Source organism: Epinephelus moara, chromosome 20 (genome assembly GCF_006386435.1).
Source record: "Epinephelus moara isolate mb chromosome 20, YSFRI_EMoa_1.0, whole genome shotgun sequence".
Classification (NCBI taxonomy): domain Eukaryota; kingdom Metazoa; phylum Chordata; class Actinopteri; order Perciformes; family Serranidae; genus Epinephelus; species Epinephelus moara.
The window spans coordinates 25,676,882-25,821,060 of record NC_065525.1 but is presented as its reverse complement, the minus strand read 5'-3'; the positions used below and the strand labels follow the sequence as shown (position 1 = coordinate 25,821,060).

At 41.2% G+C, this 144,179-nt stretch overlaps 2 protein-coding genes across 5 annotated transcripts; one reads left to right on the top strand and one right to left on the bottom strand.

Annotated features, from left to right (window-relative positions):
- Window positions 1–24,896: 24,896 nt before the first annotated feature.
- c2cd4a (C2 calcium dependent domain containing 4A) lies at window positions 24,897–26,611 on the bottom strand. The gene is made up of 2 exons (XM_050073324.1): window positions 26,460–26,611; window positions 24,897–26,333 (listed from the first exon to the last, which is right to left on the bottom strand). The coding sequence occupies exon 2, from the start codon at window positions 26,325–26,327 to the stop codon at window positions 24,966–24,968; it is 1,362 nt and encodes a 453-aa protein (XP_049929281.1). The 5' UTR covers window positions 26,328–26,333; window positions 26,460–26,611; the 3' UTR covers window positions 24,897–24,965.
- Window positions 26,612–30,649: 4,038 nt separating this feature from the next.
- tln2b (talin 2b) lies at window positions 30,650–142,823 on the top strand. Of its 4 annotated transcripts, none has more exons than XM_050073440.1 (57): window positions 30,650–30,799; window positions 77,248–77,421; window positions 77,509–77,606; window positions 77,800–77,929; window positions 78,601–78,756; window positions 79,251–79,393; window positions 88,592–88,719; window positions 89,030–89,093; window positions 89,307–89,411; window positions 92,370–92,525; window positions 93,143–93,244; window positions 93,998–94,074; window positions 96,224–96,407; window positions 96,904–97,017; window positions 97,435–97,543; window positions 98,176–98,384; window positions 98,617–98,715; window positions 100,685–100,852; window positions 101,169–101,463; window positions 103,510–103,676; window positions 104,464–104,592; window positions 105,805–105,918; window positions 106,087–106,200; window positions 106,326–106,460; window positions 106,678–106,806; window positions 106,946–107,048; window positions 108,768–108,976; window positions 109,407–109,526; window positions 109,707–109,904; window positions 110,416–110,555; window positions 111,100–111,193; window positions 111,661–111,750; window positions 111,868–111,990; window positions 113,570–113,713; window positions 113,949–114,110; window positions 114,261–114,401; window positions 115,114–115,295; window positions 117,716–117,848; window positions 117,962–118,063; window positions 118,188–118,358; window positions 120,522–120,668; window positions 122,527–122,628; window positions 122,775–122,894; window positions 123,581–123,727; window positions 124,804–124,970; window positions 125,312–125,495; window positions 125,913–126,038; window positions 128,718–128,834; window positions 129,348–129,533; window positions 130,013–130,120; window positions 132,262–132,367; window positions 133,633–133,757; window positions 137,406–137,531; window positions 137,632–137,694; window positions 137,782–137,964; window positions 138,049–138,174; window positions 140,569–142,823. In XM_050073440.1, exons 2-57 carry the CDS (start codon window positions 77,286–77,288, stop codon window positions 140,695–140,697), a joined length of 7,635 nt encoding a protein of 2,544 aa, XP_049929397.1. In that variant the 5' UTR covers window positions 30,650–30,799; window positions 77,248–77,285; the 3' UTR covers window positions 140,698–142,823. The 4 variants fall into 4 exon arrangements, with proteins under 4 accessions (XP_049929397.1, XP_049929396.1, XP_049929395.1 ...); XM_050073439.1 differs by having other exon boundaries at window positions 113,949–114,134; window positions 137,409–137,531; XM_050073438.1 differs by having other exon boundaries at window positions 113,949–114,134.
- Window positions 142,824–144,179: the final 1,356 nt, after the last annotated feature.

The window sequence follows — 144,179 nt, the reverse complement described above, 5'->3', positions numbered from 1 at the left end:
TAATGCCCTGGGCCATGTGGCTGCCTCGTAATTGACATATAAGCAAGCAATCAACAAACACTCAACAGGAGTCACAGACTAATCACATATCCCATTATTAGGTATTTGAAAACAGATAAATTGACAATTTTACCTTTTTTTTTCGGCTTATAAATGTGTTGTTTTAACAATTAAGGTTCAGATTAACAAAAGTTATAAATAAATATCTGATTAATAGACACAAGAATTCTATCACACTACTACTACTACTGTAATCAATTCAGAGACTATTTAAGTTCAATGGGCAAAGAACATTTTTATATACAGCTGCAACTGAAGGGAATAATCTTCCAGTATATCTGAAACTTACTAAAGCAGAGAAAAACACTGGGCAGGCTCTGAAGAAAAGGTTGAGATATAGTTTCCTAGAGAAGGAAATGAATAAAAATGTGTGATAACTGTCATCAGGTGAAACAGTTTGTGTATTTTATGATTGTCAAATAAATCTATCTATCTTTTAGGGGAGGGAATCATCAGAGAATCCATGCCACAATATTTTCACAATATTTAAGTCACAATACAATATTATTGGGATTTTAAACATGTTGCGATATGCTTAGCATTGCAATAAATTACATTATGATGAAGTTTTCGAAGTTTTCAGTCTGTTCATCTCACCTCAGTCTCTTTTTTGCAGCAGCAAAATGTATCTAGTGGACTGAAAGAGCAATTGATCATATTATAAATTCTATAGTTTAATTTAAATCGATACTTGGCACTTTGGCACAGATAAGATTTTGCCACACAAAAATATGGCGACAATATGCTGTATCCCACCCCTACTATCTATCTATGTATCATACCTGTGAGCTTCTGAGATACTGCTTATATTCAACTCCGCAAAAAAACAACATTTATATAAGGACAAGTGAGAATTTAAACTTCATTACGTTTATTGCTTGTACAAATGCAAATGAACACAGTCGCTGCAAAATGTAGTTATTTATTAATGATCATATTAAACTCTGGAAATGAACCAGTGTTAATGCTAACTGCTCTGGAGTTTCAAAATTCATGAACAAATCAGTTATGTCACCACGAAACAGTAGTTAACAGTGACATTTTGATTTTATAAGGCATTTGTCTCATTATTTATTCAAATCTATTTATTTAACAGCTGCCAGTAAAAGCTGTAAAAAGGGTTATTTCCAGAGGAAGTGTTACTGTTCCACAGCGACGCACATTCATACTGCGCGGCTCCAATTCACTGCATACCATTTTTGTTATTAGTCCGTTGTTATAGGAGCAATGCATAGAATTATGGTTTATTATTAGGGACATTTATGGTGTGAGTCACTCCTGTGCATGAGTTTATAACGCTTTGTAAGCATGTAAGCCCGGGAATGTTTGTGTCTTTGTTTACACACACAGCCCATCTGACCATATGAGGCTGCCGTACATTGACATGTAGTAGATGACAGGCCCGGTCTGATGGGGATGGTCATTTCCCAGGTAGATCTGGGCACACCGTGAGGGATGGGCTCTGTGTGGCTGTCACAAGACATTACCAGACGGCACATACTGCTCCACACACACCACAAGCCCATGAAGATGATCACATTTGATACACAGATGACATTCTTTCCCTGCTGTGACAACACGGGCTCATTTTTCTGCTCTGACATCCGTTGCTGTGTGGGTGTTATTCAAGTCAAATCTATCATTTTAATGGAGAAGTAGTCAGACCTGAGGATTATTTGAGGGATAAATATATCATCGCCTGTTCGTTCGGTATCGACCGAATGTCATTGTGCCCTGACTAACTCTTTCAAGACGAATGCCTTAAGATACCGTAAAGCATACATAGATGCAATAGGCCCCATACCATAAAAAACACATCAAGTGAACGAGAGCAGCGAGCTGTAGAACCATTTGCATAGGCTCTGATAACAGGCTCTTTAACATAACCGCAGAGGGATAATGAACAGGGTAATTATGTTATCCTTAGTGAGTACAAAGAAACAATAGACCCATCAATTAAAAATCCTCAGGACTGCTCTTGTTTAGCACCATGAGTGCAACAAAGTGAATTGTCCGCCATGATTTTAGCTTTTTGTAAATGTCTTTAGCACAGTAGATCTGATGATACTCCAATTTGCCAGTAACCAGTGCACAGGGGCACAATGGAGTATTCCAGCATATTGCTTAAACCATGGCCTCTGAAAGCACCACTAATTGCATCTGGGATTTGGTTATCCAATCCCACAGTGCATTGCAGCCGGGCGAGGAGCAGGGGGGTGAATTAGAGGCTGGCAGGGTGAAGCTTCTGCTTGCTGAAGCCTTGACAGTGCTTTGTACTGAATGATTGTTCTCCAGACAGCTGACGGAGGTAGCGGCGCACGCAGAGTTGTTTGAAAGCCCAAAAGGATATGCGGCTGCATCATCAAAGTCCAGCAAGTCTTCCATGTGTCAGGGAGAGATTAAGCTCTTCCAGAGAGGGCAACGCCTCTGATCACTCTATTCAATCGATGGGATTTGAATAAAGGAATAAAAGATCAGGCATTGTGTATCTGGGTGCTGTGCAACCGCTGGATAGGATTAAGGCATGTTGGAGCTGTAACAGTGACAGACGCCATCAATCACAAGTTCCCTACACTAGTTAGCTAAAGTTGATATTAGCCCTAAATAGGACACATCTGTTTGTTGCTGCACACTCTCTGACTTTAATTAATTCTCAAGTCATTTTATTTTTAGGCACGGGTTTTTATTTGTTGCTGCTCCTGTACATGTGCACAAAAAATGTAAATTGCATCCTTCCTTTGCTCACAGTGAGGGGCTCACATACACTGTGATACTGCGAATTACGCACGCACACACACACACAAGTTCACATGCACAGCGCAGCACGCAAACACAAACAATATGAAAGTCACTGTGCAAACAAACTTTGGTCTGGTGGTCTGCTTCGGCCTCATTTTCCTGGCTGAGTTCTCTATCATCGCCCAGCGTCTCCTCCACAGGCTGTGTCAGATAATAGCTTCCTTTCTCCACTTTTCAAGAGAGAATGAGTCTATTCCCTGGAAACTGAGTTCAAGGGCAGGTCTGTGTAACCCAGAGAGACAGGCTCTTGCCAAGACCTTGGCATTAGATCCTGGAAATGGCCTAGCACGTTTTATGCCTGATTTGAACATGTACGCTGCACTGACCACGAGCCCCAACTCTCCCAACATCAGGCTGAGGTGTGTTGATCCAGTTCAGGTACTTGGACTGTCCTTGCCTTCTTAACCTCTAAGTCTAACCTACCACTAATTGTTCCGACTGTCATCCTCTTGCATCAGAAAAAGTGGTAGTTTCTGGAGTTGCAACGTGTAACACCGACTCAACTTGCTCTTCTTCCCTCACTATTGTCTTCTCTCTCTCATAGCCTTATCCTCTCCTCTTTTCACCCATCATGTCCCACAGTGGGGCATAATTACTAGAATCCTTTGCCTGGCTATGCTCTCCTATTATTAGCCTAGCGTTTAAGCCCTCTCCCTGGTCAGATGGTCAATGCTTGAGGGCAATATGTCACACTACATGGGCACAAAAGGTAGCCAAACAATGCCTATTGAGGACCAGGTGCCATTGCAGTAATACCATTTGGCTACCATTCACTATTGTGGTGCACAGCGCTTGTTCATACAGTACATTAATTGCTAGTGGTTTCAAGCAACCATCTTAATTAATGCACCCGTGGACAAGGTGTGTGCACTCAACTGTCCATGGGCGCTATTATGACTGTTCTCTGGATTAGCTTGTTGGCATTCTTGAATGAGTCATATAAAGACACAATGACAGAGAGGAGAAAATATGACTGCAGCCCTACATAAAAGAACATGCAGCAGCATCGTTGTAGCATCATAACGATGGCTTTTCATCATTATGCTGCATGAGAGAAATGGACGTGTTTTTTGTTTTTTTTTCTGCAAAAGATATTCTTGGCGATTAAGCCAGCCTCTTTAATGATGTTTTGGAGCTTAGTGTTCACTGAAAAGAATGAATTTGATTGGTATTTTTTACATTCGGTCCCTCTTTTATTTTTAAATGGGTCCTCTATTTTCAACATGGTATGACATGGAGCATCAAAATGTTCCGCTCTTGATGCTGCAACAGACCAATTGTTTCTCTGTTTGCATCCAATTTAAATGCGAATCTGTTGATTCTGCAGCTGAATGAAACATGTCTATCGGTTTATTTGTAACATGTGAATAATGTGTTGATTTTTCTAGTATTTATTGATTAATCATAAAAATGTGTTTGGCACTTTTGCTTGATAAATGACATAACAACTGTTAAATTTGTAATTGTTCTGTCAATCTACTCATCAGTTAATCTGCTTATAATGTCACCATAAATATATATATTAATGAGAGTAATTAAATTTAAAAAAAAACAACAAAAAAAACAAAATTGATACCTATTCCAAACACTGTAAATATATTAAAATAAAAATGCGTAATATTTTATTTTATATGATTTATAGCTGGTAATCTTCAGTACTATTGTTGGATATTTAAAAGCACTGCCATTCATTTATTGCTCTGTTTTCTGATGCTGAAGTTTGGTGGTGACTGTGGATTTTCCGAAGCCTCCACAGACTCCAAAGGTGGAGGCAAAGGTGGGCTGAAGAGGCCTCTCCCGGCCCGGGTCAGGCCTCCTGCAGCAGCAGCTTGCCTCCTGCATAAGAGCAGCAGACCCCAGTCTCTTTACTTACAGCCCGCTGGAGCAAGAGGTCGACACACACCTGAACCCTCCCCAGCACACAGTGGGCCGCGGGGCCCCGGCAACACACAGGACAGCCGACCTGCTTTGACCTCTCCTCTGCTCCGGGCCCCTGGGACCCCCGCCAATAAGCTCAGGGACCACTCGCAACCTCTCTGTTAGCACACTCTGCCCCCTCAGCACCTCAGCCGGAGAGCGCTGCACTATTCAAAAAACACACACCCACTCAGGCACGTACACTGTACACATAAACAAAGAGACACACTCAAACATTATACAGGCATCACATACTGCCTCATGCAAACACAATCTGTCACACACAGCCATGTAGTGCATCTCTCCCTCTCTCCTCCTCTCTGTCTGTCTGTTTCATGTGGAGCCAGCTGGGAGCTCAGCATTAAACTGGTGAATATCTCCATCTTGTGGACAATGTTTGTTTCATTATCAGAGATGTCTTGGGGCAAATGTTCATTGTCTGTGTAAGTACCGGTCAGACAGGGTCAGAGCACTGATTCTCTTCATGTTATATAGTTATGTCTTTATATAAGCAAAGGCATTTCAGTGAGTCTGTATGGTAAACAGCAGTTGTTTTCTTGAAATGAGCACGTGAGCCAATTGTCTTTGTTGTAAACAAAGTATGTTCATGTGTGAAATAATTTGTCCACATCCACAGCCTCCCAGGGTCAAAGAGGCGGCAGGGTGACTTTATCTTGAATGTCACTTTGTTTTTGGTTGGTTAGACAGTACCCTCTCTTGGATTGGCTTCTCGGATGAAGGCACAGGTGAGGCCCACAGAGGAGCAGCCCCCTCTCTCCACAGCATTTCCTCTGCTAAAACAGCCCTACATTTTAATATGCAACATCTGTGCCGGGAGAGCCTTCCAAAATGGCTGCTCCTTGGAGGATGACGGTAGAGTCTGCTCAAACTTGGGGTTGGGGCATTTGGTACTGCAAGGTTCTGCACAGATGTTAGCATTCACAATGTCACTCTGTCCTTTGCTTCAGTACCCAGGGAGGTCTATTTTAAGGGAGGGTGGTGTGTTTTCTTCCTTAGTTCCCTGAGATCACTTTATCTGTAACTGTCATTGTAACAATTCTACATAGACCTGTTCAACTGAACTGGGACTGCTGTCTCTGATCAGTAAGGTATGAAGGAGCTTTCTGCCTGTTAATTTATCATTCGGTCTGGTCCTACTATAGAGGAGCAGTGCCACGAAGGCAGACTTGCGAAGGCAGACTCTCTCAGTGGTAGTCGCGAAACACTACAGAGTTACAACCCAATACAATACATCAGCCAATCACATTAAAAGCCTTCGAAGAGATAAAGAGAATGTTAAAGGATGCCACGACAAAGCCCCTGTTGTCTCCCCAGTCATTTCAGTTGCATTCATGGAGGAACATTAGCTCAGTCGCACAGAGCCGTGTTTGTGCTGTGCTTTCACAAAGAATTGAGAATATTTTTCTGAACAGAGATGCCATGACCTAAAGGCTGCTTGTCAGTCGGATTATTCAACTGATTATCAAACAAGACTCGAGACAAGCCTGCGAAGAATCAGGGAGGGAAAGACGGGGCCAAAAGAGAGAAAAAGCGAAAGCAAGGAGAGGGACATGTAGGGCGCCTAATGCATCGCTTACACAAAGAAGATGTTCATATTTAATGCTCATCATTAAGGCAGGGTTTGAGCATGGAAGACGCTTATGCTATTTTCCCACACCCCTTGAGCCAAGTCCTTGTGACAGCCCTCCACTGCATCCCGGCAAATTATCCGCATGAGCTGCGGCGAACAAAAACAGCCCAGTGCGGGGGAAGTGAGGCCCAGCCTCAGCTCCACTCCTGTGATGGGGAGACACGTCACTTTGCATCAGCTCCAGCCCTCCAAACCACATCATCTGCAAGTGAGGAGAACAAGACCACTCCGTGGGGAGAGGACAGTTGAAGAGAACAAGGCAGATATGAATAAAGGAGATAAGAAGCAGGAAGGCTGGGAGGGTGAGAAGAGAAGAGAAGAGAAGAGAAGAGAAGAGAAGAGAAGAGAAGAGAAGAGAAGAGAAGAGAAGAATGTTGAGGAATCAGGAGACACATTAGTGTTCCCTAGGTGAAGTCACTGCTCATCAGTGGAATTGAAACATTATGAACTAGCAGAGCCATGATACTGGTTTCTGCAAAATGTTTTGGCCAAATAATTTACCATCGCCTTGGGCTTTAAACTGCATGACAAATAAGTTATGTCGATTTGCTAAGTGAATACTGTATTCCCCTGAGCATACATGTACTCAAACACAACATATATGCCCATAATATAAACTAAGAATCTCACAACAGAAATCTGATCCACTTCCTTGTAAAATGCAGGATGTGGCTAGTTCCAGCCAGTGGTTAAGCACTCCAGTGTTAAACAGAGTCAGGGCACTCTCTGCTGGACATTGCTAAACTTGCAGGACCTGTAATCTACCAGAGGAAGACACTGTGGGTTTTCTGCCAACTTCATTTTCAATGTTTAGAAAAGTACAGATGCCTATGGCCTCTTTCTCAAGGATACATCCCGGCGGCCAAGGAGACTAGAGAAAAATTGACTTACACCAAAATAAACCTGTCTTCCAAGATGCATGTGCTCCAAGCCTAAATTGGCCTATTTAAAGGCATAACCATAGACAGCCTTTGAATAATATTGACTTGCAAACTATGCTGAGGTCAAGGACAGGAAGCTAGACCACGTTAGGTGGCACAAGAGTGATGGGAAGTAAACCAGATACATTTAGGAGCGGCGCAAAGTAAAAAGTCAAGTACTCTGCTATTTTTACAAATAATGAATGATTGGGTTTCTGGCATTGGAGAAAATAAGCTCACAGGGAAAACAAAAAACATTAATTATGAATATGTGATAGTATTTTGTAGTAAAATTCAATCAATATTTTAATGCTTGTGTTACAGATTTAATTGAATTTCATATTTAAAGCGAATTAGTGTGATTTTTTTTTCATTTTTTTAAACAGTGTATTTCTGCATCATTACTTTTATTGTGTGGTGGTGCTATTTTCGCAGGCTCTAATGATCACAAGAATTATGTGCTTTAGAGGAGGATAAAAATATTGCAGCAGGCTGCAGAACCCTAATATGGTAACTGAGGAATCTGCTGTTTCATGAGGTTGAGCTTCTCTTTTGTGATACAAAATGTGATTTTCATACCTTTAAGAATATTGGAATCAAATGAGTTCATCATCTTTGAAAACTAGTCACTTAAATCACCAATAAAACAAGTGTAACTTAAAAAAAAAATCTATAATAATAGACATAAAACAATATGACGACATTACCGTTAATATGCTGTAAATGCATGCAATAAATCCAGATTTCTACACTGCAATTTTCTTATGAAACAGCACTTGTTTAGCATCCAATCAGCCCTATTTTATTCTTTGAAAGCTTAATGATACTCCAACACTGGTCCAGTATTTTTTGAACACACACAGAGTACGTGCAGGCTGTCTGTCTGAATCATTGCTCTCTTGCTGCAAACCACTCCGTACAGCCGAGCACACTATCCATATTCATGTGATTTTTGCCGGAAGGCATTGGTGTCTACTAAAAATAGCATGGTGAGAGAAAGGGTCTCACATTGTGTATCCTAACATTCATGAGCCCAGTCCCTGTGATTGGGTGTAAACAAGTGTCTCTTTGCAGAGACCATACTTCATGTTGTTGAGTAAACACTTGTAAATAATTGCTGTGGGCCAGAATGAAGAGATATTCGAGGTGCGGGGCGTAAATCAACAGTCGTGCATTTCTCAATTTTCTTTTATTTGTTTGCACACCTCTGTAAAGTGATCTCTGGGTGGTTGGTGTCTTTGTGCGGAGGGGGGACCCTGGTACTTGTCCATTACTGTCTGTGTGTACCAGTGCATGTGTTTGTGCTTTTGTACGCAGCCTACGTTTGAGTCTGGGAGCAGATGTACCAGGACAAAGGGATGGTTTTGTTTAGAGGTTAAATTTGCAATTCTAGCAGAGGGAAACTGGTTACATTTAAGCCTTTTTACATACGTTTATCGGGCAGTGAGAATGCATTTAAAATCCCGATCACATGTGCCTTGTGCACTATATTTGCACAAAGACAAATTGGTTTTGGTTCAGACTGAGTTGAGGTGTTATCACCAGCAGATGGCGCCACACGTCAAGCTGCTGCTGAAGTACAATCTACCTGCTAACATCAGTCTGGTGTTCAGCTGAGAAGTAACTATACTGACATTTGAGATCATTGAGATCAATAGGCAATCAGCTCAACATACAGCATATCCATAAATAACATTAAGTACCAAATATGAAGTAAACCAGTACATCTCAAAATACATTTAAATCCAGTAGATTACTATGTCTCTTCAGTCTCTTCAGTGTATCTCATCAATAAACATCATATTCTACTTTTAGCTTTGTTTCCTGATCACTCAGATCTACTCACACGTAACTAACAACACAGGCAATTACCGGTAGCAATGTGAAAAGGAAACATTCTCAGCTAAGCTAGTGGTAGTTTGCTATTCTGAGCCAAATACTTTACATACAGACTTTCTTGGAAGTGTGTTCAAGTGTATGCAGGTCCATGCTAATGTGGCAAAGATGCAGGTCATTTCCTTTTTGAAGAAATGAAAGTTGCCTGAGGCTGTACTCTGACTTCACTAAAACCGGACATGGAAACTGTGACAATGTGTATGTGAGCCTGGGAGAATAAAGAGGTGGCTGTGTGGGTGTGTATCAGCTAAAAAGGACCAATCACACAAGAGTAGGTCAGGCACATTCAATATTGAAGTCTTTAAAGTTAAGGACCATATAGCACCGAACACTAATGTGGTAACGTGAACTTTATATCCTCATCTAACAAGGTCAGCTGCAGGAGGTTTAACGATACTGACTTTTACTAGGTTGACTTATCAGACAACGTCAGTGTCAATTTGTTTGTTCCATGGCACAAAAGAGGGAATAAAACAACAAAAACAAAATAAGCAACTTAAAATCATTGGTATCCTTATTCGTTGAATGGTTATTTAAACACTGATATTGGTATCGGCTGAGAATTTCACAATGATTGCATCCCTACAAGTTCCCTGTTGCCCTGTAATGAGGTTGCCTACAACATTCATGCTAAATATACAGCTGATATGACCTGCTACTGATGAAAGTGATGGTCAGCGGCGGCTTAAAATGATGTTTTGTACACTGTTCTTTGCTGACATAAAAGGGAAAGGGGAGATAACAGATATTTCAAATTCTAAGTATGATAATCCACAGACTTTGTTGTGAGCAGTTTCATTAAAGAACTATTTTCTTACTGGCAAACTAAGCCTGCCACATGTATCACCACAAAGAAGGACGTGAGCATCTACTCACCTTGCACCGCTCAGCTAACATTACAGCTCAGCCAGTAGGACTGAGAATAGTTCCTACAGTACATGAAACTGCTCACAACATTTCTGTGGATTATCTTCAGTGAGTGGGTTGTGATTTCTGGAGAGAGACATTATGTATTGTGTTTTTTAGCGCTCTGAGCACCACAAGCCGAGCGAAGAAAGGGCAGACATCTCTACAGCCTATATCTCCAACACTTGGTAACTCAAACCAAAACAATCTTGATACATAAATAGCACTACAGGTAAGAGGAAAAATATGTATTCATGATTTTGGGGTGAACTTTCCCTTTAAAATATCTCCTGATCATCTTAGGCCATCTCTATGTTAAAGTAACCTCACTACTAACTGGCTTATCTCAGCTCCTTTTGACTCCAAAATGTGCTCAGAAGTGATCCTTTTGCCACACCTTGAAGCACAGGGCAGGCACTGCACAGACTAACTTCTGCATGCATAAACATAGACCACACACACACAAACACACACACGCGCACACACACACACACACACACACACACACACACACACACACACACCCTCTCTCTGAACTGTAGCACTGACATGTGTACCAACACATGCAGCCTCACATGGTGAGAAACATGTGCCCTGCTGAGATCTGAGCTCTGTGGCCTTTGAAACTCTCGCTTTCAACTCCCTGCATGAAGCAAAGGATGCCCAGCTGTGGAAAACACGCAGCATTGTAGCTCTCTGAGACAAACCAGGAGCAATAATTCACCAATTGAATCAATTAAATTTTGATCACAGAGGCAAATTAGTGATTCACTAAGCTTCCAGCAGATTAGGACGCCTGCATTGCTAATCAAAACACTATTTTTTCCATTGTGCATTGTGACAGTGGGGCAGAACAGCAAATGAAGCGAATAATTATCCAACACTTCACAGATACAGTGGTGCGTGTGAGGCTATGTGGTATGGAGGCTTTGTTGTACTAAATCAGTTGACAGTCACAGCAACTTCAGACATCTTTCAGTTTGTACTTTCACTGCCAGCTCCTGTTGCAAAATACTGAATATAAATACACGCCATAACAATACATCACTAGGCTACAAGCAATAAAAATGTCAGTAATTGAGCATATTAGGTAACCGTCATTACTTCTTTTTCACAAGGCTCAAAACACTAATACATTGTTCAGTCAGTCAGCCAACTCATACGGCATGGCTTTCTAATTCAGTAAATAAAGACTATGTACAGAGTTTATGTTTGGTATCCAGGCTCTGACCTCATCACTCCCCATAAGCATACACCAGACCCAGCACAGCAGAGACATTAAATATAGACATGACGCCAGCTGCTGTTATGTGGATTCTACAATGTGTGGGGAAAAATTAACACTTTCTATGTGTACACTGGGCTTTAGCAACCATAACGCAATCCCCCAACAACGCACCGTCATTGCAGGGAATCTAGTGAATTGAGATGGAACAAATCAAACCCATTAGTCCACCTTAACTGCAGCAGAAAGCTTGGCCACATCAAGTAGGGCTGAATCGATTAGTTCAATAGCTGTATGAATGATTTGTTGTTCATTAACTTATTAACAGCAAATGAATAGACAACAATTTCCATAACTGATTAAATCATTTAAGTCATGTAGAGGAAAATGCCAACCACTCACTGCTTATAGCATCTCAATGTGAACATTTCCTACTTCATATCATTGTATAACGAAGATATTCTATGGTTAAGGACTGTTGGTCAGGCATAACCTGTATCACTGGAGCCCAGCTATTTAGTTAGATGTCATTTTGAAATGTCAAAAGTACAGAAAATTGACCCAAAAATATAAAGTTTGTGATGAAAATGTAAGCGGGACTACAGCACACATGTATGACCAAAAGCTACAAGTTCTCCAGAAGGCCAATATTACAGGAAAATAAATGTGAATGCTCTGTGTGCAAGACAACAGTCATATTAACATCCCTGAAGCCAACACAAAATATCAGGGGTAGATGGGGGAATATGCCCCCACCCCTTTAATTCCTCTCCTAACCAATATATGGCTCTAAATCTACTCTCAACACATGTATTGAATGGCTATGCTATAGTGAATGGTGATATTTCATCTGTACTGCTGTATTCTCAGTCCACCAGCACTGTTCTGAGGCAGCAGTAGCTTAGCCCATGGGGACTTGGGTTGGGAACTGGTGGGTCGCCAGGTTCAAGTCCCCATGCCGTCCAGACCAAATATGGAGTGTGGACTGGTAGCTGGAGAGGTGTCAGTTCAACTTCTGGGCACTGCCAAGATGCCCTTGAGCAGGGCACCCAACCCCCAACTGCTTGGGCATCTGTCCATGGGTAGCCTCAGTCTGACATCTCTCCATTTAATGCATGTATAGGTCCCGTTTGTGCATGTGTGAGTATTTCAGGCCTGTGTGTATGACAAACAGACTGAAAAATGTAATTTCCACTCAGAGATTAATCAAGAGTTTCTTGTTCTTTAGGGTAAACTCATCTCTGGGACATCCTGCCTCAAGATATTATGTAGCTGATTTCCTAGTATAGTTACATGTGACTTTATAAAGTATCTACATTTAGTAGTCGTAGGCCTACGGTATTTTAGTTTCAGCAACATGCTAACATTATTCACAAGCTCGCTAGTAATCATTAGCATTACTAGCTATCTAGAATTAGCCGACATTTTAGCAAGCTTGCTGGAGGAATACATCCTGAAATAAAACTATTAGCCCAAAGGAAATGCTACAAGGCTTCTAGATAATCCATTCATGCGTCAGGGTTTGGATTTTAGTTTGACTTATTTAGTTAGACAGCTCGTTTTGAGCTCGGGGGCCTCGTGCCCCAACAGTTGGGCAATATTCCCCTTTACAAGATTTTCACTTTTGTTCTGTAACAACAAAATTGGTTACTGTACCGATTTATTTCTGCAAACAGTGTATTTGATTATGCATCACCCTGCACATGTTATAATCATACCCAAATATTTTTTTAATTTTACAGTAAATTGACTTTGTTCTTAACGGGTGCATCTCCCCCATCTTCCCCTACCTTTTACTAGACAGCAAGATAACATTTGCATCGGAGCCATTAAAACACTAAATGCCAAATAAGATAACAGTCAGCAACCCAAACCAGTCAAAGAGCAGTATTTCACCACTACATAACTCAACAACCTAACAGCATCATAATGCAAACAATAACCACAACCACCACAGGAAAACCAAACCACGCTTTCAACAACAAGCAAATATGTCACATTACCACACACAGTCTGAAGACAGCAGTTTATGAGCATAAACGGGCAGCAAGGTGACCAGCAGCAATAAAACACCCACAGAGCTCAACTAAGATATTGACTTGTACAGAAGACTAATGCATTCACCTGAAAAAACACAAGACTAATAGGCTATCTCAGAACTCTGGGGAAAAAAATATGATAAAATCTGCTTGTGTTTTTGAATTAACAAAATAATAATCCAGTGAAATCTCCTTTTTTGAATTAGCCTAACCATATCATGATATTTTTGACCAAATACCTTGATATTGAAACTGTGACAATATTGTAGGGTTGACTAATGGTGCTCAACATATTTACACAATGAGATTTCTGAAGTGGATAAAATGATGAAGTGAGTTAAGACAAATGTAAGATCAACTAGAACAGTCTGATAATTCAGAAAATTTCACCACTTTACTGTAACGCAGCCTTAAAACCCAGGAAACGTCAACACTTACTATATTATGATATCCTAAAGAGAATAGCCAATCTAGTCTAATATCAGTATAGCATATATAGATATAATGCTCAGCCCTATATGTCTTATATTCACAAAAACATGAGCAGATTTTTTTTCCCATGAAAACTTTCATCAATGATAATGCTCAACTTGCAACCCATGGGCCAAATCTGGCCCGTGAAAGGGTGCAGGGTGGCCCACCAACCGTTTTCTAATTCTCTGTGAAAATAAATCGATTCGCACTGGGATTTTTTTTTTCTGTACTTGGAATGTAATAAAGGTACCACAGTGTGAAAAAGTGCCAGGGGAGGAACCAGGGCTGGGCCCCTAATGTCCTTAAATCTTAGAAACGCCCCTGCACTAACCTAACTGTCAGTAGCTGCTGGATATCAAGATATTCAAGTTAACACAGAAAAGCAACTATTTAACCGACCTTGGTCAGGTGAAGCAGTGACAACAGCCTCTCAGAGGACTCCTTGGAAACAGCTGCCATGGTCCACATCTCCCAAAATGTAACGTTGAAGCACTCCTCGGTCTTGAAGTGGGTACTTGAAGCTTCACCTGGTGTGACGAGGTGCGTCCTAACATGTCGGCCACAAACACGCTTTTCTTCATTTGCTGGTGGAAATGCGACTTTATTAGCAGCAAAACGTTTGTTCCAATTGTGGCATTACCCAGGCCGCAGTTAGCAAGGTAACGTAGCGAGCAAGGGATCCAAACAGGCCGCCCAACTGCGGAGGGTGCGCTCGATATATGACGCAGCAAATACAGTGCGTCATGTGTTAGATTTTGTTATAGTTTTAGAACAAATTACATCTGGGCTAATGTTTGTAACACAACTCCATTTGACATGATTAGAATTTCATTGCTGATGCAATAACAAATTTAAATAAACACATATATTAACAAAGTAAATTTGCTTTTGTTGATAGTAGATTTGTAGTCCTTTTTGTGAGTACACTTAGGGACTGTTCGTTACTTATGAGGGCGAGGGGGTGGTGCAAAAAGGGAGAGGCATCTCAAATAATTTTTTAAGCACTTGGGAGGGACTTATATTTTTTATTTTAGCTTGGGGGAGGGCCTGACACATTTTAGATATCTTTCGTTTTGTTTTGTTTTTTGTTGTTTTTTTGTTTTTGTTTGTTGTTGTTTGCCTTTATTTTAGTAGGACAGCTTTAACATGAAGGGGGGTAGAAAGAGAGGAGACACGACATGTAGCAAGGCGCCCTGGGTCGGAATTGAGTCCACAGCCCCTGTGGCAAGGATACAGCCTTTGTACATGGGGCACCTGCTCTAGCTAGTGGGCATTTAAATGGTTGTATTTTGTATTTATTTTACTGCCAATTTGTAAGGAAAACATGCCTTTCACACCCACCTGGGTTTTGAGGGTTTGTTGTCTTTAAAAATTACCAAAATTACACCATTTATCATCGCCAGAAACTGTAAAAACAGAACAAATACATTTAAATTTAAATTTTGAAATCTCGAAGAGTAAGTTTTAATAATCTAATAACTAATTGATGGTGGAGGGAGGGTCATCAGGGAGGCTCAAGGAAAAATATTTGTAGCTTTAGGGAGCATCCACATAACAAAACAAAAAAAAACAACACCCCAGCCACCCCCCTTCTCTAATAAGTAAAGAACAGTCCCTTAGATTATAAGACATCATTCTTCTTTTTTTGCATGGTTGTGACCCGTCACACTCATTAGTTTGGGCTACTCACACTTTAAACTCCCTGCCATCTTTCTCAAAGCACTCAGTACATAAAACAAGCCTTTTTATCAGACAGACTGTGTGTTTGCAACCCAGACTTTGAAGATTAGATCACAGAATAATGGCTGTTGCACAGTTTTGACAGCACTTGTCAATCCAAGATTATGTTTGATAAGGCAATTCTACTCCTCCAGACATGAAAAGCTGTTCAGGATGTTGTACTATCACCTGTTTGGCAAAGAGGTCTGAGATAAGATATGAATATATGGTAAATAACATTTTGAAGCACTGAACTATTCATATTGGGACTGTATAGAGGCAGAAGCAAACATTTCTGTTCCAAAGTGACACACCTATTTTAAAAAAGAAGCCATTATTTCAGATTCGTAATACAGTCTGGAGGATTTAGTGTTTAAAGATGTTATCATTTTATTAGTCCCTTGGGGCAAGACATAATTCTGACACTCTGTGACAAGAATACATATCTAAAGATAGCTAATTGAAACAGAACTTGGATTGTGGTGGAAAAAGCTGCACCCACAAGCTCTCAACTGTCATTTTTATAACCCGCCCCAAGACACCTCAGTCTGTGCAGTCTCAGCATCAACAACCAAAGCAACACCTTGCTTACAACCAACGGTGAGACATTTATTAAGGCAGTATCAGTGCTTCAAAAGCAGCCAATTCTTCCCACATCAGATTTATTGCAGGCTGTTATTCTCTGACATTGAATACCATGGAGAATGAGGCTTATGCTAACTTGAAAGTGCAGTCTCAGAACTCGAAGTGTGAACCTTTCATGGTTAAACTCAGCCGTCTCTCCTAAGGCGAACTCTTCCCTCGGTGCCACAGGTTGTGAAGCACAAAATGACACTCAGTTCACCCTGGTCTGTATCAGTCGGTTGCCCGGTAAACCAAATTGGCAAACAAAGATCCATCACCTAGCGTCCGTGTTTACCCACAGTTAAACAACGTGACCAGAGGCTGTGGACCGTTTGTTATCTGTCCTTCCTGATGTTATATTTACAACTCTTTTATGAATCATATGACGATACAGAATGTCCGTGTACCGGTGGGAAATTATTTTCCAAGTCAGTGTGCTTCAAATTACACAACACTAAAGATGAGAACATCTGATATAGCCTTCTAGTTGAGGCATTGTTACTGAATAGGCATGTTTCTCCCCCTTCCCATTACTGATATCCACCCAACACACCTAAATATTATTAAATCAGTATATCAGCAACAGAGGTTTGGGCTGCGCAAGTTGAAGATGAGCTGAAGAAATCCTTATTGCCCTACAAATCTGTGAATTAGGTGAAGTGTTTCCATTTTTATGGAGTAGTTTCTAAGGCAATACAGTGCTTGAAATCATAATTAAGCTTTAATGGATTTGTTGGTTCTTGAAAATGCAAGCAGAAGAGCCTGTGCGTCATCTAAATGGGACTTTTATCTCCCTGGTTCATTTTAATGAGAATGGCAATCGAGTGAATTCTGTGTTTGCTGAACTGCCGTGACATTGGATCTCTCCTCTAAAATATGATAATTAAGTTGACAAATTGATAAAGGACGAGACCATAAATCGACTCTCCGCAAATAAACAATTTGCTCTGCAGTCCACAACTTTTATAATATCTCAAAGTCAAGGACAAACAAAGTCGAGGGAATCGGGACTGTGAAACCCCTCTGTGGTTTGGATGTTGGTTCACAGTAAGTAGGTCAGTTAAAATGACACAGACAGACCTAGATGTGTCTCATCGCCTCTCCCTCTCAGGGAAACTGATCAAGCACCAGACTGCGGGTGGACTGGGCAGACAAAACAAGCTGGCTAAAGACCGTAATCATACAATGCAAAGGGCTTTGATCTGAAGTGGGATTTCATCCATTTGAAATGATAATACACTTTAAAAAAATCCTATTTTATAATGAAGTGTCATTTAATTTTAAAGGACAGCAGCCAATTAAGTCCCTTGTTAATTAAATAGTAACACATTTGACTGGGTCTTGACTCTGTGGATTTTAGTTTAAAGATCTTTATATGTATCAAGTCATTAACTTCATTTTAAATGCGTTCTCTCCACTTAGACAACGTGGTTATAATTATATGTATATGCAGGTTTTTCTGGGAACAGCGTGGTGTATTCACAATGCATAATCCAGACTTTGCTCCCCACTTCATTTCAGATGCGCAGGAAGGATCTATTGACAGCTGGCTTTGGATGCAAGCAGCAGCATGACTGAAGCTGAGATGCATCTGAATCAAACAGACAGGAACAGCTTCTATCAACTTATGTGTCGAAATAAAAGCATCTCACACATGAAAGGCAGGATCTCCATGGTTTCCCCTGGAGCTGGGCCTCGTTGCCATGGGAGTGGAAGGCGCTATTGCATGAGGAAAAAAAGAAAAGACGGGCAGGAAGACAGTGTCATCTTTCCATTTACAGTACCTAATCATGCACAGTTTATTTTGTCTTGAGTTTAAAGATGTTGTCGTCGTGCTGTTATCACAATTTTTCTTTAAAAGTGATTGTAAAAGAAGCTCTAGTTGTTATTTTATGTTACATGTTGAGTATTTAATCACCATGATTGTGTTAACATTTGTTAGGACGGTCTAAGGCGAGCATTAATCAAACAAACCCAGCTATTCCTGAGCTCTCACATGACTGCTGTCGTGGCAGTCTGTTTGCCTAACTGTTTAATGGCTATTCAGACAACATTGTGCAAGCCCTGTCCTGATTGTCCTAATGCATTTAACCATCTCATCAGCATGTGCCTGCTCACAAGTGTGATCTGACGCATCACTGGGGGCTACTGAGAAATTAACACACACAACTGGTGTGTCACACAAGGCCTCACAATGGCTTATTATTAGCCTCCACTTTTTACTGGCATCTTGTCAAGAAACCCAGTAATCAAGTGACTGATTTCTTACCGTGGCCAGACCACCACGGCGCTCATCACGTGGAGTCCTGCAAAACAGAGCAGGGGTTGAGGGAGTTCAAACACCTTGGTTCTGTTTATATAAGTCTGATCAGATGTGAGGGAGTCCAACCTACAGTATGTTTGGTTTCAGTTGTTATGTACTGAACGGGTCACGCTTGGACTCTGCTCCATGCAGTGCCTGAGGTGATTGAGTGGGTGGTGTAACACAGGGCAGGTGCGCAGGCTAAGTGATGAGTCTGCTACGTGCAGATACGGCATGATTTCCTCTCGGCCTTATCGTAAACTGGGAATTTCTATACAGATAACAACATGTAAGGCGGTTGCATCAGGTTTATTTTGTGACATTGTTAAATAGACATTGTAACAGACCAGACAGAAGCAAGATGAATGACCTAAGTGCTTGCCGTGACGATGGAAACATCAATAAGGTGGAATATATTTAGTCAAATCAAATATTCAGTGAATTTAAACCATAAAGTCACTTATGTGGGTTTTACCAATCATCTCCGCACACAAGCACTGTGTCATTCAATCACAGGCTAAGCAGATTGTGTCATTAAAAACAACATTTTATACACAAATTAAACTCATTTTCACATGAATCTTTAGTGCCTTACCTTAATTAAATTTTGTAGACTCCAGTGAGTTTGGAGCATCACCAGGCATTACCAGTGTGTGTGTGTGTGTGTGTGCGTCTGTTTCAGCCAGGTCTGGTTTCATCTTACGTGATTTGCCCTCGCACAACCTAATGACGCAGCTAAAATATATTGTATAGCCTGCTCATTACTTCCACTACGCTGGTGCAAAGCTAAACACTGAAGGCTGTGTTAGACAGTGGGGGCCCATAAACAGTGATGTTATTGCCTTGAAACAACAATCACTCACAGCATCACTGCTGACATCATGGAATCTTTTGAGCACTTTTAATCAGGTAATTTGATTAAAACTGTTTAATATTGTTAGGGAAGATCAAATTTGGCTTTGGAAAGGATTTAACTGTAGTCTATCAAGTAAGTATGGCATGTATATGCAGTGTTCTCGACTATTAGACAAAGACTGCATTTTTTAAATGGTCATCTGCGTGTATGCCAGAGGTGGGACCAATTTGTTGTTTTGCAAGTCACAAGTGTCTCAGATCTTTGTACTCAAGTATTAAGCCAAGATTAGCAAGTCCCAAGTACAATCTAAAGTCCTAAACTTTGAGTTTCAAGTCCTAAACAAGTCATAATGCACCCTTCACCAAATGTAATGCAAATTTAACAAAAGTAGTAATTTATGAAATTTACAAAAATCATGTCTGCTTTTTTTTGGGGGGGGGGGGCATTTTTGTCTCTAATGCACAGGACAGGTAAGTATGAAGGGAGAGAGAGAGGGGATGACATGCAGCAAAGGGCCACGAGCCGGATTTGAACCTGGGCCACTGCGGCAACAGCCTTGTACATGGGGTGCCTGCTCTACCACTAAGCCACCAACGCCCCGTCATGTCTGTTTTTTAAAATTTTTACTCATTTGTCAAAGCAAGTTTTTAAAAAAAAAAGTTAGCCTACTTATCTGTTAAGCTAACATTGGCTAAGCATTAGCTTGCTAACTATGTTCATATTAGTCGTGACTTACTGTACTTTGTGCCACTTCAAATGTCAATGTTGGACCCACGCATTTTGCAATCTGAAATGTATTTTTTGTTGACCACCATGTAATTTTTGTATGAAAACAAAATTATCTTTGGTTTAATTTTTTCCAGCTCGTACTAAGTAATGTACTTCCGTACCGTTCTACATGGTTCTCTCCTGCAACTCCTCCTGATTGGATGCTGTCGGATTGGTTCAAACAAAGTAGATCATCTGGCAAATTAAGTGTTGAATTGCTGGGAATCCATAGTGTTAACTTTAGCGTTAGCTGATTCAGGAAATGAACTGATTCCTGGCTAACTGTATAACATACTTTCTAATCTTTGGGCTTGAGGGAAGGTATCAAGTATTTCCAAGTCCAAGTCATGTTGCAAGTCTGTCAAATTGATTCTAAGGTCAATTTGTGACACGAGTCTAACTAGAGTCCGACTTGAGTCCGTACCTCTGGTGTAAGTAGTGAATAAGCTCAGCCTCTTTCCTCATCAGCTTATGAAAGAAGTTCTTCACTGTGTCAGACATCAGAATACTTCGTCCCAACAACATCATGCCTACGACATCTAAAGGCCATTTTCACAGGACATTCGATCGATAACAGTGGGAGGTGGATAACAAATGACAAAAGAGGTCCACTAGCCCTCGTCACTCCAATTCTAAAGCCGATGTTGCCCCGAGAACATGGGAAGGTGGAGTGAAGGACCTACCGGTGACAACATTGGTCAAACACGTTTACAGTGACACTTCACAGTGTACGTTATATGTTTTGGCACAGTATACAAGCCTGGCAAAACAGAAAACAAGATAAGGAAACTGGTCTGAACAGACTCATTTATGCTGGAACCTGTAAAACAGACAGGTGAGATATGGAAGGGGAAGAGGGCGGTTTGCATTTCTCGCTATAAAAACATTTTCTTTCCAATTCATGAAACTAGAGAACACTGACGACGGCTTTGCAGCACATCGAGAGCTGAATGGAAGTAGGACATTCAAGACATCCAAGTGTACCTGATCTTTTCTAAATGTAGTTGTTGTCAATTCCAGCTCATTACTTTGAAATTGTAAATGTGCATTAGCTGGGAAAAAGGCATCCCGGTGAATGAAGGTAACCAGGCAACTGTATTCAGATACTTGAGATTAAGCCAGTGCACTTCCCCTGTTGCACGTTTGCATTCAAGATGCACAGCTCTTAGAAAGGCAGATGTTCCCTACAGATAATATGAAATCACTTCTAGTGATCAGTGCTAAGTACAAAACACTGAGTTCTGTGCCCACAGGCACAATCCTGTATTACCATTTCTCAGGGTTGCAGTATGTTTTTTTATGTTCAAATGGCAAACAAAAAAATTTATAAAATATATATTAGTGTGTGTTTTCATCAAACTGTCGATGTTAATTTCTTATTGAGGTGGTGTTTTCCAGCACATTCTCACTCCGACCTCGTCACATATTGACATTTGGTCATGGACGTGCAAGGTACCCTGGGTGTGTTGGTTGTTGACGTTCTAGGACACTGTGTCAAGTTCTGCCTGTTACATGCATGTTTGCTTTCAAAATACACTTCTGTTTTCACAGGAAATTTAACATTCATAACATAACTCTTTCTGTCTCTTTTTTTCCCTCAACAACAAACACACATGGTTGGGTTTAGGCAACAAAAGCATGTGGCTAGATTTAGGAAAAAAGAACAGGGTTTGGCTTTAGAATCTAACAGGATGCGTAGACAGCTCTCTCCGGTGAAGGCCAGTGTTTGTTGGACCAATCCAATATGCCTCCCCCCCCAACTGGACTTTCGCAGCCTTAAATTTCGTCCTTGTCCCGCCACGTTTCCCCCGACACCACTAGTTGCTGTTAAACTATTACAGCAACCAAACAAGAACCATGCCAACATTAAAGGACGCCTTTTTTGTTGGTTTCTGATGCCACAAGTCACTGCCCAAGCGCTGGATTTTCGACTTTGGAGTTTTCTGTTGAAACATGTCACTGAGAGATCAACTTTTATTTTTATATAGTAGTGGTTCTCAAACTTTTTCACGCATCCCCCCTGTCAGAAACCAAAAAAAATAAATAAATAAAATTCATGCCTCACCCTTTAACTTTGTAGAAATCATTAACAATAATTGGAGAACCAACTACTTTAAAAGGATCCATGTTGAATTATAGTGATATAAAGGTCAGCATGATTACATCAGCATACCCCTGTTTGTTTTTAATAGAGTTGGTCAGGCATAAGCCCTAAAACCTGGAAGTAATTTAGCATTTTAGCACTCCTGTTTCGTTCATCTTGAAGTCAATGGGGGTTTTTCTTTATGGGTTTTTGGTTAGATGCTTGCAATAAGGGTTGTGGTTAACATAAGCTTAACTTTGACCTTTTGTTCTACAACATAAAAAATGCCAGTAAATACTCCACTCCAAAATTTTAAAGCCTTCATGTTTCTCAAAAAAGACAGTTGGGAGCAAGTGGCTAGATGAGACTGCAGAGCGTCACCACACCAAACGTGACCTTTCAGCCTCGCTTTGGTGGTGACGTTGAAGTCATGCGATCTCGGTGTAGTTCATTTATAGGCTAACGTTACTTTTCACTCCTGGGGGATTTCATTTACACTTCGAAAATCATTAAAGTGTGATTTGTGAAGAGTGTGACTGTTTGTACATATAAAGGAAAAATCCCATTGGCTTTTTGACGGGGGAATCAGGGTGACGTTGATTTCCGTGCTGGCCTACCAATAAACGCCATCCCCGCAGCATTCTATTTACACTCCATATTTTCCCCCTGGTCATCCATGCCCCATCTGCAGTGGCTCTATGCCCCCAAGTCTGAGAGCCACTGGTTTACACCAATGAGCTATTAACTATGAAGAGAAAGACAGCTTGATTTAATGGAAAGGGTATGAAGGTGGAATAGTTAAAAAAAAAGTTTAATGGTTTGGCTTACATGCATCGCAGCATGAAGTCAATACTGAAGATGTTTTCCAGGAATAAACAGTTTTCCAGGCGTAATATGAATTGCTAAAAAATCATTATTTGATGCTTCTATTCAGTGCCTATTGATAGGTAACATTTCTGTATGGGCGGCACCAGCTTGGATCAATGCCCTAATGCTGCTGAAACCAATGTGCTATATAAAACCAAACGCCTCTGCTCTTCTGAATGAAGATAGATCAGTGGAAATCCCTCCCAATCCTATCAGTGGTTGACCAGCAAGGGGAATCACGGGTAATTCTCATTTATTACAGGGTATTTCACAGCTGAGTCAACACTCAATACAAAAGTGTCCAACAGTATCAGCCTCCTCACAGGATCTGGAAACACATCCTGTTCAGAGAGGTATTGTTGAAAACTGTAGGTTGTCTGTGCGGCATGTTTATGTGTTTCTTTGTCAGAAATGAGATGCTCTTATGTATTACAGTAACACAAAAGCGCGTGCGTTAGGCCTCGCATTGTAGCAACACAAAACCCTCATTTCCATCGAAACAATTGAGAAGGGATTTCAGGTCTTTGTGGCGACGCTGAATCTGTAGTTCAAACTGAAAGTGGATCATGAGCTATATTTGTCCAAAGGCTTTTCTCAGTGGCACAATCCAAACTGTAAAATCTAGTATAATATTTGCATTATAAAGCATGCATCATTACAGACATTGAGCTTTAAAACCAATCTCCCAGCAGGTTATTATTACGGCGGAAATAGCTATTTATATAGATCCCCTCACACTACTGTATGCTGTTTTGTCATATTATCCTATATAAGCAGCAGTTGTCAGTCCCCTATCAGAGCTTTCCCGAGCCCTGAGAAACCTATTAATCTTTAACTAGGAGCTATAGTGGCAGCCGGTGCTTTTAAGCCTGATCTTTATTGCTGAAAGCAGCAGGATATATACGCGCCTGGAGTTTACATTAAGAGCTTTTGCTGTGTTCAGTTGAGTAAACATGCATGTATATTGCATAGAGAGGTGCTGTTATTTTTTCTTCAACATAAACAGAGTATGTTTTGTTCAGTGGTTATGTGGGAAAAGGCCTTCATTTTTTATTTAGCCTTTAGCCTTAATTACTTTTATATTCTAGGCTTAATTGACATTTTCATTCAGAGCTGAAAAAGTCTTGTCACCTAAATGCATGACTATTAAAAGGAAATCTAATGATCTATCTCTAATGCAAAGTATTTTTAAGTCTTACTGATAAATGTATACAGCATTACCTTGTGTAAAATACATACTTTTGAACTTGTAGAGCGTTGGTTTCTCTAACGGCCCCAGTTGTTATTAAGTCTTCATGAAATATAACAGTAAGTGTTTTGTATCTTCGTGGGGGAAAAAAAGCAGATAGAGCTTCTTTTGTGCACCGATTAAAATTATGCATACCCAACAGTGAAAACTCCCCTCTAAGGTTTCTGGTTTCTAGTGATATTTTTAATCATCGGAAAGGTCAGGAAGAAAACAACAGGCTTAGGAGAAATACGAGACAGTGGTTGTCTCACGCCAGCTGATGCTGCAGCCACATTAACACACCAAGGAATGAAAAGGCTGTAAATCATTATACGAACATTTTTGTCTTTGTTTATAAAAAAAAAAATCAGGTGGGGATTAAGTTTTTGTTGGTAATGTCTTTCTTTTTCTGAAATGATCTTTAACCTGAGTGCTGGATTCTGAGAATGCATATGGAGATAATTGTGTGAACATATAACTGTGAAACTTGTGAGCATTGTGTTGTTCTGAAATGTATTAAAGACAAACAACCTCTTTATTTTCCATAATTTAATCATTATAAAATCTCATTTTACAATACAAAAATGAAAATAAATAATCCCATACATAAATAAACAGTTAAGGAAGTACTTCATGATGTCACTATGCTAGAAAGAGGCAAATCACAGTCACCTAGGAGATAGTCTCTTTTCAGGGTGGACATTTTGTTCACCACTTTAAAGCGGAGGGACCGCTGGCTGAGGTCCTCCTCTGAGATGCTATCAAAGAAGAAATCCTCATTGAAGATGGGATTGCGGCTCTTTCTGATGACTGTGCTGCGTTGCTTCTGGAGTTTTCCAGGCACCAGAGAGAGGCTGACGCTGCAGTTGATAATCTTGGGGTCTACAGAGAGAGGATAGAGGCCCTCGGCGCTGATCAGTCGAACCCGTAGTCTTTGGTTATCCGGGCAGTACTCCGCTGAGAGTCTCAGGCTGCCATCCTTCCCTATGGGTGCCATTCTCTCCTTCATTACCCTCTCTCTGTGCAGAGTCAAGTCTGTGGGGAAGATGTTGGGTGGCGCCAGGCTGCAGCTGCTGGGCAAGCCTTCAGCTAACCCATCTGATGCCCTCCTCATAACATTGGGGCTATTGTCTGTGGAGCTGCCTTCATCTGTGGACAGGGAATTGTTCCTGGACACCATTGCCTTCCTCATGTTCCTTGACAACAGCAGTTCATGGCTCAGTGCTTTAAAGAGGGAAGACTTGGCAGGGCACCTGGTCAGCAGTGGCGAGCTGAAAGGAGAGGATTCAGTAGAGGAAGTCGTATCGCTGTCCAGAGTGGCCTGCCAGTTCAGGGTGTATCCTCTCGGGGAAAGCCTGGAGGTCAGGGTGTTAAGGCTGAATGAGGAAGGAGAGGAGCAGGGCGAGGTGGAGGGGGAGACTTTGGAGCACACGCTGGATCGACTCCTGGGCAGCAGCAGGGGAGAGGAGCCAGGATCAGAGTGGAAGAGAGACTCCTTCCTCCTGGTGTGGGGGCTTTCCAGTAAGGTGCAAAAGCCATAGCAGGTCTGAGCTTTAGCCATGTGTGGAAGTGACAAGGCAGCCTGGCTCTGGGGATCGGCATTGGTGGTCTCCTCGTCACTGCAGCCGTCATAGGGACTCTCATCCACGCTCTCCACCTGGATAATGTGCGAGTTGATGGGCTCATAACGTGTCACTTCTATTTCAGGCCTCTCGCAGGGAGACACCTTGATAACGCGAGCAGCTCGGCTGTGCTCTGCGTTTTTCATCTCCTGCAGGGATGGGATTGTAGGGGGGATGCAGAACTCTGGGATGTTGTCAGGCGTGATGACATTAGGACACAGGGAAATCCTTTTGGGTTTGAAGCCTTTTTCTCCAAACATGATGTCACCAATTTTAAAGCTGAGTTCTGCTGATGGGACAGGCAGGTTAGATCTCTCCACTGACACACGGATCTTCTCCACCACCCACATGGGTCCTCTGGTAGAAATCATGAAACTCTGAAATCAAAAAGATATGCTTGTAAGTTGCCGCACTGTGTTTTGAAATCCACACACAAGAAAGTGTATAAAAGGAGAATGTGTTGTAATATCTAAAATCTAAACTTTGCAAGGAGGTTTTCTTACCTTGTATTCTGAAGATAGGGATAATCCACAAGTTTATCCTGAACAGGATGGATAGATCCAACTCAAAGTTCAAGCTGCTGTAAGAAATCTCAGAGGCTCTCTTGACAGCAGATGAAGGTTCTCTCTTGTCAGGACCAGCACATCTGTGGCTGTTTGAGAGACAAAGACAGTTTAAATGAAGCAGGAAACCAGTGAATGTAACACACGCCCCCTGTGCTGCTCGAACAGGATCCTCCCTCTCTCCTTGGTCACTGGTTCCCATGGAAATATCCAAACCACAACAGAGCTCAATGCCCCTGTATTAACTGTTGTACTGTGTTAGCGAGATAAGCTCACTACTTCGAGAGTGGGAAACAGTTTTTAAGCAAATGTTAGGCCTTTCATTCATGTGTTTGTTTTCCATTTATTTAAATTAGATGGTGTGTATGACCTTGTTCTGTGAACATAAACAAGGTGATCTGATAAGATAGTAATTCTAAACAAGTTTAGAACATCAAGTGCCATTACCTTTTTAGACGTGCAGACGTTCAAGGGATAAAGCTAGCCTAGCTTTACTATGTGTAGGAGAGCTCCTGTTAGAAAATAGGAACTTCAGTTGTATGAAAAAAAATATGCAGTTAATGTTTTTTTGATTGAACTTAGCATTGTAAGTACGAGGAACTATTCCTGGAAAAGTAAACTGGCTTCCTAAAAAAGAGGTTAATTCAACAAGATGCTGAGTTGAGCCAACTTTAAAGTTCATGTTTGTACAACTCAAGATATCAGTACAACTTTGTTGGTTTTACCAGTTATTCAGTGTTGTCTCAACAAGGATTTAGATTCGTTAAACTTGAAATGTCTTTCTAGTATTACTAAAAAACTTGTTGATTAAACTTAAAGTATCAAGTTCATGGGGCTAATTTGCCAGCGTTATCTTTGTGATACCAACTTTTTATTTTGAGTCTAAGGAACTCAGATATATGTGCAAACAACAGAAGTTTATTTGCTTGCCAATTTCAACAATTTCAGGCAGCAAGGTTACAAATTATTTTAAGATGGACCAGCTTGTTCTTTTTTTACGGTACTTTATACATACGTTCATATATGTTTATATCTTTATTTTTTATTTAACACACAAAAAAATATGGGCTACAAAACAAGTCAAGATAAATATTTAAAAAAAATTAAATGATACAATTTAGCATCAGTGGTGGAAATGATGTTATAACACAATCAAGTACAAGAAGGAACAATAGAGGAACCATTATACTGAAAATCAAAAGAGCAAAAATATTTTTTAATGAAAAGGCAACCAAAAAGCAAACATAAAGGAGAAACAAATCAGATAAACAAATGAGGAGCACAAAAGAGCAAGATAAGAGACTATTGAATTTTATCGGCTATATTATAGTGTGTTGAAGTTGGCTGGTTGGCAAAGTTTTATATGAACACAGTAAGAGAGGTGGTGCATCTTTTCCAGTTACAGGTAGGCTAGCTGTGAATGTGATATTTGAACAAAGTAAATAAAAGATTAACAGTATCTCAAATGTTTGCATCCAGGTTGCACATGAAATTAACTATATCATTGTAAGTAAATGATGGTAGGCTACAGTATATTGTCCATTTTTAGTGACAAGCAGTTGTGAATGTCAGACCAAAACAAATTAGCATATAAATTATCAATGGTTTAATCTTCCGAGGAGCAAAAGGTGCAAGGATCTACTTTAAATTTAAACATTTTTCATGATGAAAATCACCAACAGTGTAAATTTTAGTTCTTGGTTTAAAAACCATACTAACCATTCTGTTATCCCGTTTTTATCTATCAAGTTAACATCACCTCCTTTTAGAGCAGGCGGGCAAAGTGCAATCAAAGAAAACTGCATCTTGCTTTATATCATATGAAGTCTTTGATGCACGTGATGTGCCCCGACAGTTAGTTAAGCTTTTTATAAAGACCCTCACAAAACTCAAAACTCAGATGAGTACAGGAGCCCTGACTGAAGTCCTTGTAGTATTGAAATAAATGTGGCATGTGCTATTGATTGAACTGTTTAGTTTCAGTTTATTATATATTTGCTCATTCCACTTCATTGATGCTATATCATTCTCATTTATAAAAGAAATAATAAGAGTCTGGACACATTTTTATTGCTTCACCACTTTCTTTGCTTCACTTGGAAAATTTTAGATAGAAATTGTATCATTACATATAACTGCCCCTGTCATTCAGCCTGATATATCTGGTTCTTAGACTTGGAATTTAAAGTGACATCTTGCGGAGGTGAATAATGAATGTCATATTTATATAGGATATATATGTGTATATAGTGTGTACTCATCCATCAACGAACCATTCACCGTTCCAGAAGAACTGCAGCGTTGGTGGGGCAGATCATAATGTCTCTTTATCAGAGATGTGGCTGCTGAAAAGTCAACATCCGTGTTAAAGAGGACAATGAGAGCATTGATTTATATCCAGTCACACTGAACATTGCTCCTTAGGTCTTCATTGAAACACTTCAATGTAAGTGCTACCCTCTTGTGGTGGCTCAAGAAGCAGCTTAATCAAGACTGATCACCAAAATGCAGGCCAAAAAGCTGTGTTTGTGTAGGGTCTTCACTGGAACAGGTGTAACTTGACATTTAGTGTATATCAACTAAAAAATAAAAACAAAAACTTGTAAACAGTGCAGCTGAACAAGTCAAACTTGTGTCTGTTCTGCTTCTTTTTTGTCCGTTTACACTAAGATGCAAATGCACAAGAAGAGTTCCTTCACTTTTGTCCCTTGGCTTTCCATCGTTCTCTGTTGAAAAGTGTTGAGGGACAGTGGAGTGATCCTGTCAAAAAGCTCCACTCTGTCCTAGCCAAGGTTCAAGTGGGGTAACTTAGTTACCATGTGTTACCGGGCACCAAAGAAGAGAGTGATGTCAGTGCTAACACCTATACCTGGAAAGTGTCCTAAATGAGGGAACTTCTCGGAAATGTTTTCCAAAATGTCCAAGCCACATCAGGAATTCAAGCGAACCTCTCAAACATCTTGTACCTCTCAAACCAAGTGTGAGGATAGAATGAAATTGCAGTCAGTTATAAAGATGCTAAAACAATTAGCTGTATTTGTATGGAATTTTATGTAATCTAAAGGTGATCATAACATATAACAAACACATGCACGGACATACATGCCTGCTGTGGGTGTGTGTGTGAGCAAGTTTGTGCACAATAGCTGCAAGCATCAACATCATGAATGCAGTTTTACTTTAATTTAATACAGCATGCATACTAATTGGCAGGAGGAAAAGGTTTAAAGGTCAAAGTTCATGTTGTGTGGCTGCCATCAACAATAGATCGTAGGAAGCAGCTCAGCATTTTCTGATAATCAGAAGCAAAAACAATATCCATGCAGACCAGAGAGACAGATGACCAACCCCAAAATCATAATGTAGATTGACTTCTTCTCCTAATGTCTGAGCTCATCTTTGCACGGATGCTTGAGTGTCTCCATCAGGGGGCAGTGTATGCTCAGGTTAAAAAACAAGAGTACACCCACTGAGATAATAAACCGAGAGGGAGATGTTAGTCTGACTGATAGCCTGCATTAAATACTCTGTAATTATCACAAAGATCCGCAAAACTGTAAATCCAACCAAAATGACCTCATAAAATACTGAATTAGAGCGCATTGGTTATGAATTCATTACTCACCCTGCAGAAAACCTCCAACAAAACCCTCTCTCTTAACAATCTGAACAGGTTACATGCTCTTTTCTGGATGCCATTCCTTTGACATATTATTTTTTTATTTGCCAGGTATAGGCCAGGTGATGTTGTTTCAGCAGCACAGTGCACTGTCCTACACTGATGTCTGCTGACACGCTTTCAGCAGGTGTACTTCACTGCACAAATTCAAAGCATTTTCAAAATAAGAGGGAACTCATTCAAATCTTTGGTGCGTTGATCTGTAATCATGCACACACTGCATACCTACCAGGTCTATTTTATCTCGCAGGATTGCTCATGCATATCAATCAGCCCACTCCTGAGCCTTTAAAACCCTATCCTGATCTGGCAACATTTATGATTATCACAAACCGTGGGTGACTGTGACGCCGCTTCCTTTTTTTTTCTTTTTTTTTTTTCGGCGCATAGATATGCGGTCGTTTTTCTTTTTTTCCCATCTCTCTCCACTGTACGATAAACGAGGAGGGGCTTGATGCCGTGGAGGAGGCAGGCAGGCAGGCAGGCAGGCAGGCTGAGCTGACCCGCTTGCGGTGTGTGTGTGTGTTGCGTGTGTGCGTGTGTGTGTCGCCTAGCCTACATCCAAGCCAGGTCGCATGCATTAACGAGTGACAGACATCAGGTAGGATTTCGCCTTTTTATTTCTTTACATTTGGTGCTTTTTTCAAACCCTGGCGCTGTTGTTGAAGGTGCTGTTCCTCCCAATCGGGCTCACTACAGGGGAGGCGGACCGCTCGATGTTGGCTCAGCAGAAGCGCTGAAAACATTTCATATTAACAGCCTGCAGACGACCTTTTCACATGATCGGTGTGATGTGCTCCACTTCAGCGTCTCCTTGCTCTTCTTTGGATCTAACACCAGTCGATCTGCTTCATCTGGTGTCTTATTATAAGCCTGTCAAATCTGTTTCTCCGCCTAACGTGTGACTGACTGCTTTTGACATTGACAGATAAGAGGTAATATATTTCATTGACCTACTTGTTTGGCGTTTGTTGCTGCATGTTTAATGTGTAGGCTCGTTGAATTTGGTGCTTAGAAGTGGGCTAAATTGGCAACCAATGCTGCCCATCGCTCCAGCATCCTCGCTGCTCTGCAAAGAAATGTGCTGTACAGTAACTTGGACTTGACCTGAATGTTATCTGGATGGGCTCAACATCAAAGCTGTGTGAGGCTGTAGTGCGCATGCAGGGATGTAACCACTGATGATTTACAGTGGGCTGACAGAAATGTGGGCAGAATAGGCTGGGGACTCTATAATGGTCAGTTTGGTCAAGTTTGTTAAGACTGCCAAAGCTTGCCAGCCCACTAATCCTTTGCTCCTGTGATAAAATTCTGCTATTTCATGGATCCCTGTTGGAAAATTCCTTATTGTGTCCTGACACCTGCCTGTTCGCAGAGGTCGGGAGTGCATGCTCACATGGATATACCCTCTCCTCCTAGACACCAGCAGGGAGCATGTGCATCCTCAGATTGAAGGACATGACTCCTTAGGCCGCCCTGCTGCCTCGTACAGATGTGTATGTGCTGCACTTGTGTGGAGATATTTTATGAGCTGTGACGTGATTGTTTCACACAGGTACAAGGCATTAAATGTTACTCCAACACTGATTGTGTGAAGGAGCCACACAGCACACCCCCCTATATAGTATCTTTCCATGGTTGGTTTTACATGCAGTACATTAGTTTGTGGAACAAGTATATGAGTGTTGGGTTGACTCCCTATGCCAAACCACATTAGCTACACGTCAGCCGCTTTCGACATTTACTGAAGAGGCTTTTGGCTGCTGTGACCAACTGTTTGCAAAGAAATTCACCCCACCCTTCTACAGTATAGAGCAGCTGAGCATTTTCCACAGCATGAGAGGCATCTTGGATTGTTAAGGGTCAATTCAAGGATACTCATGCCGTGAGGGGGATTTCAAACTGATATTGAAGAGTGACATCTTTTGCTTTGAGTGATGTAACGAGAAGAGTCAAGCTACATCAGCGTGATGGAGACAGCTGTGATTCTGGATGGCTTTATACAGTAAGGCACCACTGAGGGTGCTGGAGGAGGAGCCGTACTAAAAAATGTGCTCCCTGGTGGTACTGTAAGGCACAAGTTTGTGTAGGGTAAAAGCATTCACCTACCACAGAGTAGGGCAGGGGGACACACCTTGGTTACCCCAGGGGCCTCTTTGGTAAACGACAAAAGATCAGGGGCCGATTAATAAACAAACATTAACAATATTTATCAGTATATATAATAAATGAATTGCCTGTTTTCAGCCTTTCAGCATTTGCTGTCCTCACTCATGTTCGCCTAAAGGCAAAGCCATGTACAGGTCAGGTGTATGCAGGGGTGTTTCAAGGATTTGAGGACATTCGAGGCTTAGCCTAGACCGCTGTCAGACACTCTGGCTCCTTATTTACATTCAAATTACAACTTATTTTCACTGTGAACTTGAAAATAGTTGGCCGGCCACCTGGCACCCCATTGACGGCCACATTTGGCCCATGGTCAGCAAACTGAGTATCATTTCTGTAGGGATGCTGTATGGGCTCCCCCAGTAGCGTCATCAGTGTTAGTGTGTTGCTTCATGAATTTATATAATTTCACACACAATCTTTCTGTGTGTTAAGTATCAATGAAATGCTTGACACGCTCTGCAACGTGTAGAGTGCATATGGTGTCTCAGAACCAAATAGGCTGGATGTTGACAGGTGATGATGTAAGGCATCGCTAATATTGGCTTGGTGCTGAAGATATAGAGGCTTCAGTGAATAGCTTTGCTTCAATAGAGCAATGAAATGTGTCTGTTATCAAAAATATTGACCATTAATCTTAATGCTAACGTGTTCTGGTTTATGACCTTATCAATGATAAAGATGACAACATTCACATTTTGGGGATATTTTGTTATATTGTATTTTTATCTGTAATGTAAGTTAACATATTTTTAAATCAGGTCATAGGGTCACATGTGCATTCCTGATCCTGTCTAGAAAAACTATTTGTTGACCCGTAGATTGGCAGAATGTGTCAGTAGAGAATAATCTCCAGATTACATAGTGCTGGAATGGCTTTATGGGTCGTAAATACCTTCCTTTATAATGGAATTGAGCCGGATTGTCTATAGGATTAATGTATTTATGTTTAGACTAGCCATAACAGATTTGCTTGTGTGTGCATATATGTGTTTGTTTTTGTGTCTGTGGATGCACACAGTGTTTGCAGCAGTGAGAACAAATAACCATTCAGATGTCTCATTTTGTGGAGATACTGACGCTATGTAAATCTCAGCGGTGGTACACTGCACCTGTTGGTTCACAATATGAGCCCCTTGCTTGCCCATGTTTAATACAGAAGCGGAGACCTTCACAATCTGAGCATCTACAATGAGTACTGCACACTTTTTCCCACCACACAGCACACAGATATAATTAGATCACAGTACCACTGATGTCACAAGCTCACATGCAGCATGCATCTGCCAGCGGCTACTGATAAAAGCTTGCTGTTCCATCAAACAAAACACTAGATACTACTCACAAGACCCAAAGGTTATAAAATCAATGTTTGGAAGCCTGTGCCAAGAGAAAATCAGAAAAGTTTTTAGCTTGAAACGAAAAAGTAGCACAAACTCGTAGATAACGTCAACATTCTACATTTCCTCCTGCCTAAGCTTTTGAAATATAGATACGGCAATTTCGCTTTGCAGTGGTAATTAAAACCAAGCACTATTTAAACGGTGCCTTTTTCCCACTCATTGCCAGCTATTGAAGAGGCCATTACCACAGTGATTCCGTATTATGGGAAGCTATTAAGGGTATCTCTGCTACAACAACTTTAGTTCACTCTTTCAACTCTGCGCCTAATTTACTGGGAATCACAAGTCCCAGACATGGTCTTTAAATGCACCGCGTGCTCTCATGAAGAGCTTTTAGACAGTTTTCTTCCAAATTGTGCAACCTGGGGAGAAACACGCAATCCTTAAACTGTTCCATAAATAACTAAAACAAGGTCATGCATTCCCAAGTAAGTATTTTGATCCACAACGTGTTGAGAACAAGCAATTGTTAAAGACAAAGCCTTAACTGTATTTCCATGCTGTTCATTAGAAAGTGATTTTCCTCTCAGCTGTTGCAGTTGCTCCATCATCAGGAATACATTCCTGGTCGGAATTCCCCAGGAAATGTTCAGCTGGGGGGGTGGGAAGTTTTGAGAGTCATCGGAGAGTGTGATTGTTGAACCATATTTAATGCATGAGAGTGTGGGAGGTGGAAACTAAAACACACCCCATGCTGTCACTGTGACCCAGCCTTTGTGTTTCGTGTTTACCGGTGAAATAGATCTCTCCTATGTATTTTCTCACCGCTGTCTCTCTGTGATCTTAGCCTCTTTAGGGCCTGGCTCTCCTCCAGATCTGTTTCTGTAGAACAAGAGGTAGATGTATAAGCTGGCTGCCATTCTCTTTTCTTTACTAAGACATCAATCTGATTTCATAATTTCCCGTATTTTTCCTCCAACAGATGACTGTGGCAGGCAGTCAATATGTGGGAGCTATAATGCAGATGGGCCATTTTTTCATCAGCAAACACTTGACCACATTCCCAATGTGCTTTCAGATTTGAAGTTAGGTTGATCTCATATTAGATTAAAGTGGCTTCATGCTCGATTAATAATTGTCGGCCATTATATAAATGTCTATCAGTATTAGTGCTTCAGCAGGTCACCCAATTGTTGATCCTGTAATGTGAAGCAGTTTGATATGCTAGTTTTATTGTACTGTTTTAATTCACCCCTCCAAGAATCACCACCTTAACGTGGCGGAGATGTCTGGAAGTCCCTTTTATGCCTCCGCGATAGCTATGGCTGGAGGCATTATGTTTTCAAGTTGTTTGTCCATCCATCCCATTCATGTGAATGTGATAAATCAAAAGGGAATTTCTTCATATTTGGCACAAACATTCGCTTGGACTCAATGTTGAACTAATTAGACTTTGTTGGTTAAAGGTCAAGGTCACTGTGACTTGGCATCCATATCATTCTAGTGAATGTAATGCCAAGAGGGCCTTGAGAGAATTTCTTCAAATTTGGCACAAACATCCACTTGGATTCAATGTTGAACTGATCAGACTTTGGTGGGCAAAGGTCAAGATCACTGTGACCTTGCATCCATGTCATTCTAGTAACTGTAATATCAAGAAGGCCTTGAGAGGATTTCTTCAAATTTGGCACAATTGTCTCACTTGGATGAACTGAATAGATTTTGGTGTTCAAAGGTCACCGTGACCTCACAAAACATGTTTTTGGTGATAACTCAAGAATTAATACAACAAAATGATTAAAAAAAAACATTACATAATTCCAGCTAATGCCTAATAGAATAAAACAATGAAGTGATGACATTTTATATCCAAAAAGTCAAAGGTCAGCTTCACTGTGACATCATAGCGTTCTGCAAAAACACTTTTCTGGCTGTTATACAACGCCATAACTGAGGAACAGAAGGGGAGACATTTGGCCAGACACTGAATTGGTGACTCTAATCTTGGGTGCCTGTCTTTGAAACTGTGGTTACTGTATAGATCTTCTGCGCTGTCCGGTTTAAGATGTGAGTGAAGCACATTTTAGAATATGTAGCTTCTTTACAGCAAAAATTCATATATGAAGCATTGTCAACTGTAATGGCTATGAGTCTGGACAGACATGGGTGTAAACTGTAACGGCAACTTGACAGGTTTGTGGAGGTGTACAACCGCAAGGCAGTAATTCTATTGTTTCTTGACTGATGGTAAAAAGGAAGAAAACTGTTGATTGTTGTTTCCTCTTTCCATTTTTGATCAGATCAGCTGATCACATGCAGGACATGACATATTTTATTGTTGTTGAGCATAACGTGAAAAACAAAAGCTCACAGAGCTGGCAGTGGTCGCTGATACTGTACTTAGCGAGTATTTACTGTACATGTGGTCTGAACTGATGCGGCTGTGCTAGTGATGCGTAAGCAGACTCAAGAAGTAGGTCAGTAGATGCAGGCATGGTGTGCTTCAGGTCAGAGGCAGTGGCACAGCCGTTGGCACTTCTCATCAGCGGGTTAAATGAGATGCCAGTTTGAAGTAGCAGATGACAGGTCTGACTTCCCAGTCATGCACACAGTACATGGTCCCAAATTGGGTTAGTGGCATAAAAGAAAAGAGGAGGTGTGATCTGAGGGTTCCCTGAGCACCAGCTGTCAGCTTAAGTAAATAGCTGTCTACTTACCTTTGGCTGCCTGGCTCCTTTTTATATATGAATTAGAGTGAATGTAGGTACATTTTTTCGATTGTGGTTAATTTAATTAATATTCTTTTACCTAATCTCTTCTTGTGTGGGTGTGTGGGTGTGTTGTGAGGTTTGGCTATTCTGTTGAATAGTAATTTAGCCCTGAGCGATAAAGGCTTGAGTATTTTTTGCAGAAATTTAAATTGTTTCTTGTTGTGCAAATTGCGTAAATTACTTTATTAGCATTCAGTTGTACTAGAGAATAAGTGTGCAATTAACGCTACTTCATTTTGTTACGTCTCTGTTTTGGTGCTACAGAGAAACACTGTAATGATCAGGAACATGACCCACTCTGCCTGAGGGAAACTGATTACCAGTACTAAAGATCATGTGATACCTGTGCTGGAGATCATGTGATATACAGCCTCCTCTGAAAAGGGGAGAGTGGCTCAGCTAATGCTCTTTTTTCTCATATGTAGGTATTTCTCTTTATGTATTTTGAGTGAATACAATTAAGAATCCATTTTGCTTTGCATTGCATTTGAGTACACAAGGAGCTGATGGACATTATTCTGTTAAAGTCAATAGTTTCCCTTCTGTTCTTACAGTGCAAACTGCTGCTTTGGGGCTTAATGGTCACAGAATCCATAGACCTCAGTTTATCACTTGGTAGTCTTTGTGCTGTTAATGGCTGCTTGTGTCACTTTGTTGTAACGAGCCCAGCTTTTAAATTATTGTAGACACTAGTGTTCAGAGCATCTAACTGTCTCTTTGTCGAGAAGTGCATTTGAAGGTACGCTCAGAAGAGGATTGAGAACAAAAGCCTTAGTTATGCTTTCCTCACGGATGGTCGCACCGACATGAGCTGACGCGGAATTGTGAGGAGGAAGTGCTTGGATGTTACACACTCCGTGCGTGTTTCTCCTCATGGTCTGGCACATTGATATTCTTCCAAACCATCGGGGGAAGTGTATTGAAAGCTCACGTCTACAGCATAGTTTGTTTAGAAACTGTCAGACTTGCACAGACAAACAAAAATCCACCACACAGGTACCCACAAAGGGGCATGTCTGATGGTATGACATCACTTTGGCCACGTGGACATTCTATAGACTATATTAAAATAATAGATGTAGACATTGTGACATCTTCCTTTGTTTTGTAGACCCCAGCTTGGTATTTTGGCTGTTGCCATCTTGGATTTTTGGAGACAGAAGTGACTGTTTGGATGAGAGGGTGAAGCTGTGGAGGAGGGCAGGGTGCAACTGACTCACAGACTGTAGCAACGCCTTGCAGACAGCCTGTTACTCAAAGCGGCCCTGCCCTTAATTATGCTCAACTTTAAGCCTTTATAAAATCTAAACGGGTGCGTAACATAAAAATTCACCCCCTGTGCAGTTGTCATGAAGTGGTACATTTGCTAATGAGACCAAAACCGTTTTTTGTACCAGGCTGTAAACATGTTTATTTCTGCTGTAAATTTGGACATTTTGACATGGGTGTTAATGGAGATTGACACGCTTCTGGAGCCAGCCTCAAGTGGCCGTTTGAGGAACTGCAGTTTTTGGCCATTCCATGTTGGCTTCATTGTTCATTGCCGTTTGGGACACGTGCAACAATCATGGATGCATCAAGCATAAATCAAATGTAAGTGTTCTGCCTTCACAGTGTCTTCTGGCTGTATTATGATGCATAATCCAAGAAATGTACTGTAATTACTTCTTCACTGTAAGTGTTGAGAGCTTTTGTATACTATGTTGTTGCTATTTGTACTCTGCTTTTGGAGGTATTTTTTGTGGCCACTATCACATAGAAAGCACATTAGAGGCGCACTCTGAAAGGCTCTGATGGTTTTGTCCCCTTCATCAACATGCTGTGAGTGTTTTCCACTGGCAGGGGGTCTCCCAGGAACGCCACAGGAGCTAGAGGTCAATGACAGTGGGGCAGAGATCCTCACGATTGAGGCACTTGCCATCGATCTGCATCAATGATACATCACAGCCAAATACAGCTGAGTGGTAGGGGTCCTGCGCCACAGCACAGTTAAGACATTAATCACTTGATGAGACAATGTTTTTATTTATTTATTTATTTTTTACACCTGTGCTACGATTTCTTAACTTATTGATATAAAATCAAAGAACAGCATTTGAAATAACCCTTGTCTTCAAATTGCCTGTGAGGGGAGATGTCCAGAGGTTGAGAGGCTTGCACAATTTCTGGACTGCCGGAGCAAAGGCTAGCTGCACTGGGACCGAGGTGAGATGGAATAACAGACAGATAAAATAAACAGAATGATATCGCTGTTGAATGGTGCTGTTGATCTTGTTTTAGAGAGAATTGACAAGGCAGTAGCTTCACATCAAGGTTAATTGAGGGCCGTCAGGTCCTTTGTGTGTACAGCAGCTGTCAGGCTGTTTTTGTGACTGCCTTGGGGGAAGGACTCTCCTGTCTGAAGAGCAGCACTGAAATTACTGCTATCCTCTGCTCTGATCCTCTGCAGGCTGTGAGGGTTGCTGACCGAGCTAGAACTCTCTGTCTCTGTCTCTGTCTCTCTCTCTCTCTCTGCTCAGGGCTATGTAGTGTCAGCACCTTGAGTCTCAAAGAACTGTGGACTGCTCTGACACACTCTTGTCGAAATGATTTCACTTTGGCCTGGCGGAAGTGCATTTAGCAGCTGGATGCTGTACTGTATAAGTGATTGTGTTACTTTAGCCTTGTATATTCAGCTCATCAGCAGTGCAGTGACCTTGTGTTAAGGGCAGAGGGACTCTCTGGTTACCCTCGGTGGAAGGCAATATCTAGGATTACATTCATTGCTCTGTTTTTGGAGACAGAATAATAAAGTTGCCCCAGGAGCACTGGCATGATTTGTATTGGTACTCTATTCACCTTTTTTGTTTTTTTACAATAACCATTTTGAACTTGGTCCACATTTTGGAAGGGAAAACAACCTGGAAGAGCTAGAGAAAGGTTTAGGCCTCTTGGCAGCTCAAGAAATCTCTAGGTAACAGTAGTCATGGAATTTCTTTGACTAATTGATCAGTTGATTCAACAGAAAAATCAATCACATTGTCTCTCCAGTCTTATCGCCCTTCCACAGATAAATGCAGTCATGCAGATGGATCTCTCAAAATCTGGTGCTTATTGAGAACAAAAGCTTTGTCATTTTTCATTAAAAACTAATGATTTATTGGCTCATTTTGCTTAAAGCTGCATTAAGTATTACTTTTATGTTAATTATGGATTAAATGAATATGTGGATGTGAAAGGGATTGCTCATAATGCCAAACCTAAGTGGTTTTTAGCCACAGTAGACACTTGTTTTCAATGATGAAGCTCTAAAAAATCACTGTGCAGTACCCGCCCAGCACCACTTGACAGACGTACAGATATTAGGCTAGTTCATTTTTATGCGTTGAATCTACGCTGTAGCTACAGTGTCCATGTACAGCCTATGTCGTAGCATGACTTACACCTCCCCTGACATGTAACTACACAGTGTAGTGCAGTGATGGAGACTACAACAACTGTGATTGGTTTGCTTGGAAGCAGCTGGTCCTTCTTTTCCGTGATCATAGACGTATGTCTGTTTGTGTAATGGCCACACACCCAATTCTCTGATGTCTTCTCTCCCTTCTGCGATGTAGTAGTGTCAGTTAAAGTAACTGTTGTCGATCGTTTCTTAGCTACAGCTGCAACATGATCTGCTCACTTTCAGTCGCCATTGTTTGAAATACATGAAGAAACTCAACACACTGCCAACTTGTGATTTGGCGGTGTAATTGCAGAGCAACACAGACACACTGTTGCACAAGTATAAATGCTCACAACAGCGTAGGCAACTTGTTTAGGCTATAGCGTATGCTGTGCATATACATACAACTATAAATAAGCTTTAAGCGACTAACTGGTGAACACAGCAGAGCATTTAGCTACTAGAGAGCCACATTTATTCTGTGACTTAACTTGCATACGTAATATCATGTTAAGTTAAGAAACTTAATGCTGACTTTTGGCTTCACACAGGACACAAACAGCAGTCTCCTGGGTCAGAGTCCTGTGGTTGTTTGACTCATCTGTCCACCCCGACCTCCTCCCAATGTGGACTTAGTGGCTCTTTATGCTACGTCATCTGACTTCCTTTTTTGGTAACATCATAATTACTAAGGGCACTAGAGGTTGCGGCCTAACAGTAAGCATAAAATTGGTTTGTAATAAGCTGCTATTGTTCACATATACCATATATAGGAGCTGGTGGAGACCAAAACATGGCTTAAAGACAAAAAGATGAGCACATACACAAGTTGGCCAGAAACAAATAAAATATTCATGTTAATACAACTCTGTGTCTCCTACAGTATATATAAAAAGTCCATAGTTTGCTACAACATGCATGTTAGCCTGAACAACTTTATAAGGTGATAACATGTCAGTGTGGTGTTTACAGATCGTTCCACTGACCTCCAAAAGAAATTTAGTTCCGCCTTTAAAAGAGTGTCGAAATTTAAATCACAAAAAAATATCTTGGTCAGCCAAGATAGTCAGGATACTGACCAATAGGGAGTAAGCAAAGAGGTCAGGTCAGGTAATTTTACTTGTTCTTTGGTCAGAATTTTTTGATATAAACTGTTTACATAAGAGGAACTTTGGCGTCTTTTGAAAAGTCAAAACAGAGGTTTTACAGAAAAACTTTTGTACTTCTTCAAGTAAGGCATCAAAAAATCATTTTGGTATCTGTGCGAAACTCTGATTTGCCATCAGCACTAGAAAATAAAGTCAAACAGCACTCAGCCCTTGAAACCAATTACTTGACTATTTGAGGCTGCAGCTCTACTAAGATGCAGCATGAAGCACTGGGAATACTTGAAATAAGACAAATATTTCTGCAAGGCTTCCATAGTGAGCTGTTGCTCACAAGTACAGTATCTAATATCTGTTAATTTAATAACAAATCTGCCCTTATAAATGTGTTGACTCAGCCTCAGTTGTTATGCGGATCCTCTGGTTCAAGTGCGACACAAATTCTAAATAGTCGCAGTGGGAATAAGGTCACCTGGCCTCACAAAATCATTAGCAAAGGAGGACATTTTAATTCAAGACAGACGCTAATTATACGAAATCCTGATGTTTCATACTGTAACCTTGTTTGTTGGTACACTGCTGTTCTTAGAGCTGAACGAGAGCTGAATATAAATGTTGACTTTCCGGAGAACATGCATTGTCTGGCAAATCAGAACCGATGAGCTGACTTGAGTTTGTGTTCAATTTCCTGTAACTGTGTCAGCAGCTACTGAAGTGAGGGAGATATCAGCATCCTCCCTAAAGCAGATTCTAATATAATCCCCCATCTCTCAGTATGTTCTCTTTAACCTATCATTATATCCATACATCTTTGCCTGTTAGTGATAATGCACGACATCTAATGCTGGGGTTGTTTGTCCGGAACGCCTCCTGGATGCTGTGTTATTTTTTTACGCTAAAAAGAAATCAGTGTATTATTTGCAGGCAGAAATAAGGAAAAGGTAGCATCCATTCATTTCCTGTAAGTATAACGTAGGAGTCATCACATCATGTGAGCTCTACTGGGGAGGAAAGAAAGAGACTGCGGGCTGTAGGAGCTGATGGCACAGTCAACAATAATAGCATGTGTACATTACCTTATTTGAATGTTTCCCTTCCATTATGGTCTCTAATTTCTTCCCTGTGGCTATCCTGTTGTGACACTGGTTCAACCTGCTCATGAACATGTGCAGTGCGGTAAAACAGTTATTCAGCAGAATAATCATGTTATTTATAGAAGCATTGTTAAATTTAATCCTCAGCTCTGAATTATGTTGTCAAAGTCAGTGAGCCATCAAAGCATGCAGTCATTGTTCCGGCGATGCCCTCCCTGCCTATTCAATACAGCGCAACATGAATGGACAGTGTTTTATGTAAGATGAGACATCTTGAAAATGGCCTAAATAGGGCAACCATTATACGCCTGCTCTATACATGTGCTTGCATGTTTTCACAGACAGCTTCCCCAGCACTCAAGCTGTAAGAATTGCTCCTTTTAATTATGAGGAAGCATTAATATCTGGACTGCTAATAACTGTATGCAGTATTAATTGGATAAAACAGAGGCCACTTGGACAGTAGTGGCTTTGTAGCTTTGATTTCAAACCCTTTTTAATGTGCTTTGCTGTATCGGACAGACTGCTCTGTAGCGAAAAAGTAGCCCTGTGTGCCGCCAATATAGTTGATGTTAAACCTTTAAGGAATATTCTGTTCTCAGTGGAAAAGGGATATTTTATGCACATTAAAGGTTAACCATGAAATTTAGACTTCTTTAAGTGCAAGTTAAATTTGGCACCAAGTATAATGTGAGCATCTTAAGGCACCTTTGACCGCTTTCTTGAGGGAAGGAGTTGAACATTTTCGGTTTTGACTGCAGCGGCTGAAGTGCTGCTGGCACCTCGGTAGATTTTTTTTTACCATCCCCATGAAATTCGGAAGTATTTGTCATATTTCTGTCAAAGCAGTTGGCATAATTGAAGAGGATGCTGTTGATTTGGATTACCAAGGACACTGTGCAGTCACACACTACCTAATTCCATGGCATTTGAGGATGACTTGCAGGCCTAGCACACATGGATCAGAGCATTTTATCTCTCCTTCTGTCATATGCACAAACACGCAGTGCACATGCAAACTCTCCTTCCATCTTCTGTTCATTCTGTGAATGCAATATGAGGAATATATTAGAACATAACAAGTGTTTCACAAGAAAAGCTGTAACACTCTTCAGCTAAGACTTACATGTTTTCTGGCCCTTCATACCAAGACTGTATGTAAAGATGGGCAACATGTCTCCACTGCATCCCACTGTGCAAATATTCTGCCAAAATATCTGCTGCTATCTTTCACTGGTGATGCCATTTGGAGCTAGAGTCCATGCAGTATTGACCTCCGTGTTATCTAGTTCTTTCCCATACACCTGTTGAACCAATCACAAGCAGTGCCATTAATCATAAGCACACCGATTGGCACGCACAGCTGTCTATCATGACATCACACTCCCTTTTTTTACTTGACCTAACCTGACCTACACCTATCAGAAAAATAAGCACTTGAACACACAGTGTATAAGAACAACCTAAAATGACAGAAACCTTCTTTGGGTAACGTGTCCCTTGACCTTTTAGTTCGGCCATGTCCCATCCGCCAACATGAAAGAGGCGGGGTTTATGACCTCTACTGCAGCCAGCCACCAGGGGGCAATTGAAATGTTTTAGCTTCACTTAAGGGTAGCTGTCATACTGTCCATCTTTATTATACGGTGCACTGTGCAACATGCATTACAAACCTAACTGAAACCGTCACTGAATTTGAATGATGTAGTTTCTCGCCTTTATCATTACTAGAAAGCTCTTGTGCAATAAGCAGTATTCATTTTCATCAAGAGAACATCAAAACATTTTCTCTTGATGGATGTGAACAAAATGCCGGGCGTGCTTACAGTGTGTTGTTCCAAATATTTCTAAAAGAATATGTAATGCAAAAATCATTCAATAATACACAGCACAGACTGAGAAGTGCATTTTTAAGATCTAATATTAGAAAAGTGTCAAAGTTGCAGACATGCATCTTTTCTTCGCCCAAATGAAGATGCTGTGTATAAGTTTAAAATGATCTGGTGTTAATTTCTTGTCACCATTACCATCTGTTCAGTCCACTATATGGCAGCTGTTTGCTTCTCTCTCTGTCGAGTCTTCAGTTTCCTCGGACAGGAGATTGATGGACCTGCAGCCAAAAGAGGGTAGCTGGCCACCCGCAGTGGACACGCTACCCCTGCGAGGCTATACCCACGAGATGACACTCTCTCACTCCAGTCTGGCTGGAATGGAGTCGTATAACACAGCCAGGTGTGTGTGCCAGCCTGAAGTCAAAGGTCAGTCTGGTACTAATGATCACGGCTTGGGATCCTCTCTTTTAGAACAGTATGAAGTGGCTGCCGTGCACTTCGGTGCCTCTGGTAATTCTTAATTTCCTCTGATTTGTTTCTGCTGTGTCTCATTCATTATCCACGCTTTCTGCCCTTTTCATAATCCAAAATCAAATGTAGTGCTGCCACATGTGGGATTATTGATGCTGTTATTTAATGACTGTCAGGATCTTTGGCATTTATTTGTGATTTACAGTCTACGTGAAGAGCTCATACTGGGAAACATGCACTATATTTACAGTTTGATTTGATTTCTCTGTGCCTGGGAAAAAGGCTGTCGTAAATTACAGGAATCTCATGGAGTGAGGCACTGTGAAGCTTTATAAATTCCCCACTGGGAGGTGGGACAAAGAAACAGCAGAGGAGGCTGTGCTCTGAAAGGGCGATCTGTATGCAACTTCAGTGGGAGACAGCATCCTCGACACATGGCACAAGCTCTGAGGCATAGCTTAGAATGTGGCTGGCTTGTCATGTAAGGCGGCTCACTCTGCACTCTGTTAGCTTCAGCCTGCAAGCCCTCGTTCAGCCATTCATTGTGTAGATAAGGATTGCTCAGGGTATTTTAGGAGGAACTGCTTGGTTTTGCTAGTGCTGAGATTCCTAAGTTTATTTATTCCCAGCAGTCTCTTAGTGAGTGAGACTATCTTTAATTCAAACCAACAGCACTAATGATGTGCTGCCAATATCTTCTGTGCATGCACCAGGCCTGCACATCCTGGATGTCTCAATGAGATGGATCTGTCTGCCTCCCTTTGGTGCAGAACTGTGGGACTAATTGAATTACACATCCCCCTCCTTAGCTTCCCAGTCCCATGGGAGTGCACAACTAATCATTCGGAATCTCTGTTTTTCAGAAATGGGGAAGGGCGAGTATCAATGGCTGTCCTATGAGCAGCCAACTGTATCAGCACTGTCGTACTTTTCCACAACATCCGTAGCTACCGTAGGACTAGATGTCGTCACTCCAGAAGGTTCCAAACCTTTTGACCTCTAAGGGCCGGAGTCCCGCCACAGCTGGTGCCCAGATGTACCCTATAAAGTTGCATTGGTTTCTAATGAAAGAAGAGTTCAATTTCATTTAGGAGCCTGGCTGATGACTTTTCAACAATATGTACCAATATTTATACATGTGATGAAGTTTAACAATATACGTGACCTTACTTGAATCATGTACTAGACTTGATTATATTCATGCAGTTTGGTAAAAAAAAAAATGTGTGGATCAAACGGCAGCCTCCAGGGCTGAAAATGAAAGCTAACGCAGAAGTGCCAAAAGTTGTAGTTCCTTAAATGGCCTCTTGAGGCAGACTCCAGAAGCGAGTCAATCCCCATAGGCCCCCATATTAAAATGCCCAACTTTGCAGCAGAAGTAAACATGTTTACAGTCTGGTACTAAAAAAGTCTTTATAGCTAATTTTTACATTCATGACAACTGAATGTGGGAGGGATATTTTTATATAACTCACCTGTTAACAATTTATGAAGACTTAAATTTACGCATATGAAAGGGCGGGGCGATTTTGAAATTCAGGGCCAATACAGATACCGCTGTTTAAAATAACTATTTGGCTGATAGCTGATAAAGATACCAATATTTTGAAGCTGTTTGTTTTGTTTTTGTTGTTATTTATTCCCCCTATTGTGCCAGGGAAATAAAGAAATCTACACTATTAAAAAATTGAAAAATGAAGAAATAAAAAATGTTTTTTTAAGTAATTAAGCCCGTCATTATACTACCTTTAAATTAGCACAAATTCAGTCATACGAATGTATGAAACAACTTCTAATATGACCTTTCACATGTCTTTAAATGTTGTAAAAAAAATAGACAACAAGGTAAATATCGGCTGATGCTGATGTTTAGCTGATATATTGGTGTATCCTTAATCAGCAGTAATGGCAAAACAACACCCAGGTGGGCGCACTAATTATATCCCCTTTGCCTGTGATGCAGTAGCGGGCTGCCAGATTATTCCGTCTGCCTCCAGCCAATCAGCAATCAGACATTGTTTAAGATTGAGTCAGCAACGAGATTGAGAGGAAGACTGAATAAATACGAGAATAAAAAAGAAGTTGAAACTTCCCCATGCTGCTTTCCACAGTTTACTAACCTGTTTCCCAGTGTCCGGCCCATCTGGGATGTTAAACGTGACACATCAGGGGAAAAAAAACAACACAGAAAGGCATACTTGACACTCTACTAGCAATGGTGGAAAAAGGGAGTATGAGTCAGAACAACACTTCACTCCTCCACAGCGCCACCCTTTCATCCAAATATGGTCACTTCTAACTCCAAAAAAACAACTTGGCAAACTCAGATTTCCACAAACCAATGGGTGACATCCCTGTGGCTACGTCCGTCATTTTATACAGTCTGTTGTTTGGATTATGTCTTTTGGGTGAGTCTGTATATATTTGATTTTACATTTTGAGGATATTATGCCATGCTAAATACTATAACTGAAATATTGTTGGTGAGTAATCAGGATAATGGGCATTTCCCTGTCTAATGGTGTGAAGTAGAGGTGTGCACTAAAGCCCATCATTGTAAAATGTCAAACTGTCAGAAGTCCTAAGCTCACAGCTTAACAGTGTGACGAAGGATGTTAGAAGATTAACATTGAACCCAATGAAACCCAGTTTACTTTACTGTGCTGGCTGATGTAAAGCATTGAAACCAACACCCATGGTGCAATTTATAGCTGGTATTACCAAACAGATGTTTTGTGTGTAGAGAGGAAAAATGAAACATACTGGGGAAATTAAAGCTCTAATTATAATAGATTTTTGTGTCATCACTGGAGGTCATATTTTACCTGCCTTTTCTGTTTACAGTAAATTGATTTTCTAATTGCTTCACTTTTAGTCATGATATTCAGGTAATGCAAATCAGTCGTAAGTTTAGAAAATGGGACGTTAATAGTGTTTCATACAACAGGATCTGGATCTAAATGCTAAAGTGCAGCTGCAGGGAAGGCATGCTATACATTTTTCTTTGCACTCTGTCAAACATTGGTGAAACTGTGGTGAAACACAGGACATCGGGTATCCCTATCATCTGCTATTATGAGTCCCTGCGTCTGTCTGTGGCGCTTTCGTTGTCGCCCTTTCATAAATCAGATTTACTGCTACATCTGTAGTGCCCATGCTAATGAAGTAACACCCAGTGCAGAGACGCAGCATTGATTTCATTTCCTGCCTCTCTGGCTGCTCCCTGGGTAGCTAGATGGAGATTACATGGCGATGTCATATAAAAGGAGAGATTAAAGAATCTGTATCCAACTGGAGTGTCACAGCTGTGTGCTCAGCCTCACAATTAGATGCAGAAGTTTAAGAGAGAGCAGCAGAGATGGCGCTCAGTCAGTACCATGGGCTTCCTCTCTTTTCCTACAGATCTTTGGAGCGTAACTTTTTGTCTTGTTAACCCGGGCTGGATGTGGAGGTTGGCAGGTTCTTTTCTCTCCCCACACATCTCTGCCAATGAATCGGATGATGCTACTCCCTGTCAGAGATCTGCGGAGAGGCAACGATGAAATGGATGGCTTGTCCAGTTATTATAGAGCAGAGGAGGGCACAATTCATTGCCTGCCTGCATGCTTGCCTGCCTTCATGCCCATGTGCTCACCCTGTGCCTGCAGTCTGGCTGCCTGTCTTTCCTATTAGAGTGACAAAACAAGACTAGACAGAATGCTAATGAATGATTTGTGCCTTTTATCCTAAACTTAACTGTTTCAAAAACATTTTCTCTGGTAGTTGCCTATCTATAGGGTGAAAATATCTTCATAGCTACTGCACTGTATACCTTTCTTCGGGTGCATTATTACCAGGTGTGTAACGATACATTGATCAGGATCTATACATCAGTTTAATGATCAACAGTCTAATATCATCAATGCAAAGTGAAAACATGGCATATTGTCATCTTTAACATACGCCATTTGTTAAAAATCCCACGTCTGTGTCACCATTTTTATCTTAGCACTACTCCTTCCTACACATCCAAACAGTGCTAGCCACGTAGCACCAGGCAGATAATATAAGGCAGGCAAGAAAAAGACAGCGATGATATTTACTGCTATTGTGTCATATCCATCGCAGGCCCCTGAACTGAATCAAATTAAAAATGGTTTTGTGGCTGACTGTGTAATATCAGCAAATATTGTACTGTTGTCCAGACAATCGATAAAATATGGAATCATGATGAAAACTGAATTATAAACTGCAGTTTTCCATATTACATCAGTGCTGAAACAGTTTTCCAATTTTTTTAACGACAGCAACTTAATCGTACAATTTTGATAATTGATTATTTAGTTATTTAAGTAATTTGAAGGGAAAAAAGGCAAATATTATCTGGTTCCAACTTCCCAAATGTGAGAATTCACTGCTTTTCTGTTTTTTGTTTTTTTTTTGTTTTTTTGTTTTTAATATATGTTTATTTAATTTTCAAGATAAAACATGAACATATATGACAGAACAAACAAACATACATTTGGCTCACACACATAAAGATTCAAATTTCAAATTTATACAGGCGAGAGATTCAGGAGTCACATCCCACACAAAGAAAACAAACAAATAAGTGAACAAATAATATATATGTATATATGTATATACATATATACACGTGCACATACACACACACACACACACACACACACACACAAAGTAAAATAAATTGAGGGCACACTGCCATGCATGATACATCCACATGATCGGAGAGAGGTGCACAGAAATAAAAGCCCATCAACGGCAAGGTGTCATTTATGAAGCAGAGCGTTCGGGGCTATGATACAAACCCTCTTGCGAGAATCGTGGAAATATTCAAAACAATATATGACAGGAAGGGTTCCCATGTTTTACGTAAAACATCATCTTTGCTGTGTAGTTTACACGTCAGATAGTCCAATGCAACATATTCTGCTTTTATCTGTTTTATAATTTACAAACGTTTTGATTTTGGACTGTTAGTTGGACAGAAGAAGCATATTTAAGACATTACTTTGGAATTTGGGAAATTGTGAGAGTTGTTGGAATTTTTTCACTTTTTTTTCCTGAAATTTCATTGATACAACGGTTAATTGATTACTTGATTAATCAATAAGTAGTCCATTATTTATCGTTCCTTAAAAAATCATTGGTTGCTATGGATGTCACAATTCTTTAAATCCATGATCCAATTAGACTTTCAATTTTAAGGTCATGAATCGATTCATTTTTTGATTTAAACTATTTTTGGCATTGAAACCTGTGTAGACTATCGAGATCTGCCATATTTGCAGTGTCGCCTGAGTATGGTACCTGTGTGTAGCGTAGCTTGCACACTGTAGTTGTTCTGTCAACCAAAACCCTGGAAAGGCAAAATGTAGTCAAACTGCTGGCGGTGGGTCGGAGTGCAGATACTCTGAGAATTGCAGATCCTGCTTTTATATTTCGATCGATATTTGATTTTAAATCGATATCATGACACCCCTATCAATGGTTGTAGCCCTGTAACAATCACACAGTAAATTTGTGGTAAAAGTCACTGCTTTATCTCAATATCCATTATCTCTGGTATTCTAAGACGCCTCATGCAGGCGATAGTATAGTACATTGTATCAATGCAACACTGTTCACATGAAATACTGACGCGTGCATCTCACAAATATGCGTGATCTGTTTTGTGGCTTTATCAGTTGAAACAGCTTCTTTACTTTGTATTTCCCCCTCAAGGTAATATAATGTTGAAGTTTTGAGGACCAAATGCCCTGGATATGATTTTTGACGCACATAATTTGAAACGCCTCTGCGGTACACTGCAGGCAGGGCATCTGAAGTATCAACACCACAGTTCTGACTCATTCATCCAATCAGGTTTGGAGCAGATGCACTAAAATGCCTTAAGTGTATTTCTGTGTTAGGCCACTGAGGACAATTGGGGCATTTGAAAACTCTGCACTCCCGTGCCTCTAACACATCACATTGGAAGTGCTTTAAGGTTTTTTTGTGAGAGAATCCATTATTTCTGTCTTGAACTCGTGTGCTGCTCAGTTTGGGAACTGTGCTGTGTTTACTCGTGTACTTTCAACCTTTAGCCCACTAAACTGATTTAGACATGTGTTTACTTTTAAAATGAGTCCACCTCCTGATTTACTATACAACCGAAATGTCCTCATGATATCCACCAAGGCTGTTGCCACTTCAAAGAAACAAGTTCGACTGAATGAAAACTGACACATAATTTGTTCAGATTAATTTGAGTAGCCTATAAACCTAAACCACTCTGTAGAACTGATCCATTCCTCCACCGTGCCTTACTTGGGTTACAAACTAACAGCTGACTGCTCAGATTTGTCTTAATGTTACTGTAAGGCAATTGCAATTTGCAAAGTCAGATAACAGCCTTACCGTTATTGTGATTTACAGTGGTCGAGGATCCAAAATGCTTACTTCTCATTTGGCCCGTCTGACACTTCATGCTAATGCCCTCCATTTTGTGTCAGTGAGGAGAACAGCAATAGCCTAATTTACTGCATGCAATAGATCCAAGTGACAGTCTACTTTATGAACTTCTCCCAGCTGAAATACAAGCAATGGCCTGTTGCATTCATGAATTCTCAATTCGGACAGATCATTACAGATTAAATATTTAATTCTGCCCCATGTTCCAATTTCAGAAAGAAGATTGTCAGCCCTATTGTGTGACTGTTCCTCTTTTGTTCCTGCCTCTCCTTAGCACATTTTCTGCCGTTCAGTGAACATAGAGGTTTGTAAAAAAAAAAAACCCAATATCTTGGACAAAGGAGCCAATTAAATCCATGCAGGAGTCTAGTTCAGGCTAGAACTATTAATTGCTACCTTTATTGATCCCCAAGGGGCAAAAACTTACATGAAATGATAGTTTGATGATGCCCAGATGTTCTTCAGGATAGATCAAGAGACAGGTAGTTGTTGGGCTTTTTAATGAGGACATTAACTGATATGAGGATAACAGCCTGTATAGGAGAAGCGGATGTTCAACTCAACACTGTCCTGGGTATGTAGAGTTTTCTTTAAAGTTGTGTTTGATGTCCTAACTCTTTGTTTTCACCTGATGTAGTCTTGACTTGAAATTCAAGCTCACACACTCTCTCTGCGGCACGATGATTGCCACGCTCTGATTTATGCTATCACTACATTCCCCAATTAGGGATAAATTGCTAAAAGCTGTCAATGAAAATATCATTTATTCCTAATAGGCAGTTGATGTAGGTGTTGTGATTAGTGTGGATAATGAAATGTTATTAAAGTTACTCAAAAAGCAGAAATAATAAGAATTCAAGTTATTGGCTGGCTGAGTGCCCTCACTTAACTAATTAGAAGTCTGTGTCAGCATTAATGAGTTGTGTGCTATGGTGGCAGAATTCATTGAGGCAATTAGTGAATCTCAGAAAGCACGGCACTCCACGGCAAATTGCTGAGCTACGCAGTTGCTGGGTCACTCATAACTGACAGCAATCAGCAATACGCTGCCCCGGGAGTGACCTCAGACGTACAGAGTGTGACAATCAGCCCCATGGAAATGTTAAATTTACCATCATGCTGATGTTGTCATGCTGTATGAAATGATATTATGAAGTGTAAAAGTCTGTTTTGCTGCGCGCATGGTGGGAAAATCTGTTAAGCTGAGTGAGCAATTAACTTGCCATAGCCAGAAATCAGGAGCAGATGATGAGAGTGCGCTTATGAAAGAGAGTTTTGTAGTCGTCTACATCAAAGTCACATCCAGTCATCTGAAGTATTTGAATGAGCTGTTCAAAACATACTGTACAACTACAAAGGTTTTCTGTGAAGCAATATTAAGGAAAATAAATATAAAATATGTAAGTACGGCCATGCCAGTGGCTCTGTGAGGCTTTGCCTAGACACAGTGAAGCTTTGAGCTAAACGCTAATGTCAACATGTTAACATGCTCACAGTTACAAGGCTCACATGCTGAATTTTAGCAGGTATAATGTTTACCATGGTCACTGTCTTTGGGTGCGTTCCGAATCGCATACTTTTCATTTTTACTTTTAGTGTGTGCTGCAGCTGCCCTCAAAAAGTATGTACTGTTACATGCAGTATGCACGCAATCGGGACATACTACTTTCTCGTAGCATTACACCCTGAACTTTGACCCTCTTGCTTTTATATCCATTACCTTGGAGATGAAATGAACACCACTCACCATATTTTTCGGAGACGGAGACCAACCCAGAGAGCTCTGCTGTTGTTACTTTGCAATTCATGTAGCTTAATCTAAAAGTTATAACTACACAGATTGTAGATTCTAACATATTATATTTGTGACAGTGAAATTAGACCTGTGTTTCTCTTTCACTGTAATTTTTATAGTTATGTCCTTTTGTTGTTTGTTATATTTATGATTATTTTGTTTACTTAATCAATATTCCTATAATTGTTTGCGGCTCAGTCCATGTGATGGATCGTCCTCTGTGCAGGGGATTGTGGGTCAGAATAGCCAGAAAAGCATGCTGGCTTGCAAACTGCAAAATTGGACCAGATGTAGTAGAACATCCTGGTATTTTTGACATACTATGTATTGGAACAAACTAAATCTTCTTCTGGCATACTATATAGTATGGTAGTATGGGTAATGGAACACACAGTTAGTGTTCGCATGCTAACATTTGCTTATTTGTCCTGAACACAAAGTAAAGCTGATGTTGATGGGAATGCTATTAGTTATACATGTATGTGGCATTTATGTGTAATGAGAACCTGATAGACCGTTGGAGGTGGGGGCCCTGTTCATTCCTATGAAAGCTGCTTATGACACATGAAGCCAAAAAAGTTTGACAAAGTTTGGTATAAAATTACCTGGAGCATTATTGGGCCCATGCTGTTTTCCATTTACCCCAGATGTGGGAGGTCAGAGCTGGGAATGATGGCTCACCCAAGATGACTGCATTCCAGCACAAGAAGTCAGAAAACCAAGATGTTAGCAATACCAGTCATAGCCAGGTTAGATATTGTCAGCAATACCAGTTGAAAAAATTGCATTATGTTGTATTTTGTGCGTACAAATATCGTAGCAGCATGTCCACAGATAGAAGTTGGACAGTACGCTTATTTGGGGTACAACTGTGCTATTAAAACAGTATATTACTGCAGCTTTCACTACTGGTGATGCATGAGGCAGCACACTTCTGGTTTAAGCCTCTGCTGACTTGAATGAGGATAAAATTATTTAATCATGCTCAAGAAAATGTGTCCACTGATTACAGATCTTTCTCTCTGCACGTCTTTAAGAAAAAGCCTTTTTGGGCCTAATATCATCATGTGACAGACCTGGAAGTTGTAATTCCACAGTTTGGCCACCATGTCAAATCGGCTTCAAAGCCTGGTGCTGTTCCTGGGGGCTTGGTATTTGGTCATGAACCAAACTGTTTGACACACATTAAAATTTTTACCCCATGATGGCACTAGATGAAAAGTCAGTGGATCATTAAAGTAATTAGGATACATCATCAGGGGACCATGAATGTGTGTACAAAGTTTCATTATCCATCCAGTAGTTGTTGGGATATTTCAGTCTGGACCAAAGTGGTGGACCAACCGACCTACAATGCTGTGTCCCCAGGGTCATGCTGCCAGCATGTCTAAAAATAGACTAGAATATATTCTTTCACAGTACACCCTCTGTATTGTAAATGTCATCCATCAAATGCTATAACACAGTATTTTCTTTGTATACTGTGTTTTCTCTGTAGCATATACAGACCTTCACATTGGTTCAAAATTGGTTCTTAGACAAAAGTGATAAGACTGTCTCTCCTACAGTTTGCCTCCTTTGTCTGAATAGCATTAGTCAGAGAAAGCTAACTGACGCACACAGAGCAACATCAAGTAATTTTGCAAAGCTACAGTGTCTTACAAATGAGCCTGTATTCCCGCGGACAGGATATGATAAAGGAAACTGAGATTAGCATGACAATTGTGGCAGGTGGATGTGTTATTTTGTGCTATTACAGTAAGATTTATTGTCAACAGGGAGGATTGTGACTAAAGATCGTGTTCATTATAGATGCAAGTTTGATAATTAAGGCAACACTGAGGTATAAGTGGATATTGTGATGCAAAGTGTAATGTGACTGCAAGTAATGGTGCTTTGTTACCGTCTGTAGTCGAGATCTCAGAGGTAAAATGTCTTTTCTGCAAACATCACTGCTTTGTGGAGTCGGCAATGTGCATCAGGGATCCTTTTCATTCCCTCAGGATATGAGTCCTTTACCGATCACTAAGTGGACTTCAGGTAAATCAACACAGAGAAAAGCTTTCTTTTTTTCTTTTTAATGGGCTTGAGTTTCATTAACCTCGAGATGCAATGCCACATGCTGGCTCCGGGCTCAATTTTGTGTTACAGCATGAGGCACACAAACCTTAAATGGATAGTGTTTTTGTGCCACTCTGGGAAATTCAGTTCCTGTTTTTGGAGGATGAAGGAGAATAAACCCACAACTTTGTGAGGTGGTGAGTGGTGTGATTCAAGTGACGCAGAGTACCCAGACACTGATGAGAGATTTGTAGATTTTTTTTTCCAAATGGGAGTCAGTCTGTAAGAAATTCTCTTTTTGCTTGTTAGCATCAATCAAACCTCATCTTCCTCTGACAGCCCCTTCAGGAAGTACCATGTGTATCTTTATATAGCCCATATCAGGGCTGTCTGAATTGTCACAGTTGCATGTATTTTTAATCAGCATAGTGTAAGCCACAGAAGTTTTATTTTCTTCAAGGACAGGATAATCTCACTGTTTCTGTCAGTCTGAGAATTGTTCTTACCTTCACCTCATCCTTCACCAAATGCTCTGTCTTTGACAGGCAGGCTAACAGACTTAATTACACTGGGATTGCAGGGAGGAAAATAACTGCCTCTGTCAAGTATATTTTGGTCACTAAACCATTTAAATGCCTTGCCCAGGTTTCCAGAGGGTTGTCGATGCTGTTTATTTGTCGACCTTTTAAACAAATGTACTTACTAAGAATGTAAGTAAAATGTGAGTAAGAGTATTATGAAAGTTATGCATAAATACAGTGATTGTAAAGGACGTCCCACACTGCTGTTTAAATATGACCTCACCTTGCAAAATTGTTTTGCACAGTAACACTCTGAAAATGACTAGCAGTGCCTCAAGCCTGCACTTTTCTTCCTTTTTTGTTATGGTATGTTGACGGGCTTTGCTGAAGCATTGCAATTAAATATGTACACTTTTAATTCAAGTTTCTGGGAATGACAGCATGATGATTAAATTGGCTACAGGCCCCTTGTACATTAATTATACAAATTCAATAATAAACATAAAATCTGAAGCAATTTAGCCTGTAGAAATCAACAACTATTAAAAAAACATATGTAAATTACATATGTAAATTCTAATTTTCGAGCAAAAGATACATTTGAGTTTCAGTTATTTTCCAGCAAACTCATGAACAAGCTGATTGTCCACTTGCATTGCTGAGTTGTCTAAACTTTGTGTACTTTGCCAAATTGCACACTATAGTTTCTTTAAAGCTGTACACATTGGAAATTATTTTGTTCTCCTTGTTAACATCACCATATGGTGTTTTTCAGATGCTACAAGTGTTATCATGAGCAAAATAAGCACCATGATGGCTAAACATTTTCGCTTTGACACTGAAGTGTACCAACAAAAAACATGGATTCTGACTTCCAGGGTTTAATTTGCCTCAAACCTAAGGAACCAATCTCGTCATCTTGTGGGTGGAGCTTTCCATATCATTAGCATCGGCGAAATGAGGGATTTCAGAGGAGAAACCAGGTGCAGCTTTATATATATTTTGCAAGCTTAGTTACAGTTTCCCTTCAATTTGTCAGAGCTGTCAGGAGCTAGGTTTGTCCAGCATTCGTAACACATTATTAGCTGTTTGATAATCGAGTCAAGCCAAAGGCTAAAATTATTTGTTACTTTTAATAAGCAGAGGTTTGTGTGTTTGATGAGTCGAATGAGAGCAGGTATGCTCGAGCTGCAGGTGGGCAGCTTAGGGGCGGGAACAATTTGCATATTCATTGTATTATATTCATTTGAATACATACAATCTGAGGTAAAGGTGCAGAGTTGCATTTAAGGCCTAAAGGGACTTTTTTCATTGACTCCAAAATATAAAACTTTGATGAACAGCGATTAGTTTTTGGGGTTTAATCTGTTTAATCAGTGCCTGGAGAGGAACTTTAAAGCTGTTGTGTGAACCCTGATAAACTGGCTATTGTGACATGTGGTAGGCCTGCAACTAGAGAGAATCTGGTCATTAATGGGTAATGTAATGGCTAACAACTGAATACAAACACTGGTGTTTAGTCAACATACACAACTGTGAATACACTATGATGAGACTATTCATCTTAATTTAGAGCTGCACCTGGCAGAAGGAGACAGATATATTACAACAACAGCTTCACACATGGTGTCTGGCAGTGTTACGTCCATGTCACTCCAGCAAACATGCACCTTTGTGATACTCGTGACTAGCAACATCTGCAACAGCCCGGCAGGATGATCATGGATGTTTAGGAAATATCAAACTTTTGCATCCCCAGGCACTTGTTTAAGATCATATTGTTATACGGACAGTGATGTACGAGTCCCATCCATGTGGAAGTAATAGATGCACAGGCCTTTTTTTCTCCTAACAACATGAGGAGTTAGGTGTGTCTTCGTGTCTTTGTTGTTGGTTTGTCAGATTGCTTTAAATGCCAACCATCTATTCATAGACAGATGGACAGCAATTGACTCAGATCCAATAATATATCCTTAACATTTATCAGCATGCAGACAGAGAGTCAGAATCTGTTTATAATAGTGCTCAAGGTGGACACACCTTGATTTAAGCATTTCTTACCTGTTTGCAGGAGGCACAGTGAGAACTGAATTGGCAGCTGGGTGTGTAGTACTTAAATCAAGGTCTGAGGGTTGAAAGTATTTACTCCAAGTGAAGTGATAAGTAACTGGGCTTCTTTATGCATAAACTTCATCTGTAATTTTTTTTTTTTTTTAGCTGGCATCATTTCGTTGGCATTTGGACAACTTTTTTCTGCACTGCCTTTTAAACCTACTTCACCTTTGACCAATTGCAATTTCCTGTTCTCATCCATTACCCTAACGATTTCCTTGGTCAATGAGCCATCTAGCTATGCAGAGTTTGAATCTGATGATGCGCTGTGCGTTCAGCAGTCAGCGAGAGTGCACAGAGTGAGTGAGTGCAGTGTGTTTGTCTGCATCCACATTCGATGTTGTGCATCCAACAGTCTCTAAGCTCATTACAGTAATCAGGTTAAAGAGAGGGGAACTGGGGAGCGCTTGGCCTGCGGCGTGTTTCCTCTGGACTTCCCCAGCGAGACGGAGAACCTCTCACATAGGCTCCGGCTGAGCTACTGGGACCCGGCCCTGCAGACGCCTGCTCCTAATGATCGGCTCCCGCTGCTTCTGTTTGTATGAAACCCACACTGGAGTATTCAACTGCACCCATGCTGTCATAATGACCAGCTTGTGATTGTAAAGCCCTTTTGATATACAGCGATTCTTTTCTGAGTATCTGATCCATTTATTGTGGTTCACACTAACACATTTAGCAAATTGCAAATCCTGCTTTTCTGCAATTTGCTTTGTTTTTGCACAGATGAAGCATAAACGACAAAGCACTGATGAGAAACAGATGAAACTTTCCTTTAGTTTATCTTCATGAAACTGCAGAAACAGCACAGTGAAACTTAAAATAGTGACTGTATTTACAAATGTAGCATGGCTGTGTATGGGAGAGGACTCTGTTCACTTTAGTTTCTTTTGGTTTTGTAGCTTGTATTTTGCTGAGTCACAAAAGCTATGATTCAGCAGTAATAATAGTGTCGTGCTTGCACAATGCCCCTCCAGTTGGTGCCTTGTTTTTATTTTGTTTTTTCAGTTGTGGAATATCTACTGAAATCCTTGAAAACCTACAGCTGAGTCTTTTTATCTGGCCTCGTGAGAAACTATTGAGCAAGTTAAGCAAGAGCGATTGAGACACACTCCAGCTGATCTGCAGCAGTGACAGCTTGTCTCTGTAAACACTGAGTGTGTGTGTCGCCATTGAAGAAACTTTAGTGACCATCTTAAGAACCACTAATGAGAGTCAGAGCCGTTTTATCATCCACTGGTTTCTTTTGCAAACTGCACTGCATAGAGAAGGCCCTATTTTTTTTTTTTCTCCTTCGGAGCTGACAGAAGCCACCTGACCTGGGAATTGCCCCAAAACTGGGGTTGCCATAGTAACCAGCAGATGTGGAGCATGAAATAGTGAGCCTGTGAGTCCTTAACAAAGCATGGCAGCATCCTTTACATGCTCCACTCTGTATCATGTGGCTCCCCTATCTCAGTATGGGTCCAGTTGCAAGATGTGTCCAGAGGTGGATCGCTGTGTTTCCCTTCCTTCCCCCCAGCTCTGAGCCAGAAGCATGCATGAAAAGAATTTAAAGTAGTCAGCGTGGTTCTCGTCAGTTTGACCCTGTTGCACAATATGCGAAGGATATCCATGCTGAGTGTGGGTGGGTGGTGGTTAGTTGACCAGATGTTTATGAGGCGGATTTAAGCCAGAGATGTTTGTCTCTAGTAATCAGGAACACATTGGGCGTAGTTTAGGGGTGGAAAGACGTGGGGCTTTTGTGTCCCTGTTGTGACAGTGTAGTTTATCTCACTTGGTGGTGCGGTGTCATAAGGTTCACATGTTCTTATCAGATCCCAGGTGGAAAAAATCCTGTCACTTTAGCATGCATTTCTCTGAGTATACTCTGAAACCAGCAATTATGTATGGGGTCAGATCAGTCTCATAATGAATGAACTCACGCAGGGTTTTTCACGAATGCACATGCTCTGGTTCACAGTTGTATTTCGGACTCACTAATGCACACGATCTGTTTAGCAAATGCACACACTCTGGTTCACAAATATAATGTTTATGCAAACTTGTAATATAAATTCGGAAATGCACAAGATCTGTTTCGCAAATGCACACGCTCTGGTTCACAAATATAATTTTTATGCAAATTTGTAATATAAGGTTCACAAATATAATTTTTATGCAAATTTGTAATATAAATTCGGAAATGCACATGCTCTGCTTCACAAATATTATTTTGAGGCACACTTGTAATATAAATTCACAGATCATGCGAATCGCTGAATGTGCATTTACAAACTGCTTCTCATTTGTGAACCTCTCTACATTTGTAAGAGAAATCTGTGTGGTGAATTTTGAGACTCCCCTGACGTCGCATAAGCGTTCTGCTTAGCCAAGTAACATGTTTGAATGAACATAAACTGTGAATACACCCTATGTAAGGAGCCATTCGATTGGCTGAAAGCTAACGCACCTGATTAACTGATGAATCTGTCAATCAGAATCATAAATTTGATTGACAGATTTATCAGCCAATGGTGACGTTCGTTGACCTGCGACGTCAGGGGAGTCTCAAAATTCACCACACAGATTTTTCTCACAAATGTAGAGAGGTTCACAAATGAGAAGCAGTTTGTAAATGCACATTCAGCGATTCGCATGATCTGTGAATTTATATTACAAGTGTGCCTCAAAATAGTATTTGAGAAGCAGAGTGTGTGCATTTCAGTTGTGCAGTTGTTATGCTATGACATCGCCATCTGATATAATCATTAATATATGTAGTCATAGTCATAAATGAACTTACCAAATTGCCATTATTACTATTACTAGCGGTTGTAGTACCATGGTGCAATGCTATTCTGAATGCGGTTTGACAGGGTGGTGTTGTACCGGAGCAGAAGCCTTTGCCTGACTGCTGTGGGTGGGTGATATAAATGTCAAACACTGGACCATCTCCATTTTATTACTTTCAAATGTATTAAAAGTGGGAAACTAGAATGTAACATGAACGATATACAGGCTATGTCACTGTCAACTGTTTTGAGTTTTTGTGAAGTATTAGTATGTCATAAAAAAGTTCAGAAAAAGGTCATTGTATAGTATGTCATGAAAAGAGTCATAAAATTTCATAATAATGTCCTTAAAAAAAAGTCAGTGTGAGCACTTTGCCTTGTATGAAGCTTTGTGTTAGTTCATGCAGGACATGGAAGTCATACGCCCTAGCTGGATCATTGCTTCTAATCAGTCACACACCAATCACAGCCCATTCTCACAACATGGCGATCCATTTAAATATGGCTTCCTACTCACTGATACCTGCCACACACTGCTGCCACTGCTGCTGGCAAAGCTTTACCTCCACCACCCTAACCTCCACCTTCCTAATCCAGAGTCCTAACATGGCTTGAAGGTTAAAAGAGTATTTAATGTCTTGCTTTGGGTGCATTCTTGAACACCTTGGGGGGGTTACAGCATTGCGCTCCCTGTGTTGACTTTGCATGCTGCTTGTCTGCAGGGAGCATCTTAAGAGTGGAGCCATCAGTGCCAAGTGTAACTGTGATTCTATTTGTTGCAATAATTGGTTAAGTCTATGATAAGAGTGTTCCTGACTGAACTTCCCTCAATCATATTCTCACTCCCAAAAATGGCATTCAAACTTTGAAGACTACTAATCAAAGTATTTTGTTTAAAAATGCTTTAAAATGGAATTCCCCACAGATCCCCTCAAGGGTTTGGTGGCAGAAGATGTACATCAAAAATGGTCCCCTTGATATTAGATTGGTGATTACAGCGCTGCAGTCAAGTCCTTGCCATTACAGCTATCTTTTTAAAATCATTTTAAAAGCCTGAAACTTGTTATTTTCTCAAACATATATTCCTTTAGAAATCGGCAAGCACAAATGTGAAATACATTTATTTTCTATATCATCTCCCCTTGGGGGATTGTTGCAGTACCAGAACAAAATATCTTGTTAAAACATACATATGTCTTTGAAACAGTCTCGGGAGAAAAAAGAAGACTTCCAATTTGTCGGCTGTCCTCCTGTGAACAGCCTCCGCTTGAAGAACTTTCTGAAGTGTACAGTATTTGTCTGAGGCAAAGTTGTTGTATACGCCTTCTCCAGCCAATTTAAACATTTGACTCTCCAGTGCTTTTAGTCCTCGCTGAGAGAAAAACAAAGCTGCACAATGATACAGCGCATGGAATGTACTCCCAAGTTAACTGAATAATGGGGTTTTTTTCGTTTGCTTTGGCCTCACACAGTTTGCTCTCAACTTTTATTGTTCGCTCTAGATGTTGACCAATCATTCATCATTTTGAGAGGGAACACACTCTAGAAAGCTGTTTGCTTAATTGCGTGGAGGGAAAGAGGCTCTTGCTTAAGTGCTTTCTCTGTACATTCTGTGTCTGCTTGTCTTTGTACACGTACGTCTTCTTCACTACACTGTGGGGATCAATGTGCCGGTAGACAATATCACAGACAGTTTCACATTCTCACAGTGCAGCTCTCCACACAAAATGTTACATTATATTTCTCCGCAGAACCTTCAACAAAGCGGTTACACTGAAGTGACACTTTCACATAAAGGTATTTTCATTTTTCAGACACGCTCTATCAAAGCGAATCAAAGTCAACTCCCTCAATCTCAGCCTTTCTTTTTTTTTTTTTATGAACATTTCCATGTACTTATGACAGGATAGCTGAGAGGCCTTCTGGATGAAACTGGGACTCTGTAGTCATGCACACAGATAAAGCAGTCTTTAACATTGTCAGAGCTCCCTCTTTGACCTTGTCTGCTTGACATTTAAAAGCTGACATTAGCTGGGATCCTGAAATCACTGCAGAGTGCACCCTACATCCACATGACCCTGGAAGAAGTTGCAGCAGCGGACCTGAGGGCAGAGTGGACGTGGCTGCTGCTGCTGTCCGGCCTTATATGTCCAGGAAAAGGTGGGCACAGCAGCAGCCATGGCAACTGTGGGCAGAGTTGCTGATCTGGAAACAATGGGCCAACAACATAGCCTCTCCCTGAACCTCGTCTCATGCAGCAACATGGTTTCACTCACCATCAACAGTGGATTTTATTGTGGCAGAGACCACTTTGATGCGGTTACACATTACCATGTTGGTAAGTGTTGCCTTTTCTAATGCTCCACAAAGCTTATCAAGATAAAACAAGACACTGTGCGGGAGAAAGTAATAGAAACTGCACTTTACAATTAAACTGATATGTCTGCTTATGGCGTTCTTAGCTAAATGTTTGGTTTTGCTTAAAGAGCCAGAACAGTGAATCTCCGCCTCTGTGTGTCCGGTTTCCTCCTTTACAGCATGCCAGAGGATATAAAATGCTGATAGAGTCCCTCTGTGTATCACACTTTGGAGAGGAGCCAGTGTATGTTCCGTTCCACTGCTCTTGATACTGTAATCAGCATGCAAGTGGTAGTAGGCAGTCGGCTAACTGAAGTATGAGAGAGAAAGAGAGAGAGAGAGGCTCAGTGTTGGGGAAGCAGTGCAGACCGGAGATTGGAGTTGCCTGATTTACAGGACATGACACTTGAGGCAGAATGTACTGATCGTGGGAGTCAGAGGTGTGTTGTCTAATGCTCCTGCTGACAGCCCACTGCAGGATGATCCATTTGGGATATTTAAGTCAATGAAGCCTGTTTTGGTTTGCGTATGCGCGTGCTGTTGTACACGCAAACTCCCACGTTCCTTTCACCTTCTACCTATTGTACTGTGTTTACTTGCGCTACAATCCCAGGCATTTACTCCCACATGATTTGTTCATAGGAGATTGTGTTCATTTTTCACGATTCATCAGACTCTTGTTCTATAAGAAAGAAATGTGTGGCAGACAGCTCTCGCAAGCTGCATCGGTTTGATTGTGTTGCATGGTGCAGGGAGACAGATTGACATTGAGATACTGCGAGCGGGGTTGGCATCTTAACTGTGACCTTTTGTAATTGTGATGCAATGATTTCATGAGCCTTCTCTGCGTCTGCCTTGTACTTACATATTTTCGAACTAATTACTGTCACATCTGCGCAGTCTTTTCTTGATGCTCCTTAATCTCACTGTGCCTGTCTGTCTACATTTGATATAATGGCATTTCAGTTATGTCATACTGTATTTCTGGCAGAGAGTCCTCCTATCACGTTGTGTAGTGTAGTCGAGAGGAGAAACAGAAGCCTTATTACTGTTAGTCTCCCTGTTTGTTAGAGTGACATGGCTGAAAGAATCTATAGGCTGACACCCCCTTTGATCTGGTTTGTTTTAGCACTCTACTGAAACGTCTTCTGTTTTGTAACTGTATAATGGAAATTTCTGCTTCTAGAAAGTTACATTATACAAGACACTTTTAGGGTATTTTCACACCTGCCTTGTTCTGGGCAGGTGTGAACACACCAATCTCACCCAATACAGCCGGACTGAGACCTTGTTGAAGAGCTGGTATTGATCCGGTTAGAAACACACTCTAGTACACTTCGGTATGTTTCATTAGTCGTGAGAACATGATGTGACCTCGATCTGATCCTACTGGAGGAAGCATTGCATCTTTTTTGGATTTAACTACTTCCTGTAGCCGGCTGCACTGTGCATGTGTGTGTGTTTTGGCTACTAAAGAGCCTACGCTTGCCCTCTCTATTCACATCAGTGCTCAAAAGGTATAGACTGTGTTGAAGAGCACTGGCATACCTGATGGATCTTTTGAAACATTCTCGGCTGATGAGCATGTCAAAGTACTGTAATGCACACCTTTGACTACTCCATTGCATCAACAGTGCCTAAAGTCATAAATGCAAAAGATTAAGAATACACCGATTTTGAAATACTGGGATACTAATAGAGATGATTCACATTACAATATGATACCAAATGTTTTATTTTGTTTATTTTGTTTTTGTTATTTATTTTTACATTTTGTGCCCGGGAAACAAAGAAATCTACACAATGTAAAATGACTAAACTGTTTCATTTCATTACCTTTTAATGAACACAAATTCAATCACACAAATTTATGAAATGTTTCACATGAAATACATATTGAGCTGTTAGTTGCGGCCACTGGCTGCTAACAGCTAACATCAACTAGCTCTAATTTTAACACGGATTTGTTGTTCACAATGTAGCATTACATAGGCGCATTCTCCTTTTGTCTTGGGACAACAGGATGCCGGCTTCTACTATCCATCTCGTCGCAGAACAGCGACATCACTTAGACCATTTGCCAAACAGTCTATATATTCTTCTTGTACCTGCTCATTAATATAAGTTTGAGGCCATTGGTCTTAAGCCCTGCTTTTTAGCCAGGGCAAACTTGATATGACACAACACAAAAACATCGGCCAGTGCAGTCGGTGAATGTCATCTTACTAAAATGCAATTAATTTCTCATTCTCTTTTCAAAAGTAATATTATTACTTTACTTATTACCCGCTGCCAACAATTAATTGTAACACAACTTGTTATGTTACTTTTCAGTTACACCCCACAAAAGTACCTAAGGCTAGATAACTTGCAGGGAATTTTTCATCTGGGGTCGTCTGTTGCCTGTAACCGGTACTTTCCCAAGGATCTGTCTGAAAAATGTATAGTCAGTCGTGGACAAAGGCAACATTTCATCCACCACATATCCAGCCACAAGCGTCTTGCCACGTGTAGCCTGCAGCTGTCCACGAATACAATCTAGTTTTGATTGTGTGGCCCTTGCTGGGCTACAGCCAACGTCCATGGCTGCAGAAGGCTCACCTTTGGTGGGGTGTACAGTATTTACACAGGCTTCACATTGTTGTGTCGACTTAGTAGGTGTTTTAGAAGGTGTGAGGTTGTGTATTCCGCAGTGGAAAGAGTCTCAGTACCACTGCCTGCATACAATTTACTTTTGACAATGATGTTCTTTTAAACTCTCCTTCTGACAAAATCAAAGTAATAGGAATATTTTCAGCTGCTGAATATAAAAGTTTCCATCTTCCAAGCTAGCTTGCTGCTTGCAGACGTGCACGATGATTACGGAAATAAATTCGGGGGATGTGATTGATTGGTCAAAGGTGACAAAAGTGAGGTTGGGACAAGGTATTTGTTTTGGTAGGTAATTATTACTTAAACCTTACCAGTAATTAGCTACACTATTTGTCACTGGGGAAAGTAATATTTTTACCATACTAGTGACACGGTAACATTGGGCTATACGATACTACCCACCACTTACCAGGTCCAAGATCAACCCATGCAGTGGCACGTTAATCTATTTGTGCAACAGAATGGAAGTCTGCTCTTCCTAAACTCTTTTTTACTTCCAAGAGTTTTCTGGCATGGGAATTATGACCAATGGGAGAGCAGTTTCCCTGTGCATCACAGATTTTGGTCTGCTCATAAATACTGTCCTGTGACCACAAACCAAACTGGAGGTAATATGCAACATTGTAACAAATTGGTCCATGATTCAGACAAAGCAAACCAACTGTAACTGTGAAAATGACCTTAGTATATTAACTCTGTTTCTTTTTATTCAGTGTGCATCCACAATTTTCCTACAAGCAGTGTTTGATTTACTACAGCAACAAATTTCACAACCACTGCCTTCAGTGCACATTCTGCGAGCAAAGGAAAGGGTCAAAATCGCCCTTGATAGGGTAGTATTTTTTCTGCGATCACCTCATCTCTCACCTATTAGAAACAGAAAATTGGATCAAGGGTCCATGAAAATGTAGTGATGCTGAATTAAAATGAGTCATTAAAATATTATACAATTCAGAAACATTCTCCACAGCTGCTTAATAGTAACAGAGGATTTTGTGGTTGATGTATCACTGATAAAATACTGATTATTCATGGAGTGTTTGGAAATGTGAAAGTATGAAGAAGAGGCAGAGTGGAGGGGTAATCCGTGAAAAAAAACCACGAGCCATAGAAATGTAAATGTGGTCATCAAAATAATGTCATCACCTCGGTAAATACAGGAGAACATGCAGTCACCACACTTCATCATATCTCCTCCTGTGATTGATGTGATCCAGCAGATGCATAAAGGAGCTGATTACACCTCACTGACTGCGCACAGGTTGCTGCTCAGATGACAGACAAATGTGTGCTTCCAGGTTGGTTTGTCGCTTGACAAAAACAAACACCTCTATAGGTTCAAAATGCATCTGAGCAGAGGAAGGGAAGGCTGAATAAATCATGTCCACTGTGCCGGAGTGCCAAAACACTCAATCACCTCAGGGTTTCCTATGAAGAATGGTTGAAATGAAGCTGTCCTTTGGTTTGACAAAGAAGTCGTGAACGACAACCCATTTTGCCTGCTGACATTCCCATGCCCGTACTCAAAATCCTAGACCCTGAAACATCAGTTATTGGTGCACCAACCCATAATGTTCAGATGCACTGCATGCAGCTAATGCCGCAAGTTTATGCTTTACAGTTGGCTTGAGAACTGACAGTAGTGTTTGTGTGAGCAACAACTCAAAATGCAAATTTGTGTTGGTTGAGCTGAAGAACATGTACATGTAGTGACATGAATAGTAATACCAAGTTGGCTGTTTTTTGGCTACTGTTTTTAGTTCAGGGTTATGTTACAGTGTGAGTGTTCATACACTTCATTTGACAAAGGTGAAGTTGCCTTTTTTGCCTTTTATACTGGGCTCGTTATTTGTTTAAATGTGTGATATATTATAGGTTATGTCTGTTGCATTTTTGCATGTGTCAAATTGCAATCTGGGTGCAACTGTGGGGAATAAATGCTTTCCTCCTCGAACATACTGTAGTATGTTGAGATCAAAGCAGCTGTATGGTATGCAGTGAACAGTGCATAATATGAAAACCTGTGTGGATTGAGTAGTTAAAGCCACTTGACAAGCACCTGTTCGGTATTTTAGTCTCAGAGTAGTCATAAATACAGCACTTTCACACATTTTCTGTGGTGTTTGATAAATATGTAGAAATTCACACTGAAATAAAATTATCTTATAGTGGGTTTAATTTGTTTGATCCACATTTATTCATAGAGAAGTACACTGACTGAGTACTCAATGAGAGTATCTGATTTTTCTTTTTAAGATATCGCTTTTTATCTAATATTTTGTATAATAAATAAGGATAAACCTTATTTTTTAGCAAGCTCCTCTTGAGACTCAAATTATTTTTCAGGGCCAAAACACCACACTGTTTCCTTCAAACATATTTCCCATTTCATGTCATTACATCATTTCGTCTGGCACAGTTATCTGTCAAAAACCAGATGTAGGCTAGTGGACCAGAGGCCGCATAATGTAAATGCTCTAAAAGAGATTTATGGTTCAAAATGTGGTTGATAATGATAATGAAATCATCGTGGGCTGAGCCCTTTGTTGTTTGCGGGCTGATCTGCAACCATCAGTGTATGTAATGTAAGAAATATGTTGGGGCAACATCTGTGTGAGCCACCAGTAACCACTCCCACTGAGTGACTGACTCAGACGCCAGGTCAACCCCCCGCAATCAGTGGGGCCGACTGAGTGGATGAACTGACTGGCTGAAATACTAGTGCACTGGTTGACTGAGTGCAGCTGCTGGGTGGAACTCTCCTCCTCGAGTAGCTGTTTCTGTCTCCATCTATTAGGGAGCTCATTCCTCACATCACTAAATGAGGGATGGTGCATGCTGAATGACTCTGTGTATTGTAGGACTTAGTGAGACCGCTTGGCAATCTAAACCAATAATATCTCAGCGGTAATGTAACTGAGCAAAGTGCATTCGATGCCCATTCTTGTAATTACTCAATTTACTGAAAGATTTGCCATCTAATCTTCAAGAATTACAATATAAGGATTAATAGAATTTCTTCTAATCTGCAGCCATATAGGTGCAGGTATTAGTGAATGTCATTGTCTTTAACTTTATTAGAAATAAACTGTTACATTTATTGCACTGCTTCTGTACTGGATGGGTTTGAAATGGTGCTGCTGAAGGACGCTCTACTTCGCTGGATATTTTTAGTGTAAGAGGAGCTGCTCTCTCCCTCCCTCCCCGCGACAAGGGCAAGATTCATAATTTCTGTCAGCATCCATACCCTCAAATTGCATTACAGCAGTGTGTGTCGCCCAGGAACAAAGCCTGCAGTCCAAAGACTGGGTCACAGCAGCAAGGTTCATTTTTAAATGTACTTGGAGAAATAAGTCCCTGTAACTGAGTGGCTCTGAATTTAGAGTGTAGGGTCTTTTTTTATCTTGCTTGATTAACGTTCCTTTAAGTGAAACTATACCATGCAAGTCACTTATAATATGACAGCTTGTTCATAGTCATCCTGGTGAACTTTAAATAGCAAGGGTTAGCTCTGCTTCATAATGCTGCCCAGCGATCGCTGTGTTCTGCTGGAACAATGATTAATTAATTTATGAAACGTATGGAGGAAGTGATAAGGGTGAAGGCGAAAGCCTCTGACTTATTAATTATTTGAATTGCATTCAGGTAGACTCCAGATTCAGTGGGTGTTCTTTGCAAGGAAATGAGCACAAGGACATCCTGATAAAGAAAAGAATACTGTCTCTGCAAGGCATAAGAAAGTAGACATTTGGAAATGTAACAGAGGGGCAAGGTTAATTTTATACTGACTGTGTGAAAAGAAGATGTGATATTAAGCAGTGCTATAATCATAAGCGGGGAGGGCAGATTTTCAGAGGGGGGCGGGCTTACGCTTCATTTCCACTTACATATGTGTACAGAGACAAGTCAACTGGAAGTCTATTCATTCCTATGGGAATCTCTGTGATATCCAATGTGCCTGTGAAACTCCTCCCTTTGTAATATTTCAAGTATGTTACAAAAAAAAACCTTTTGTAGTGGATTTAGAGACCATAGCTTATCTAACAGGCTGCTAACCAGTTAACAGGCTATTTCCTTCAATTCAGTTGCATGTGTTGATTGTCAAGTGAGTTTGTATCATTAAATCGAACTTGTTTATCTCATTGTAACAAATTTTGAGTATGAGTAATGTTATTGTGCTAAAATATGGTTATACATCATATACAGTCAGATTGTCATATCAGTTGTATTTTAATGCTACGTAGATGGCAGGCCAACATCTCCATGCAATATTGGTTCTGTTTTTGTCCCGGGAATGTTCCAAGCTCATATTCCAAACTACTGGATGGCAAAAAAATGGACAAAAGCCTCTCCCCCATGGCTACAGGTAGCTTCTATCAGGTTTCTATCCATCTGTAAAGAAATGCACTTCCTTGCGTTGGACACAAGGGGCATCATCCGTATATTTACAGATCTACAGACACCAGTCATATGCATATGTGGAAATGAAGCGTTAGGGGACACATTCCCCTCAATATTTAGATCATGTTACATTTACACCTTAAATTGATGAAGGAAAGTAGGGATGCACCAACTGATCGATTGGTGCCAGTTTTCAGCTCTATCGTCCTGTCCTGACCCGTTACCTGATGGTCCACATTGGAAACAGCAGCGCAGATATTGACTGACTATTTTTTGCGCCTCTGCAACCTCGTCTAGTTAGCTTTTTCACAAAGTGGGTTCCATTTAATAGACTTGGTAGTTTATTCTGTGGAAGCAAAACGATTTAACACAAGGGACTGAAAGGAAAATAAAATGGTAACACTACTTGGGCTGAAGGGAGCTGTCAGTCAAGTGTGAACTCGGGAATGGTTTGAGCAGCCAATGGGCTGTTTTTAGTTTAGTTATGAACATTTATTTTCACTCAGATTTTTGTGGATGCTTAATGAGGCATCTTTGATATTATTTATCTGTTTTTACTATTTCAAGTCAAGTTTCCAGTGGCCTTTAAAAAGGTTCCAAATATGTATGTGTATGCTGTCAATTGTAGCCCATAGAAGGGAAGAAATTCGGAATCAGCCGAGATTGGTATTGGCAGGTCAGATTCCTAAAAACTGGAAATCTGAATTGACCAACAAAATAACAATTGGTGAATCTCTACAGAAAAGGCAACATTGATGCAGAAAAATTCCCCAGAATGCAATGAATTTCTGGGGTGAGGACCCCAACACCCCGTACGTGTCTCCCCACAGTGTTGAAACAAAACCTTGGCTGTAATAACTGTATTTTTACACCCTCCACACCTTGTAAAAAACAAACCTGCTCCATCCATCATTCTTTTGGCAGCTTACGAATACTTTTTGCATCGGTGTAACATAATCATATTCTCCTCATGTTATTAATGTGGTGAAGGCAAGCTGACAGAATGATGTCTCTGTGGCCCCATGTTGCTACTTAGATTACAGCCCTGGGCTATTAAATAGATGTATAATAATTTGCTATATGTTTGCTGTAAATCAAGTACGCCTCACACTCATCATAAAGGTGTATTTATGGTGATTGATTAATGTCTACCTCTTGTGTACTGTTAGGGCTCTGATTCACCAAATTTAAATTAGGATGTGCTTAAAATGATCGCTGGGCAGCCATTAAATCTAGAAACAGCTTTTACATCTGGTGGAAATAACACACCTGACCTTGACACATCTCCCCGCTGTGGCGTTAATAAAAAATGTGGTTCCTGGGTTGCAGGAATATTGGATTTGAATACACAGTTGATCAAAACAACAAGCCTTGTTTGCTGTTATGTGACCCGCCATTGTCTGTGTTCCAGGAAGACATAATGGTCTCTAGAGACATACTGTGGTCCTGCAGGAAACTGACCTTGCTTTCAATCAGACAGGGATAAAAGGCTGATGTAGTGCTCAGGGGGGTCGGCACATAAAGGGGAGAGAAAAGGAGGTGTGTCGTGGATCAGTTTAGCCAATTCGCATTTTCTCAACGCGCGCATGCTTTAATCCTGCTGTTCTCAACAGTCCAAGAACTGCTGAGGTCAGAGTTACTCTCAGCCCTCCATTCAATGCCATTGACATACTACATGCTTAAATTAAACACCAATAATAGTCCACCAGGCTGGAGATAATATGGTGTAGTAAGTGGCAATTCAGTGTATCTGTGAGGTTCGTTAAGGCACCACAATATTTTCCTGCTGCTTTTCTGGCTATTTCATTTGAGCTTTGGGGTTATTTTCAATTGCATCACAGCTTGCTAAAATCTAATTTTCATCCCTTACAATAACTGTGCTTGCTTTAGAGCCGCCATACCAATCCACCTTTTACCCCAGAGTGGCTGTTTGTGTAAGTAAGACACGAGATGTTTGCATCTGCATCTCTGTTTCTGTGTCGACTCCCAAACGCTGCTGAAGCAGAAAGTGTGTACAAAGCCTTGTTTACCAGGGAATCATTACTGCTCCTCCCGTGATCTCAGTTTAATGGGCTGACCTTGAAAATCCAGTCGCAGCGTGGGGGGATGGTTTAGATTTCTTGCTTTAAGATTAAGGAATTATATGCATTTTGAATTTGTTATTTTCCGTTCTAATTTAACTCAACTTGCTTTTTTAATGATGTTTTGCTTCTAAGTGTTCTACAGGTCATTCCTAATGTAATTAATGAGCAATTTCCTCAGAGCACAATGTCAAGTGTTTGCACTGTGGATCATCAGTTTTTTTTTGTTTGTTTAGAGAACGTATCTTATATTTCACAAAATACAAAGCATGAATTAATTAAAACAACTGACAGCTTGTGAATTTCAGTGGACAGTCTTGCACAGTGTGAGTAAAATGTGCAGTACAGTATTTGCTGTATGATTTTTATGCCTCCACAACAGCAATGGCTATGGCTGGAGAAAATATGTTTTTGGGTTGTCCGCCCGTACGTACATATGTCGAACGCGATATCTCAAGAACATCTTGAGGGAATTTCTTTAAATTTGGCACAAACATCCACTCAGCTCTGAAGTGATCAGATTTTGGTAGTCAAATGTCAAGGTCACTGTGACCAAGCGTCTGGCTCATTGTCATGAATGCGAGATCTCAAGAACGCCTTGGGGCGATTTTCTCACATGGGCAGGTAAGAACTCAACAATTAGAATTTGGTGGTCAAAGGTCACTGTGACCTCACAAAATGTGTTTGACAATAAATTTTTATATGCTACTTATGACAAAATCTCACACAAATGTCAAATCAAATATGATGAAGTGATGACATTTTATATCCAAAAGCTCGAAAGTTGCCTTCACAGCGACATCACAATGTTCTGCACAAACACGTTTTCCTTGCCATGATGCAGCACCATAAAGAGCTGTACACATGCTGCATCTTTAACCGCCTGGAAAACGCAAGGTCAGGCACTGGATGCTACTCTTGTGCCTTTTCTGTGCCAGCTTTCAAGAGCGCAGCGGCAGGTTGCGTCTGAGGTTGCTAAGCAACCTTATCAAGCATCGCACCGTAGCCTATATACCTGAAATCCTGAGTGCAGAGCTAATCGTCTACCAGGCTCTGTTTGTGTAAATGCCTATTGTCCGTGGTACAGATGTAAAGCTCTGGCAGCCTTGCACTAAAATGCTTAGCTTCTCCATATTCATCACAGACTGATATTTATAAAAGACAACAAAGATATTTATTTGCTGTGATTGGTTGGTCCTCGTCACATGACATGCGGTGCACGCTGCTGGGTTCCAAAAGTTGAACGCAGCCGTCATGCACTGGAAAAAAGGCGCTTGGGAATGCTCTGGCATTTGGGTCGCCTGCCACTGGTCTACATTAAAAACAATGACTTTGAGGGCACAAGAAATGTGGCATGTGTACGACCCCTAACTCAGGAACTGGAGGGGGGACATGTGGTTGATGACATTATTCTTGGGCGTTCAACTTGAAACTTTGTTGATTGTATAGATTTTCTGTGCTGCTGTGTTGAAGATGTTTGTGAAGAGAGATGTTTTAGAATATACAGCTTCTTTGAAGCAACATCCATATTTGAAGCATTACTGTCATGGCTCATATGAGTCTCGACAGACATGAATGTAAACTGTAATTTCAACTTGATTGGTTGGCGGAGGCATACAACCACGCAGCAGTAATTCAAGTTGTATTGAACATTTTCAAAGCAACCGTGAAGAACTTGTATGCTTCACAGTTGGAAATCATGACCGTGGTTCCAAGCAGCCCATGCGTATCTCTTTCAGAAGAACAATTGATCCTGGCTTTTGTGGTACTCTGCATGTTGTACATCTTCACGTCGACACGCAGGCATTTACTCTGGTATTGATCAAATAAAAACCACAAAATTGAAGCACCCCTATACAGCATTGTTTGCATGGGTGTCCTTGAAGGAATGTTATTCATTCTCGTCCACACCCTGTTATGCTCTCGAGGGTCATTCTGCTTCACATTTGTTGTTCTATTAGAAGCATTTGGAAGACTGGTCCCAAACAAACTGCTCAGGCCTGGACCACGGTTTAAGTTTCCTGTCAGGCAACCTCCTTGGTTGTTGTGCGACAGACTGGTGCAGTGATGGTAGCAGTTGTTTCTTTTGGGCTCTGCGCCGCTGCTGGTATTACAGTCAATCATTAGAGCTGTATCCTCTCCAGATGGCTCCTGCCGTCCCTGGTCTCTATTGAATTGTTCGTGTTTAGACTCCCCAGCAAGCTGCTCTTTGGCCATTTTCATGTCTTAATATCCAGAGTAGTGGGAGCTAATTCAAAGCAGGACTCTTTTCTGATGGACTAGTGACTGTCATGAAATTACATTTTTAGGTTTACCTGGTGATTTAGAAAGGGTGATAACATAGATAAGATTCAACAGATTGTCTTGTAAGTTAGTTGTGTCTCATAATGCTCCCCTCTCAGACACGGATCCATTAAAGCAGAGCTAATGAGGAGCTGGCTGCACTGGAGTGTTTGCACGAGGATCGTAGTGAAAAATATGCTCTCACACTAGTGTAAGCTTGGGGATTATCATTATCCTCCTGGGTTTCATCATGTGGTTTCTGCAGTGCTTACTCTCTGAAGTGACTGATGCTACTCACAACAGACACTAAAGTGACTGTTGCTTTAGCAGAAGAGCGACAGTAATCTTTAGCCGTCGTCAGAGCTGTAACTTTGTTTGGCAGAGATGGACTTGTCTGAAAATGTTGCAAAACTATTTTATTTGCACAGTTTTTATTTTTCTGTGTGTGTGTGTGTGGGCGTTGTTATCTGCGAGTTTACATTGTGATCGCATATGTGCCCATGTGGCCTGTCATGTTGTCAGTCTGGGGTCTGAAGCTGCTTGTCTAGAAGAGAGCATCTGTGGAAGAGCTGGATGACAAAAACTCGGTGGGGCTCCTCTGCCAGCCTGTATAGAGGAGAGCTCATGCAGTGCCATTACCCCTTCTTCTTTGTGCTTGTCTTTCCCACTTTGTATGAAGAATAACTCAGGGAGGGAGAGGAGCTATTGGAGAGGAACCCATAGCCACGATAGAGCCACAGTCACAGGTGGGCTCATTCACAACTCCGCCATTATAGAAAATTTACCTCTCAGAGTCTCTCTGCTCCGGCTCAAAAGGGGCCTGTGGATGAGCCGCGAATCCTGAGCACAAAAAAAGTCTTTGTTTCCAAGTGTGGCTGGGATCTGAATCGTGTCAGTGTGAAGATTTGAACTTTTGCCACAGAGAGAAACACTGAAATTCTTCTAGTGTTAAAAGTAGAATTTTGGAATACAGAAAAGCTGAAACTATTAGTTGAATAATTGATCATTTGAGCAATAGAAAAATAACCTCAGTCATCTTTGAAGCAAAAGTACCAAAAATCAATTCCTTCCAGTTTCTCAAATGTAAATATTTGTTGGTTTTCATAGTCTTCTATGATATTAAAGGTATACCATGTAGGAATTGTTGTTACTGTTTGTAAACAGTATCGCCAATGAAAGTGAAAGTGAAAGCCAGCCCCAGATATCTCATTAAAGTAATGAACAGATTAATGCTCCAGTAAGTATAATCCAGTATGTATTACTGGATTATACAGTATGTATTTTACCATGATGAAGACATTTAGTCACCACGCACTGATCATTTCAAATACAAACTGCCATGTAAAATAAAAGGCATTTTAATTTTGCACAAATCCTACAGTGTGCCTTAGATTATTATTTTATTTATTTATTTATTTTCTTACGTTTATATTTTTGTATTGAGACCATATTCCAACCACACAAAAGGCCCTTCACAAGATGGACTAAGCACAGTACACCTGAAATATGCAAAGAACAGCTGTCATGATCCCCAAAAAGACCCAACAGCAATTTATCGATATATTATCAAAATCACAATACGGCCAAATGCAATATCCAAATCGCAGGAGCTGCAATTTTTTGATGAATGTAAAATGTGTCGTAGCATACCATTATATGTGGTAAGGGGAACATGCTTGTTTGGTACAGACCCAAGCAAAAATCATGTCATCATTTTTAGACTTTGTCACCAAAAATGAAATGCCGAAATTACCATTCCCACTTAAATTGCAACTCATATTGCAATAATTTTCAAAATAATCACAATATGGATTTATTTTTTGCACATTTTGCAGCCCTGGTTTTGGAAGTGTGATTTTCATGATTTTGGGATTACTGTTGTAGCGTCTGCACATTGTTTTTTAAGGAAATCCTATACTGTTAATACAAATCTTTTTTAAATCTTTGTATTTTGGACCATTGGTCAGACAAAACAAGCAATTTCAATATGCCAGCTTAGGCTTTAGGAAATTGTAGTGGGCATTTTTCACTATGTAATGAAGTTTTATGGACCAAACCATTAATTCATTGATCACTTAACACGAAAAATAGCCAACATATTGACTTAAAATGACTATTATTATTGCAGCCTTAGAATATAGTAACCTCTGTTAGGGATGTATGATATGCAAAAAAACCAATATTGTGATTATTTTGAGATACTGCACTATGAGTCACAGTTTTAGAGGGAAAGGTGACTTTTGCATTTTCTTTTCCCTGAAAACAAATCTAAAAATGATGATTTTGTCATTTTCGCTGGGGTCTGTACCAAACAAGCATTTTCCTGTACGTCTGGAATATGATTTGTAGGCTAGGGCATGTCTGTAGCACCACAGTGCTTCATTTATAACAGTATGTTGTGACACATTTTACCTTCATCAAAAAATTGCCACTCCTGTGATGTGGTTATTACACTTGGCTATATTGCGATTTTGATAATATTTCAATTAATCTAACGTCTTTACTTGGGAACTTGAATCTGTGCTCATATACCCATGATTCTCCAGACAGATGAATGTGTGGCAGACTCATTTTAGTTCACACAAAAGTAATAACTAGATTTTAAGCCTATGATGTAGTTAAGAATGAGGCAGAGAGCCGTCAGAGTATAGATGACCCTATTTATCATGTTCATCCCTCTCACTGTTGAAGCCAAGGTCAAGGAAGAGGAGAAACGCTCTGCAGTATCAGTCTCTTTGCTTTTTTGCGCATATGAGTCTCAGAATACCTGAACTGATTCACCCTAATTGCAGTATGTGACAAAACACCCACTGATTTGTCTCACAGTGAAATCTGCTTCTGGGGGAAGAGTGCGAGCCAGGAGAAGAACGAATAATGATGCAGCGGCGGAATGTCATTTTCTGTGTTTTGACTCGGCTCCTGTTATTGCTGACGATTAGAGAGATTTGCACTTATTTCCCTTTTTGCTGCTGAAAGGTTATGTCGCTTGCCTTGGTTCAGATAATTCTACACACACAGCAATCAGGCAGAAGCTCCCCATGCACTTAACCCTTTATTATCAGCAGAACAGCAGGGAGGAATGAGGAGCTGCTGAGGCAGGGGTACGGCATAACACACATTCAATTTCACAGGTAAAAATGTCCCCGAGGAGATAATTGTGATGATTTGTTCTGTGCTTTGTGGTGCTGTAGTCTGCATCTGAGACTACACACTTTCGAGCAGGATTGTATTACGAGAGGACATTTTAATAATGACTTGTTGGTACCAGCCGTAACGCAGGTCATCTATTTGGATGATTCGACTTTACACACTCCCACCCTGACATTATGTCTCCACCTCTGTATTTTCCAGGTGTGTAGGTCGGTGAGGCCATTATACTACCTACCAAGATGGTGGCTCTGTCACTAAAGATCTGTGTACGCCAGTGCAATGTGGTGAAGACGATGCAGTTTGAGCCATCCACGCCTGTGTACGACGCCTGCAGGATCATCAGAGAGAGAGTCCCAGAAGCCCAGACAGGACAAGGTTGGTGGATGACTCAGAAAATGTAATTTGCATAATCGAAATCTATAGATTCCACATTCGCACGCTGGGTTTCACTTTGTGTTTCAGCGTCAGATTACGGCCTCTTCCTGTCTGACGATGATCCCAGGAAAGGAATCTGGCTCGAGTCAGGAAGAACCTTGGATTACTACATGCTGCGAAACGGGGTAAGATTAAGTCATGTAGTTTGGGGTGGGGAACTGTCAGTGTCACTTACCGTCTCCCAAAGTGATTTACATTTTCTAGAGGGACCTGAGATATTTATGCTTCCCCTGCTTGTGGGGAGCGACTGCAGTTTACTTTAGAGAACGGATCGGCAGGGTTGTGGATGTCATTGTGCTTCCTCTCCTGTTTTCTCAGGATATTTTGGAGTATAAGAAGAAACAGAGGCCGCAGAAGATCAAAATGCTGGATGGTGCAGTGAAAACCATCATGGTGGACGATTCGAAAACGGTCGGGGAGCTTCTTGTCACCATATGCAGCAGAATAGGTAAGTGATAGTCTGCTGGAGTGCTGCTAACATGAATCTTGTGAAGCCATCGTCCAAGGCTTGAATTATTCATCCTTCTGTTTTATTTTTAGTCCAAGTCTTACCACTTGACTTCATACTGAGTTGCATTATGTTCCTGTATTATTACTTGCTATTGAATTCATATATTAAGCATTTGTTAAGTACTTTGGAGCATTCATGTATGCCGGGTAAAGTCCTAATCACTTTTGTTCAGAGCACGATGGGCATGATTTATCAAGCTCAAACCAGCTTGTTAATAATAAATACTGAAGTGTTCCTCCGAAGGCCCAGACCGTGCCATCCTTGCCTGTCACAGAGGTGTTCCCTAAGCTGTATATTTCAATTATAATAGGCTGCCATCAAGCTCAATTGGGTGAGGAGGAGAGGGATGTGTGCCTGGCAGATAGCTTTATTGGAAATGTTTGTTTAGAGTAGGTCTTTCTGCTTGGCTTCTTCCCCTCATCGGCTCCCATTTTAGTTTGCTGGCTCCGTACCAGCTTTCCTTCACTTGTGTTTCAAAGCACAGAGGAAGAGATAAAAAAGAGAGGAGAATTGCAGAAGCGCTTCCTCTATCACGGCGCTGGTTATCTTGCCGGGTTTGAAGCATCTCCTCCTCTGAGAATCCCCTGGCTAACTTGCGCCCTTTTCAGGAATCACCAACTATGAGGAGTACTCCCTCATTCAAGAGGTGACGGAGGACAAGAAAGATGAAGGAATGGGGACGCTGAAGAAAGACAGAACGCTGCTGCTCCGAGATGAGAGGAAGATGGAAAAGCTCAAAGCCAAACTCCACACGGATGATGACTGTGAGTGCGAGCTGGCAAAGAGCCTCCAGAAGTGTCGTTGGTATCTTGATGGCTTTTACGCCCGTTTCTTATTTTCGCATTAATGAATCTGACTCAACACCATCATGTGGACATGTGCTTTTATCACTCAAGTTTAATTTATTGCATGGACATATCAAAGTTTAATGGAATTACAACTGTTATCTTTTGCCCAGAGGACACCAATTAAATTTTGAAACATGCGAATATATAAATCACCCTCCAACTTTGGCTGAAAACTAGCTTTCGTCTCAGCAGAAAATAATGCAAATGACACTGCTCATGCTCCGTCAAGGTTTCCACTTTCCCCGTGATTAATCTGGTTGATTGTCTGTCTAAGCTGATCTGTCTCACGTTTTCCAACTGCCTGGTTAATTTCACCATCAGTATCCTCCTCTAGTAACATCTTTGTAAAGCAAATGTCTTTTCATTTCAGCGCATGAGTGTGTAACAGAGTGTGTGTATTGATTGGGCAGTGAACTGGCTGGACCACAGCAGGACGTTCAGAGAGCAGGGAGTGGAGGAGAGTGAGACTCTGCTGCTCAGGCGCAAGTTCTTCTATTCAGACCAGAATGTGGACTCGCGGGATCCTGTCCAGCTAAACCTGCTCTATGTTCAGGTAAAACAATTATACACACCTTTCTGCTGGTGTAGCAAAAAAAACACACACACACATTTTTTGCTGTTACAGCCCAACCTGGAAAAATGAGGCCAAGGCAAGCTAGCATATGAATTACACTGCAATTGTAGTGTTCAATGTTTCTCAGAGGAGACGAGACAGTGTAATTAGGCTCAATAACTATGTTGTAGTGTGCATCTAACATTTGGCCAGGTCTGGACAGACAGATGTGGGAAGCTCAGATGTGGTCCAGACAGGTTTGACTTGTTTCCTTGCTTCGTACTGTGCAGTGGCACAACAGTATAAATCCTTGAAGGCAAAGCTTTAGCTCCAGATGTGCAGCAGAATAAGCTGTAAACACAACATTTGTTGGGTTTCCATCCGAATGTAGTGCAAATTTAAACAAATTTTCACATGCAAATATATGTGCTTTTTTTTATCCACTTCTGTTATGCAAATATTGGAAGTTGGTTCATTGGGATAAGCAGTGGGTGGTGCTTATTCTCCAGTCAGGTGCTGCTGCAGGAGTGAGCATAACAAGGTGATGTAATTAAAAAAATGCCAGTCAAACCGCAAACAAAGGAGAATTATGGATGTATAATAATGGAAAGTCACATTGGACAATGGAAATACAGAGTTTTGAACAACTAGCATTACAGCTCTTGGAAGAGTTTTGCTAACAGCCCTGTGCACATACATAAGCATGTGTTATAGGGAACATGATCAAAGTCATACAGAGATGACAAGGAGAGCTTATGCAGCGACGATATGTATGACTGTAAGTCATCATTTGTTTGCTGAAACTTTTTTCATATGCTTATTTGCTTTTAGTACACTGACTTTTCCACCTTCCCCAAGTGTCAAGTGCCAGCCTTGGCCGTAGGCATTATGTTTTCAGGTTGTCCGTCTGTCTTTCCCATTCTCGTGAACGCAATATCCCAAGAACACCTTGAAGCAATTTCCTTAAATTTGGTACAAATGATCATTGAGTCAAGGATACACTGATTAGATTTTGGTGGTCAAAGGTCAAGGTCACTGTGACCTTGCATCCATCTCATTCAAATGCGTGTGATATCAAGAAGGCCTTGTGGGAATTTCCTCAAATTTGGCACAAACGTCTCCTTGGACTCAAGAGGGAACTGATTCGAACTTGGTGGTCGAAGGTCAAAGGAAAAGATCACTGTGCCCTCACAAATCATGTTTTTTTTGCCGTAACTCAAGAATTTACACGTTCATTATGAAAACAAAAAATCACACATATCCAAAAGGTCAAAGGTCAGTTTCACTTTGACATCATAGAGTTCTGCAAAAACACCTTTTGGGCCATAACTCAGGAACAAAAGGGGAGAAATGTGGTCAGATGCTAAATCGGTGACACTTATGTTGGGTGTACACCTTAAAACTCTTCTGATCCTCTGTGTTGCCGTGTTGAAGATATTTGTGAAGCATCCATGTTTTCAGTCATAGAGGCAAACTGTAATGGCAACTTAACAGGTTTGCAGAGGCATACAACCTCGAGGTGTTAATTGTGGTTGGCAATATTTACTATTATTAGCATTTCTGCTCAGGTTTTTATATATGCATATTGTCATCTTACAGAGTTGATAATATGGGAAAAATCTGTGGCTTTGTCACAACAGGCAATCACTAATGCTCATTTAATTCATTGCTTATATAAAAATATTGATTTGTGCAACCATCAGGTCCTCTACGATTCCCACCATCACATTACCTTTATACAACTCTCCACTTAAAGCCCCTGTCCTCTCCATACAAACATGCAGTTATCAGCATCACTGCTGTTTGTATTGCCCATTGTTGGGCTCTGACCTTGAGTTTGCTAGATGTGTCCAATTGTCTATCTCAGAGAATGATCGGAGAATGGACACAACTAGATGAGCTTTGCAACCCCAGCCTACCATTCTTTGTGTTATGGCAAGCACAGACAGATTCACCTTGAGGCATAATTTTGAGTAGACTGTTCAATGCATGATTAACAATATCTCTTCCACACCTGATTGAATGAATGCACTACTCAATAGGATGACATTGGTTTTTGCTGCAGATTTTTAACTTCAAAGAACATGGCCACATTTCTGGAAATGTCACTAAACTGTGAAATCTTTGCACTGACAAAATAAGCTATTAGGTTCCTGAATCGTGTTTCATTTTCTCACCTGAAAATATAGTTTTCCTTTTAAGTAGCTTTAAGGTTGGATAATCATCTTAATCCACACTATTTCGCATAAGCTTATTTCAGCTCTTTAACTCACAGTGTTTAGACTGAAATACCCAAACTCTATGTTTTCTAAAGCTCCACCATTCCTTCAAATGGAAATATTCGACATGTCTTGTTCACTTCCCCAAAATTCAGCCTGGCAAATTTGGGCTGAATCCTATTTCTTGTTTTTACCCATATCCCTCATTTTCTAGTGCCGTCTTGCCTCTCGGAACAAAGTTACAAAGAGGTTGTGGTTGAAATCCACCCCTATAAAATGGGACACCCCTTTCAAGACCCTGATACATTGCTGATGCTGGTGTTGCTGGACATTACAAATATGCTGTCCTCTGCTGTGGACTATAGACATCCTGTTTGCGGTTTTGCGGTCATCAGGTAAAAAAGAACACTGCATTATTACCAGCCAACTTTGGAGTAACCCGTGCTTACCCTGCTAGTCTGCACTGATATTAGAGGGGAGGTTAACAAGTGCAGCGACTTTGCTGCTGGACTTTAGTTAAATTTCAGGGACCATTTGACACTCAGTGGGGCTAAGTGGTAGGGGGCAAGGGGTGTATTTGGACTGGGCCTTGGAGTCCTTGGAAACATGGGGATCCCCACTGCAACTTCAAAGGCTCTGTGGGTTTCAATATTAACTGACTGCACAGCACAAGTTTGAGTGGGGGTGAGGAGGTTTTATCAATAGGACTGTGGTATGTTCATGAGGTTTAGGAGTTCCATTAGTATGTAAACACTTCCTGTTATTTGCAGAATCGTCCAACATGCGGCATATAGCATCTGGTTGGAGAGAGATGTAGTTTGGCTTTGTGGAGTCACGTCTGAATGAGGTGGTGTGCGTTTATTTAACAAGTTTGTTCTCTCTCCGTCTCTATCTGTGACTCTGTGTGTGTGTGTGTTGGTTCTACCAGTTTTGTAAACTGAGGGAGCCATGCTGGCACCAAGGGGTTCCCTGAGGGGGGTCAGCTGAGTCCAGTATCGCACTAGTCAGGGTTTACTCACTGCAGAGTGCACACATCATTGCATGCACATTAACCCCTCTTGGAAGCAGCAGGGAGTACCCAAACACAAACACACACACACACACACGCATGCAGATGTATCTTGCGAGATGGTGGGAAAGTATCGGAGAGAGTTAATACACTCACAGAGCTGGATGCAACATTTTTTATAGAAGAAATATACAAACAAAAGACATTTGCTCGCTCTTCCACACAAATTCTCTGCAAAAACAGCGCTCACTTAGAGATATATATATTCCATGTGTGAAATGTGTATAGCTGTTTGAATATGACTCTTTTCATTTTTCCCATCCCCGCTGCGTTCCTGAATATGTTCATAAAAGGCATCCAGCCACCCACCCTCGCCGCCTGCTCTCCTCCCTCCTATCTGTCTGTTCCTGTTTTTGCCTCTATTTTTCTTACCCTCCGTTTCCTTCCCTTCTAGTTCGCCTGTCTCCACTCCCTCTCCATCTCCTACACATTCTGACATAATCACACACACACATCCCCACCCTGTTACCCTGGCACACAGTACAGCACGGTGCATATCATGCTCTCCTCTCAACACAGACTCATATTTCCTTTCACAATAACAACCCCGCCCCTTGCCGCCGCCTCCTTTTTGCCTCTCTCTCTCGTACTTCCCCATCCATCTTTCCCTCTCGTTCTGTCTCTGACACACACACACACTCGGATTGTCACACAGGCAGATCACAGAGACTCTTTACATGGAAGTGGCTCTAATTTGTCACTGTGTTAAAAAGGCCAAACAGAGCCAGAAGAGGGGATCTTTAGCAGAGTGGAACAAACCCCAGGCTTCTCTTTCACTTCTTGTCTTTTCCTTTTTTTTTTTTAAAAAAAAAAACACAGCTTTTTACTCCCTTCATTTTCCTCTTTTACATCATTCACAATTCCTGTTACTCTAAAAAAAAAAAAAAAAACTCAGCAGGATTGAGTAATTGAATTCAGATTGTGCAGATGATGACATTATTGCTGGCATTTCTTTGACGGAGCATCCCTGCGAATCAGCGATGATGTCAAATGTTTATTAATGATTCGGAGCTTCCATGGTTTCAAACCCACCCACACACACTCGCAAACACACACACACTCACACACACATACACATAATGGAAGCTTTGCCAGTAACAGACTAATCTCCTTTACTACTGGGCCACTCCCTTTCTGTCATGTATTTGTGCTAAGACCAGGATAAACCTCCGCAGCAATAGCATCACCCTGTGTGTCCTGCTCTATTTTGCTTTCACTTTTGCTCCATTTAGTTGCTTCTGAAAGAAGACTATTTGTACCATGAGGCAGCGTAGTCCAGAGCAGGGACAGATGAAGAATTTGTATTCAAAATAATGCGAATCCTGTGTAACCAAGGACCAGCTGTGCTACAGGATGTAACATCATTTCATCTTGTTTTTCCCCATCAAAAGGTCTGTAAGAATTCATGAGAGCATTTTAAGAGCTTATGAGGTATATTTGCTTTATTAGAAAATAAATAACACAGAGAAATAGAAGACTCAAGGGTTGGATTTTAACCAAGGTACAGTTCAGGTACATTGCTGTAGCTAGGTGAGCCACCATGACCCCACCAATTCATCTTTTCATTCAGGGATTTGTCTTCACAATATAACCGTGTTGTCTATGTCATGAAGCTGTTGAAAATTCCTTTACTCACTGATTTATTGGCAGCCGTCCTGGTCGAACGCTGTGTGCATTTAGTTGCTTTAGTGTATCCCCTATGTCAGCATTTATTTTTAAGGCTGCATTATACTGTGTGCGCTCTGCTGTGCCATGGTGGACTGGTTGACCTCAGTGTTGTAGCCTCGGGCTGTATGTGTCACAGCTTCTGATGTCTTGTGCTTCACTTCCACTCATGCAGCGCTATTAAAATGTCCCAGAACCAGCGCCTGTATCACTTGCCATATCCGCTCTGAGAAAATTCAAGAGTCTGTCCTCACTGTCTTGTCTGTTGACAATCATGGTAGGAAAATCTGTCCGGTTGTGTGACCGAACAGAAGCGTGTACCTGTTAGTTGGCTGCTTATTGATTTGATCCAGCCAATGATTCATTCATTATTAATAGTAAATAGTATTTAAAATAATGATGAAGTTATGAAACAATGAAATCTGCAATCAGATTTTCAACTCAAGGCCACACAAATAAAACAACAGGGAAGAATATCAACCATACTCAAACTGTGGCTGTTATGACAGTCTCTCCAGCAGTGAATCCATCACATGATTGGAGGTGTGTGTTCGGTGACTTTTTCTGTACCTACATTGGATGCAGGTTGTAAAATCAAGGATCAAGGATTCTTCGTTGTCATTCCAGCGAAATGAACGAAAAAGCGAAAAGAACGAAATGCAGAACTCAGGTCTCTATGATTATTAAATAATGAACATTATAATGAAACACTAAGTCAACAAATAAGTAATTAACTAAATAAATGACTAAAGTGAGGAGTGCAGTCAATAATAAAATCATACTGAAACCAAGAAACATAAAATATATGAAAATAAAAATATAAGAAATAAAAGAAAGAAAAAACATTGGCCCATTTTTTGCCGAGTTATTGAAAGAGGTATTGAGTATAACTTTTTAAACTAATATCATATCAAAGTTTAAAATTCTGGTATTGTGACAAGCCTAATATATATTTTAAGCAAAGCCATGAGTATATCAACATGCCAACAGTATCCCATTTCTTAACATTATTCTCGTTTTGATCATATGCAGCATGTGATCAGAACATGTGCTCCATGTGTCCTGTTTGCATTAGCTGATTGGTATCAGCTGTTTCACAATGACCGGTTCATTCGCAGCTGTCTGTCATGTGACGAGCAATTTCCAGCCATATTCATGCAGGTGTCCAGCACGGTCCTTATAACATGACTCTTAGTTGACACTGCTGATACACTCATACCAGCACCATCGTTATCCTAACCTCATCAAGGAGTAGAGAGTTTCTGCCTACATTATGTCCTTCACATAAATATGACAGTCATGTAGACAGAATGATTATTTACCTCTTTGTATACATAATTCTTAACAAATCAGTAGGGTTTAGTATTGTTTAAAAAATTACACTTACTTTAAAGTGATATAGATACCAATATAGTACTTCTTTTGATGCCCATCATGTGAATGGAAACAATAAGTTCTGTAAAATGCCACCAGGTATGTAGTAGGCTATAGCCATACTTCTAAAGATCAGCACGCTGAAATGCCAGCTCCATTAAACACACCGCTTATCTTCACCACACCACATACTGTATGTGCTGTAGCTGCTGCGGTTGTGGGCCAATCACATGTCACATTAGATTGAAGAGCAGTTGCCGTGATAGGCTGCGGGCAAAACCTAACAAATAGTCATTTTTTTCTAGATCTGAGTACTTAAGGGATTGAATGCTTGTATTGCTTGACTGGAGAGGTTTCTACACTATCTGGCACTGGGTTATTTCGGTCAATACCTAAAGGTATCAAGCACCAATACCAAGCTCTATAGACTAATATCCAGATTGCTGATCATCTGCATCTCCAACCGTCATTTCCACACTGACTGACACAGCAATTTAGGATGGACCCACTTTTTCTGGCTTCCTGGCCAGTGTTGCATGCATCATTCTGCTGTGTATTGGCTCCCACATCTTATCACCAGGATGTGGAGGATGACAGCAACACAGATAAAGTGTATCCTTTGCATTAGCAGTGTTACCTTTTTACTCCATTTTAGGGTGCAAATCAACATATATGTATTTGTTTTACTGGTTAATGGGGACTGGAGTTGAGGACACGTCTGTAAAACCTGGATAAAGTGTCTACATCTAACAGCATACTAGTTACTATCATTGCTCCAGCTAGCACAACTGAGTTTCTCCAAACCAGGAAAGGTTTGACCTTGTTTCTGCAACCATATTTACATATGCAAACACATAACCAGGAAACTCCAAAAACATGATAATAACCTGCTAATGTGTGGGTAGCACATTGGTATATACAGTAGCTGTGCCATACTCCAGGCCTCTGTGTATCAGTGAGACAGATTGTAAACTTAATTTAAACCCACACTGAGACTCTTGCAACCTAATTATTTTGTCTAAATAACTCTGCCACTTTAACCAATCTGCATCCAAACAGTAGGCCTACTTATGAATATAAACTGTACTCTAAAATGTGAAAATTTACATCTGGTTCTCCCAGAATCTGACTTCACAATGATACCGTCTAGTGAACAGTGTGTAGCGGAGTGAATGGCATGTGTGAGGGCTAATTTTAGAGTGTCTTCTTGTGTTCAGTAAGAGCTTATGTACTCCACTGTGAATTGCACTGGGGAGAGGACTTGATTGTGAGTGGAGGAGATTGTTGTCCTCATTACAGCAGTAAGCTGCTGCTTAGTTTTTCATTGATGTAATGGGACGTAAGAATGAGTCAAGTCCACGCTGTGCGCTGATATGCTAATGCTAAAAAGCACGGATGGAGCCTTTCTCACTGGCAGCGAGGCCTCTCAGCTTTTGGAGCCATTAATTTTGCAGCAGTGAACTAGAAAGAGGGAGTGAGAGAAGACAGAGAGAAGGAGGGAGAGAGGGATAGGCAGAGCTGACTGCCCCCTGGAGAAAACAGCACACACTGACAACCATTTGAAAGATGTCAACAAAGGCTTCTCCCTTTCCATCTACCTAAATGGTGAGGATAATGTAGACAGCCTGGCTGAAATAGCACTGAGACATAAGTGAGGTCCCGACAGCACCAACCAGCTTCTACTCCTTCTTATTATTATTGTTATTGTTATTATTCCTATTGTTATTTATATTCTAATTCATATTCTTCTTATTATTATTGTTCATCATCATCATCTTCTTCTCCCTATTCCTATCGCTATTTATATTCTTATTCATATTCTTCTCCTTCCTATTTTTCCTCTTCTTTTTCTTCTTCCTCTTTCTATTCTTCTCCTTCCTTCTATTCTTCTTCTTATTCCTATTGTTATTCATACACTTTTTCATATTCTTCGTCTTACTCTTCTTTCCATTCTTCTTCTTCTTCTTCTTCCTTCTATTTTTGCCTGTTCTTCTTCCTATTTATCCTCTTCTTTTAATTCTTTCTCTTTCTATTCTTCTTCCCATTCTTCTTCTCCTTCCTTCTGCTCTTCTTCTTATTTTTCCTATTCTTATTCATATTCTTCATCTTATTCTTCTTCCCATTCTTCTTCTTCCTCCTCCTATTTCTATTCTCCTTCCCATTCTTCTTCTCCTTCCTCTTATTCTTTCTTTTTCTTCTTCTTATTCCTATCATCATTATACTTTTTCATATTCTTCATGTTATTCTTCTTCCCATTCTTCTTCTTCCTCCTAGTTTTCCTCTTACTCGTTTTTCTCTTTCCATTCTTCTTCCTATTCTTATCTGATTCTCTTCCTCCTTCTGTTCTTCTTCTTATTTTCTGGGCCTTCATTTTCTTTTTTTTCCTTTCTTTTTTTTTTTGTTCATTTAAAAAAAAAGACCATCTAGTTGTTGCTTTTCTTTCCAACATATTGAGGGCCATTCTGTAATGCAGATGGGAAATTGTGAAAGACTGATGCATTTCCGTAATGTGTTTTCCTTTTTAATAACACGTAATGGGCTGAGATGACAAATTGTTGGAGCTGTTACATTTGAAAGCCAGCAGAATGGCTCGTATTGTCACAAACAAATCTTATTTGGCTCCCCTGTGTGGATGATGAGCCTCAGCGATGATGTCCCTGCTCTAGAAATACACTTAGTCATTCACTTAGAAGACATCCTCTCTGAGGCCATGGTGCATTCAAAGCACACAATGAAGTGCTCATTATGGAGCTCTGTTGGCTGAAGTTTGGATAATTCTCATGCCTTTGTAGTTCTATCCTTTTCCTGGATGTGTGTTTCTGCCTCTCACTTACTCCCCCCCCCTCCCCTCTCTCATCATGTCTCCTTCAGGCTAGGGATGATATATTGAATGGATCCCACCCCGTCTCCTTTGATAAAGCCTGTGAGTTCGCCGGCATCCAGGCTCAGATCCAGTTTGGACCCCACGTGGAGCACAAACACAAGCCCGGATTTCTGGAGTAAGCTGTTTTTATCAAAAAGATGCATTAACACCAACATGCACAATAATTCTGTACAGCATGTTGTACTTTACTGTGTTCATTTCACAGCTGTGCATGCACAGTGGTTATCTCCTGCTTTAGCACCGGCCGTTGCTTCAGGGATTTCCTCCAGTGGAAAGCTCAGGGGTGATGTCAGCTGTTACAACTGTTTTCTGATATGTAGGCAGTAGGGCAAGAATGACCTCATACGTAAAGGTATGTTAACAGAAAAGGAAATGCCTGTAGCTCCAAAGAGTAACCATGTAAAAATGCCATTTATCTCCCATAGCCTGAAGGAGTTCCTACCTAAGGAGTACATCAAGCAGAGAGGGTCCGAGAAGAAAATATTCCAAGTATGTACACAGCATCGCTCCAATGTTGCATTTAAAAAGAAAAAAACATGTGGTTCAAACTGTGTGTGGCCCATGGGGATTATAGTCATTTGTTCTCTGTTGAGGCATAAACTGGCAAAATACAAAACACGCAGATCACATATCATAACACATAACATGTGTAATGATCAGTCCGTCAAGGAGGTGGAGATGTAACTGCTGTTGTTTGTCCAGGACCATAAAAACTGTGGAGAGATGACGGAAATTGAGGCGAAAGTCAAGTATGTGAAGCTCGCCAGGTCCCTGCTGACATATGGAGTGTCCTTCTTCCTGGTGAAGGTAAGAGATGAAACCATGCTACTTTACCGCATTTAAAAGGTATGTTCACAAATGGACAAATGGTCCCACAAAGACTATCATCGCTGCCATGAAAGGATAATTACAACTCATCCTCTTGTTGTCATTTCCTTAAGTTTATAGGCGCTTTTCACACTGTGCATTCCCAGAGCGCAGGTAGGCAAAGGCAGCTTGCCAGTTGTTAAAAACACAGACAGTAGAGGGGAAAATTATTTTTACGAAGTCCACAACCTGCTGAAGACAGTAACTGATCTCAGCTGAACCACAGACACGTTTTCATCAGGACATTACAATATTTAAGCATGTTAGTGTTACATGCCAACATAGTACATGTGTTTTTTAAAACAGCTCCATGATTTTCATGCTAAGTTAGCACACACAGTCAAGTTTTCATAACAAGTTGCCATTTAGATGTCAGTATAATATCGACTCTCACCGGGAGGCACTTAAACTTACCAGGTGGAGGCAGTAAAGCTGCACCTGCTGAGATAACATACCTCTTACACCCAGCCCTGACCCTGACATCAACACCAAGTCTCCTGCCAGCCCTCTCAAATGTCGACTGTCACTTTTGGCTCCTTCCGCAGTCGTTCAGGCTCACCTCAACAGAACAGCTCCCTTTTTAAGATGTCTTAAGCCTTTCGGGATTGAAAAGACACCTTCCTTATTAAAATAAAGACTGCAGACATAGGTGCTCCCACTGTGAATTTGAACGTGGCGCATTCGCCTCTTCAGATTCCTGTTACTCAGCAAGCAATCCATCATCCAATGGAAAGTCACTTAAACGTAAAAAATAATGGATTGGCTTGTTGTTGGAACAATATGAGCCACTACGGTGACTTTTGTAACTTGAATGCGCCATGGTTTTGCTCAAGTAAGTCTCCATTGCATTTGCCTACTTCCGCTCTTGGAACGCACAGCATTAAAAGCCCCTAATGCCTGTAATCTTGAAAGCAGCAGCATCACTAAAACAAAGCCTGATGAGAAGAGAGCCACTTAGCACTTAGATCATCATACAGGTTTTAAATAAACCCAAAAAATCTATTTGGAAGAGAAAACAAAGGGGAATGGTAAAACCAAACCATCCATTAGTTTGCAGACAGACTTCCTGGTTTAGCTTCTACCTATCGTACTCGTGTTAGTTATGTGTAATGAGGGACTGTTTCACATTTCATGGGCACTCACTTAAAGTGGTAGATAATGGGCTAAACAGTTGCCAGGTTTGCAGATCTCAGCAGTTAACTTACAGTACCTACAGTGCAATATTATCATCACTGATATGACGATATGAAAATAAAACCAAGATTTCCCTTAAGTAATATCTGAGCAGTATCGCGTTAATGAAACATCTGGTTCTAGAAAACAGGCGCATGATGCTTCTGTGCTAATGACTGGTAGCTGTGATTAGAGAGCTGCTCTGATATACACTGTGCCGTCACACAGGTATGAAAGCTTGTTGAAAACACCACAGAACCCCATTATCACAACAAATCAGAGGCTCCAGCGTGGAAGCTTGTGCATTTGCAGTTCAGCAGCACACTCAGTGCTGTGAAATACTTGTGACAATAGCAATTCTGTTCTGTTCTGGTTTGGCGAACACAAAAGTGGAATGGAAGTGCAGCATGCGAATGGGATGAAGTCGCACCAGCAGGTTTTATAAAAGCTCTCTGACAGCAGCCCATTTGGTTACGAACTTGCAGGGAAGAGGGGGAAAAGAGGAAGAGTGCAGTTGTCTGCCGGGGTCTTAATGGACGATAAATGGAATGTTTGGCCCTGTAGTTAAAGCAAACTGCGGGGTTCAGATTATCATTGTGCGCGAGTGTGTGTGTGCGTGCGCATCGGCGTGTACGAGCGCCGTCTGCGTTCGATGAGGAGACGTGGTGATGGAGATTTCAAGACTCTGTTAAATAATTCACTCCAGCTGCACTCTGCTCTTGATGCTAGCAGAGGCAAAGCACAGACCTGGCTTTGTTGAAGCACATCTGAGAGTTTATTGTAACCTTCCATTTCTCATCTGTCAGTCTTTAATCACTGCAGGTTGGCAAGTCCTCTGTTGCTGTAAACCTCTCAGACACGAAAATACTGTACATGGGAAGTAAATGAGCCCGTATGTGTGTGTTTGCTGCAGCTATGCATGCAGGTGTGTACAATAAAAAGACTCCTCATCTGTTCTGTTTTCCCGTACAAGCCGATTTTCCCTGACAAGGTCAAGGTCAAAGCATTTAAAATAATATAATGCCCCAGCTAGCCACTTCAGATTAAAAGATCAGACTTCCTGCTTGAATCCAGCCTTGATAATTATGACGTTCAAGTAAAGTAACCTAAAACAATGGAAGTTTTTAATAAACCTTTGTGCAAAGATATCATGAACAATGGGATAATGTTATCTGTCCTTGTGTTTAAGAGCCCTGAACCTAGGAGCTGCTCTACTTGTTGGCCTTTGTGTGATTCTCAGAGCTCTCAGTGATAAAAAAAAGAAAAGGAACAATAGCTGGGAGACATGAAATGTACGTATTCTGAACTCCCCCGTCTTTACAAACTGATAATTTTTGTGTCGTCCTCTGCACCCCTGGAGGGAAGCCAAGTGTAGGCTCAGTCTCTGAAGTGAGCCGTAATAGATTTTCAGTGGGCAGAGAGTGGAGGACACCAGAGCTTCTCAGGCAGAGAGCTGGTGGAAGCACCATGCTGCTGTGCTGACAGTGACTAAACCCTGTGGAGACCCTGCTCAATAAAGCAGCAGTTAAACAAGGCTGAACTCTGCTGGGTCAGTTCACAGCTGCTGCCCTCCTCCTCCTCCGTTCAGGGCTTTAAGCCACGGACACAGCGTATGTATTACGACAGCACTGGCAGAATGGCATGGCGGTTTTTGCGTTGAATGAATCATTTGTGTAGGTGTTTGGCTCCGACGTAAATGTTGTCTGATGTTTTTCTATCTGACAGGAAAAGATGAAGGGTAAAAATAAGCTGGTCCCACGGCTGCTGGGGATAACCAAAGAGTCAGTGATGCGAGTGGATGAGAAGACGAAGGATGTTGTGCAGGAGTGGCCTCTGACAACAGTCAAGAGATGGGCTGCCTCCCCCAAGAGCTTCACCCTGGTACTCTCTGCATTAAATCCTAAGCATTCCTTACAGAGTCACATGTTATGCACTCCTAATCCTGTGCACATATTCAGTTATTCCGTGAACAGTGATTTACACGGTTCTGCATCACATATTCAGTCTTTTCCCTCAGTTTTCATTTCCCAATACAAACAGCATCCTAAAAATTGTTTGAGACCTCAGACTCCAATATTGAATGTTTTCAGCGTGCTAGCCAGCTTTTTCATCTGAGTTAACAATAGATGCCCGGGGAAGAATGTGCAGAATTTAGATGTATTATTTATCTGAAAGCTTTTTCAATTTTCTTTACCGGCTGTTGGCAACAGTACTGTCTGTTTTCCTCCCGTATTGGAAAGGAGCTCTCCATTTAAAGATTAATAGATTATGCAAATTTGAAAAAAATACTCTAAGGTATATTTGCCAACATTGATTTAAACCGAAAATATTCACCCATGCATTTCTGTAGAGTGCTTTGAAGTGAGCAGTTTTGGGACTCTCTACATCTCATTTTTAATCAGCTCTTTGGAGAAATAGAAGCTTATTAGGTGTGGAATGTTTTAGCAATGCCAGATAATGCTGCCCTGAATCTCTGCCGTCTTCAATGCATTACAAAGGATTTCGGGGAGTACCAGGAGAGTTACTACTCCGTCCAGACTACAGAAGGAGAGCAGATTTCCCAACTTATCGCTGGATACATTGACATCATTCTTAAGAAGGCAAGTAATTAAAATCTAAATCTAAAAACCTGAATTAAAGGTCCAGGATGTCGGATTTAGGGGGGGTTATTTGCAGAAATGGAATTTAATATAATTAGTATGTTTTCTTTAGTGTATAATCACCTGAAAATAAGAATAATTTTGTTTTTGTTATCTTAGAATTAGCAACCATTTGTGTTTTCACATTGGCCACCATAGTTAGCAGCTGTTATGAGAATGCTGGAAAACACAGATTTTTTTAATGTGAAACTGCTTTATTCATAGTTTTTACTGGTTAAAAATCACCTGATCTATTAGTTTTGGAGAGGAAGAGACTGCTGTGGATAAATGAGCTCCCGATTAAAACCTCCAGAACACCGGACCCTAAATTGTCAGAGAGAAAAGGTGAGCACATATTAGCAGGTGCTGGACTAGCAGCCCATCTCTGATGAGCCAAATAGCATCGCAGAAACACTGATTTGTAACGTGAAACTGCTTTATCTAAGTGTTTTTTACCGGTTTAAACAACTAATCCATTAGTTTTGGATAGTAGGAGACCTCTGCAGATAATTCAGCTCCCTGTAAAAACCTCCTGAGCAGTGAACATTGAATGAAATCTAAAAGGGGAGAGATTTTAGCTGGTTGCCATCTGCAATTTTCACCACTAGATGCCGCCAAATCCCCCTAAATCTTAGACACTGGACCTTTAATATAGCATACATTTAATCCTCACATTTAGCCTCTGTTGCTCACTGTGGTGTTTTCTTTCCACAGAAGCAGAGTAAGGACCGTTTCGGCCTTGAGGGAGATGAGGAATCCACCATGCTGGAGGAATCAGTTTCCCCTAAGAAGTGAGTAGCACTTGTGTTTTATCTACTGCAGGAGAATGTTGACCGCTCTGAATCAGCAAGCACAGTCTAGTAATTCTCCATGAATCTCAACCTCATTACATTTCTGCCAGCCCAGCGTAGTACCCCCAAGAGAGGTAATGTTAGAATTAAACACAAAAACAGCACTTTGAATTTTAAAACAACACTAACACTGCTTTCGATATTCCAGGATACAACAAGCTAAATTGCTTCCTCATCGGATTTTTTTTTTTGTGCAAACCTAAACACAAAACCTGCCTCGGGGCGAAGACACCAAATTATCATCTTATTTCACGAAAGAAAGCTACATCATTTGGAAGTTGAGATACCACGCAGGGTTAGATATCATCTCATTGGAAGCTGTTTTATTCAGTAATTTTTATCTCCCAGTGGGTCGCCGTCCCTCCTGATTTTCCCCGTGTAGCTTAGTAACTGATAAAAACAAAGGTAATGCTGATGGACCAGGGCTCTATCACACAGAGCTTGGAAATTTGTTGTCACTGGAAATCCACATGGCTCTTAGTGAAACCACTCTCTGGCAGAATGGGGCATCATATTCCTGCTGCTTATGGGCCAATTGACTCATGTTGTGGTTCTCAGCACAAAAACATAATTGCTGCCTCTCAAAACAAGCCATAATTAACCAATGGAGTCAGGAGCATCTGTTGAGCTGGGCACAAAAACAGACATTTTTTTTTTTTCCCCTGTACAATATTTTTTCCTGACAATGCCTGCTCAACGTGGGAACAGTTGTTAGCGTGATAATTGTTTTAATTATAATTTTGTAATTTTCGTCATCTAAATTAGAAACTGTTGCATTTTCATTTGGGCCAATTATCAGAATTTAAAGATACAGTCACAAGTAACACAAAGGAAAATTGTCAACTCTAAAACATCCTAATGAGTCACTTTGCAGTGCTGCTGTATAGACATATACACGATCCAGTATTTCACTTAGTTTGACCTTCCATCCATCCATCCATCCATTTTCATCCGCTTATCTGGGGCGGGGTCACGAGGGCAGCAGGCCAGGCAAAGCACCCCAGACGTCCCTCTCCCCAGCAACGCTTTGCAGCTCCTCCTGGGGGACCCCAAGGCATTCCCAGGCCAGATGAGATATGTAATCCATCCAGCATGTTCTGGGTCTGCCCCAGGGCCTCCTGCCAGTGGGACGTGCCTGAAACACCTCCAGCGGGAGGCACCCATTCTGATCAGATGCCCAAACCACCTCAACTGACCCCTTTTGACGCAATGGAGCAGCGGCTCCCTCTGCATGTCCAGCCTCTTTACTATATCTCTAAGGCTGAGCCCAGCCACCCCACAGTGGAAGTTCATTTCGGCCGCTTTTGTCCGCAATCTTATTCTTTTGGACACTACCCAAGGCTCATGACCATAGGCGAGGGTTGGGATGTAGATGGACCAGAAAATCAAAAGCTTCACCTTCCAGCTCAGCTCCCTCTTCACCACGACGGTCCGACTCAGAGCCCGCATCACTGCTGAAGCTGCACCAAACCACTGTTCCATCTCATGCTATACTCTACCCTCACTCTTGAGCAAGACTGCAAGATACTCAGAACTCCCTCGCTTAAGGCAGTAACTCTACCCCAACCCGGAGGAGGCAATCTACCGGTTTCTGACAGAGAACCATGGCCTCAAATTTGGAGGTGCTGACTCTCATCCTGACCGCTTCACACTCGGCTGCAAACTGCCCCAGTGCATGCTGGAGGTCATGGTGTGATGAAGCCAACAGAACCACATCATCTTCAAGAGGGATCCCTCCTCAGTTGCTCTTCCTGAGGAGGGGTTTTTTTGGGGGAGCTTTTCCTTATCCGCTGCGAGGGTCCTAAGGACAGAGGGATGTCGTATGCTGTAAAGCCCTATGAGGCAAATTGTGATTTGTGATAGTGGGTTTTATAAATAAAACTGACTGATTGATTGATTGATCTGCAACCTTGTCGTATATAATCTTTCTACTACACACATGCTCGATTTAGATCCTCAGGTCCTCAGATCTGAATGCATTCTGTGTTTGTATTTTGAATATGTATTCGCAATGAAACAACTTCATGATTAAAATGTGTTCAATTACAAAATTCAGCATGCATTTCCCATCTCTTCTTCTTTTGTATAGGTCCACAATTTTGCAGCAGCAGTTCAATCGGGTGGGTCGCGTGGAGCACGGCTCGGTAGCACTTCCAGGTATAATTCGTTCCGGCTCTATTGGCGGCCCTGACACCTTCAATGTGGGTACTATGCCCTCTGCCCAGCAGCAAATCACAACAGGGCAGATGCACAGAGGACACATGCCCCCACTGGTGAGTAAGAGCATTTGCACTTGGAACCAAACACAGTGTCCTGTACAAATGTCGTATTGCCCCTGTGTTATTATATTTTGACATGAAATGGTAGCATCCAACCCCGTGCTGATCTGTGTCATTAAAATACTGTGTGTGGACTAAGGGGGATGAGAAAATGATGTAGCACTGCCACTGTGCTCAGTTCTCTAATTTTGTGTCTAGGTACATCATGTAACATCATGTAAATCTGATCTGCTGCATTTGAAATATTGCTTGTGGTCCGCGCTGTCATCAGTGAACCACAATGAACAATATGAAGAGGGCTGTGAGTGAGATGGGGAATGAAAGGTTCCTCATATTCACACTAAAAGCCCATCTGTCTCCTGCGGTTTATAGACACTAGATTGCAAAACCGAGAGCTTCACAGCTTTGCACCCACATATAATACACAGTGTGTATTTAAATTACTTTTGTCATTTGCACATTGTGTGTCTGTGTTGTTTGTTGTTTTCAGAGTCTGGCTCAGCAGGCTCTGATGGGGACCATCAACAGCAGTATGCAGGCTGTGCAGCAGGCTCAGGCTGACCTGGGATATGTAGATAATCTGCCTCCGCTGGGCCATGACTTGGTAAGTCTCCTTCCCAATTACTCCACAGCGTTGAGAAATATTTTAGAATAGATGCAGCATGGATAGATACGCTACTCCCCCGCACCCCATCAGTTACAGCAACTCCTTGAGCTCCACTTCTGTAACACTCATGAATGTGTGCTTTCTGATATTGCAGCCTCTGGTTTTGCAAAGCAAAGACAGATTAGATAGAATTAAGCATTCCCGTCACATCAAAGTCCGTCATATTTCTCAAATATAATTAGGATACAGAACTGCCTGTAAATAGTGAGGCTGTATTTAATGCATGAGTGTTTCCAAAGCCGTAGGTGTTGTACAGCCCTAGTCCTTTAATCCTGCACGAGAAAGTTTATACGAGCTGAAAATCACCCACTGTGATGAAAGCCAATAGCTCTCCTTTTCCTCCTCCACCGAAAGGCATCCAGGGTTTGGGTTCAGAACAAAGTGGATGAATCCAAACATGAAATCCACTCTCAGGTTGATGCCATCACCGCTGGAACAGCATCTGTGGTCAATCTCACTGCAGGTGAGTGCCCGGGAGAATACTAAACAGCTTTGGTATTCATCTGTTTCTACACCAGAATGCTGGTTCGTGAAGCTTGAGTTGGACAGTATTGTGAAAATATTGTTTATCCGTACATGATTGTAACCCCAAGGTGTGAATCAATAAAAAAAAATGTTTTCCAAGTCGGCGTTAAGCACTCGCTGATGATGATCTCTTAAACAAAAGTGCATTTCCAATTCTTTCCCTGATAGATGTTTCTACTGATAAATAAATCTTGAACTTGTTGTCCTACAGCTCAACTTACTGGCTCTCTCTGCTCCCCTCGTTGCTTGGCACCACGCCAGTCAAGTTCCTGCCAGCCTTTTGTAGGGTTTTAATCTTGACTCGCCATCTGTTTGGTTGCGCTTACATTCCCTCCAGTAGCTAACACAAAGTTCTTCTTCTTCACGGCCACTTGCTTCATCAACATGCTCATCTCTGTGGAACCATCTCAAATAGGCTCTAATTATGACACTGACACTGATGTGTGTGTTACAGCATATGACACGCAAGCTGCCCTGTGGATTAGCTGAATCAATGTGGCAGCAGCCCAACAAATTAAGATGCACAGGCAGAGGTGTAGTTTTTTAACGATGGCGATCCTTCTCTCACAGGTGAGCCCACGGACACTGACTACACAGCAGTGGGCTGCGCCATCACCACCATCTCCTCCAACCTCACGGAAATGTCCAAGGGTGTCAAGCTGCTTGCAGCATTAATGGACGATGAGGTGGGCAGCGGACACAAGCTCATGGGCGCTGCCAGGATGCTGGCAGGAGCTGTGTCAGATCTGCTCAGATCTGTTGAGCCCGCAGCCGCTGAGGTGAGACGCCCACTGATTATTGTACTGACTTGGACCTCATCCACCTCTGTAATCCCGGTAGCCACAAAGCCGCATACGGTGTATGAACTGCATGTTTTGATTTTTATCAATGTCCCAGAGAAGATGAAGGTATTCTGGGATGATTTTTGATCCAGAAGTCTGTTTTAGATCAGGCCTGTGTGAGAACAGGCCAGGCCAGAGTAATGATTGTGGTGATGTCATCCTCGCACAGCCCAGACAGACGGTGCTGACTGCGGCAGGAAGCATCGGACAGGCCAGCGGGGACCTGCTCCGTCACATGGGGGAGGGCGAGACCGATGAGAAGTTCCAGGTTGGACACCACCCACTCACTGTTCCTATGACACTGCCGGCCAAACAGGAAGACACACACATACTCTCAGGCCCCATTTAAAAATGTCAATACACACTCAAGTAATCACCTCATGCGTTATATTTAGACTGTTACTTTATGTATATTTTATTTTTAAGTGTCAAAAGGAGAGCTTCTAGTAGTAAAACAACATTACAGTGTCTCAGACATCAGTTAACGCAAGGTTATCCCTAGCCTTCACTAGCTTCCTCATTTATGCTTTTACACTGAAATTCATTTACCTGCCACACACACACATCCTTTCGTCCCTAGATGTCTTTTAATGGCTTGATAGCACTCTCTTTAGTGATAATCCATGGAGAAAAGGGCTTATCCGGTATACTATCTGACTTCTTGGTCTCATGGACTTTGAGCCAATACTGCTTCTAGGATTAATGCAGTTTGTGATCAATTGTTTTACCATATAACAGATATAATTTATCATTCACCTCCTAAAATTCATAAACACTACCTGCCTCCTGCCAAAAGCAATACTTGACCTCCCAAATGACCATTTGAAAATCAGTTACTCACTTGAATTCGTGGAATAAAATTGCCTCCAGTGAACAAAGAATCAAAAAACTGAGAAAATTCTTTCCAACTTGAAGTTATAAGCGACCACTTTTATATCAAAACATTAATTTACGATCTCTTACACAACTAATGCAGCATAATCCAAGTCTCTGTTATCCAGTCATATGTTCAGTACTTACTAGTAGCTATTTTTTTTAGATTAAGAGGGGGAAATTATAATTTAAGAGGATTGTTTATGTGTGAAACATGTACTGTAAAGTGAGAACCAATGTAAAATACAGTTTCAGTCTTGGGAGTCTCTCTATTGAGTTTTTAAAAAGCTTTAAAATGCAAATTGATTATGGATTATAATGTAAAATGGTTAAAATTTAAAATAATTGAGGATTATATGTTAGATTATAAAGTATATATATATTTCCTTTCTTTGGTACAGTTGATATTCTGGGTTATCCTTTGGTTAATATAGAATAGGCAAAAATAAGCCTGGGGCTTCAGCCTAATCCTTTTTCGGTTACCGACTATGAGAAAATTTGTGAGAAATGATCTTTCTTTTTCAGATATATGTAACCGAAATAAAAAAATATTCATTCATTCATTCACACTTCCCAAACAGACAGCCCGTCCAGACAGGGAACTGAACAGAAAGTGAAACCTTATCTATACTCTCTTCAAAGCCAGACTCCATTAAAGAAAAGAGTATTTTTACCTCATTAAATACGGGAGCTGCTGGTCTTCCGCTGCCTCGATTAGTGAGTTTGTTTGTGTTGTTGTGTGACGATTGTGTTGTAAAGGGTAAGTTCAGATTTACCAAAGTCACACAATAACACAAACAAACTACCGATCAAGTCAGTGGTAGACCAGCAGCTCCTGTGTCCAGTGAGGTAAAATTACTGTTTTTGTCAATGGAGTCTGGCTTAGAAGAGAGCATACATCAGTTTTAATTTAGTTCAGTTCCCTGTCGTAAAAGGTTATTTGGGAAGTACTGAGCATATGACTGGATAAATCAGACTTGGATTATGCTGCATGAGTTGTGTGAGAGTTTGTAAATAGATGATTTGTTGCTGTTGTTAAATGCTGGCCCCTTTTACTACAGCTCATGGAGAATTTTCTCCATTTTTGGATTCTTCACTCTCCTCGGAGGCATTAGAGAAAACAGTATTTTCTTAACAAAATCAAAGTAACACGGTAGAGTAATTGATAAACAAGTAGTATTTCTTTAAGTTAATTGTACTGTTGTACTGTACACTGATGTTTTTCTTTGTGCTATAGACGTCCAGTGTTCACGCTATATCAACTGCACAAATTGAGTTAAAAACATTTACTCTCCTGATCCCTTCAGTCACATGTGCGCAGCTGTGTTGTGTTTCAGTGAAGGACATTGATTAATATGTTGCAGGACACCCTGATGAATCTGGCCAAAGCAGTGGCCAATGCAGCTGCTATGTTAGTCCTGAAGGCCAAGAACGTGGCCCAGGTGGCCGAGGACACCATATTGCAGAACCGGGTGATCGCAGCTGCAACTCAGTGTGCCCTGTCCACCTCGCAGCTGGTCGCCTGCACCAAGGTACTGATCTAGAACTTGTTCATCTCAGTAGCCAAGTAGGTAAAGGACATACCACCAAGCAGGTTATCATTCAAGCAGAATGAATGACACTGACCACTGGCTTTGGTACATTTTAATAGGGAAATGAAAAGAAATTAGTGTTTATTTTATCAGAAACAAATGAAAAACAATTTCATGTTTATTTTAAAGGCCTTAATTCTTGTACCTAGTTAGATGAAACAATTATTACTGTAGATAAATTCTGTTTAATATCATAATAGTCTCCTCAGCTCTTGCAATTCGTATGAGCTTCTGCTAACGACTGTGTGTGGTGCAGGTGGTGAGCCCGACCATCAGCTCCCCAGTGTGTCAGGAGCAGCTTGTCGAGGCCGGGAAGCTGGTGGACCGCTCTGTGGAAACCTGCGTCAAGGCTTGCCGCTCGGCCAGTGACGACGGCGAGCTGCTGAAGCAAGTCGGGGCAGCAGCCGGTGTGGTGAGCCAGGCCCTCAGCGACCTGCTGCAGCATGTGCGCCATTACGCCAGCTGCGGAGAGCCCATTGGACGTTACGACCAGGCTACGGACACAATCATGAACGTGACAGAGAACATTTTTACCTCCATGGGAGATGCTGGTGAGTATAAAAAAATAACTTACTAGAGAACATTGTCCGGTAGAGCTGTTTAGTGTCTCTGGACAGTAAAAAATCAGGTGATCTTTAATCACAACCTGCTTTCACTTGACTTGTTCTCATGTGTTTTGACTGCATAAGAGGGCTGTAAGATATTGTCCATATCTGTGTCTATGTTAAGTGCTCTAAAAAACCCTGTTGAAACATTGTCAAAGCTCGGGGTATTTGTTATGGTTCAAGCCATGAGGCCGAAGAATTTCAAAACCCAGCCAATTCTCAAGGGGTTGTCGGAAACATGTCATCCAAAACCACTACAGTGCTCTCAATCTGTTCTCAATCAGCATCAGGGAGGCTTTGAAACTTAAAAGGAAACACATGACCAGGGTGATTTTGGAAGGACAAACTTTTTACCTTCCATAAATCAACAAGTAAAAAAAAAATTAGGAAATCTATAGCAATAGATCAGCGTTCAGTGATCAGAGTTCACTCTACAGATAGTGTATTGGCTGATTACCAAGGCCACTGGATGTAGGTTGTAAAGCACCTAGATGTCTTGTCTTTCACAGACTTCTCTGGGTGAGTTATTTCAAGCTGGAGGTGGGTGTTTGGGAAACACAGCTTTTTATAGCAGGTGTGTACATATATTCCAAAGACTTTGATTTGTGTGAGAGAGGATGACTCAATGGAAACCTTCAGCTATAAAAGTTCATGAAGGTGAAAACAAATTTGTGACTAAGCAACACCAGGACCAATACAGACATTTCTTAGTGATACACAAGGGTTGGCTGATATGATGATGTACATTTACCATCAAAGGTCAGACATTTGGTTATGCTGTTCCTACTGAAATAACTATCATTTTAGTATCTTTGGTTGTATTATTCCATTGTGAGGAATGTTGCAAATCAGAGAACATGGCTGCTTTAACTCAGTATTGGATGGACCGAAGCTTTGCATTAATTAGATAAGGTATTGTTGCTTTGTTTAGGTATTTAAAGGGATGGTTTGGATCATTTGAAGTAAGGTTGTATGAGGTACTTATCAGTAGTCAGTGCAATATACAATAGATATCAGTCAGCACACCCCCAGTTTGGAGAAGCAGGCAGGAGTACCGAGACAGAAGCGAAGAAACTATGCCCTCATCAAAGCCACCAGACTCCATTGAGAAAAACAGTCATTTTAGTTTGTTTAAATTGGCAGCTGCTGGTCAGCCACCGCCTCCGTCAGTTTGTGACTTTGTGTTATTGTGAGAGTTTGGTGAATACAAACTAAACCTTATAAATGACAAAGTCACATAATAAGACAAACAAACTAACTGATCGAGGCAGCAGCAGACCAGCAGCTCCTGTGTTTGGCTATGTTAAATTACTGTTTTTCTCAATGGAGTCTGGCTTTGAAAAAAGCGACATAATTGCCTCAGTTCCCCGTCGAAAAGGGCTGTTTGCAGCAAGGTAAAGCAGAGAATATATTCTGAATATAGTGCAAACTTAAACTGTTATAGAGTTTTTTTAGATGGGACTTTTTTAAGTGTCTAAAAAGATGTTTTGCTACTGACCCTGTCCACAGCAGTACAGCTCCAACTTGGGGGCATGCTCACTAATACTACTGTGGGTAATAAACTATGGATATGTACCTGATACGACCACTTCTAAAGATCTGAACTATCCCTTTAAGTCACTAGCGTAGCCAAAAATAGATATTTCCATTGGTTATTTTATCTCTACTGTACAGTCTCTCATCTCAGTATCCAGACAATACTATTGCTAAATGGATGATGACAACTCTGAAACCTAACTGTCAACTTACAGATAGCTCTGGCTGTTGAAATGGATACAAATGTACAGCGATCTGCACAACAAACAGACAGTCCTCATTGGAAAACAAAAACAAATGGAAATGGACAGAGTTGCCAAATCAGCTTTGCAGCGCCAACTGAATTTCAGTTGTAATATGGCCTTGTCTTTGTGCTGCCATCCTAGTTGATAATCTTGATGTTTGTGTGGGGCATCTGCCTCTGTGTACTTACGTCCTGTCTGTATGTGCAAACAGGTGAGATGGTGCGTCAGGCCAGGGTGTTAGCCCAGGCCACCTCTGACTTAGTCAACGCCATGAGATCTGATGCAGAGGCTGAAGTTGACGTCGACAACTCCAAGAAGCTGCTGGCTGCAGCCAAACTCCTGGCTGATGCCACAGCTCGGATGGTGGAGGCTGCTAAGGTAAGAGCGTAACAGGTGTTCTCTCTGAATGCGGTGCAATTAATATGATTGAATATTTGCTTAAATGCCTAACTAGTAATGCAATTTACTTAAATAACCTCAATTTAACAACCTAATCTAACTGCTTTCTTTCATTATTACCTTTTGGTTTTTTGTAGTTTAATTAGTACTTACTTCCAAATCAATACAGAGGACACATTTCTAATTAGTTTGATCCCATTACAAGCAATCAGTTTGATCCACATCTGTTGATATTGTGGGTTTTATTCAGTTTTTCTTTTTTTCTATCAGCACTGCTATGATGTTCCTGCACATGTAATGACATGCTGAATGCATGCAAAGATGAACTGAACTGAATTGCTTTCATTTGATAGAATACACATTTTGGCATTACTGTATGCACTAGCTACCATCATCATTTCACATCTGAAATAAAAGGGTGCAGCATCAGTGGCTCTTAATAAGCCCCTGGCACCGTCGAGCAGGATACAATCAGTGTGAAATACCCAGGCAAGTGAGACGCTGCCTATGGCACATTAGATGTTTTTGATCTGTGACACATTAATCACCACATCACTGCCATTATCAAAGAGGAAGTGGGAATCTGGCACCGACGGTTTCCTTGGAAACTGCCAGATCGCAGACAGAACTAAAGGCCTATTTGCATCTATTGCAGAATGTGTGTAGCCGGAGTTGTTAAACTTTCATTACAGCCGTCTGATAGCTATTGTTATGTACTGTATGTACGTGTCATGATAATGTGTGTCCCTGTGTTTTATGCTCTCAGGGGGCGGCTGCCTACCCAGAGAACGAGGACCAGCAGCAGAGGCTCAGAGAGGCAGCTGAGGGGCTGCGTGTAGCCACTAATGCTGCTGCTCAGAATGCAATAAAGAAAAAACTGGTCAACAGGCTGGAGGTGAGTCACTGGAGCCAACATGCTCTCATCTATGTGTTGTTTGACCTTGATCTAAACACAGCTCTCCCCCTTGTTTCTCATACTGGCAAAGATATCACGTAGATATCTCTCTCCCACATTTTGCCTTCCCTTTGGTATAAACATTGAAATAAATGGAGAGTTTAGACATTAGGCTAAGGAAACATATGCCAGAATAATGAAATGCCTCAGCAGTCATTCGTACAAATATGGCCCATTTAGTATATTTGTCTGTTTTATTTCTCTTTTCCCGTAGCAGTGAGCTATAAATCCCATTAGTGCTGTGAATGAGCTATCTGAGTGTAAAGATCTGTGTTTAGCCCTTGGTATCAGTTTGCCCCTAATGACTAGCCCCTCTCAGCTCCAAAGCGCCCAATGTTCAATTTCCTAGGCACATAAAGTATGCATTACCCAGGGCTGGGATCAGCCTGCTATCAGACATATATCTCAGTCCGCCTCCTTCCATCAGATGGTCACAGTAATGGCGCAAACGGTCGCCTCCATCAAGGAAATGTGTGAGCCACTGAAGACCAAAGTGTCATGAATCTGCAAGTGTGCAATGTAATAATTATCACAGTCACCCCTTAAGACCTCATTAATCTTACCTGGTATCTCCTCACACACTGTCATTCAGCTGCCGTGCAGATGTGCACATGCTTTTATTTAGATGTAAATAGGAATAAAATATTGAGAGCACATTACACCGTATGTAGAAAATGCTACTCCTACCTATCATGTCAGTTCAACATGCAGTCCTGTCTTCTTTTTTTCCCCCCAGTATAATGATATCATGTATTCTGGCTCTGTTTTATCATCCTCCTCGCCTGCTCACCCACTCAACAAGGAATGTCTTCTCCCTCTGTTTTCAATCTTGTCATTACTTCAAAGCTAGTCTTGTGTCTATGAATTAATGTGAGCTAAGCAGTCTGTTTCCATTGCCTTATTTTCTGAAACATAGCAAAGGGAAAGCAATGCCAATCACACCCTGTGAAATATAGATTGAGCACCGCAGTTCGAGCCATTTCCCTCTTCTTACAAAATGCTTGGTTTGTGGCCCCTCTTAGTTTGATTAGAACAACTCTGTCTGAGTACAGAACATGACAGCGTAATACTGCACAGAGAGATTATTCCTCTCAGCCAGGCGCCACTCTCTTACTTTAGCCTAAATGATTTCCATTTGTATCTCCTGAACAGATAGCTGCTAAGCAGGCAGCGGCGGCTGCTACTCAGACCATCGCAGCTGCCCAAAATGCTGCTGCTTCTAACAAAAATACAGTGTCACATCAACAGCTAGTGCACAGCTGCAAGGTATGATCGTATTCTCTTTTTACTGATGTGTTAAAAAAATATGTCAAATAATGAGCTGAAAAAACTTGCCATGAAAATGTACGATTTGGAAGCCTTGGCAGCACTTTTCTCTTTCAAACATGATGATGTGGATATGAAGCATAGATTATTGTTGTGTTTTTATTGCAGGCAGTAGCAGATAGCATTCCCCAGTTAGTGCAGGGGATGAGGAGCAGCCAGGCCCAGCCCGAGGAGCTAGGTGCTCAGCTTGCCCTCATCATGGCCAGCCAGAGCTTCTTACAGGTCAGCCCTTTCACCACGACACAGTCCACAACAATCAAACTCTCTGTCATCACTTACACTGTCAAAAACTGCTCATCAAGTGCTTATGAATTTGTTGTTGTTGTTTTTCTGTCACCATTGCTCAGCCGGGGAGTAAAATGGTGACGTCTGCAAAGTCAGCCGTTCCAACAGTGGCTGACCAGGCTGCTGCTATGCAACTTGGCCAGTGTGCCAAAAACTTGGCCACCTGCCTGGCCGAGCTCAGGACGGCCACCCAGAAGGTATCCATACTTAACACTGTTAGAGATAGCAGGAATCATCTCACTGATGCAGGAAATTTGTTGCTATCTCTTGTTTGTTGTGAGGCTTAGGTTAGTCCAGCACTTTGATCTCATTTAGAGATACCGAGCACAGCATATAGGCTGGCATCCTGTCTGTGCTGCATAATGCACGGGGTTCATCATGTGAGAAATATTTATGCTTATGTGTCACTTAAAGGCCCATGAAGCCTGCGGTCCTCTGGAGATCGATTCAGCTCTCAAAACTGTACAGACGCTCAAGAGTGAGCTGCAGGATGCAAAGATGTCTGTCATTGACGGCCAACTCAAACCTCTTCCTGGGGAAACGGTCAGTACACAGCAACATCTGCTGTAAAGTTCAGCTGAAATATTATACTGTAGTTATCCAACTGTAGACATACTAGCATGATGAGGAGATCACGACTATGAATCACATGGTTTATTTGTGTGTTCTGTTTCTCGCACAGCTGGAGAAGTGTGCTCAGGATTTAGGAAGTACGTCTAAGGCTGTGGGCTCCTCCATGGCCCAGTTGCTGACATGTGCCGCACAGGGCAATGAACATTATACAGGTAAAGGAAGTGCATTACACAAAGAGAGTAGGTCATAGAATCATAAAGCTACAGCTGGCTACTTTTATAAAAAAAATACCTTTGTGTTATGTTTGCTTAAACTGTCACTATATTCTGAAATAAAAACATGAGACAGATAGCCTGTGGAAAAAATACTGTCCCTCCTCCCCTCCTACCGCCTCTAATGGCATTAGCTAGAATCACACACGCACACCGCACACCGACAACAACCAATCAGAACTGTGGAGTCTCTAACACAGCTGTCACACATGTAAATCACTGTTTGTGTGTGGTCAAACTGCCAAACTAGGCAGCGTTTATTAAATATGAAACAGGATTCTGTCACTGCATTGCCTATTTCTCCCCTAAAATGTTTCCAGAAACATATTTTAGTGTACTGTTTAGCTGTAAAATGAGAAGACTGGAGCAACTTTCTCAGTTAACAGGTAAACAGTACACCAAAATATGTTTCAGAAAACATTTAAGGACAGAAATGTACAATCGATAACAGAATCTTAATATTTGATCAGTGCTGCCTAGCGTAGTTCACAAGCCACGATTGAGTTAGAGACTCCTCTGCTCTGATTGGTTATTTTTGCTCACATGTGTTAATGCGATTAGTAGCGCTACAAGGCAATAGAGTAGGCAGAGGAATATGATTTTTTGTTTCATTTAGTGCTGTGTGAATAAAGTGATAGTTTCAGCAAACATAAAAGGCGTTATTTTTCATTAAAGTTACCAACTATAGCTTTAAGTAGGCGTTAAGATAAATAATTTACTTATGTCTACAGCAGTTACGTTGCCAGAGTGGTTATATTTAATAAATATATGTGCATTGCAGACTGTCATTTTGAGTGAAAAAAGTTGTTTCTTCGAACTGTGCCAAGTGGGAGTGTGAAGAAAAAGCAGGCAGAGGAAATCATGACTCCTTTATTTATGCTATCACTATTGCCTTAAACTGAACCCTTTGAATCCAACGTGGCTTGGCTGTTCCACCGCCGATTGTGGCCCAATCGAGGATCTCAGGGGAGGAGAGATGAAGACAGATAGAGAAAAGCATTTCTAACAATGACTGCTCCCAGGCAGCACTTCATGCTGTGGCCCACGGTGCTGCTCGCTACTCATTAATCTTATTTTCACTAGATTTAACATTCCATCAGCAAATGGCTTCACTTGGCTGGTTAATGCAATTTGATGCAATTTGCTGCTTTTCTTCTCGGCTCTGTGTATAATAAGTTAAGGGCACCTCCCGTGTGGAGCCATATTTATTATATTAACTCATTTATTTAAACAATGAGGGCATTTCAGTATCACAGTTTGTTCTCAGTGTGGTACGGCTAGCCCCTGCCTGCTGATTTGCACAATGCAATTACAGTTATAGTAATGACATGAAATACACATACCTCTGAGTTTGTATCGCTTAAGCAGAGACTGCTGCAAAGTAAAACTAATTAGATTGAAATTAATGTTTAGTAAAATGTCACTTCTAATTTCTACAGAGACACAGTTACTTACTCTCACGACATAACAGTGTTCAACAAGAGGAAAGTGAACATCATATTTCTTCTGTACAATATTACATCCATAGTTACGACAGTAGAAAGGCTGTGTTTTCACTTGTTCTGATATTATTTGGTTTGCCTTATGGTATTCTCTCCGTCTTTTGTCTATGATCAAAATGATTCATTGTGATTTCAACATGTGGTTGGTTGTTCCCAGGTGTGGCTGCCAGAGAAACGGCCCAGGCTCTAAGGACATTGGCTCAAGCAGCCAGAGGTGTAGCAGCCAGCACCAAGGAGCCTCAGGCGGCAGCTGCGATGCTAGACTCTGCCCAGTGTGTCATGGAGGGCTCGGCCATGCTGATCCACGAAGCCCATCAGGCCCTGGTTCATCCAGGAGACGCTGAGAGTCAGCAGAGACTGGCACAGGTAGCATAGCTCCCAGTAATATATAACTCAGCAGCAGTAATATTCATGCAGCAATCACATTGTTCCTCTCAGGCCCCTCTCTCTCTCTCCTCTACTGATTTGTGAACATTTCTTCTTTCCATAACAATCATCCCCTCTAAGCGTTGCTATTTTCTCTCTGCTCTGTCTCTCGCCTGGTATTCCTCTCTCAGGAGTGCCAGAGTAAAACTGCTCATTCTCCTGCAGCCCTTCAGGGGATAAACATATTGTTTGGCATATATCTGTGACAGCAGCATAAATTAGTGACACGGATTACTGTGCACCGCTGTGAGCCCAATTTGCATTTGAGATGTTTTCCCCTCATAGCTTTGCTCTGGGACTTTGTATTGTGCAGCACATTGTTAGAATGACTAATGGCAGTCCATTGACGGAGCGTTGTGCTGTGTTTCAGGTGGCCAAAGCAGTGTCGCACTCTCTGAATAATTGTGTGAATTGCCTGCCAGGCCAGAAGGATGTAGACATGGCTCTCAGGAGCATCGGAGAGGCCAGCAAGAAGCTGCTGGTGGACATCGTGAGTCCCATCTTGACTTGTGGATTTCTTAGTGCATTTGTAGTTACACAAAAACATCTGTACCGAACACAAACATTACAATACCACCCCACAACTGAGCAGGATATTTCCATTTGACTTGATTTTTGATAGTCTGTGTATTACAGTGTGCCCTAATTGGTGTGTGTCTCGTCTTTGAAGCTCCCTCCCTGCAGTAAGACATTCCAGGAGGCCCAGAGTGATCTGAACCACACAGCAGCTGAACTCAACCACTCTGCAGGCGAGGTCGTCCACTCCTCTCGTGGAACGAGCAGCCAGCTGGCTGCGGCCTCAGGAAAGTTCAGCCAAGACTTTGATGAGTTCCTGGATGCTGGCATTGAGATGGCAGGACACACCCAAGTAGGTTTCATGATCAGTCAACCCCCTCCACACTTCATTAAAACAGTTCAGTGGTAATCCACTTCAGCCAGTATTTTACACATGGAGAGCAGAATTCAAACCTTTCATGGAAAAACGTCAACGTCTTAAAGCCGAGTGGCCGAGCTCATATTTTTGTGTCACTTATTACCTAAGCTATTTAAGTCATTTGTTAATTAGACCTTTTCATCTAATTCATTTAGGCGTATGATTGTCCCCAAGAGCACTAACACAGTCAGATGTAATGAGATCTTGTGATGTTCTTGTTCTGGTTATTTTGCTCATTAATTTGGAAAGATCGTCTGGGATTGGAGTTGATGTAGCATGACACTCGAGCTTTAATCAGGCTCAAAGCGGCCTGCTGAGTGAGGGGAGAGGATATAGGTGGTAGATACATTTTTTGCAATACTTTATCCCTTGACAGCTGTTCCAGATACAGTAAATACTCGAAACTAAAAATCACCTGTATTTTTCCTTTTCCTTCCTCATGCAGAGCCAGGAGGACCAGATCCAAGTCATTGGTAATCTGAAGAACATCTCAATGGCGTCCAGTAAGCTGCTGCTGGCTGCCAAGTCTCTGTCTGTGGATCCAGGTGCAGCCAATGCTAAGAATCTCCTAGCTGTGGCAGCAAGGTGCGATAAGATGCAGATAGCACCTGATATGTGTCAGATGTTCTCTTTATTTGTTTCTAATGAATATCATACACTATTTGCTGGTGAACTGAACCATTTTGTCCCAAGTATGAATCCTGCTCCATGTTCGAGCATGAAGGAAATTGTGATTTTAAATGTAAATGTCACAAAACGTCTTCCTGCTGCATCCACATGCCATTCCCAAGCTGTGCCTGTTCAGCATTGCTAGAGGGAGTACGTAGTGAGGAGCCAACAGCTGGTCCCACAGGGCTTTGGGCCTGACTGACTTCTCTCTGTCTAATTAGGAAGATGGAAGCCTTGGCTCGGGCCTGTCTGTGCTCAGCAAGGCTGAACACAAACTCAAGACAATCTCTGCACTCCTGTGCGGCGTGTTAGCCCATCGCAGTGAGTGGCCAGCGGTGCCATGCTTGAGTAGGGGAGCTAAAAGCATGTGTGAGTGAGTGTGAGTGAAGCCAGGCTGAGCATGCATGCGGAGGACACATGTGAGAGCTAAAAAGCCTGTGTGGCTGCCTGTGTGTTTCAGGGCAGTGACAGAGAGTATTAACCAGCTGATCACGATCTGTACCCAGCAAGCAGCGGGACAAAAGGAGTGTGACAACGCCTTGAGGGAGTTGGAGGTAGCCGTCCTCACATACACTGTACCACACGCAGACTCTCCTTCTCTTCAGGCCTGTTTTCTGTTGCGTCTACATGCCTGTGTGTTTTGCATCAGTGGTTACATTTTTTTCACCCCTTTCCTTCCATCTATTTTGCATCTGATTACTCCCATAGAGCCATTCATTGTAGACGGACATCCTGAACTACAATAAGTGCATTAGTGACACTAGTTGAACCAGAGCATTTTTGCATACTGAAGCCTACATTCACTTAAACTCAAGTAACTGAAAACGACAATAAGGCTGTGCATTTTAAAAGCGTGATTATCATTATTTATCAAGGCAGTTTATTCTAATCAGCTTGATTTACATTTATAGTGTTTCCTTTCTCTAAATTAAGTGGCTGATAAAAGTGTGAAATCACAGCAGGAATATTCAGCGGTGTGTCCATTGTAGTTTAAGTTCTAATCATCTCTGTCTGTGTACAGGCTGTCAGGGGCCTCCTAGATAATCCCAACGAGCCTGTCAACGAACTCTCCTATTTCGACTGCATCGAGAGCGTCATGGAGAATTCAAAGGTACAAGCTATCAAAATAACTGTGTGAACTATATGCTTTAACTGTCAGAAACATTTTACGTAGTAGGCAGCTGAGGATCTAATTTGTACACGTTCCCTCCGTTTCCATATGCCTCAGGTCCTTGGAGAGTCAATGGCAGGCATATCACAGCACTGTAAGACAGGTGATGTGGTGGCCTTCGGGGAGAGCGTGGGTGTAGCGTCCAAAGCTCTGTGTGGGCTGACGGAGGCTGCAGGACAGGTGAGATCACAGCATGGTACTAACTACTCAGTCTGAGCCACCATGCTTCTACTTTCATCTGAGCTTTCTGCTCCTCTGCACTCTTTCTTGCTTACCCTGTTTTTCAAAGACCCCCTCAAATGAAAAGCAAGATTTTAACCTTGTTAAACTGTCCATATGGTGTTTTTACATGCTGTAAAATAAATCCTGAGTGTAATATGCTAGGGCTGTCTAAGATTCAAATCATCAGTTGGAGATCCTCAGTCATATTGTAAATATTGCCGAAAACAAGATATCAAAATGGTTGATGAACTCTGACCTTTTGATTGACACCTCACTTGAGCCAATAGGAGCTTCCATGTCCTCTCTACAGCCTATATCAGCCAATGAGAGCATGTGTTGAAAGGAAGGGCCATTCTCTCTTGTCAGTCTAAAGAGCCAGCCAATTGCAAGGTGTTGGTATGATGGCTGACGGGTCTTGTAGCCAATGAAACCTCTGACTGGAGCTTTTTAAGTTGTTACGGTCAACATAGGCCATTTTAAATGTACATAACTAACACACACAAATACAAATGGCTTCTCTGTTGTCTTAAGCGAGGGAAACCAGTATTTATTATCAATTAAAGGTTTCTTTAAGTTTTATTATATGCTGTAAGCTCCTAAATAGACATTTTGGTCTTTGCTGATTTGCTTTTAAACTCATAATCACACATTCAGTACAGTGTTTCGGTCTCTTTTTTTGGAAGGCGCCAGAACAAAGCCTTAGAAAAATATGTGTAAAATGTTTATTTGCTGTGATATTGTTTTCCAGCTATTAAGTAACTCCTAGTTATAGCCATCTGCAGCATCTTTTTTCAAGAAAATATCCAGACGGAGATTTAAAAAAAAATCTATTTCCATGTGTTCAAACTTCTTTTACTCAATGACAGACACACTTACGGTGATTCTTGAAAAAAAGAAAAAAGAGTGTTACTGTTCAAAAGACAGTGCATGTACATGTGTTGAAAATGGAAAAACAACAGCTTTCAATTTACTTTGGGTATGTCTTTGATGGGCGTTTCAGATGATTTTACAGGAATGTTAAGAGGATTTTAATCATGTTACATTTTAATTAGGCAAAAAAATTTTTTACATGATACATAGAGCCCTCTAACCAATACATGCAAAGCAATTCAAACATCTTGACAAGGTGGAATCCAGTCTTAAACGGTAATTAAACATGAGCAGGACAATTGGTCACGACAGTGAGTCTGGATTCATTGGAGGTTTTACAGACTCTCACCCCTAAAGCTGTAAAATAACATCCTCACCTCAAAGCAACATTCAGTTGCCTTGTCTGGAAAAGGGCACCCTCTGACAGATCTTTTGTTCCCTCTGCAGAAAGCTCCCCTGTTATGCATAGCGCATACAATATGAATCAATGTATGTATCTATTCATGTACAGTATTCATGTACTTATGTGTTTATGTCAGAGATCGCAGGCTGCACATGGGGGGTTTAGCTTGTCTGTGACAACAAGTGGCATCATAGAGGACAGAGAGAACCTGTCTGGTGGCACACTGATACATCTATATAACTCTGTTTGTTTTCTGCCCTGTAGGCCTCTTATCTTGTAGGTGTGTCTGATCCCAATAGTCAGTCAGGCCACGAGGGGCTGGTGGATCCCATCCAGTTTGCAAGGGCCCATCAGGCTATACAGATGGCTTGTCAGAACTTAGTGGACCCAGCCAGTAGTCCCTCACAGGTAAGAAGGTCCATATGGGTCTTGAAATCATTATAGGACCATTCCCCGACAAATGGGGACTACACTTGGGATAGTAGTGTATATAGATCTCTGGTGACTGTGATTAAACGGCTCATTAGGTTTGAAAACCTTAAAATTGACCTGAATGTCGTAAATAATTTACTCTGCACACACCTCAGCGCCTAATTTCATACACCTCTGCTTCCTGTTTGTTGGTGTTTTCTTTCTTTGTCAGGTCTTGTCTGCAGCAACGATTGTAGCCAAGCACACCTCAGCTCTTTGTAACGCCTGCCGCCTGGCTTCTTCTAAAACCTCCAACCCGGTGGCTCGGAGACAGTTTGTCCAGTCAGCCAAAGAGGTGGCCAACACCACAGCCAACCTTGTCAAAACCATCAAGGTCAACTCCCCAACTGATCAAAACGTTGAGTGTAAATTTGGTACAGAATTCTTTCGTCCTGTGAGAAGCTGTGAATGTGTGTATCATTCAGACGCTTACAAAAATATGACCCAACTGGACAAATATTCATATGGTGCTGTCTTGTTTCAGGCCTTAGATGGGGATTTTTCGGAAGAGAACAGAAACAGATGCCGCGTTGCTACAACCCCACTCCTTGAGGCTGTAGAAAACCTGTCAACCTTTGCCAGCAACCCTGAGTTTGCAAGCATCCCAGCACAGATCAGCAATGAGGTATTTATCCATTGTGATGCTTGTTCGCCCTGTTTAAAGTTCTCTTTCATTTTTTCCCACAGTCCCACAGCTGAATGAAAATGAATGGCAATCTTTCATCAGGTCCTCTGTTCTCAAAAACATCCAATTAGTCATTTTTTCGCCATCATCCTACAGAGGATCTTGAAGATACTCTTCTGAAATATTTCATGAATATGTTTGTGACTTCTGCACTCAATCCCTTTGAAACAGGCACTTTTATGTGAGCCAACACAGAAAGGTTTGTCCAGCGAACATAGGGGGAGTTGGATTGAGGTCCAATTTCCCCTTTTCTTTTAATGTCAAGAAAAGACTTGAGGAGAAAGATGGATTTTTATTTTTCAATCTGAGCCGAACAGTTCTCGCACAGTCCTCTAAAAGCTTTATGGCTGTAATCTGTTGGAGGGCAGTGTTTAACGGCACTCTTTCTCAGCACAGCTGCTCTAATCTTCAGCTTGTTAATCTAATTGTCGAGGGAGGCTTTGGCTCGGATCATAAAGACTGAAGGTGTTTCTTCCTGCATCTGTGTAAAGCTGCCTTTCTAATCTCATCCCTCCCTTTGATTGCACCTTTGATCTCTCCAAGGTAGTCAAGGAATATTAACAACTCTGTCATACCAATGTGGCTAGCTTCTTGCTGTTGAGCTGTTACCTGAGCTGCTGTTTCACCTGCGCTAATCTTTCCATTTCCACAGGGCTCAGCGGCCCAGGAGCCCATCGTGCGTTCAGCGCGCTCCATGCTCGATAGCTCCACTTACCTTTTAGAAACAGCCCGCTCGCTGGTCCTCAACCCCAAAGATCCTCCCACCTGGTCCATACTGGCCGGCCACTCCAGAACAGTCTCTGACTCCATCAAGAGTCTCATCACCTCCATCAGGTTGGTATTAATCCCACCTACTGCCACATATGTCTCTGCAGGATTATCCTGAATCAAAGTTTCTAATGGTTTTACTCGCAGTAGGAGGAAAAAAATTGTATCTGAAGCCAGAGGGCTTACTCTGTGATATGTGTTGAGCTAAACAATAAATTGCCACATTAGTTTATATCTGCTGAGATTCCCACTGCCTTGTAATAGATTAATGAACAGTATGGAGCAGTGGTGAGATGAGGAGCCACAGTGGATCTGCAACACATTTTTTTCAGAGGTAGTGCCCCGCCCACTTCTGTCTTCATCATCATCCTCATGCATACACTCTTCTCACAGCAGTTAAGGTCCAAAGTAGACTGGCTGACAGTTTACTTTTAAAGGAATAAAATATGTTTTAATACAAATCTGATCTATCTATATACTAAATATGATGCTAAAACTAGCAGCAGATTAGCTTGGCATAGCATAGAGTGCTCCAGGGTTGATGTTTTTCTGTAGTTAGCCTCATCCTGGTTCCTTTGTTAAGAAGCCAATGGGATTTTTCCATTGGATTTTGGATTATTGCAGAAAACAAACCCAGTGGCAAACAAAAGTTTATGATACACATTTTGTTCAGCAAGAAAATCCTCACAAATGAACACCACTGTTATGATTTTTTTAAGTGTAAATGCAATTGCCAGAAGTAAAAAGCTAACTTTAGGTTATAAAGTAACTGTACCATGGTTGCATGACTTAACATCGCCACCACATTGAGACTGTAAAGCCGTGTTTGGCATGGTGATGTTCTGTAGTCTCATTTAGCCACTTGTCTGTCTTTTTCAAGACGCATAAAAGCCTCAAAATTTAGGAGTGGGGTATTTACAGGCGTATTTTATGTCGTAGAACAAAACGTGAAAGTCTCTTAAGCTTGTTTTAAACACAGACCTTATTTCAGGCATCTAAATTAAAACCTATTGACTTCTAGACGAGGGAATCAGTAGTGCCAAAATGCTATTTCATTTCCAGGGTTTACGACTCATTCCTGGAGACTAGAGTGTCTGCTGGTTGCCTAGCAATCCCATCATGATGATGACAATACTCCCGACCAAGATCAAGCAGAACCAGTGTAATCAATGATGTGTTATTAACGGAGGGGTTTGGACAATACATGAGGGAAGTAAAGAGTAGTGACAAAATAGTGGATCGCATTGATGACCTGTGAGCTTTTGTTCTATATTACAGATATATGTTTTTATCTGAAATACAAACATACCAACTATTAATGTGACCACTTTTTTTCCCAGTTTTCTCACTTGACTTCTCAAGTTGCATTCTCCATCTTCTCTTTCCAGTCTGTAGAATATGACACACCCACTGATGTTGTCACGGTTTGCACTTTGGTTAAAAAAAACTTGCTGTTTTTTGGTTCCAGCTGAGAACCAACTTTTTAGGTTCTGAACCAGTTTATTTTTTGGGCTAAACACAATGAACAGTTCAAAATTAGGAGTAGAAACTGGAACGGAACTGGTTCCATGTTGGTGGAAAAGGTGTATGAGAGCTTTAGAGGTGCTGGAAGGTGGATGTTTTTTTAGAAACATTATTTTTTTGCTTTTCCATCTCAGAAAACACATACATATTGTAGATGAGGAAAAAGACAGAAAAATTGCTGTTTCATAAAACCTATTAATTTTTGTGACTCAGTCAATGATTCTTTCTTTTATCTTGTCGTTCACATGTGAGCATCATCATCGTTCACTTCTTCTATTTCTGTCGACGTTTCTCCTCTTGAGCTCTTAGTCTGTGAATAAACTGTTCCATATCGTAAATGTCATTCACAATTTTCAGCCATTCCGCTTGTGTTAGAAGTTCTGCCTTGGACCATCTCTTCGTAATGACCCTTTTACAAGCTGCTAACAAGATTTTCAGTTGTGTCTCAACACAATATCTCCTGTCATATTACCAGAGTACGGTACTATACATGACTTGATGATAACCATGTGAACATTTTCTTAAAACTGTACAAAAATACGTGGGAGGAGTCTACGTTTATTGTCCCGCATCTTCTCCCACATGGATGTGCTAATTATCTTTTCTTACAGTGTTCTCTCCAAGTATGTGAGGATGTTATAGACTGTTGTATTCTCTGGATTTGTTTTTTATCTGTGGACAGAGCCAGGCTAGCTTTCCACCTGACTTTATGCAAAGCTAAGCTAATCAGCTGCTGGGTGTAGCTTCATATTTAGCATACAGATATGACAGTATTTTCTTATCTAGCTCTTGTTAGTTAAGAGGAAAAGAAGTATTTCTGAAAATGTCACACTATCCCTTTAATTTATATGAGAGTTTTGTAATATTTTGTATTATTTCTGCTGTTGAATGTATTTTATATTTATTGCACACTAATGTAGAACTGTTTTTATGTATGTGTTTCTCCACATTTCTGATGATAGGGACAAGGCACCAGGACAGAGGGAGTGTGATTACTCCATTGATAACATCAATAAGTGTATCCGGGACATTGAGCAAGCTTCCCTAGCTGCAGTTGGGCAGACCTTGCCCTGCAGAGATGATATCTCTATGGAAGTGAGTTCAAGTACCCCATCAGCTCTATCTTGTCCGAGAGAAAGAACTTAATGAGATCTGCAGTCTTTCTGTTGTGACTTATACCGTAATTCTCTGCCGTCGTAACTCACCAGGCGCTCCAGGAGCAGCTGACATCGTCTGTGCAGGAGATTGGGCATCTGATTGATCCCGTCTCCACAGCGGCCCGAGGCGAAGCTGCCCAACTAGGACACAAGGTGCTGGTCCGACCATATATCCCTTCATCCCCTCTGGATTTGGGAAGCAAAACCCCATTCTGTCTGTTTTCTATCTTGTGATCCAATCCTTCCTCAGACAGCTGTCTTACACTTCCTCTCCCAGGTGACCCAGCTGGCAAGTTACTTCGATCCGCTTGTTGTGGCATCAGTGGGCCTCGCATCTAAGCTGCATGACCACCAGCAGCAGATGACCATCCTAGACCAGACCAAGACCCTGTCTGAGTCCGCCCTGCAGATGCTCTACGCTGCCAAGGAAGGCGGGGGAAACCCAAAGGTACTTAGCAGTTCATGTAGTAACAGTGTGTTTAGTCTACTATGACCATTGTTTAAAGGATGACCTGATTTTAAGCTGAATTTCAGTAGGTCAAAACAGTGATGGAGGAATGTTTTTTCCAGGGTAGACTTTTTTAGGAGGATCATTTAGAGCATCCTTCTGCCTCAGTTTCTGTAATTCTCTATTTTATGTCCTTCTTTCAGCTTGAAGTCTTTTGCTCATATCAAACTCTTACAAAACAAATAAGCAAAAGTTCCAGGTTTTCTGTTTCTCTACTAGTGTAAGAGTTTAAGAATTGATTTAAAGATCCAAGTAATCATTTTTAAAACTTCTAATCCCATTCTCAGGTGATTCTGCTGTTTCTCAAACTCGGCTACCAAAAACAGAGCCACAAAATAATAACAGTACCTTCTTGAGAAATTTCTATAAAATGGTCTTCCCCTGTCTACATTCTGACATATAAGTATCACTGCTGTAGAGCAGTGAACTAGGCTTAAGCCCTGATCATACAGAGCGCGTTTTAGCAGCTGGAGGCGCCTTTTTATAATTGTTTTTAATGAGACTGACTTTTTGCTTGTGGTTTTTGTGCTGCAACGTGCCTCGCATTTTGCACTCTAGGCACCTAGAGTTTTTTGCCGGAGCACTCTGAACTCCATGAGTTGAAAAACCTTCTTCTCAGAGCGGAAAAACGTCATCTCTCATGTCATCTCTTTTTTCGTCGTCTTTTTTTCACATTATCCTGGCCGTCTGTGGTGGTCATGACAACAAGTTCACAGTTCGTAAACAACGGAGGAGACACTAGTGGTTGCGGTTGCTGGATACCCAGAGCTATACGGCCCAACGATAGACAGCAGGTTGTCAAACTGCCTCAGAGTCTTCCTAAAATATGCCTGGAAGCTACCATCATGAAGGCGAAGCTCCTGGACCAACTGGTGGTTCTCCCCATGATCCACCCTCTTTTTTACGGACTCGTGTACCCACACAGATCTCCATTTCCCTGTGCCCAACCAATTATTTACTGACAGCCTCTCACCCTCAACCAGAGCTGCAGCAAGTACCTTCTGCCTGAAGTGTTTAGTAACTAGATAAAAATTACTTGGGGAAAAAACGGTAGTTTGATTACACAGGAAGTTTAGTGAAAGGACATGATAGGGTGGTTGCCTGGCAATAATCAAAAGGTACAGTTTTTTTTGTTTTTTTTACGAGTGGCATTCAATTAAAATAAAGGCAGTGCGGTGCGCCTCACGTTTTCCAACCTGCAAAACACTTTCTGTGCGATCATTGCCTTAGACAGTATTTGTTTTTTCCCACATTCCTGACATTTCTCCGAGGTATACCGTATATGATGACATTTAAAAAAATATAATATAAAAGCTGAGCTGCTGGTAATAGAAGTCATTGTGGCATGCATACAATTGTCTAGCCTACAATGCTGTTTGTCTAATATGCAAATTGCCTACTCAAACAATCCTTGGTGAGTTTAAATACTTAGCGCCCATAGAATAATTAATAGATAGGAAATAAGCGCCCTTCTCCCATAGATTCTTGCTGGAGGATCCGATGACACAAGTTGCTGTGGCAGATAGTACCTCTTTAGTCACAGCTCACTGAAGGCAAACACTGCAAACATTTTTTCCATGTTGGCTGGTCGACCTTTATTATTTGGACTAAACCCCAAAATCCTCCAACCCAGGGACAGAGGCATTCCTTTTTTTTCTTTTAGTCCTGCAACGTTATCTCCACCACTCAAGTCCTACATCCTTTTGAGCTCAGCTGCCTGGCAGAGACTGACCTCTGGTGGTTTGAGTCATGCACTACAATACATCATCTCAATACAGCATCTCTGTATCAGTTTATAACAAAAGAAGAGAAGAGCAGTAGAGTGTTAAAAAAAAAACCATACCTTCTGGAAATCTAAATACCTCGATACTGCCCAAGCCTGATGTGAACTTTGTTAAATGTTAAACTTGGAATTTTCAGTTTATTAATTATAGGTCCTGACAGCAGCAAGAATCCAGCCTGGTGAAGTGTCCTCTAGTGAGACACTGCGTACTACTTCCCAGCTGTAGGGACACTCTGGAGCTGTTGTCAAGCTGATAAATTTCCTTCTGGCTAGACCGAGACAGTTTCACAGAAGCGTTAATCAGCTGAATATGTCCCCAGGCGTCCCACACCCACGATGCCATCTCTGAAGCAGCCCAGCTGATGAAGGAGGCCGTGGACGACATCATGGTGACTTTGAACGAGGCGGCCAGTGAAGGAGGCATGGTCGGGGGCATGGTGGAGTCCATTGCTGAGTCCATGGGCAGGGTGAGTAAGGGCGTGTTTGTGTGTTTTGATAAAGCACACATGCACTCTCATGAGACGTCTGCTCAGGTGGTTTTAAATGGATTTCAGGTTGACACTTATTCCCTATCTTATTGGTCTGAAGGCAAAGTGAGCTTTCCCTGTAAGGGTAATGCCATGGCGAGTGTGCCGAGAGTATGTCCTTGTCAGTGACTCTCATTAGTCCAGTAGATGACGAGTTTTGAATCCACAGCCCACTGGTGATGTTAGCTGTCACTCATCCTGCTGGGGGACATGTCACTCTGTTGACAGCACGGCTAATAATTGACGATGATCTGCTCACACTCAGACATATTGGCTCAGACCTTACCCTTCATTTTTATTTTTCTACCTTGTGTTTTTTAAATTTATTTCACCCTCAGCTTAAACACAGAAGAGCGACCATCATTTAATAACCATTAGCATATATAAGGTGGAACCATTTTACAAGAATGCATACATTAAAAAGGTTTATATGTTCTCACTAATGGCTTTTTAATTGTTAAGAAATTATATATCAATTAGCATTAGAAGAACTTGGATTGCCAAATGGTGTGCATCCAGTATTGGCATTGCCAGTATAGCTCGACTTGTCTTTGTAGCAGCCTCTTAAATTAATCACCCAAGTTTGCACTATCCTTTATAATAATGTTCCTTCTTGATGAAGGCTACATTGCATCAAGGCCAGTTTAATAATGACTTATTAACATTTGCAGCTGCAGAACATTGCTTTTAAAAACTGGATAACTGTAATGTGTCAATCATATAAATAGGATGAATAGAAAGGACACTTAAGTGTTTGTCATGGTCATGTGACTAGTACAAAAGAAAATGGTGATTGCTGTTAGTTATTATGGTGACAACACCCTTTGGTGGGGCCATGAAGTGTGTCACACTCACTAGTTTGAGAACGCCGTTTTGGCCTATTCTCACACTTAATTTCCGTAATAAACAGAAACATGTAATGTACACCAATCCAAGTTTGTGTTGGGACCAAGATATTTTAGTTTAAAAAAAAATATATAATGTCAGTGCTCTCTAGTCTGGTGCACAAAATGTATATTGGAAACACCGTCTATAAACGTATCTTGAGCGTTTCTGTACTGCAATGACTTAGCAGCCAACACTCACAACTGATAGATAGCCTTACGATAGCTAATATTGGACCATAAATTGTCCTGACAGATTTAATGTTCGGGCTTTAGTTTGGTCTTAAGCTGTCTTCCAAAAAAATTAGAGGGACCAAATTGTCCATGGGAGGGGTCTGTTAGTCATAGCAGCCTGAAAAAAACAGGCCAGCTGCACTGGCGGGTGATCAACTGAGGTAATCCTTCCCTTCGTGGTATGCTGACAACCTGGCAAAAATCTTCACGTAGGATTTAGGTGAATCTATTGGCAGAAATGTAGCATCTTGAATACTGAGAATTATGTTTTAATTAGTGTATAACCATCTAAAAATAAGAATTGCAGTTTTTTTAGCTTCTAATTAGCCCTTCATATCTACATAGGGAGCAGGTCTTCTTCCACAGGGCCTGCCATGTTGCACCACCATGTTTTTACAATGGCCTAGAATGGATGAATCAAACACACTATAGAGTGGCTTTCACATTTTTATGTTCCCTGAAGGTTCACTGTAGGTAGGGGTGTAGGGAGGGGTGTTCAGTTGGTTACAATCTGCAAACTCACTAGATGCCACTAAATCCTACACACTGGTCCTTTAATACTAATCTATCAAGCATTCATAATTTAATACAGAATGCAGAGGGTTTAACAAAGTATTAGACCAGGTAATGTAAAAACTATACAAGCCTTAAAATAGATACTCAAGTGCTGATCTTCACAGCTGGATGAAGGAACGCCTCCTGAACCCGAGGGCTCCTTTGTGGACTACCAGACCACCATGGTGAAGTTCTCCAAAGCCATCGCCATCACTGCGCAGGAGATGGTGAGTGCACTAATGTATTAGGATATTCATGCCTGCCTCTGTTTGTTTTCCATTATATTTCCAATCCACAATGACAATATTTGTCAGCAGGGCTGGAGAGACATTAATCTGCCTCTGCTGATGATGAATGTTCTCTCTGTCGCCAGATGACTAAGTCAGTAACCTGCCCTGAAGAGCTCGGCGGCCTTGCCTCTCAGGTGACAGTGGACTACGCACAGCTAGCACACCAAGGACGCCTTGCTGCAGCCACTGCAGAGCCAGAGGAGGTGAGAAGCCGTGCTTTCTATCCTATGGAGTACACGGGGACAATTACACACTCTTATGAAAGATTCAACACATCAAATGGTATATCTCTTTGCAATTGCGCCTCTGAAACGTCAGATTGAAATAGCAGCTTAGGTCTGCATTTTACACCAAAAATGCTCTCGGATGTATCCACTCACACACTGATCAGAGCAGATGTTTGCTGTTCTTTGAAATGACGCCCCTTCCTCAAGGCTGCTCCCGACTGTGTGAGATCAAACAGAAATATACCCCTCCAGCATCCATCGCTCTCAGCACCCACATAGTCTTTTCTTTAAGCTTTTTTTCTGTGTAGTCCAGAGGACAGCAATGTGTGGAAACATTGCACTAATAAGCACACAGCTCTTATCAATATCTTGTATATAACAGGCTGCTAGAAACCCTGCTGGTTACCATAGCGACATTGTGCCTCTACGAGTCTAAAAGCCTATAGTGATGCTCATAATGAAGTACCACCCACCCGTGAATCTCAGTCTGTAAATTAAAGGTGTAGTGCCAGCATTCCCTCTCTGAGGGTGCTTGAAATCATTTTTCATCCACCCGCTGGAGAAGAGGCATGCCAGTTTAGGGCATGATTGTAATTGTGCAGAACAGTGACACAAATGAGAAGATGGAGCCAGTGTTAGTCGATGCCTGGTTATGCTTTCAGGTCGGTTTCCAGATAAAGACACGGGTGCAAGAGCTGGGCCACGGCTGTATCTACATGGTCCAGAAGGCTGGAGCCCTGCAGCTCAGCCCCACTGACAGCTTCTCCAAAAGGGAGCTCATCGAGTGTGCCCGCGCAGTCACAGAGAAGGTAAGCTCTATGTGGACAGAAACTGGTATCTTTAAATCTTGCAGGAGGAAGGTTTTTATATACATATAAACATCTTGACTTTTTAAGGGAAGTCTATTTTTGCTGTCATAATTTGCCATCTCTGCTGTTAGAAGTTTGGAAGCAGCATCAACTCAGCATTAGCATTTTTATTGAAATATATTTCATGCATCTCTCAGTAAAGTTGCTGTGTATATACCAATTTAAATAAAGTGATGGAATATATAAGTGTGAGCATCGGCAAGATTTAAGTTGAATAAGTTTGGGTGTGAATAATTGATTATTATACTGTAGCTGACAGGTATGCTTTGTATTTTAATTAAGGTTTAGCCTTGGTGTTAAACCACTATAGAACAGAGTCAGAAGACTAAAGGGTTAATGTTTATTTTAGGTGGTAATAAGTGGTGCTTAACCGTATCATTGTACCAGTCATGCAGGTCATGAGAGCATGCTCTCCTGATCACCCTCACACTGTGCAGGTAATGATAATACTAATGTCTCCCTGCTGCGACCCCGGCAGCAGCTAGCCATGCTGCTCACACATTAGAATTTCTCCCCACCACTCCGAGGCTATGATTTGATTCAGGGCTCATACCGAACTTGAATAATTTGTGGTCTCAGGTTTGCTGATATGTGAAGCCTGTGCCTCGTTGAAATGTACCTCTCAGGGCTTTCCATTTGTTTAGGAGGGATGGGCAGACAGCAGTCTACGGAGGGAGATGTGTGATTTGCAGAGTCAGGTTCATTGGCTTAATGTGATTGTGCAGCAGACTCTTGATTTGATGCATGTTTAACCCTGCTCTCCTTTCTTACTCCCAGCGTCCTTTTTTTAATCGAGCTCGTCCCAATCATTCACTCTAAACACTTGCAACCTCACTCACCTGATTTATAAAGGCTCCGCCAACATCCTACAAAGAGGCAAAGCTGCTGGTTAATCATTAAAAATGTGCAATGCATACGGAAACAAGGGTTATTTTTAGCTGTTTTTTAACACCTCTGAAAACAGCATGTTTGAAGGACCTCTCTGCATATCTAATACCATGCTCCACATGTTCCAGGTGTCCTTGGTACTGTCAGCACTGCAGGCGGGGAACAAAGGCACCCAGGCCTGTATCACAGCAGCCAGCGCTGTTTCTGGCATCATCGCTGACCTGGACACCACCATCATGTTCGCCTCAGCTGGAACACTGAACCCCGAGAATGAGGAGTCTTTTGCCGACCACAGGTGCAGTGACCTTGACCAGGACATGATGTTAAATAAAAGCCTCTTTTCAGCAAAAAAGAAAACAAATGTTACCAGTTTTCATCAGCACAAGGTTAATATAACTTTTTAGGTTTTTACATTGCAACATAGAGCTCCCTTTTCCTTTGATGACTCACTCAGGAGAGATGCAGATTTGCCAATAAAGCCCAATATTCAGATGCATTTCACATAATGAATGTAAATTGAAATTTGTTCTTACCAAACACACATTCTGCTACAAAGAGCAACAGCTTCCTTTCATATTGCTGGTACTTGAGTGTGACTGTGGAGCAGATTGTGACACAATGTGTCCCATCCCTCAGGGAGAGCATCTTGAAGACAGCCAAGACGCTGGTGGAGGACACCAAGCTGCTGGTTGCTGGAGCTGCATCCAGCCAGGAGAAACTGGCCCAGGCTGCCCAGTCCTCAGCCAAGACCATCACCCAGCTCACTGAGGTGGTCAAACTGGGAGCCACCAGCATGGGCTCTGAGGACCCCGAGACACAGGTGATGAAATTTACACTAAAGAATGTCTAATATAACCACAGATGTTAGATGTGTGTAGTTACAGTTGTACGCCGCTCAGTTATTGCCTTTTAATTCAGCCGCACAGAGCTTCAACCATCTATTATAACCCATTACGATTGTACTACTCTGTAATATTATTCATCTTCTATGAATGTCTTCTATCATTCTGTAAATCCAGCATTAGATTATCTCTGTAATTTCAGTTTCATCTGATATATATCGTGCCTCCCCTTCCTTCTGTGTGCATGACTCTATCTCTGCCCTTCACTAAGTCTGAAGTATCATGACTAGGTGGGAGTGATAAGGGCTGCAGTGTTAAATCCTCTCCCCAGGGTGCTGCTGATAAACCTATACTCTGACCATTGTGCCGTATTGATTCCAGCTTTATCTCCTCAGGTGGTTCTGATAAACGCGGTACGGGATGTGGCCAAGGCTCTGGCTGAACTCATCAGTGCCACCAAATGTGCCGCCGGCAAGCCAGCTGACGACCCATCTATGTATCAGCTGAAGAGCGCCGCCAAGGTAAATAAATTCGCTGCTTTAATATTCACCTGTCATATCTGGTTTGGCTGTGTATTGATTTCAACAATGCAAGTCTTCAATTTATTACTCAGTTTATGCCTCCTCAATGAGAAGATACAGTCATGTAGATATGTATTCTGTAAATGCTCTCTTTGTATTACTGTTACGCTCAGTTTGACGTATCTGGTAGCACGAAGTAAGGCTTTTTCAAAAGAATGATGACAGTCCTTATCAGGGTTTGCAAGGTATTTGCTTTTTCTGTCATATCTGTACGTGGGACGAGACCCATCACTAAGATGTATATTGTGTGTCTGCATTTGTGTGTGTAAGAGAGAGGGCTGGTACGCTTCACTGAGAGCTATCTGTAACCGTGGGACTCCTCCTTTGTGACTTTTGAGACTGGAGTGATTTTTGAATCAGCTTCATTGTCATGACCTAATCTAAGTGAAGCTTCAAATAAAGCTCAGCCTAATCTAAGAACCCATCGGCTATCTGTCTTACGACAATAGGACTCTGAGGCAACAGCCAATATTTCGAGAGAGCCAGTGAAGCTATTTTTTAAAAAAGCTAACATAACGCTAAATTGTTATCAGACTATAGCCAGTGGGTTCTGAGACTGCATTTTGGCCAATGTGTTCTCACCTCTTTGCTCTTCACATGGACTGGTTACTTGCTAGTTAAACCTGAAAACTAATCAGACCACAAACGGAAACCAGAACACTTCCAATTAATTAATTCAATAAATAGTTTCAGTCATTTTTCCAGCAAAAATCTCAAACATTTGCTGGTTCCAGCTTCTGCAATGTGAGAATTTGCTGCTTTTCTTTGTCATTTATGCTACTAAATGAAAAGTCTTTAGGTTTTGGACTGTTGGTTGGACAAAAGAAACAACTGGAAGATGTCACTTTGGGTTCTGTGATATATCTGATATATTTTTTACATTTTGTAGACTAAACGATTAATCAGTTATTCCTGAAAATAATTGGCAGTTTGTTTTTTTTAATATTATTTTTATTGATGATAATGTATTTCAACATGAACATACAAACCCCAACAAAAATCCCTACCCAAAACCCAACCAAAACAAACACACACACGAAAGAGGGATTTTGACACCTAAATTCAACATAGCCAAGAGTTAATTACACAAAAGCACATAGCAATACATATCATCCATGTATGATCACCAGACACAGCCCATCACGGACAAGAGTACGCAGGAACAAGAAAGCCATAAAGGATAAAGTGAAAACATCCAGTTAATATGTATGTCCAGATGTAGCCCTCATCCAGATGAGTCCAGATATTGCAAAAGAGGACCCCAAGATTCTTCTCATATTCACATTTTGGATGATTAAATTGCATTTTTCCCATTTGAAAACCGAAACAAGTTCACGCAGCCAGCTAATTGGCAGGTTAGTTCATCATGAGAAGACTAGTTAGTCACAGCCCTACTTCCAATACCAAAGTCTTGTCCCGTTGCCCACAGACTTTGCATACATATGCAGATACTTTGTTTTCAGAGATTAAGCTCAGTCTGACATCTCTTTGTCAGGTCAAGTCTGTTTTATTTACATATCAAAAACATGAATTTGTCTCAGAGTGCTTTACAATATGTACAAAACACTTTATATTATTAGACCACACATTAACAACTTTAAGGGTGAAACAAATAGGCAAAACCTCCAAAAAGCAACACATGAGGAATTCCTCTTCAAGAACATACAGATTTGCAGTAGGTGCTGTATGTACAGAGTAGACAGAAATAGTAGTCACAGAATTATGATATAGAGTGTAGCAAGTTTTAAAAGTTTCAGGCAAAATGCATGATTAGTTTTTTTTTTCTGAAGACTGGATCAGAGAAAAAATGTTTAGTAACTTCCTGTGCCGACAAGGTCTGGGAGAATCTGCACTATACACATAAGAAGACTTGCAATTTTACGTTTGATGGTTATGACCACTTTCACACCTGCCAACTGCTGCAGAGTAAAAACTAAGGATCAGATCTTTGGCATCTAAGCTTGGTGCAGCTGTGGTCACTTGAACAGAGACACAGAGATCAAAGAATTTAGTCAGTGACAGAGTCTCAGATATCTCTGAACCAAAGGTTTGCAAGTCTTCTGCAAACTTCTCATTTATTTATTGTTCTCACAACTGTCATCCCAAGCACAGCGTGTAACTCTAACTGTTTCATAGAGTTTCTTATGTTTTCTCATCTAAATGGAATTAGGGCCACCCATGGACCTGGTTATGTTGACAGATTGTTTCTGTTCCTCTAACATATGGTGACCTCCGAGTGGGACCCACTCCATCTCCTGGCGATCATGTTGCTCGAATTCCTAACTTAATAATGTTAACTCTTCTGACAGAACAGAATGTGTCACCATGAATAAAACTTGAATTGTTTTTTTAAGTGTCAGTGAATTAACTGTATTACAAGTAGTAAATCATCCTGTTGTAATGTGAAATACATCCCTTGGTTTTTCTCTTCCTTCCGCAGCTGATGTCTTTCATTTTCATTAGCAGAGCACCTTCAACACATGTAACCATTCTTCACTGTAACGGACTCAGTGAAGGAGGAGGCAGAAATAATTTTGTAATGTTTTGCAGCTGAGGGGAAAGAGCTCCACCTCCTGGTCTGACTGTTAGCTTCATCATTTGCCTCTTTTTCTTTGACAGGTCATGGTGACCAACGTGACGTCTCTACTAAAAACAGTGAAGGCAGTGGAGGATGAAGCGACTCGCGGGACGAGGGCACTGGAGGCCACTATTGAGTGCATCAAGCAGGAGCTGACAGTAAGAGCGCCTCACAGGAACAAGAACCTCTTCTTTATGGTCTTTTGAGAGTCAACTGATGAGACACAGCCTCTCTGCAAAGCTGGCCCAAAGAGGGTCAGGGATATCTATGTCTATTATACTGAACATAACAGGGGAGCTTTTTGTTCTTTTTCCTTTATTATCTGTCCAGCTCCTTTCCTCCTCCTTCGCTCTCAGCCCCTACAGGTTTCTCACAGCTCTTATCAGGGTCGGGGTAGCAGGCAGAGTGAGAAAGGAAGAAGATTTCGGGAGCTTGTTTTTTGTAATTTACTGCTAATCCTTATCAGAGGACCCCAGCCTGAGAGAAGGCTTTACCAAGAGCTCCAGCCAAATTCAACACAGCCTACCTAACTCCTAATTATTCAGCTTCCCATATCAAGACGACCTGTCCGCCTCAGTTGTTTACGTGTGCGCTTCCTTATTTCTTCTCTGAGAATGTGCCCATATCTGAGTCCCTGTCATGCCTATATCCAACCACCTGTGTCTTGTCAGGTGTTCCAGTCCAAGGACGTCCCAGACAAGTCCACCACACCCGAGGAGTTCATCCGCATGACAAAGGGCATCACCATAGCAACGGCTAAGGCAGTAGCTTCGGGCAACTCTGCTCAGCAGGAGGACGTGATCGCCACTGCCAACCTGAGCCGCAAAGCCATCTCTGATATGCTGACTACCTGCAAGGTGCTAATCCACACATTGCCCTGCCAGAACAGGCCTCACACAGACATCACCGGGCTGCCAGGGAACATGTGAGCCCAGCCTGCTGAGAGCAGATAGGACGTTAGAGTCTAGTCTACTTTATGGCTGCTCCCGCTGGTAGTGACTCAGTCTCTTTTCAAAGTCGTGCAGCGGAGCATCAGTCAGGATGTCCTTTAGTGACTGTAGAACACTTACAAGACAAAAACAGATGGAATACAGAAGTGTAGGCTGTGCTTTTGGAAATTACAAATTAGTAAAGAATCAGTTCATATTAGATTTGTGATTTGGCACTGGATAATGTGCATATCCACACATGAAACTCCATCAAGACTATTCCAGAGCTCACGTAGCACATTCTCACTTCTATACCGGACCTGTGTTAAATCTTAACATTCCAGTGGGAGCAATGTTTGTGTGCTGTTTTAAATTCACAATACCACATTGTTTTCTAACATCTCCAGCAAGCAGCTTGCCACCCAGAAGTGAGCGAGGAATTGAGGATGAAGGCCCTGCAGTACGGCTCTGAGTGCACTGCCGGATACATCAACCTTCTGGAGCAAGTCCTGCAGGTTAGATTGAGACACAGTTACATGTTTCATAAATAAAGGATGGGAGTGTGTAGCAACAGTGTGGAAGAGTGAATCCTCATATTTACTATTGCCAAGTGAGGTTTTCTGGGTCTTATCTGCAGGATTTAATCCTTTGATGCTTGAAAAAACCTCCCCAGCTTCCTCACAGTGTGTTTACCGTAGCATTACCTGAACTAAAAGAATACGGCTGCTGATATTCTAATGTTTGTCTTATTGCCAGCAAATCCCACAAAAATACCAGAACCAACAATAAATTGATTCTAGAGACAAATATAATCTGTGTAGCCAAAGACTGATGTAGCTTTTTCTTCTTTGCCACATACCTCTACTGTTGTCCAGGAACTATTAAAAACACATAAAAGTTTTACACTGTTACACTGGGTGACTTATTATGGAGAACACGAACACTGTTGTTTCCTCTGGATTTATCTCACATATTGTGCACAGTCCTGGTGCTGTAAATACTTAAAACAGTCCCAAACAAATACACTATTTACACCTGTTTGAGTAACGTGGGGCGGCTGTGGCTCAGAGATAGAGCCACTATCAATCAGAAGATCAGTGGTTCATTCCATGTCAAAGTATCCTTGGGCAAGATACTGAACCCAAAATTTCTCCCAGTGGATACTCATCTGTGTGTGAGAGAGTGTGAATGGTTACTGAGTAATAAGTGGCACCTTGTGTGGATAGAGCAGGTCGACCAACAATCGGAAGGTCGTCGGTTCAATCCCCGCCTCCTCCAGTCAACATGTCGAAGTATCCTTTGGCAAGATACTGAACCCCGAATTGCTTCTGATGTCTGTTCCATCAGTGTGTGAGAGTGTGTGAATGGTTACTGAGTAGCAAGTGGCACCTTGTATGGATAGAGCAGGTCGTCCAACAATTGGAAGGTTGGTGGTTCAATCCCCAGCTCCTCCAGTCTGCATGTCAAGGTATCCATGGGCAAGATACTGAACCCCAAATTGCTTCTGATGGCTGTTCCATCAGTGTGTAAGAGCATGTGAATGGTTACTGAGTAGCAAGTAACACCTTGTATGGATAGAGCAGGTCGTCCAACAGTCGGGAGGTTGGAGGTTCAATCCCCAGCTCCTCCAGTCAACATGTCGAAGTATCCTTTGGCAAGATACTGAACCCCAAATTGCTCCCAATGACTGTTTATTGGCGTGTCAGAGTGCGTGAATGGTTACTGAGTAGGAAGTGGCACCTTGTATGGTAGCCTCAGCCACCAGTGTGTGACTGTGTGAATGTGACTCAGTAGTGTGTAAAGGGCTTTGAGTGGTCGGAGGACTAGAAAGGCAGTTCATTTAGCCTTTACTACTCAGCCTTTTTAAGAATTAAACAATGTATTGGTGGTCTGTTTTAAAAGATTAATGTCTTTGAAGAAACAAATAAGTTTGGGGTTGAGTGCCAGTTGTCAGTAAGAAAACTAAAGAATAATGGCAGACTTCAGGAATGACCAGCTATCACCAATGAATGACAAAACTATTACTTGAAATCTGCTTTATGCCCACAACCTACTTAACAGTCTGTAACCACATTCATCTAAGAATTTAATATATAATATTTTTTTTTATCTTACACCACAGCGTCCCCCTGCAGAAGATCTGATTTAATTTCTGAGCCCCTTGTTGCATAAATCTGCATATTAACAATCAGCAAAACTTATTTTCATTAAATTCAGTAGTTCCTAATAACACTCCCCATGCATTGTGTTAAGACAAGTGTGTTGCCATGTAACAGTTGCTAATTGATGTTTTAAGTATCTTAATGAATGATCTCACTTCCATAATTAGTTACTGTAGGAATACATCATGTTGGTTCTGGCAGGACATTAGCCACTAAAAGTACCTTGTGCTATAATTTGTGGTCTGGTATAAAGAGTGTGCTGTCACTGCATCGCCAAGTCAATTATTCACGGTGCCAAGTTATTTTTTATCTGAACTGTCATAAATTCACAGAACAGATATAAATGCTTTTTTGTCAGCAATCAGTAGCAGCCATGTGGATGTTAGAATAGAGTATTCTTTGCATTCTCATTCATCTTTTGCATCACATTTCCTTGTGCCTCTTTGTTCGTGTGTGTGTGTGTGTTCGTATCTATTGGGCTCTTGTATTCTCAGGTGCTGCACAAACCGATGCCCGAGCAGAAGCAGCAGCTGGCCGCACACTCGAAGCATGTGGCAGCTTGTGTGACGGAGCTCGTCCAGACAGCTGAGGCCATGAAAGGTGAGGCCACACACACACTGTCACACACTCTTACACAAGGCACACAAACAAAAGTTATGCTTGACAACCTTTAGTTACCGGTGACCCCGTTCTGACTGATGTCAGGATTATATGGACCATTTAACACACATGGAAGTTGTGTATATTTAGTATTCCAAGACTTTATGGTACCCTATAAAGCAGTATAAAATTATTTTATTAGGAGGCATGCATTGTGCAGAAGCTTGTGCGCTGTCCAAAAATTGTTGGCAGCAGATTTAGGTTTTAAAATGACTGTGAGACATTAAAGCCGCCGCAGTGTAAAACTGGGTGCAGAACACAGTTGGTTTGAAGCAAGAGGATTTTCACTAGGAGCCAACTCAATTTGATAAAATGTAAAAAAAAAAAATTATATATATATATATATATCACGCCAGGATTGTGGAGATGTTAGAGATTAGTCAAAGGAGTCCTAATCCTCTTGTGTATGAATGATATTACAGTTTTATTGAGTCGAGCCACCAAACCTGTCTGTGTCCGTAATAAAGAAAGGTCATGAAAATCACTTTGGAATATTGAAATTGCAGCCACAGCGTGATTGCCGTGCAAATTGTTCCAAATTGCACCAAATGAAGCTCTGTAGGATGGTTATGACACAGAGTGTTTCCTATAGAAGTTACACTGCTGCATCTGACAGGAGTAATAGATTGTGTTTGGATGAGAATTAGATTTCAGCGTATAGCCCAAGACCCAGCGGGGCTATCCACTTCACCTCTCTAATGTCCCATGTGCTCTCTCCCTCTCCCCCCCCCCTCTTCCCTTGCTGCCTCAGATGGAGGTAAGTGGGATATGCTGTGTTTTTTTTTTTTTTCTTCCAGATCACCTTTCATAGAGTCAGAAGGGGGTAGTGGAGTAGAAGGCTTGGGGGGTGGGGGCGCAGAACAGATTTCCCCAGAGCTCAACGTAATCTATGAAAACATCATTCCATCTGCTTTACCAAGCTGTTCCCAAACAGCTCCGTTTTATGGGCACTTAAAAACCTATAAAAAGACAATGATCCATCAAATGTGCATTTCTTCCAACTTTTGGTTTATCTTATTTAACTTTGAGGCATTACTGTGATACTGTGAGTGTACAGATCTCATGAGCTTTGATGCCTGGATTGTGTAAATGCTATTAAGAAAGTGTAATTTTGACCTCTTGTTATATAAAATGTTGCCAGCAGAGTGATCGCACTGGTGTTTATGTTGTGATAACCAGCATCTGAATGTGTCGATCCCTTTCAGGAACAGAGTGCGTGGACCCCGAGGACCCCACTGTCATCGCTGAGACCGAGCTCCTCGGAGCAGCAGCGTCCATTGAAGCTGCAGCCAAGAAACTAGAGCAGCTGAAACCCAGAGCCAAGCCCAAGGTATAAGTGCCCCTCTCAACCCTTTCCACCCACACAACCCCACGCACAGCTTTTTGCCATTAATCAGCGGGGAGACGAAGTGGCCCGGAGGTAGGAAAAGGTGACAGTGACTTTGAAGTGGAGTCATCTTTTTCGGTGACTGAGCTGCTATCTCGATGTCATTAAAGGAGAGAAAGACGTTTCTTCCTTACACACGCAGTGTTGACTCACACCGCCGGTCCAGTGAGCTAACATATGATGCTCGGAAAACTTTCTTCAAAGGCACTTTTGGACATTATTTTGAGTTGTGTTGCTAGGAGACGCAATTACACTGCTGAGTCCTCAAGCTTATGTTGGAATGAGTTCAAATGTGTGATGAACTGTTGTGACCCTTTCTGAAAGAGAGGGCCTCTGTCTTATTGAACTTATTTCCTTTGTTTTATTGCAGTGTTCCTCATTTCTAAACTAAACTGAGGGAGGCTTTTTCAGCTTGTTATTCGCCTCCCCACCACGCTGCGGTATTGCCTAGACAACTTTATGACATAATGCTTAAAGAAAACAGGCAAAAGATGGGAGATGGTAGCGAGCGTGCTTTTGGAAAGTGAAATGATGTTTATGTTGTTCTGTATGCAACACAGGGTCGTGTTTGTGGTGTGCTGCTGCATGATTGTGTTGTCTGTCTCTGGAGACTGGATAGTTGGATCCTAGTGCTCTTCCTTCTGTGCCTGTAGTGCTTTCCCCCTTTTCTATACCTCTTCCTGTACACACAGTGACTGTCGGTTCACCCTTCTGCCTGTATAATACAAATTAAAGCATATTTGGGTTACCCCATTTTTATTAAAGCCCATATAATGCTCTGTCTCATACTATAATTCCACAGCTACAGACTGCATTTATGAGAACCTTTGTGTTCATGAAAGGGGATTAGTGAAAGGCTTTACCTCTTTTTAGATGTCAGTGTCTCCCTCTAGTGATGTAATAGGAAACAGGTTTTTACCAAAAAACCACCCAAATTGAGAATTTCAGTATGTTATTTCCATGGCCTAGAAAAGTTCGATCAATATTTGTGAACATGAGCTACTCTCACTCAAAGCCAGAAACCAGAGAAGTAAGTCCTAAGCATGTGATGCCATCATGTATTAAGTGTGGAGCTGTTCCATAGACAGTGAACTGGAGACTGTTTTCTTTTTTATACCCAAATTAGCTTTATTCTATTGTAGTGTTCTCAGTTCTGAAACAGAAAATGTTTTGGGAAATTTTGGACTGTATTAACTTTAAAAAATTGCCATAGGCCACCGTTCAAGGGGGGATACCAATGAATTCTACTACATTTATTACATTATATTAATGAAATGAGAGTAGGACGGACATTGAGCTGTTTGCCGTGGTCATTTAAATAGTACAAAAGAAAATGGCGATTGTTGTGACGACACATATCAGTAGGACCAGAAGTTTGTCACACTCACTAGTTTGAGACCTCTATTTTTACACCTGTTTTTCTTACCAAAGAGAAAATACAACCGTACACCAATCCCAGGGTGTCTACAGGTCCTTAAGAAGTCTTAAAATGTCTTAAATTGTGTTTTCTTAACAAAAGGCCTTAAAAAGTCTTAAATTGTCTTAAATTCAGATTTAATGCGTTTTAAATTTTTTCGGTCACATTGCCGCGAAAATTTCTCCAGCCTGACAGACCCACTGACTGTTTACAATCACTGGACAGACCTAAGAATTGCAATGATAAATAGCATTTATGCCAGCGATGAGATTTTGTTTTCTTTTTACATTAAACACCTTAAACTTAAACTCACCCAATTGTTGTCAACTTTCCTTACTGTTCATTTTGGACTGATGTGTTTTTCCACTGTAGGTTTGGTGTTAAATTTCATATTAGGTGGTATTAAAAAGGTCTTAAAAAGTCTTACATTTTATATCTGTAGACACCCTGAATCCAAGTTTTTCTCTGTCGTTGAAATAAGACTAACATTGGCCTAGTTGCCTTGTTAACTCATCGTAAAACACGCTTCATTCAAACTCAGCAGAAACAAGATATAACCAAAACCTTCTTTGTTAGTCTTGTTAGTCATCTATTTAGTTAGTAAGTCCACTGTTCCAGCAGCCACCAGCTCTGATTTGGTCAAAATAAACCTTTTATTTACAGAGTCAGATGTCAAAACATGTTGACCTGCTGTTATACCTGCAGTCTCTGCCTATCAGCTGTCCACTGACTAGCAGCTTTCACTCATTCTTCAGTGGCAGCTTCAGTAACTTCTATCATGTTGTAACAAGTGGGTCTGTTTATAATGAAGTTCATATGGAAGGTCGTCCACTACAAAGGTTGTAATGGCAACCATATATGTAAAAATGGCCACTGCTCTGACCACCCTTCCTGATAAGAGTGGGAATGTCCTTTCTACTCTCATTCTATTTCTATTTTTTTTACTCATGACCATGCCTTACTGTCACTGATATTCAGAAACTAGCCCAAATATTTGTCCTTCTTTGATCTGTGTTCATATTCCGTGCACACATGATTATTCAGTGATTATTTTCACAAGTATCGCAGTCAACAAAATAGTCTAAAACCATCTCAGAGCATCATGGATGATTTTTTGAAATTGTGATCATGTGTTTTTTTTTCCTCGAGACAGAGCCAACAAAACACCAAACACTGAATGATTAGTAGAGGCACTAAGCCACTCTTAAGTCTGTAACAGAGCCCATCACATTATGAAACAGGTGTTATTTGTCTGAAACAGTTTGGATTCTCCTCCTTCCTCCTCCTCCTTCCTCCCTCTCCTCTCTGCTCCTTCGTCCCTCCCACTCTATAAGTACGGAGTGCTCCTCTGCTCCCAGCATGTCTCCTTGCCCTGCCTCCCTCCTCCCTCCCTCCCTCTCTGAGCCGTTGTAGACCTGGAAGCCTTCTCTGCAGGGCTCTGTCTGATATGTTTGATATATTAGGTTGTTATTCAGTCCAACTATATATCAAACATATTCCTACAGTGTCCCGCCCTGTCTCCAGCCACGTGTGCCTTATGTGTTTATGGAGGTCTGTGGTCAATCACACGCTGTTGACTGCAGAGATTTGTTAACTGTCCCTGAACTGATGCACTGTGATCTTCATCATGGCGTTCAGGAAATGAGACATAATGTTCGATTGGGCTTTTGGTGGAAAATAAAGTTGAATATTATAGATTGTGCTCAAGGCAGTAGCTACCACTGAGGACACTGAGGTCGTACACTCAGTATTTTGTAAGTTTTAAGAAGCTGGAGGGGGTTACGTACTACAATATAAACTAACACTTGGTGGATATTTTATAGGCTACTTTTTATTCTCTGTGTACAAATTCTAATGCTGTTAGGACTATTAAAAAATAATGAATAAATGATTCAGTGTTTCCACAACAGAAGTTTATTCCTGGCAGTGTAGAAAAGGCTTTTGGTCCAGCATATTGGGAAGTAGAATTTACAGAGAATACAGTCGAACAGTTAATGACCTGTTTTTAATACTCTGCATATGGTAATAGTATTTAATCTTTTTATTTTTGCCATCATGACTCATGATCTTTTTAATTATAAAACCCTAGTTACGGCCTCAATTGACCTGCTGACACAAAGATAGTTATCTTTTTAGTCTTGTCAGTCTAAATGAATATGTGGTTTTACTTTCAGCAGGCAGATGAGACGTTGGATTTTGAGGAGCAGATCTTAGAGGCAGCAAAGTCCATCGCTGCAGCCACCAGCGCTCTTGTTAAATCTGCATCAGCAGCTCAGAGAGAGCTGGTGGCACAGGGCAAGGTCAGTCAATACACCAACTCACACTCTCAGAAAGATTCTTTTCTATTTAAGTAAAGCATCATATAAATTAAGGTTTTTTTTCATGCACTGTCAACCTCAGGTGGGAGCCAACCTAGCAAATGCAGTGGATGACGGCCAGTGGTCACAGGGTCTCATATCAGCTGTAAGTTGCCTTAAACACATTAATAAATCACTGTATAATTATTTAAATGATACATAAGATCATGTGTGAATTTGTTGCTTGCTGTAGGCACGTATGGTAGCAGCAGCCACCAGTAGCCTGTGTGAGGCAGCTAACGCCTCAGTGCAGGGTCACGCAAGCGAGGAGAAGCTCATCTCTTCAGCCAAACAAGTTGCGGCCTCCACAGCTCAGCTGCTGGTGGCCTGCAAGGTGAAGGCTGACCAGGATTCTGAAGCCATGAGGAGGCTGCAGGTAACACAGACACACAGTTTTAATTTATCCACAGAAAGAGTGTGCACACGGATTGCATGCATGCTAACTTTCATTTGTTTGAAGGCTGCCGGCAACGCAGTGAAGCGAGCTTCAGACAACCTGGTGAGGGCAGCTCAGAAAGCAGCATTTGACAAGACAGAAGATGACAGCGTGGTGGTGAAGACCAAATTCGTCGGAGGCATAGCTCAGGTGAGATAAAAATCCTGAAAAAATACCTGCAACAGAAATCATTCCTATTGTGTGGCTTGCCCTTTTCACTGCGTGTTTGCACCTCTCGCTGATATGCCAAAATGCCACAGTCATTTTTCTGAAATCATGATGTGCTGCTGTGGATAAACAGCCCATCAGCTTCATTTCAAAGCTGTTTACCAGGTTTACCAGACACCCACGGCTGCAAAACATCACATTTCTTCAAGACTTGAGATCTGGCTTTCTTTTCATCTCTGCAAAAAAAATTGAAAGTAATTGAAGAGTGGGTGTCTCTTTTTCAAAACTCCAGGGTGCCACAGGAAGCTTTACTTTTCATCTTGACTGATTGAGTTGCTGTTGCAGTCAACGGTGCACCCCAGCTGGGCATCACTGAGGCTCACTGTCTCATTAATGTCTTATCATTGTTGCACCGAGGGGCGCTCTGGATGTTTAAACCTGATTGATGGACCACTAGTGATTGACAGCTAATATAACAATATCGGACATGCGGCCCAAAAGTTGTCACAAAATGACCTTTTCATGCCATAATGTTAAAACGCCTCTTTCTACATGCATCACAACTAATCTTCTCTACTTATGTAGATGTAAAGACATTTTTAAGAAGTTTGGTTTAAAAAACATGTTCAGACCAAATTAGCCTATCATTGTTTAATGTTTTAAGTAATACTTTTTTAATAGTACAATGCTATTTTAATGATAAATAATAAATAAATAAAATGCAGTGTTTATAATAAAATGACAAGATAAATGACAGCTATGAGTATGGCAAAAGCCACAATCCATTTATAAAAGATGGAAATTGAGTTTAGCTTCACCTATCACATCTGCACCACGCAACCAGCAAAAACTACGGGTTAATCAACCAACCGAACCTGACCCGACCCGCAGTCTGCCAGCTTTATGCATTATAGTAGCACAATTGTCAGGACTGAGTACTGAGACAAGGGCAGAGAAACAGACTGAGCACCATGGCGGGTGTGTTTGTGTGTGAGAGAGAGGGAGGGAGTGACAGAGAGAGGGGCAGAGAAGGTGAAAGGTGGACTATTGCATGCAATGTTTTGTAGGTTCTGTTCCCCTGTCGGGAGATATTTTCCCAGTATTCACCGGCTCATTATGCATTATCCCTTACATAACCTGTGATTCATTCATTCATTTTCCCTAACCACTTATCCTGTTAGGGGTCACGGGGGGCTGGAGCCTATCCCAGCTGACATTTGGCGAGAGGTGGGGTACACCCTGGACAGGTTGCCTGACTATAGACAGACAACCATTCACACTCACATTCACACTTTCCGACAATTTAGAGTCACCAATTGACCTGCATGTCTTTGTGTTGTGGGAGAAGGCCGGAGTACCCGGAGAAAACCACACGTACATGGGGAGAACATGCAAACTCCACACAGAGGTACGCCCCCAACCTGGGTTTCAAACCCCTGGGTAACCTGTGATATTTCCTAGTAATCTCACCCGAATCTGCCGTGTGTGCTTTGGGTCAAGGTGATATTAAGATGACAGATGGATATATGAAGTAGCCGTGGGTCAAACATACATATTTGGGGTTGGTCATTCATAACAAAATTCTTCCCCTTTCTATTGTTTTTGGGGCTACTTCAGGATAAGAAAGAAAAAAATGCTATCAACTGTAAGTTGCCTTTGACACGTTCACAATTTACTGTATAAACTTTTTTTTAATGTTGCCTGAGATTCAAGATTCAAAAACCTCTATTGTCCCTAAGGGGCAATTTGCATTGCAGACAATAGTCCAACACAAATACAATATACACTCCACAGCACAAGATCCATATATCCTACACTGACACTGTAATTCATGGAAAAATAAGACACAATGACATGACATTAAGAGCTATAATTTCTTTAAAAAACCAGTTGCAGATGGAAAAATGGTCTATCTGTTTCTATTAGTGCTACCTTTGGGGAAACTAAACCTCTTCCTGATGGAAACATCTGGAACTCAACATGTAAGGGATGTTAAGGGTCTGAAACAACATATAACTGAATAACATGTAAGATATATAAGAAGACAAAAAATGCCAGTTACCATAAATACTTCAGATAATGTTTTCCTCCTTAAGTTTTATGCATTCATTAACATTCTGCTGGCCGATGGGGATGCTTTGGCGGGCCGTATGCAGCCCAGAGGCCGCCAGTTGACCATCGCTGCCATAAGCCGTACTTTGTCACTAAAAGATCTTTTATTTTTCTCCAATGTGTTGTGCTTAGAGTTAACAGGCTGTACAGTGAGCTGAATACTGTGCAGCTATTGGTTTTCCATATCAAGCTATCCACAGGAATGGGATTATGATGAGCAAGTGCAAGGCACATTTTCCTGTCAGCTGTTCCCGTTCTCCTCAGATCATCGCGGCTCAGGAGGAGATGCTGAGGAAGGAGCGAGAGTTGGAGGAAGCCCGGAAGAAGCTGGCTCAGATCCGACAGCAGCAGTACAAGTTCCTGCCCAGCGAGCTGAGGGAGGATGAGGGCTGATTGGCAGGCGGGACGTGCGTACCGCGCCGATGACACCCTCTCGTCACGGGGAAGAGATGTTGCCGATGTACGATTGGCTGCTTTGCTCTCATATAACCGAGGAATATACAGCACTTGAAACAGGCCTGTTTTTGGTGAGAAAAACAAGTGCCTGTGCTCCGTAGTGTATTTGTGTGCGTGTATGTATGTGTGTGTGACGTGCGTATGTATTTGTCAGTGAACAGCATTGACATTCAGAGCTCGATATGGAGGCGGTTGTTACAGTGTAAGCAAGTCGAGACAGTATGATAAAGTTGTATGATAAACGTATCATTGCTTTGTGAGTGTTACTGCATCATGAGCATTACCGACTGTTACAATCACGAAGATGTTACGAATGCAGAAATCCTCTATAATCACTGAATGTTCTATTATTGTTGAAGGTTTAGAGCAAATAGAAATGAGCTGATGATAAATCTGCAACTGGCAGAGCAAACCTAAGGGTCCATAGCTTGTATTCTAAATGTAAAAACCTCAAGGGGTTGATAAAAAGGCAGGAGGAGGATGCCTCATTTCACCACTGGCTTGCATGCACCATAATGTCTATACATATCAATGAAGCTACTAACCAATAGAGTAGTTTAGCGTGGAAAGGCACTTGTATTTTACTAATAAAAATGTGAATTTGGGGTTCGCTGTTAAACGAGCAAACCTTTAGAAATCAAGGATTCTGATTCAACTATGTTGTCCAGCTTGACGCCAAACAGCGAGAGGTTTTGATTGAGTAAATAGCAAAATTTAAAAACAAAACACCACTAGCCACTGCTAGCTATACAGATATTTATTCTTGGCATATTTTTCCTTAAGAGCAGACTGGTGTTATTCAAAGAATCTGGACTATATGTGACCAAATATGTCATGCTGCTTGATACATCATGTCGCTTCATGTTCTTCCCTCACGTACACAGAGCTGTGTAAGGAATATATGTTTACATTACGTGTCATGTTTGTTCTCTCATGTCTTCATGTTTTGATTCCTCTCCCATTAACACTGGCCAGATTTTGTTCGGGTACCCACTGTACTGTACACACACACACACATATACAGAGATAGTTATTCTCCACCAGTCACTGCCCTGTCATGGTAAAGGCATTTCCACTTTCGGCTGACTGTCTATAGCAATACATTACACTGAATATCCTAGAGAGATAATAATGAGAGTCTGCGCTGTTATTGGTTGTAAGATTGGTTATGTGCAATGATATTTGGCTTTGGGCTCTTGAATGAAAAGAGCATACGTTATGCACTGAAGATGCTCATAAATACGCACTGAAGACGGCAATTTAAAGCTTCCATTATATTAAATGTAGGACGTTCTCCTTACAAACTAGAAGGAAATAGCTTCAAGCTCTGATTGAGGAAACTAATTCTTTTTTTTCCTTTAGTATATTAATGTATAATATATTGGGAATTTTAAGCAGTTCATCTCGTCAGTCTGTCCATGCCAGTGTCTGGACTGCATTGTGTACTAGTGCCTTACTTGAGTCTGCCCTGCGAGCAGCTGAAGATCAGGCTGAGTGGGAGCCTGAGCCTTGTCCTCTCTGGATCCGAACATTATGCCAGTCTAATCCCCAACGGGGTCTTAATAAACTGTCACCAAGTCCTTTGCCATACAATACAATGCCTTGGCTGGTGGCCTCTTTGCCTACAATATTAAAAATGCTGATATAAAAGGGCATCTGTGGATACCTTAGGATTTAGAGACCATGTTGGAAGACTAACACTAGACTGCATTCCATGAGCATGTGGCAATTTGTGTTTTGAAGTCGAGAAATTTGTTGAAATCATTATGCCAGGTCCCTCTTCAATGTTGGACTTAATAACTTCCTTGTTTCATTGTCTAACCACTATTAAAAAAATGAATACGTTTTTATCAGTAAATGTAAGAATTACCCTGAAATATATTGTCTAACTGATTTGTCCAAGTATTAACGGAAATAGAAAAAGTTACTAGCTCTGTTATGAATAGGTGTTGTGCTTTCTTTAACAGACTGCATTAGTTTTATGATTTGATGCTGTATGTATAATATTTATCTGGTCACAAAAGTATTTTTTGTATTCACCAAAAATAAAGAGTTTCAAACAACCAGTACGGTTAAGGTTATTTTGTTCCTCTGTCCATATTGATGAATGTCGTTGACAAGAGATAACAATAACACACCATGTCACAAAGCTCAAATCATCTTAAGCTTGTTTCCTGAACATGACAATGAGTTCACTGTACTCCAGCTGCCTCCACATTCACCAGATCTCAACCCAACAGAGCATGAATGGGATGTGCTGGAACGGGAGATTCATATCATGAATGTGCAGCTGCCAAAACTGCAGCAACTGCGTGATGCTATCATGTCAATATGTGCCAAAATTCCAGCGCCTTGTTGAATCTATGCCACGAAGAATTAAGGCAGTTCTGAAGGTAACCTGTACCAACCTGGTTCTGGAAAGGTGTACCTAATAAAGTGGCCAGTGAGCGTATGTGGTAACTGGACACAAAACACACTAAAATGAAATAATACTAAAACACGGTGATGAAATAATATTTTCTTACAGTACTTAAGTATTTTTGGGTGTTGGGAGTGTTTTTATATTTCTGTCTACTTTCAGTCTTACTGTAGTACATTTCCTAAATAAAATGTTTACTTAAACTTAAACAGATTTCCCCTCATCTTCATTATTTAAAACAAACTAGGGAAAGAACAGGAAGAAAGGGGGGAGGGAGGAACAGATGGACGAATGAAAGAATCCTTTAAGTTGTGAAAAAGACCTTGTTTTTCTTCAAGCATAATGTAGGCTTGGTTTTTATGATGGTGTACATGTTACGAACAAACAACATAATTCTCAAAAATTCGACAGCTTTCTTTATTTACTTGTACATTTACTTTCAGTACTTGAGTACACTTAATGTCATGAAATTACTTCCGATACTGAACATCTGGGACTGGTTGCACAAAACACCTTACGTTTCCTCATTAAGTATGACACTTGAGGCTTAATTTCCTAACTGAGGGACTTACACAGTTGCACAGAATCCCTTAAAAATGTCAAAAACGTTAACTCATTTCCTGTGTTGATTTTACAGCAGTAAAAGATTCCATGGAGATTGTTTGCTTGGACTCATGGTTGTGATGCCTGTTTTAATTTTACAAAGTTGGCTTATAGTTATATTTAAAAGATATATATTATATGTAGTGAATAAATGGCGGCAGAAGAAAAGCAGCCAAGAGAACCATATTGGTCAGAGGAGGAAAAGATTATACTTCTGGAGGGAATACAATCATAGAACGCACAAACTACAAAGTAAATATGATCCCCAAATAACAGAAAACCATTGTAGGAAGAAATAACAAAATGAATTCAGTCAAATCTAAAGTGTGAAATCAAAAGCGTATTCATCGGGTTCTCCTGGTCGCAGAACACTCTTCTCAGGATGTGTTAATTTTTT

What these genes read in the sequence shown, in the direction of transcription:
- tln2b (XM_050073438.1), top strand. Translation starts at nt 77,286, where the DNA reads ATGGTGGCTCTGTCACTAAAGATCTGTGTACGCCAGTGCAATGTGGTG. An exon ending in TGTGGTCAATCTCACTGCAG is followed by an intron (nt 97,544 to 98,175) that starts GTGAGTGCCCGG and finishes CTTCTCTCACAG; the next exon opens with GTGAGCCCACGGACACTGAC. An exon ending in GCATCAAGCAGGAGCTGACA is followed by an intron (nt 128,835 to 129,347) that starts GTAAGAGCGCCT and finishes GTGTCTTGTCAG; the next exon opens with GTGTTCCAGTCCAAGGACGT.
- c2cd4a (XM_050073324.1), bottom strand. Translation starts at nt 26,327, where the DNA reads ATGATTTCTACCAGAGGACCCATGTGGGTGGTGGAGAAGATCCGTGTG.